This window comes from Lepisma saccharinum, chromosome 22 (assembly GCF_977018435.1).
Source record: "Lepisma saccharinum chromosome 22, izLepSacc3.1, whole genome shotgun sequence".
NCBI lineage: Eukaryota > Metazoa > Arthropoda > Insecta > Zygentoma > Lepismatidae > Lepisma > Lepisma saccharinum.
In genome coordinates, this window is record NC_139250.1 from 38,056,046 (window position 1) to 38,200,224 (window position 144,179).

General features: G+C 37.6%; 2 protein-coding genes across 2 annotated transcripts; one reads left to right on the top strand and one right to left on the bottom strand.

Moving 5' to 3' along the window:
* The first annotated feature begins 7,194 nt into the window (after positions 1 to 7,194).
* On the top strand, positions 7,195 to 78,131 carry LOC146004600 (uncharacterized). Its single transcript, XM_083143468.1, has 4 exons — positions 7,195 to 7,510; positions 55,009 to 55,170; positions 66,943 to 67,070; positions 75,046 to 78,131. Exons 1-4 carry the CDS (start codon positions 7,382 to 7,384, stop codon positions 76,166 to 76,168), a joined length of 1,542 nt encoding a protein of 513 aa, XP_082999594.1. The 5' UTR covers positions 7,195 to 7,381; the 3' UTR covers positions 76,169 to 78,131.
* Positions 78,132 to 92,849: 14,718 nt separating this feature from the next.
* LOC146004827 (uncharacterized) lies at positions 92,850 to 96,080 on the bottom strand. The gene is made up of 2 exons (XM_083143851.1): positions 94,812 to 96,080; positions 92,850 to 92,855 (listed from the first exon to the last, which is right to left on the bottom strand). The coding sequence occupies exons 1-2, from the start codon at positions 96,078 to 96,080 to the stop codon at positions 92,850 to 92,852; spliced, it is 1,275 nt and encodes a 424-aa protein (XP_082999977.1).
* Between the last annotated feature and the right edge of the window lie 48,099 nt (positions 96,081 to 144,179).

A 144,179-nucleotide genomic window follows, 5' to 3' on the forward strand; every position in this document is an offset into this window, starting at 1 on the left:
TGGGGGCATAAGTAGTTCTTGAAACTGTAGGTCCAGTCCAGATTAGCCTTACTGTGCATAAAATAGACTTAAAAAAAAACAAAAAAAACGCCAACTCAATCAATCAATCAGTACTTCCACTAGATATCAAAAACACGCAACTCTCCTCTATTTTTCCTGTCTTCCTCTAACAATTTAACACATTTATTTTTTGAAATATGCCCCGCACACATATTTCCTACCTACCAACAACGGCACACGGAAGAAAAAAGATATTCCAGCTACCAAGATGCATGCTTCAAATATATAAAAGCAGAGAGAGACATGAAACACCTTCTATATTCTCTCTCTTTTTGCATGTTTTGTGAGTATATTTTCTTCCACAAAAACCATACTTATAAATCAAAGCCAACTCATGCGAGCTAAGAAACAAAGTTACTTACTTTTAGAAATTCTGCGGAAATGCTCTTCACTAACGTTGAAAATAAAACAGAACTTTATACACCAGCGCTTTAAGTTTTATACGGTTTTCTAATAACGTCAAAAATGATATGTTAGCCAACGCAACGTGGACCAATAGAAATCCAAGAACCAAATTCTCTAGAACATTCTCCCCCCTACATTTCAGCCACATGCACTTCGCAACAATGAATTTTCCGGTTATTTATTTCATAGCCCCTGACCCCGCCTCTGCACCCACGAGAGCGGACGCTACTTCGTGTTTTCATTTCGCCGGCTGAATACTGTTTTGAATCTATCTTCAATAGATGCTCATTGAAATTGGATTTACATAGGGCTATGAAATAAATAACCGGAAAATTCATTGTATTTTTTCTCTGCCACCAAGCATAGTTGCGAAGTGCATGTGGTGATTTCTGGTTATTTGTATAGAAACGGAGCAACGTATTTCCTGTCACCGGAAAACCCATTTCTGTCCTAGTCAGATAACGAAATTGTCAGGAAAAAAAAGAGATGTACGGTTGACTACGTATTTGTTGAATTTGTGTCATTGTGTCAACGTTGATAGCATATACAGAGAGAGGGAGCGAAATTGTCGTTTTTCTAGATATCCACAGGCAAAAGCATAATATTTTTTTCAAATACAATATGACAGTCGCTTTTCGATACCGAAAAACTAAATACAATAAGTATATATATATATTTACAATATTAATATTTATTTAACAATATCTACCTACGAATTTGCCTCGAACGAAAACATGTCATAGAAAAACATTTTTCCAACCGTAAATTCAAAAATTTTGGCCCGCGCGCGCGCGCGCGCGTGTGTGTGTGTGTGTGTGTGTGCGTGTGTGGCACATCGTTTCCCCGAGAGAGAGAGGTTTACAAAGGTCACGATATACAAACATTGGCCCCCGGGAGTTGGAAAATTACGATATGGCACATTCGCTCATTACTGTTCCCAGCTATAAGTTTTTCTCTCTCTCTAGCCCTTGCCAACTAAAAAAAAGTGTAGGTAGGAGTTGGCAGCACTGCGAGAAAATAGAAATCATGCCTTACAAGAAAAAACCATTAAGGCGATTTTTATTTGATGACGTTGAACCCGTGTAGTGTTCCCATCCATCCATCTCTCTCTTTTACGGCAGTGCCGGCTCTCTTTGTTTAGTATATGTAGGTTGGCAAAAATTGCTTTATGCACTGTAAAGCAAACCTCAAGCAAAATTGCCAGCCCCTTGCTTTAGGTTAGGTTAGACAAAAAAAGCTGTAGGTAGGCTGTCGGCTGTTTAACTCTTCCCTCTCTCTCTTCTCTCTCTTTTTTGTAAAAAGCTATGGCAAAAATACCAGTAGGTTGGCAACCTTGCTTTATGCACTGTAAGCCAAGCCTCAAGCAAAATTGCCAGCTCCTTGCTTTAGGTTAGGTTAGACCAAAAACCTTGGTGATTTTTTCGAGTAAGATGTTGGTAATACTGTGTCCGAAAATAGGGGGGGGGGTTATGCCTTACAAGAGCAAACCATTAAAGCAAGCCCCACCGAGCTTTACTTTCGGGTGTAGTGTTGCCAACACTGCGAGAAAAAAGTTGCCTGCTCCTTGCTTTAGGTTAGGTTACCCCAAAAACCTTGGTGATTTTTTCGAGTGAGGAGCTGGCAACACTGAGAGAAAAAGGTTGCCAGCTCCTTGCTTTAGGTTAGGTTAGACCAAAAACCTTGGTGATTTTTTCGAGTAAGAAGCTGGCAACATTGTACCATCAAATAGAGCTCATGCCTTACGAGAGAAATCTATTAAGGCGAGCTCCTCACTTCAGCTCCTCACAAGAGGACGTTCAACTCTCTAAACTGGACTACTAGCAACCCACCCTCCCGCAGTGACGTAGACCCGATTTCAACACGTGGTTCACAAGTGTCAATACCAAACTAATTTTGCGGCAGGTATAAGCAAACAGTCTCCTCGTATTTACACAGGTGAATGCGAAATTGATGTTCAGTTATCATTAGATGAACAATTTTCCGGAAGGGATGGAAAATTTGCGAGATATTATAATTTTCAAAGTTTAGGATCTCGAACTCTCAGGAAATCCCGAATGCCGGGAAGTCGGGATTCCTGAGACCTCGGGAAATACAGAAGAGTCGGGAAATGACCAACATCGAGAAATCCCGAATCGTTTGGAGGTAATGAAGCGTCGGGAAATTCCCGAGTTCGGGAATCCCGATACCTTGGGAAATCAGAAAGTATCGGGAAATTTCAAAGGTCGGGAAGAACTGGTGCTCAGGAAATTTAGAAATGTCGGGAAATACCGAGTCATTTCCCGTTCTGACTTTTCCCTAATGACGGGATTGTTTATCTTTCCCGTCCCGACGTGCGGGACAGAATTTTTTCTGTCCGGGCGGGATCTCAGAGATGCGTATACTTCGTGTATACCATAGAATAATTATACTATTCTATGCTTTGGGGACACCTAGGGGGATGCTTCTATTGTTAATGTTAGTGTTGCTCACGAGACGAGACATTTTCCGTCTCGTCTCATAAAAGAAGATGGGACAAGAACCAGTGAATGTTTTCTAAATGAGATGGGACAGAAGAAAAGTTCGTCTCGTATCATGGCGGGTTGGGTGATACTTAGAGTGTGCTTTTTGGTGGTGGTGGTAGTGTGTGTGTGTGGGGGGTGTCCTCCTGCTTTGAATACTGCTTGTAGTCATTCATCTTCATTGTAGCGATTAGCCAAAAGTGGGAAGAAATGTGATGTTAGAGAAGATACATACTAAATTAACCATGCGTTCTCATCGTTGCGGTTAAACAAAGTGACGGAAAAGTAGGTTAAATACAAAAATTTGCAATATATATATTAACTGAAGAAAACTCATTTACTGAAGGAAAATTAAAAAAAACTCCCCCTGCCTTTTTATAACGTACCACATCTTATATTGCAGAAATTGGCGTGTTCTAAACGTATTATCTTAAAACTTGCGAAGAAAATATTATGACGAAAATAATTTTAATTCCAGAAAAGGCATTCCTATAACATTAAGTTCTTGCCAGTCAAAAGCAACCTATGCATTCGCAATGAACAAAGCTGTTCACGTGTTCAGCCATTGACTGTTACAAGTTTTGCTTTTTCACCCTAATGGGAAAACCCTCTACCTAGTGGCTGAATTATAGTAAATACTGCTATACTGCTAGGGCATAATTCATCTCCAAGAAATGGAGCACAGATTTTTGCACTGGAAGTTACAAGATACTTGTTTTACACAGTAACAAGTGGCCTTGCTGTCGCTTCCACGGCTCATGTGCTAAGTTGACGGGACGAGCAGAAGCCCAGTATGCACGCATGTGTAAGTTATGACGTCAGAGAACCTCGTGTCTGTGGAGAGGACGTTTTCAAATCGGTGACGTAGGAGGTGAATTTCAGCGGTGTTTGAAGGTGTGTTTCTCGAGAACCAAAACAAATATCGCCGAGATATTTGCTCATCTCATGTTTGTGTCATTATCTGTAAAATGAATGGATTTAAAACGTTTTTCATGTCAAAGTGGAAATGTCCATTGTTGTTACCATAGTACCATAGTAACGGAAATCAATAAGTATAAAAAATGGTGATGGGAGTGTTGAGATTTCCTGCTCCTGTGTTGTATTTGTTTAAATATAACGAGTATCGTTAATTACAGCGATTTTATGCAGCCCTGGCCCAAAACCATGGTAACGGTTGAAGTTTTTGCTTGCGATGACGTGTGACCGGCCAAGTGAATCCATCACTTCAATGTAAAGTCACTTGAAATGACAAAACGACAGTGTTGCAGTACGCAGATATTAAACACCAGAACAAGAACAATGTCTAGATGAGGATGTGTACTACGGCTGTGGAAAAGGAGATGTGATAGCCACTAACGTCGTCAAACGGTTGGACGGGAACTTTACGTCACATACCATGAAGAAGTAATAGGATCTGAGCTGATTATGTCCTTTGCGATTAGTCCACTCAGAATTAGTTCACTTCATCAAATGATTTATTAAATCTCATCAATTTACATTGTCGAGTTAATTATTTGTGTTCTTTTTGGTTTAGATTGAACATCTTCTCCAAAGAGAAAATTATGCTCATTTCTTTATTTTCCTTGTCCTTGTACATCCAGGGTCAAGGAAGTCAGTAATAAGGTGTGTTATATACAGTGTACACCTATAGATTAAATTGTATATTCTCCAAATATGATGTATAAAGAAACAAATTGCCGGAGAACTAAGTGAGATGAGTGTACATTTTTATATTACTATTATAGTAGAACCACAAGCAAAGAAACCTGCGCAGACTCGCGACTCCTGTGCACCGTACTCCAGTGTGGAGGGGAGGGGGAGAGTGGAGCATGCTTTCTTATAGCTCGAGTTGAACGGAAGAGGAGGAAGGTGCGCGGGGACTTTTCGACAAAGGTTCTTTTTCTTGTGGCCGCTCTTATATTTAAGGGGAACTGTGATTGGTCATTCATCTATTTTATCACTTCTTCATCATCTCAATTGACTTAAATGGCCGGAAGAGCAAAGAAAATTTATCAAATATAAATGCAAACACGTACAGTTTCATAAATAACCAAAATAGAATGAAAAATTAGCAGTTTGTATTTTTATTGCATTATGTGAATATGGAGGGAAAAACGAGGGAGAATTGTACACCAATGGCAAAAGAAATGGTAGGCGAATTGCCTATCACCATTTTCCTCCAGTCTGTTTTCCCCAATCTGGTGATCACAAATTGAAATAAGCAGAGGACAACATCTGCTTTCCATTTTTCCATTATTTAAAACAGCACAGGATGTAGAACAAAAAAAAATGAAAATAGCGATGGACAATTTGCCTACTATTATCTATCTCTTCAAGAATAAAAATACATCTAAATTTAGAACCACACTAAAGAGCTTGCTAATGTAACATTTGTTTTATAGAAGATTATTTGGGTCATATTTTCCATTAAGGAACATTAACTTTAAAACTTTTTCTTATTATTACAAAATACACTACATCACTTCTTAACTTTCTTAAAGTATTATTGTTTTTACTATTTTAATAGATATAACTAGACTATAGGTTAATTTCCTTGTATTCAAAATTAGACATTAATATTATTGACATATTCCATATCATAGTGAAATTTATACTTGTATGATCAAGTGAATGGAAATTAATGAATTAATCTTTGTAGTTGGCTGTACGCCTTTAATTTTGTTTTAAAATAATGTTTCAAGAAAACTATATTTCTGCCCTGAAGGAAAAAAGTATTGACGGATTGAAAGTATTCCAGTCGAAATTTATGCGTCTTTACAATTCGTTTAACTCCATTACATGCCCGGCCATGAGTAATTATCCTTAGGAGCACACAATTCCTCCACCTTTCTCCAATTCATATTTCGTATGATTGTTAAGGACCACTGCAGCGAGGTTTCATATCGCAAATTATTCACGTTATCTTGTCACGATTAATATTACTGTTCATTTTCATTATTTTCTACATAATTCCCACATAGGTATGAGGATGAGTTTAAATAAATATACCTTGTATCATCTTAAACTTAATTTTGACATGCAAATGAATGATACTATCATTGCTTCAAATGTTCAAGTTATGTGTTCAAGTTATGAAATATCAAATTTATTGCTTATTTGCACGGCATAAATATATGATTAGCGGATGAGAATGTGAATATATTTTACATTTTATAACAATTAACAGTTTGTCAGAAACATGAGTGGAATGCAAGTATCATCACCATTTGTTAAAATAAAGACAAACAAACATGGCACAGTGAATTTGTCTTTGCTGTGAAATGTATTTAATCAAATCATCGTACATCCTCATCGTCGAGCGTAAACTAACGAAGGGGAATAAGGGATTACCCTTCCACACAGTACATCCAATTCTCAACCTAACGTCCACGGAGTACACCCTAGACTGCATTTTGTAGACTAACGAGGCTCTGGTGTCTGGACCTACGTCCAGTATAATCCTCGGAGGACTGTGTGTGTGCTGTCCTGTGTTTTGTCCTTATGTGATGCAAACAAAATTTTAGAATCACTCACTCACTCTAAACTAAAGAGATGTCACAACGTAAAATAACATAACAACACAACTTCAGCAAATGACTTCCCTACTTTTCTGGATCCCGAGCAGTCGGTATTAATTCTTGACGTTTTCTACATTGCAAGTGTCTGGAACTTATCGGAAATTGTTAGTTTTCATTCCAGAAATGCAAAGACAATCACTTAAGGTGAAAATGACGTGTAGAATTTGAGATTTCCTGAAAATTTCCCGACTATTCGAGAAATTGCGAATATTTCCCGTCCCGAATGTCGGAATTTAAAAATATTCCCGTTCCGATCAATAATATTCTGTCCCGCATAACGATAAGTACCTATCGATATTTATTTTCAATTTGTCTAAAGCCACAAAATGTAAATGGGTGGAAATGCTCATTTGTGTACTCGATTTCGTGTGTTCAGTTTCTGGTATGGTTTTCCTATCTGCATAGTGCAACACTAGCGCATAGATTTGGAATTCATTTCATTGATAAATTCACTTCTTACCGTCGTTTCGTCATCACGGATTGGCCCAACCTATACTTCTAATAACCTTGATTTTATGTACATTAGTAATCGTTCTGCAAGTTTATGCGGCAGTTATCAAATCGACACGAAAATGTGCAAGCCACCAAGCAAGTATACTGTGATGGTATTTCGTCTGTGCTTCTTATTTGTAAATAATCAGTTTGACAGATTGTACACTTTTTAAGTGGTTCGGATCGCACTTTAAACTGTAGGTCCGGTCCCAATTAACCTTACTGTGCTTAAAGTGTATTTAAATCACCAATTCAGTGTTGACTTTTTAAGTATATTGTATCTAACAGAAAATTATAGTAAATGAATAATGTAAAATAGCAAAGTTAATGCTGAATTAGTTGTATGAAATGATGGCATATTCGAAATGCTTTTTCTGTTCAGAACAAACTACATCAAACGATAGTATCAGTATTATGAAGGCAGAAGAAAATGGAATGGATATTCTAAGGAAAATTAAGAATTGCCTTGGTGTATGGGTAAGCATTAATCTATATGAAATGAAACATTATTTATTTTATATAAAAAAATGTAAAGTGCTCCCCTATGCTTAGCACCACGCCATGAAGGCGTATATTTGTTTTATATTCTTCGGTAAATCTTTAAATAAAACGTAAAGTAGAGAATAGTTATTGGTACCAGTTATATATAGTGAAAACACAGGTAACATTATCGTATGGGTAAAACAGATTCCTTCAAATTTCCTTCAAATTTACAGGAGAAAGTACTTACGGAAATCATTTTCTTGAGCGTTTTGGAAGTTCCTGAATGTAGATTTGATCCATTTTAATGTGAATGCGTGTTGTTTTCTGCGAAAATCTCTGTCCGACACGCTGTTTCTGCTCACGCCATTTGCTTTTTGCATGAGAGTGCAATGTTCCGTGTGTTAAGACGATGCAACCCCGTAGCCAGTGTTTCAGCCTCGCCGTGTTTTCACTAGAACCACCTGTCGAGTTCGGAACAAGCCATTTTTCCCGAATGGGTGTCACTTATCGCACAACATTGTAGCAACATTGTGTTCCGACGTCACAGGAGAGAGCTGTTTTTACAATTTTTCTTTGTATTTATGCTAATGGAACCTAACCTAACAGGCCTAACCTAACCACGTAGGCATTCCTCGTGTGACGTCAATATTCAAGGTTTGCAAGGAAGAGAATTAACGAATTACGAAAGAAAGATGGTTCCGACCCGAATGGGTGTCACTTATCGCACAACACTGTAGCAACATTGTGTTCTGATGTAACAGGAAAGATCTTTTTCATGTTAGGCAATACAAGCTAACACGACTCTTAGCGAAAATAATAATTTTTCTTTGTATCTATGCTAATGGAACCTAACCTAACAGGCCTAACCTAACCACGTAGGCAATCCTCGTCTGACGTCAATATTCAAGGTTGCAAGATGGTTGTGCGTAAAGGAAGAGCATTAACCAATTTCGTAAGAAAGATGGTTCCGACCCGAATAGGTGTCACTTATCGCACAACACTCTAGCAACATTGTGTTCTGACGTCACAGGAGAGACCTTTTTCATGTTAGGCAATACAAAGGTAACGCGTCTCTTAGCAAAAATATTATTTTTTCTTTGTATGTATGCTAATGGAACCTAGCCTAACAGGCCTAACCTAACCACGTAGGCATTCCTCGTCTGACGCCAATATTCAAGGTTGCAAGAGAGTTGTGCGTAAAGGAAGACCATTAACGAATTGCGAAAGAAAGATGGTTCCGAATTGCGAAAGAAAGATGGTTCCGAATTGCTGTGTATGGACAATGAACGTGGTAAATCGCAAGGTTATTTTACAAGTTCTACACGTAAATGCGACGTATTAGCATAATTTCAAATAGGGGCACGAAAGTAGATATTTTCCGGTGAACGAGGTTGCACCACTGCATAAATGGACAAAACACACTCAGAACGCCCCCTATACCAGTATGCTATCACGGCCATAATGTGTTACAGATTTGAAACAACAAGTAACAGTAAGTACTCGTAAATAGAGAAAATAAACATTATCTTAGTTAGAAATGCATTATTTCGCCTTAAGAAATGTTCCGCAACACGTTAGCAATGTAAAGAAGTCCGAAATATATGATTCGTAGGTGTTTCACCCATACGATAATAGTACCAAAACACATTTAACTCGTTTATTTCCGAATTATTTACATTTGTACTTACCTTATATGCATAGCGGAACATTTTTTTAACTTTGGATTATGTTTTTTCACTGAAAAAAGCGTAATTGGTACTATTATCGTATGAGGGAAACGCCTACGAATTATATATTTCGGACTTCTTTACGTTGCTAACATGCTGCGGAACATTCCTTAAGGCGAAATAATGCATTTCTAACTAAGATAATGTCTATTTCTTCTATTTACGAGTACTTACTGTTACTTGTTGTTTCGAATCTGTAACACATTATGGCTGTGATAGCGTACTGGTTTAGGGGGTGTTCTGAGAGTGTTTTGTCGATTTATGCAGTGTTGCAACCTCGTTCACCGGAAAATATCTACTTTCGTGCCCGGATTTGAAATTATGCTAATACGTCGCATTTATGTGTAGAACTTGAAAAATAACCTTGCGATTTACCACGTTCATTGTCCATACACAGCAATTCGGAACCATCTTTCTTTCGCAATTCGTTAATGCTCTTCCTTCACGCACAACAATCTTGCAACCTTGAATATTGACGTCAGACGAGGAATTCCTACGTGGTTAGGTTAGCCCTGTTAGGTTAGGTTCCATTAGCATAAATACAAAGAAAAATTAATATTTTCGCTAAGAGACACGTTACCTTGTATTGCCTAACATGAAAAAGGTCTCTCCTGTGACGTCAGAACACAATGTTGCTACAGTGTTGTGAGATAAGTGCCACCCATTCGGGGTAAATGGCTTGTTCCGTGGAGCTGCTGTTCTTATGGTAGGATTACGTTACGTTAAGAAAACATAGTTTATTTTTTTTTTTTTATCGATCACCATATTTGACCGCCAATTATTACATGCAGATTTGTGATTACGAGGTCACAATTAGTGAGTAGGCGAAATTTCATAGCAATTGGAGAGTGGTCCGGTATTGTAAACGCGTGCCAAAAAAAATTAAAAATACTCGACACGTGGTTCTAGTGAAAACACGGCGAGGCTGAAACACTGGCTACGGGGTTGCATCATCTTAACACACGGAACATTGCACTCTTATGCAGAAAGCAAATGGCGGGAGCAGAAACAGCATGTCGGACAGAGATTTTCGCAGAAAACAACACGCATTCACATTAAAATGGATCAAATCTATATTCAGGAACTTCCACAACGCTAAAGAAAATGATTTCCGTAAGTACTTTCTCCTGTAAATTTGAAGGAATCCGTTTCCCTCATACGATAATGTTACCGCGTAATTTTTCACATTACAAGTATTTATTGGTCATTGCTAATTCGCTTTCGTTACACACAATATGGCGGGCAAATCTTGACTCGTTGTCTATTGTCAACTGATATGCAGTGTTTCCAAACTTATGAACAGAAAATGCCGCAGAAACTATTCACAAAAGGTTTTTTCAGCGAACATTGATCCACAAACCATTCACGGAAGGTTAGGTTAGGCAAACAGAAAATTAAAATAAGGGGAAAAAACGCTCACACGTCATTATGTAAAACTACTGCGTGGTTGCTACACTAAAACTTATTAACTGAAAAAATGATGGATTTTAGGCTAACATTAATCCACAAACCATTCACGGAAGGCTAGGTTAGGTTCAATTAGGTTAGGCAAACATAGAAAATTAAATTGAAAAAGAAAACACTGCTCACATGTCATCTGGTAAAACTACCACATGGTTGCTACACTGACAGGGGTTACATATTTTAATGCACGTAACATTTGATTCACGTAGTCGACGGTAATGGTGCCATGAGCTATCGTGCAATGTAGATACATTAATGGGCCCAAGTTCTTTTTGTTTTATTGCAATTTCATCATGCTACGAATGCAATTTTTACATTTGATTTCGATGTACGTCTGTTAACATACTCAGTGGTGAAGCATCCTAGGAGGCCGGGCCTACCCACGCCATTACTCTTTTAAAGGTGTATTTACTTATTTTGTCAAAACATATGTAATGCAATGGAAAAGTTTGGAATTTTAATTTATGATAATTACAAAAAAATTCTAACCCTGTTCAGTACACAAACTTTCCACGGAGTGAGGCACATTTGCTGGGGCCTCTTCTCTTCACATTCCACTGTACGGTCGGTCGTATATGCAGGAAGCCTAATCTTACGAGTACTGTACGTAGGCTTATAACATGCTCGTGAGGCCGGCCTCGCGGTATTACCCACTAGGACGAACAGAATATCAGCAACACTGCATTTCTGCCAGGGTTGGAAATTTGTGGTGTACCAGCATTTTTTATAAACATTAGCCTGTGTTCGTGCAGAGAGATTTCTATTTCATTGTACATTCTCCATATTTTGTATGAAACAGGTTTTCCTTCCTTTCATCGATAAGTGTAAGTTAATTTGAAAATTACGGAGTGCTGTAGTTCTGACTTCGTTTTCAGTCAGAGTGCTGGTGGTCTTGTCGATTCACCCAACACCTTAGCATAAACAGAAAGTCTAAAGAACTTATATTTGTAAAGTAAGTCTTCATACGAAATTATGTAAATTAAAATGCTAGTTAATATGCCTTATATTTACAAAGTAGTTTTACTTTCACTGGAATAATTTATTTTTATCGTGAATGGGGATTCCCTCGTTTGTTCCCTGTCTGCGAAAACTTGCCTCCTGCTCAGAATGCTAGAAGGGAGCGTGGCTCGGAGTGCAATGTTTGTGACGGTTGAGCTGTGTTTGTGATTCGTGTCGTGTGCCATGATCAGATTTATGCAAGAAGTGCTGGACTGAAATGAAAGAACAACAAGAACAATCGAGTTCTTAATTGAGTGAAGATATAATCATCGGTAAGGTAGGACCCACTTTTGGTCTTTCATGTTTCCTTCTTATAACAATCATTTATAAAATGTTTCCAACTATATTTTCGTTTGCAAGTAGCAGTGGCGAGTGACATCAAAATATTTTTAAAAAATAATAAAAGTTGTTGAAACGTTATTTAATGCGTTAACACTGTCATCAAATAGATATTACAAGCAGACATTTTTTTATGCAGCCGACACAAGCAAAGAGGTAGGCAGTTTTGTTTACCCTGAAGGGATAACAAGAGAATAGGGGGGTCAATGAGAGTACAATGCAAGGGAAGACAATTTTTGGTTTAGGACAAGAAGTTTTATGGGGTTATTGCGTGGGCCATGTTTGTTTCAGGTCTGGGGGAACAGGCCAGTGTTGTCACATTGGATTGGCAGAAAAGAACTAAATTGCGCCTAAAAATTGGGATTCTATTCTCTCAAGCAACTACATTTCTTATAACCTGTTTATATGTTACATAGTAACCTGTCGTGTTGCCAGGTCCCAAACAAAGATCCTATGTTCTATTATAATGTAAAGGTGTCTACTAACACAAGAGGTAAAACAAACTAGTAGAAGTATACACACTGAATGAGAGAGGTCGCCTTTACTTATATTTTTTCTTGAAAGCCCCATAGTGGTCATCCTAACACGTTACGAAGCCAGGTCATGTCAGTGTTTCCTGACCATCTTAAAATTCATTCTCCATACATTCTCATTGTCACGATTAGCATAGAGCAGACCAAATGAGACAAAAATATTCAAAATTTAAATTATGTTTACTTGCACATACAGGTGTTAGAAATTCATTTATCTGGAAAGCCAAGAATGGAATTAACTACAACCATTCCTTTAGTTAGACAACAGATAACAATGGTGTTTTCCTCGGTGCGAGCAAGTCTTGCTAAAAAAAAACTAAGTTGGCAGCAGTAGAATGTACCAAACTGACAGTCGCTGAAAGTGCTGAATTCTGTCGTCTGCTCATAGCACAAATGTCAGACTGACTGAAAAGTATGGGGTTTTTCTAGCCCTTTTCACCTCAATTGCAAAATAAAGAAATAAATTTAGAAAAAAAGTGATGAAGAATTGACAACAGGGCTTGAGCACTATTTGTTGGATTTTTAGGATGGCTCATGATTGGTAGTTCTTTCTGGAGGTGTGTGCATAAATCATGGGTTCAAAAGAACAAAAACGAAATGAACAAATTTCTTGATCGATGATATCTAGTGGGCAAAAGGAGAACGTCTAAGACATGATTATCGTACTGATGGCTGGTAACAACACGTTTGAAAACGTCACGCCACTGGCAAGTAAAGAAGCAGCCTTGAGAGACATTGAATCACTCTCCATGACATAGCCCCCCCTCCCTTTCTTTTTACAGATTTAAGCAACTAATGGAAATTATCGCACTTTTGTGCCTATCCTGCTAGGAACTCTACTCTTCGCCACTGCACATACTGTAGAGTTTTAGCGATTACTTAAGGTTTTGTTCAATATATGCTTTTGTGGTTAGGTTAGGCAGGTCAGGTTTGGTTCCCTTAGCATTAAAATAAAGTCCCTAAATGCATTCTACTAGGTTTCCAATTTACTTCTGCATTCATTCCCACTCTTCTATGATATTTACAATCGCTTGTCGACTGAGAATATCTTGTCCATGAGAAGTGTGTAAGGTAATTTTCAAGTTGTTTTTTACAACATTAATAACTTTCTTTCGAGTCCAAATAGTGCTTATTACTTTATGCAAGGTTCAAACTTTGTGTGACAATGATTTCCAAAATTCTACGATGATTAGTCTTTGTGCTATCAGAACTGTTACCCGTTAATTTTAGCATTGATACTTATGTATTCTGCATTGCGGAAGATTCTTGAAGGTGAAGTTGTGCCTTTTTCAATAAAATAGTGTCAACTTTTCATATTACGAGTCATTATTTGAGTTATTTGTCTTCCGTGTTTCGCTTGTGTAACAGACAATATGGCATGCACTAGTAAAGGGTCGTCGCGCGTCGTGCTTGTGTTTTGTAGATTTGCAGTGCACAAGCAGTGTTTCAAATCTTAATGACTGAAAATTATTTACTATTACGATTTTTTTTACATGTTTCCATGATTCTTGCATGATTAACTCCACAAACCATGAACGATAAGGTTAGGTTAGGTTACATTAGGCAAACAGTTAAAATTTGGGGTCGTTACCATTCACGTTAGGTAGTTCACAAAAGGGCATTTAACATCACAAATCATGAACATTGAAACACGTTAGGTTACATTAAGATAGTTAAAAATAATTCATGACTATATAAAATACATTATCTTTTCTTGTACATTGCATTTTATAAGTTCAATTAACTCAAGATGCGCTATTTACAAGTTCAATTAACACAGACGCGCTATGTTGCGTGTGCTTGGAAGGTCTATTTTTGTACTCACATGTACTGAACGGTAGCTGCTTGTTTAAAAAGCAGCCACTACGTGTTGAACAGATGGTTTTCGATTTCAGGAAACAAAAAGCGTGTTTGGAAACACTGGCACAGGGTTACATCATCAAATGCAGGTAAATAGGAAGAAAATGGCAGCAATCACCTCTGCGTGTTGGAAAAATTTCTCAGATAAGAAAAAGGAATTATGGGTCAGAAAGCTTAAATGATCAAAGAAAACACCTTCACAATCTTCCACAACGTCATAGAAATTGATTATAGTAATTAGTTCCTTCTGTAAAAATGAAGAAATCCGTTCGGGCGATACTATATATTTACAGAATAGTTTATGTATAACTTTTACTAGGGCGGACCAATTTCGACACTTGTATAATTCCAGTGTAAATATTAAAAGACTACTATCCATAACAAGAATATTGATCCCTTGGTTTATGTGCTTGAAAAATTGTACTCAGTAGGAGAAAAAAGTCAATTGTACCTCACTGGAAAGTTTCAAGTGTCTGTTTTTCAGTGGGGACTATGTTGCAGATTGCCTAAAATTGTGAGTAGATGTAAGAAAAAATAAATGGAAGTCTAAAAAAATAACAAAGGTATTAATATATTACATAATAACGTACAGACAATCTCAAACAAGTTTGACCAGATTGAAATTCTTCTAAATGAATGTAGTAAGCCTGATATATTTCTTGTCTCGGAACATTGTCTTAAATCTGAAAACTTAAATTTAGGCAATTTTATGGGATACAAACTTCATGCTGTTTATCATAGAACAGGGCAAAAAAGTGGTGGGACTGGTATACATGTAAAAGATTATATTAAAGATGTAAAAACCCTCACTTCTTTGGACGAACTATGAGTTCAAAATGTTCTAGAAATGGCAACAGAAGAACATTCAATCAAAATAGGTAACAATATAGTAGTGAAAACACATTTCACTCGTTTATTTCCTAATTATTTACATTTGTACTTACCTGTTATGCATAGCGGAGCATTTTGGAACGTGGGATTTTGCTTTTTTCACTGAAAAAAGTGTAATTTTTCACATTACAAGTATTTGTTGTTCGTTGCTAATTCACTTTCATTACACACAATATGGCAGGCAAATCTTCACTTACATTGTCTATCGTCAGCTGATATACACAAACTATCACAGAAGGTTTTTAAGCAAAAATTGATCCACAAACCATTTGAATGTGAACACAGAAGGTTTGGTTAGGCAAACAGAAAATTTAATTGAAAAAAAAAAAAGAAATGATGTTTCACTTTCACTACACATCTTGTAAAACTACCACATGATTGCTATACTAACAGGGGGTTACATAATTGAATGCACGGAACATTTGATTCACATAGTCGATGGTAATGGTGGCAAGAGCTAGTGTGCATCAGAGACACATTAATGTCGAAAAATACATGATTTACCAGCCAAATAAGTTGAACATAGGGAGAAAACACTTCCACGAGCTTCCAAAAGTCTACAGAAAATCAGGTCTGTAAGTAGTTTCTCCTGTAAATTTGAAGAAATGTGTTTACACTATACCATACCGTTACCCAAAATAGTAGGCACGTATAGATCACCCAGCATTGAACCAAATCTAATATTTCTTCATCATTTAGATAACATGCTGGATCAGGTAACTCACACTCAAAGTAGATTACTTTTAATAGGAGACATAAATATAGACCTTTTAAAATCCGATGCAATAAGTAAACGATATCTAAATATTCTAAGATCACATAATCTAAAACAACTAATAAATGAGCCCACAAGAATTACGGAAACATCAGAAACACTCTTGGACCATGTAGTTACAAATATCTCGTCTAATGGTATTAAAGCTGAAATATTATAAACAAATAGGGGTTTTTCGTTCGAATCTAGATTCTTACGTCAAGGCAAGGACGTTTAGTCAAACAAAATCTGGAGGGAATGGGTTGAAATCTTACTTACACCAAGCATGGGTGTTTGTCTACAGGAATAGAGTCTGAAAATAAAGTGTAACACCTACATGGGAGTAATGTTTTGGTAACGGCCCAGAATCCAGCCAAGGGATAGGAAATGTTTAATTTTTTTTATTCCATGGTCTTCGATCACAAGCCAAGCATATAACTCGTTGTTATTATATCAAAGTAATCAGGACATGAGAAATAATGTAAAGAAAATTTTTAATAGAAGCACTGCATACTTACAATACCTCACCACACATTACACTTTCACCTTCTCTTGACAACAAACGAGTTGACTACCCATAGTGCACTGGGTCAGAAAATTGAATAACGCGAGCCCCTGATAGCAAGCATTGTGCAAGAATACACCAATTTACATGAGTAACATTCTTATAGACACACCTTTCCTCTTCGTGAGTTTAATGAACTAACATAACATCACAGTATATAGAGAAAGACTTGTAGCACAATATGAGTTCCAGTGAGGAGAAAGTTATTTTCTCCTCCGAGGTTGAAGAAAGCTGTTGTGAGAGTCTCTCTTGAATTTCTGTCTTACACCCCCGTTCTCTGAGTACACTGTTACAGAGAGGGATTGTCCTCGTTCCGTATTGGTCCATACACTTTAACTCCTCCCACATTTGACTCAATGTTTACACTGAAGGGCAGGATCACTTGTTTGCCAAGTATGTGGCTCTAATTAAATTAAGTTCCTCGTGAGTCCACTGCGAGCACTTTCCGTTGACAAGGGGTTACATTTATGCTGTTCTTGGCTGCCATATCTCCAGTGGTGGAAATAAATATTCGCGAGTAAGGTCACAGTTCAATTCTTGGTCTCAGTCACTTTGACAGGGAGATGTTCAAACTGTAGACTGGCTGGCACGTTCGCAGGAGTTATGTCATCTGCTTCGGTCTGTTATGTGCAGAGCTGTTGTTTTGGTTACGTGGCTGGACAGCTGCTTACTCCCTCGAGAACAGAGGATCATTGTTCCGGATGAGGGCGAGAGTCGCGTTGGGGATTTTAAATTTAAAAATGCTTGAAGCTTCATGATTAGTTGCATCTCACTATTGGCCCCCTTCTTCTCTAAATTTCAACCATGAAGCCGAACGTGAATTGATGGTGACATGAGCCAAATGTAGACCGGATGGATTCAGAGTTTATTGTGGGAAAACACTGGCTTCCTTCTCTTGAAGTAGGTGTGGTGATTAAATATAGGCCTGGCTTTGTGGGAAAGAATGCTGGTTCGTTTGAGTCAGCTGTGTCATTTTCTCAGAGAGCAGAAAATTGAGATCTTGGGGAAGTGCGGAGAAAGACCGATGGTTATGGTAAATAGAAATTGATACATTGGTCATAGTATTACACACCTTAATCTCAGATCATGCTTGCGAGATAGTCCAAATTAATGCTTTGTAAGCCAAAAAAGACAAATGACGAAGCAAAATCTACAGCATTTAATGTGTTTATTACAGAGAGAAGAGTGGGTGGAAGTATATCAATATACTGATCCGGATAGCATCTGGAAGTCTTTCATTAGTACCCTGACACACTACCTTAATATAGCTTGCTCAATAGTAAAAATGGAACAAAACTATAGAAATAACATACTTGTAAGTAACAAACTTATAGAATTTAAAAAACAAATGAAAGAAGAACATGATAAATTTAAGAAAACAAAATTAGTAATTCATTCACAGAAATATAAATAATTAAATAAAAATTACAAAAATGAGGTTAAACTAAACAAAACTAATATTATTTGTAAACAGATTGTAAAAGCAGAAAACAATATGGAATATTGTGAACCAACAGAGGAATGCAAACACAAGAAATAATAATGTAAATATAATACTAGAAAAAGAAGGAGTGGAAGTATCAAATCCAGTGGATATCTGTTAATATATTAAATAACTACTTTATAAATTCAACTAACACAGAGCCTAATATAAATCAATTCTCAACTGATGTTTCAAAAACATTGTGTAAAGTGCGGCAATTTGAAATCGAGTCTGGTGCTGTAAGAAATAAACAAGTCTTCATAGAAAGTTACTTGCCTTGCATCATTCAAAGTAGAACTCTCCTGCATCCACACATTGTAGCGCAATCCATACCAGTGCATAGAAGGATTGCTGGAATTCCTTTTTTTTTGTGTAATGCTGTTTAAAATCCATGTTGTAGCCCTCTTAATTGTTGATACATCATAAAAGTAGTAACCTTTCAGTGCAGATTTTGGTTTAGGAAATAAAAAATAATCACTTGGAGCCAGATCTGGTGAGTAGGCAGGGTATGACAACACAATCGATTTAGGACCAAAATGTTCTTCTCAATTACAGTCTTGTGACTTGGGGCACTCATGAAGCAGATGTCAACTGCAATCATCCCGATACTTGGGCCTCATAGTGTTATTCCTTCACCAAACGTTTCAGTACCTCAAGATAAAATGCAACTAGTAACAGTCCTGTGAAATTTCAGTCTTCAGTAATGATCACTTTCTCAACCAATTTTGGTGTTCTCACCGTCCCTGCTACACCTGGATGCTCATCATGTTCAATTGGCTCCCGTCCTTTACTGAAACATCTGAGCCATTCAAATACATGCATACAGGATTTCAAATTGCCGCAGTGTGTATATTGCAGACAGTATACGTCTAACAGAAATAAACATAAGTGAACTACAGTTCGTCATAAAAAGCATAAAGAGCAAAAAATCTGCTGGGCCTGATAAATGGTTCTCACAACTAATAAAATACTGTGCCCCACACATAGTTGAACCATTATTGCATGCAGTAAATACATCTATTAGAACTGGAATATTTCCAAATGTACTTAAAAATAATTTGATAATACCCATACATAAAAAAGACTCAAAAACAGATGAAAAAAATTATAGGCCTATAACCTTGACATCGACATTTTCAAAAATTATAGAGAAAATTGTCTCAAATAATATAATAAAATTCTGTAATAAATATGACATAATAAACAATTCTCAACATGGTTTCCAAAATAATAAATCAGTAAATACGGCTATAGGTCAATTTGTTGAGTATGTAACAGATATATTAGAAAGGCATGAAGTGGCAAATACAGTCTTTCTAGATCTGTCAAAAGCATTTGGCAGAGTAAACCACAAAGTCCTCATGAATAAGCCTTTTAATTATGTGATAAGAGGAAGACCATTTAATCTAATTCAATCATATTTGCAAGATAGAAATCAATCAAGAAAACGTTGAAACTTAACATCTTCGACAAATGCAGGTACCACCATATTCTACAATAAATTACCAAACGGCATAAAGTTAATCCCTCAGAAAAATATTCAAATCAAAGCTATAAAAATGTATCTCACTGATAGAGCTCTGCACAATGTAAGTGAGTATATGGAAGAATAAAATATAATACTTGACTATTTCTCATTTCGAAGTTATGTATAACATTTTTTAGTATTATTTTTTTCATACTTTTTACAAATTGTCAAACTGTAAAATAATTTTGATGTATTCTAACATATGTAATTACTAGAAATGTTAAAACGTAATAGTGTGGTCATACATGTAATTGTAAATGAATTTACCAGTTCAACATCATGTACATTATGATCTAATGAACAGGAAAAAACATGAATTAATGAATGAATTAAATGCGCCATCGAGATTTTTGGGGAAGGTATTTTCCCCTTTGAAATAACATAAAATTCAACATTTATATATTTTTTTAAAATATATCTAAAAATGTTATACCTTAAATGCATCATATTTAATCCATTAGATGAAGAAAAGAAAGTACTTAGGGGTAGGGGTGGTCATAGGGGGTTTTGTGGATCCACCCAACTTTGGGGAGAAGGGAATTTTTATGATGAAAATTTTACGTAAACAATATAGCATTGGACATAAGTTACCATTGCTGCTATAGCTTTAAATAGCAATTTGTAGACTTCAAAGAGAATTGTAAACGGTAATATGTATTATCGGGAAGGATAGGGGAGGAAGTTGGAGGGAAAGGAAATATCCAGCTCTTACATATTGACACGTGGATTTGGGGGGGAGGGAGGCTAATATTCAACTCTTGAATATCAGTGTTAAGTCTCAGATTATGAAGTGTATTTTAGTTAGGGGGATTGAGCGTTATATTGAGGGGGTATTCAATTCTTGTATATTACTATAGTCTAGACTGCTCCGAAAATTCTGGTGACTGAGAAATATTGTTGTGAAGGAGGCAACATCCACTGTACAATGTAAACAGTAAGTCCAAAATTGGCACAAAAATTTTGGTGGGAGGATTGAATATTAAATTTGAGGGGGGAGATATGAATCTCTTGATAAAGTATTAAATCTTAGATTGTCAATGAATTTCTGTAGTGAGGGAGAGTTCTAATAATATATTTAGGGGACTCTATTTAGCGATATGGTATTCACACGTTTCTTGCGCCGAACATGCAAAAACAGAAGCTGGAAAAGAGTAAATATCGCAGGATCCTAAGAAGGTATTGATATCTCATTAAATTAATAATCTTGAAAGCCTGCAAAGAAATGGATATAAACATTTTCTTGCTCACTTTGCTCGCTTTCTTGTATCACGAAAATGCGTGTCTCGAATTTGCTAAAATTTTATACTATACCTGCATTACTAGACATGAATTACATTCTTGAATTTGATTCATTACATCACTTCTGATAATATAATGCTTATAGCAGGGGTTCCCAACCTTTTTCGTTTCAAGGTGGCCTTTGCGTTTCAAGATTTTTCCGTTACACCCAAGTCAGAATGTAGACCTTTGTAACACTTGCAGTTAGTGTGGTCAGGTTGCTTTGCTTAAGTTTAAAAAAAAAAATAGGCTAAACACATATTTCAAATTCAAATTCAGGAATATTTTGCACATCAAAAGTACTAAATAAGCACATATATTGGAATAAGTGTCAGTTTGGCGAAATTATTAGAACATTTTGCGGTGTCCCTGTAAGCCATCCACGGTGCCACGGCACACACTTTAAGAACCATTAGCTTAGAGTGTTGGTATTTTACTTTATTTAAAGGATGATGTACTTCTATCTGCAGTATTATTGTAGTATTGATTCTGTAATAGTAGGATTGGCTATATTACTGGAACAACAAAAGTATGACCCCCCTCAGATTGATTTGGCTACACTTAAAACTAGGTCAAGATGCTTATATAAGCTTATTGCCTACAGTGTGCTACCTGTCTAATCCAAGACTTTAGTAAAAAGTCCTCAGACTGGTTTTGGCTACACTTAAAACTAGGTCAGGATGCTTATATAAGCTTATTGCCTACAGTGTGCTACTCTGTCTAATCCAAGACTTTAGTAAAAAGCCCTCGGGGATTTCCCGTAAAAAGTATGACCCCTCTGGAATTTCCCGTAAAAAGGCCCTTGGGAATTTCCCGTAAAATAAAGCCTTTGGGAATTTCCCGTAAAAAGTATGACCCCCCCCAGACTGGGTTTGGCTACACATATAAAAAGCTGGATCTAACTAACAGATTAGTTAGTATTGTGAGAGTGGTTGAAGAGTATGGATGTGTTGTTACAGTGCTCCTCAGACTGGACTACAGGTCTGTTCGGTTTGATATATAGATTTTTTATTATTTATATTAAACATATTTCTGGTATACTGTACAAAAAGCTTATATTTTGTATAAAATAGTCCGATATTTGACACATCCAGCTTGTTTGTTATAATCCACTCATATTTAGAGTCAGGCTTATATCTGTCCCAGTTTGTTATAGGGGATCAATATGGCGGCTTCCACCATGTGACACGCTTTGTGGTCATTGCCATCCTATAAACACAGCGCGCCTGTGTAGACAGGTATTTACAGTAGGTCGTTGTATTTGTAGATCAACGTAGTAGGTCAATAGCTTTACAACCTCTCATAGTTTGTTAGATACCTGTGTTTTTTTATTTTTTTATTAAGTATATAGTTTCTGATTTGAGCCCCAAGAAATGATATAAAAATACCAAAAACCGAAAATAGAAACATATTAAGTATACACACTAAGTATATACACAAGTATACATACAAAGTACACTGCTGAACCCAACTGATATTTTTTATTAAGCATATAGTTTTGATTTGAACCCCAAGAAATTTTATATAAATACATACGACAAAAATGCCAAATCAAAAATATTGTGATCAATGCGATAAGAATATATCCAGCCTTAATTGGGCTAAGCACCAACGTAATTGTGATCCAGAGAAATGCAAAATGCCCACTAAAATATGCCCAAAATGCCATAGAAAATTTAGCAAGGCATACTTCAATAGACATGTAGGCTCTTGTTCTGCACAGGCATCAACATTGCCCCCACAACCATCTACATCTGGTCTAAAAAGAAATTTTGTTATATCCGATAATACTAGACCCGCAAAGCGACCATGCAATGCACCATTTCATAGTAGTTTTGTTGGTCAACTAAGGGATTACCGTTTCGTATCAGAGCCAAGATGTGATATTAAGAATTTTTTGAACAGTAAAAATCCTGATACGCTAGCTATTCTAAATGCACAAAACGGCTCTTATAAGTTCTCTTAAATTGTATACTGAATATAAGAAACCAAATGGCACAAAATTTACACCCCCCCCCCACATAACAGAAACTGTGGCTGTGTATTCAAATACAAACTTAGGCAAAATACTAATCAGGTTGGTAGACCAATTGCTTATCAAACATTCTGAGTTTGCTGCTAAGGAATCGGGTTGGAGTCTTTGCGGATCCCCACACAGGCTCTATGTTAATATTTCTGAATTCAGACCTCTACAAGGTTCTACATATCTGCCTTCACCTGACAATATCAAAAACAAAAAAGCTGTGGTTAACATAGAAAATACCGACCAGAAATGCTTTCTGTGGTGTATTTTAGCTGCCTTGTTTCCAGTTTTAGATAATCCACAGCGAATAAGTCATTATAAACAGCATGAACATGATTTTGATGATGCTATGGATGGCTTAGAATATCCAATGTTTGTCCAGAATATCGATACATTTGAAAAATGGGCCAGAGATAGCAATGGTATGCTTTTATCTATTAATGTGTGTATTTGTTCTGCTAGTCGTGGCGATTGCTTAATAGAACCTCTTAGAATCAGCGATCTTGATGATAACTCTGCTGTGTCTATTGATCTGCTCTTAATTGAGGGGCATGGTACATATCACTACACTCTGATACGCAATCTTCAGGCTTTAGTCAGAAAACAACAAGGCAAATCCAACACAATATACAAGTTGTGTCGGAGATGTTTGACTGTATTTGATGGTCGAAAAATGGTAAATGGCGTTCGTAAAACTAATATCGAAATTGCTCAAAATAAGTTGGTCGAACATAGAAAATACTGTGGCAACCATAAACCTGTTCATATGGTTATGCCTAAACCAAATGAAAATGCCGAATTCAAAAAATTCGAATTGATTTTGAATCAAATCTCAAACTGCTTGCATTCTGCAGCCCAGATCCCGAAGAATCATCAAGTACAGCGTATCAGCTACATGAACCTTCTAGTTTTTGTTATGCGGTTGTACAGGATGGTGTTGTTAGCAAACCACACTTATACATGGGCCAAGATTCCATCAAAATAATTGCGCATAAAATAGAAAATGAGTGCCGTCGCATAGCCCATGATATATTATTAAAATCAGAACCTATGCTACCTTTAACACAGGATCAAATCGAAGATTTCAACACCACAGAAAAATGCCCGGTATGCAATTCTGAATTTTCGGATACAAATATCAAGGTGCGTCATCATCGCCATACGGACGGTCGATATAAACAGGCTTTGTGTAGTAGCTGTAATATTAAGATCCAGAGACCAAAATTTGTCCCGATATTTTGCCACGGTGCATCTAATTATGATTTTCATCATCTGATCAGATACGAGGGGTTTGACAAGCAGGATTTAAATATTTTAGCAGAAAATGGTGAGAAATATATAGCTATTAGCAAAATAATCAGTGTTAATGGCAGGCCCATAAACCTAAGATTTCTAGATTCATATAGATTTTTGTCGGCTAGCCTTGCCACTCTGGCCAGTCAATTATCTGATGTCCAATTCAAAACCACATGTGCTATGTTTCCAAATTTGAACCTGAATTTGCTTAGGTGTAAGGGTGTATATCCATACGACTATGTTACCGATTTTTCCAAATTTGACGAGCGTGCTCTGCCACCGCAACAAGAGTTCTATAGCAAGCTCAGAGCATCAGGAATTAGTGATGATGATTATCGCCATGCCCAGTTGATGTGGACCAACCTAAATTGTCAGAATCTTGGGGATTATCATAAATACTACTTGACACTCGATGTGACGCTCTTAGCTGATGTTATTGAGGCATTTAGAGCATCCTCAGTACAAAATTATTACCTTGACCCGGTCTATTTTTACAGTGCTCCAGGCCTAGCATGGTCTGCGATGTTTCTGAACACTAAAATAAAATTGGATCTGATCCAGGACCAGGACATGTATCTGTTCATTGAACAATGTATACGAGGGGGCATGGTACAATGTTTTCAAAGATATGCCAGAGCCAACAACAAGTGTGTTCCCAATTATAATTCTGCGCGACCATCAAACTATATACTTTATGTGTATGCCAACAGCCTATATGGTTATGCTATGATGGATAAACTGCCATACGTAGGGCTTGAGTGGGTCGAAGATTTCAACATTGAGGATCTTCAAGACTTTGATGACAGTGACTATGGCCTGTTCTTAGAGGTTGATCTGACAATTCCTGATAATTTGCACAGCCAGTTTTCTGATCTGCCGCCAATTCCTGAGGTCGAGTGTCCGCCTGGCTCTAAACAGAAGAAGCTGATGATGACTCTGGAGCCAAAACAGGGTTATGGCATATACTACAAGATCCTCCAGTTCCTGATGCGTCATGGTGTTAAAGTAACCAAGGTTGGCAAAGTCTTAAGGTTCAGGCACTCAAGATGGTTGAAGCCATATATTGATACAAATACTGAGCTTCGAACATGTGCGATAACACAATTTGATAAGACCTTGTTCAAATTGATGGTCAATTCGGTGTATGGTAAGACCATAGAAAATGTCAGAAAGCATACTTATATCAAGTTGGTTACCGACCCCAGCCAGAGCAAAAAATTGGTAGCAAAGCCAAATTTCAACTACAGAAAAATTTATGATGTCAATCTGGCACTCTTCAACATGAAAAAAACTAAGATCAAGTTTGATAAGCCTATTTATGTAGGAGCTGTAATATTAGAATTGGCCAAATTACACATGCTGGAGCTATATTACGATGTGCTGAAGCCTTTTTATGGTGATCGTATAAGACTGATGTATATGGACACGGATAGCTTTATCCTTGATATTCAGACAGAAGATGTCTATCAAGATATAGCACAGTCTGCATTGCTTGAATATTTCGATACTAGCGAATTGCCTGGCCATCTGAATATTCACCCCCACAACAAAAAGGTGCCTGGCAAGTTAAAAGACGAGACACTTGGCGATGTTATTGTAGCATTTGCTGGGTTAAGGGCCATGATGTACAGCTTTGAAACATCCAGTGGTGCTGTCACCAAAAAAGCCAAGGGCATTGGTAGAGTAACTGTGGACAAAGAGCTCCAATTTAAAGATTATGAAGATTGTCTCAAATCATGTAGCACAATCAGAACATCAGAATGTAGAATCCAGAGTGTGGATCACTTGTTGACCACAAATATTGTAAGAAAAGTGGCTCTGGACCCACATGACGATAAGAGATGCATTTTATCATGTGGTATACATACTCTACCATGGGGTCATTGTGACTTGATAAGTGGCAATCAATGCCCAATCACAGAGCATGGTTTACAATAAATAAACATGCCGATGAACTGATTTGGGTTCAAAAAACAGGCTATTATGGACCTACCAGCACCCTCTCCTGATATACAGTCTATGCTATCTAAACTAAGTGGTTTGTTAATTATTCATCTGAATAGCATTCTTACAGATGTTGATGTTAATACGGGTAAAACATTGTACATATTTAACAATAACTTAAACCACTACCAGTTACCAGTAGGTGGTCACTTACAATTTATTACAACCCCCGAGGGCAATGTCAAGGTTTCAGTAGGCAGAAATATTTACAGAATTAAGCACTCAAACATGGTTTCTGGCACTGTATATACTGTCTCTGCTGGTGACTGTTTATATATTGTGGTCCCGGGACACTACGACAAGCTTATACCTTTTTTAATAGAATTAAGAATCAGATACTCTATAATAAATAACCGTTAAAACAACACAATGCCCAACGATATATTTGGACATACAAGGCGCGAAGATGACAGTGATGAGATTCTGATGCTTGATGTCAGAGTCAAAAAATTAAGAAGTGATTTACAAACTCTACAAACTACACTCAATGCCAGTCTTCAACTAGAGATTACCAATTTACAATCACAATGCATGGACCCTCTTCTTAAAATTGACTCTGAACTCAAATTGCTGCTTCAGAAATATACTGAGTTGGCCACATTAGATAATTTTCAAAGTTTAGAGGAGGCTTTAGCAGCTCTTGAAGCCAAATTTAAGACTCAGGCTACCAACTCAGCAATTGAAACACCAACTAGAAGAGCAGATTGGTAGTGTCCAGACACAGCTCCAAACAATTGTCAAAAGCATAAAGTCCCAAGATGGTTTTGATCTAGTGATTTCTACTCTAATAGAACAGATTCAATCACTGAAGATTCCTAATCTGAACCCCTTTAACAATGCTATAGCCGAGGTTAAAGAAAAAATCGAGACACTCGAGAAGTTTATGGACAACCTACCATCTTCTGATGCTCTGAGTGCTATCACACGTAGTGTTGCCAACATGAAGCTGCAACTCGAGACATATGAAGAATTTGGAAAAATTCAGAGTACCATAAGCCATCTTGAGGGTACCATAGCAGCAGTACAAAATGATCTGACAAATGTACAAGAAACTCTAGAATCCCGTTTACCTGGTAACGTAGACACTCTTGTCAGTGTCCAGCAACAGATTACCAAACTTGAAAACCTCAACACCGAATCCGAGCTATCCCATTTTCATCACTTGATCGATGATATTCAAACAAAGCTTGAAATTTTACAACAATCAACACCCACTCAGGCAGACATAGCCCTGCTCCAAGATGCTATGCGTAGTGTAGCTGATGCTACTGAATTAAATGCTGTAAAATTGGCCCTTGAGTCTCTGCAGAATACAGTGGCCAATCTGCCTACATCACAGGAACTTAAAAATATTAAAAGAGCCGTGATTCGCATACTGAAATCAGAAGACATCAAGAATATCCACACAGAGATCAAACAGCTTACTCAGACAGTGGCCACTCTACCAACTAATCAAGATATTAGCGAACTACATGCTCTGTTTGAGGATATCAGAACCCAAGTCCATGATCTTACAAACCAAAATTTTAAATTGGCTGTTGTTGAAAATCTACAGCAAATTGTAGCCAACATCAAGCAACAGCTAGGGACCCTAGAATCCAACCAAGCAAATGCTCTGTCTGTTTTTGCCACGCAGCTTCAAGAGATTGTGCAACAATACAAAAAACTTGCTGTGGACATAAAATTCAAACCGGGCCACGACGATGTTGTTAGGACTATCAATGAGCACCTTCAATCTGTAATAAGTAGATTGCTTACAGCAGAAAAAGAAATAACTGGCCTAATCGAGAATCCTAAGCACACAGTAGTTCTTGAATTGTAGTGTCCCCAACAGAGAATACGAATCACCGTTTACACCAGGTGGCAAACTCTATATGTTGTCACCTGCTCAATTTTATTACCAGTTCTTCGTAAGAGGCACACTCAGACTGCTCAAGATCAAATACTGGTTACAACCACAGGCACACCACTACCCTACCTTGTCAATAGCCAATGCTGGCAACATACCAAAGGTCACCAGTGTGGAGTTACAGGATTTTACAGACCCCGATACACTAGAAACAGCCTATGCTGAAGATGATGGTTCTCTCGAATTTAATATACAAATAGGGGATAAGCTGTATTTAGAAAATCCTGTAGTATCAGCTGCTGAACACCCCATAGTTGCAATATTCTTGTTTACGTACTATGTCTAGACAAATCATAGTTGATGAGCTACACAGACCAGCCAGACGTAACTATAAGCGACTGCCAGTGGTTACAAAAGGCATAGACGATTTGTGGCAGGCTGACTTGGTTGAGATGCAAGTGGACAGCTGAAAAACATGACAAGATCAACAAGGGCTACAAATATCTACTTACTGTCATAGATACATTTTCGAAATATGCCTGGGTTGTGGCACTCAAATCCAAGACTGGAGCATGTGTTACAGAAGCTTTTAGGACAATCATCAATCAAAGTGGCAGATTACCGCGCTATCTACAAACACATAACGGTAAAGAATTCTATAATTTGGTGTTTCAACAATTTGTTAAGAGCCACTCAATACGACATTACTCAAGTTACAGCGATCTCAAAGCCTCTATTGTAGAAAGATTCAACAGGACCCTAAAAAGTCATATGTATAAGCAATTTACGCTTCAAGGTAATTATAAATGGGTTGCTATGATACCAGAACTTCTAGATCAGTATAACAACTCGGTCCACACCACAATTAATAAGAAGCCATCTGACGTAACCAAATCTGACGAGCAGCACTTGATCAACACTGTTTACTATCCGAGATATCAGCCAACAACCAGAAGACCTAAATACAAAATAGGTGATCAAGAGAGGATTAGTAAATATAAACACATATTCAAAAGAGGCTTTACTAGAAACTGGAGCACTGAATTATTTACAGTGGTTCAAGTTAAACCTGGGACCCGTAACACTTATATAATAAAAGACCATCACAACAAAATCCTCAAAGGCCGATTCTATGAAGAAGAACTTAGCAAAACTAAACATCCTGACACTTATCTCATAGAAAAAGTCATCCACAGAAAAGGCAACAAGATACTGGTCAAATGGCTAGGTCTCCCAGAACACAGCTGGATCGAGGCAGACAAAGTGATACTATGAACACCTGGGATGTTATAAAGCGACTACCAGAGCCTGAACAGCAGACTAAGAGAAATGGCAATCTGCTACCTGATAATATTCGTTGTCTTATTGTTCGGCCATCAGGTTGTGGTAAAACAACGCTACTGGTTGATAATTTTTTACTGGCACCTAACTGGTTAGACTGGAAAAACAGACACTTGTACGTCTTCTCTAAAAGCTTAGAACAATTAAAATATCAGCAGCTGATGAAGCTATATGATGGACTGGATATAGCCACTTTTGAATCAGATGTTAAGCCACTCGATGACTGTCTCGATAACTCTGTTGTTGTGTTTGATGACATTATACTGGATAACCAAAACGAGGTTAGAAATTTTTTTACACAGGGGCGACACAAAAACATAGATTGCTTCTACCTGGCACAGACCTTTTCCAAAATACCAAAACAGCTGCTACGGGACAACAGCAATTTTATATGTGTGTTTCGTCAAGACCATACTAACCTCAAACACATACATGATGAGTATGTAGGTGGGGACTTGAGCTATAACGATTTTTCTAAGTTTTGTGGTAGGTGCTGGAACCAGGACAGCTAAGGGTTTTGACACAATCGATATGACAAGGAAGCCCAATAGTGGTAAATATAGGAGTAAAATCAACAATTATCTAGACGTAGAGACGTATATAAACAACCATGAAACGACCAATCGTTGACGATCTTAAATTAAGAGACTATCTTGTAAAACGATTCAAGGGATGGAAATCAGAGAACCGATGTTTTTATGAACAACACAAGTGCACAGAACAGCCTATTATTGATGCTATTGGTGAACTGGGTAAATATATCAAAACTGTTACAGAGCAGAACCAAAATTTGATCACAGAGCTTGTGCCGGTAGCTGCTCAGAACATATTAGATTGTCCAATCACCCCACTTTCTAGTATTCACACACCTAGTCCTGTTCGTCCTCGAGGAATCGAAGCTAGTCAGGATCCTATTGAATTGGGCCTTCTTGCTCAAAAATATTTAAGCACACCTAAAGATAACAGAGATGAGGTCTTCGGTTTGTATGCTGACACAGAGCGTGACGGTAGCATCATACATAAAATTGGCAATTTTAGGGTAACATTTATGGGCGATGATCTGATTGTATATTCAGAATCTCTGTTCATCTTTTAGAAAAAGGTGGTTTTGTTAAGTATCCTGGAACACCTGGATTGTGGGAACTGATGACTCGTAAACGACCTGACAACTATACATATCAAGACTATGAGTACTACAAAGAAATACTAATAAAATCGGATGCCCTGTACCAAAACAACGACCCTACACAAAAAAGAGTCAAGTCTAGCAGTGGAGCAAAATACAAAACTTAATCAAGCCTATATGGACACAGATCATGACTGGTAGAGGGATCAAACAGTACAGCACCCTGCCTAAAGAATTTGTCTGGGTTGACGATGTAAGAAAACTAATAGATAGGCTGCTGGTCACAGCTGGGGAAGAAAATGCCGGTAACCATAATTTTTACAACGAAAAAGTCGGAATTATGGATATGATATCCACCAAATTGTCTAATTTTATAGTCAATGACACTAAGGGCATTGGATATCTTATAAAAATTATTAATACTCTACCCCCTAAATTTTGGAAAATCTCTGAGGGTCGGGGGCTGGTTAATGACATCATAAACAAGCTGCCAAATGAGCTACACATACCAGGCTATCAGTATTGTGGTCCCGGTGCCAAACTAGACCATAGACTAAACAGAGGGGATTATTTGATTATTTTGTATAAAATCAAACCCACATGATTTATTACATCATATTACCGTGGTTGGTAATACAACAATTTGTGTGGCCGCGCGGGCTCAGTCGGTAATGCGTCTGACTACCATGCTCAAGGTCCCGGGTTCGATCCCTGGCCGGTTCAAATCCGGGAACTTTTCTAACGGTGGAAGCGGCCCCAGCGCCCACCCAGCATCGAATAACATGGGTACCTGGGGGAAACCCTGGGGGCTAAAGGCGGTCAGGGGCGTGATGCTGATCACATCACCCCCACTCACGACCGGATCAAGAAAGTGTGGGGCGTTACCCCCACACCCCCTAGTTGCCTTCATGGCGTGGTGCTATGCACAGGGGAACACTTTACCTTTTTTTTTTACCACACCCCAATTAAGAAAATTACAGCATTCCAGAAAAAAATCGCATATCAGGGGCTTCATATTTAGTATCCCGGCTATCTTAGCAGCACTAGGAGCAGTTGGTAGCTTAGCAGGGGGATCAGCTGCCATAGCAAAAACAGTAATAGATGCCAAAAAAAAATAAGGCAGAATTAGATGAACTGAAGCGCCATAATCAGGCCATAAAGAGACAAGGCAAAGGTCTTAAAAAAGTCATGATTAAGTTTAAAAAAAACAAGTGCCGCTTACCAACCAAGATATCGAAGCTTTAATCGAACCACTGGGCATCAAAAATTTTAGAGGTGTGTACATGTCCGATGCTTTACCAAGACAACCACTCAAAAAAGAGTGCAGGATAGTCAATTTGGATAGCTACAAAAATCAGGGCACACACTGGATCTGCTATCTTAAATATTCAAACAATGAGGCATTTGTGTTCAATTCGTTTGGGGGGATTCCACCTAATAATATAGTAAAATATCTAAAAACTCATAATCTGTATTACAATGACGATCGTATTCAAAATTTTGAAGATATTAATTGTGGACATCTGTGTTTATCTGTTCTTAGATATTTGTCCCAAATAAATAAACCATCAATTGAAGATTTTCAAAAGGCCCTGTGGTATCTAAAACATCATGGGCATATTCCATCTGACTAGCCAGAATTCAATCTTAAAACTCAAACTACATGATGATATAGTATACCCCAAAACAATAGCTCTCAGAGCATTCTACGGCATGTACTTGATCCCTAATATTACACACCATAACAACAGAATCACAGTTTGGGACCAAAAAATTGTCATCACTCCAGGGCAGTGTAATCTGTCTACTCTAAATGCTCAGTTACCCAGAGGTGTAGTGTTAAGTCAAAATTCTGTCACTCACAGAGTAGAGATTGTGTCTGCTACAGAGACAGTAGATCTGGGTACTATAGGAGAGCTATTGGGCTTCCAGAACAACACAAAACTTGAACCAGCCATCAAACACACTGCTATTAATATACCTAAATTCTTAGCCATAGAGACTCTGAATATTCACTGTAATGTGGCCGAGGGTATGATCACCAAATCGGATGGCATGGGCACTCACAAACAAACTGGCATCATCGCAACATTCAAACCTAACTCTGAATTTATGGAGCCCATCATCTACACTCCATCACCAACATTATATTTTCCGGTGTGCCATAATAGAATCGACTACATTGAGTTGGTGGTCACTAACGAAAAAGAAGAATTAATTGATTTTGCCAGAGTTACGAGCTACAGTCGTTCCCCCCGAACCGTATGACCTTTGCCAATTTGAATCAGCCCAACACAGAGATTGAGGTTGACCTTGACGTAGGGGATGTCTTTATACACCCCCACAGTGCAGACCTATATATCAAGTTTGATGTTGTAAAGCTCGATGGTACAGATTATCCGGCTAACTCAAATATAAGACTTGTAGACAATTTTGTACCGCATCTGTTTTCTCTAATCGGGATCAGAAAGCATGGTGTTGCCATAAACAGAGTAGACTATCCTGGTATTACATCTACAGCTTTGGCCACACTGAACTTATCCAAGACCGAGGCTTCTTACTACAAAATAGGTGGATTTGAGGCTGGTGATAAAATATTAACGAAGGGCCACACTGTATTGTTCCCGATGCGCCTGTTGCCAGGATTTTTTTCGGATTACAAAGACATTATGTGGAAGGGTGGTTTAAGAATCACATTTCGAAGAGCCGCCAATGATAATAATGCTTTGATGCGGTACAGTACATTAAACTCTACTGGTGCAGCTCTGCCTAATACCCTACCTGATGAGGGCAAATGTCTTATTCAGACTATGGAGCTAAGAATTCCAGTAGTTGAATATGAAGCCAGTTATGCTCTTAAATACAAAGCAGATATACTAAAAAATCTACAGGTGCCTTTACAATTTTATACATATCAATGTGTCCAGAAGCCTGTTACTGGTAGCTATTATGAATTTGATGCTACAAACTCATTCTCCAGTATACAATATGACATGCCAGATTTTGTGGTGGTGCTGTTTCAGACTTGTCGAGACAACAAACAGCAACAAAATTCAAGTAAGTTTGATAGCTGTAACATCAAGAACATATATCTTAAAAATGGCCGAAACGAGGTGTTCCCCAGAGAAAAGTATAATTTAGACATGTCCAAGGATGATTTTCTTAAATTATACGAGGCCTACACAACCTACAAAAGAGTCACTACTGGCAATACCGACATGTATTACTCACCCGATGAATTCAAAGCACAGAGACCGATGTTTGTAATCAATACCTCAAAATGCAAACAGGTTGTGGTTAATGACAGGACAAATATTAAAATATCTGTGAATTCCATGATACACCACCTGCCGACACCATATGTAGTGTTATTCTTATAGGTCAGAAATCATATGTTTATGATATAAGAAACGAGAGAGTCACAGAGCAATTTTAGAAGACATCTGCACAATGCATTGTTTTAGTATTAGATATATGAGTTGAGCCTGGTGCCCAATTAAAATATTCGGGTTAACATATTAATACTCTGAACAAGTATTTAAGCATATATATTACAGAATATTACACTAAGGGCAATAAGCTCATATGAACATCTTGGCCTAGTTTTAAGTGTGACCAAAACAATACCAAGAGGGGCATTTTTTTTACGATCATATGGACAACAATCTGACAGATGCAGCTTTTTGTACGTGTAGCCAAAACCAGTCTGAGGGGGTCATACTTTTTACAGGCAATCCCCAAGGGCTTTTTACTAAAGTCTTGGATTAGACAGAGTAGCACACTGTAGGCAATAAGTTTTTATATAAGCATATTGACCTAGTTTTAAGTGTAGCCAAAACCAGTCTGAGGGGGCTCATACTTTTGTTGTCCCAGTTACGGGAAATTCCCGAGGACTTTTTACTAAAGTCTTGGATTAGACAGGTAGCACACTGTAGGCAATAAGCTTATATAAGCATCTTGACCTAGTTTTAAGTGTAGCCAAATCAATCTGAGGGGGTCATACTTTTGTTGTTCCAGTAATATAGCCAATCCTACTACTTGTAATAATTGTACTAAGTGTACTTCATAGAGTAAGTAACACCTTACATGTTACCCAATAGAACAGAAAAGTATAATTTCTTCACGTTTCTAACATCTGGTCTCAGGACAATTTTACTTTAACTAGTGACATTTTCACTGAAGATACCGTAGAATCTACATAATTATTACTATGGATTACTAAAATCATTATCCCAAGCAGAGGGGTTGAGTTCTTTGAAGGAGGAACTGTCTTAAATTTTCACCATTAGCTTAGGAATTTTGAGCTAAAGTTCTGTAATGTCTCGCCCTCGTGAAACAATAATTGATTTGGTCGCACAGCTGCAGCATGTTATTTGGTTTGCCCAGGTTGAATTTTCTATCTTTAAGTTGTGTAACAATTTCTGTTAAATACTCGAATTGTGGGTTTTATAAATCCCATTAATCTTATTCTCCATTCACAAACACTGTTTAAATGCATATGTATAATTTAACCAATCAATATGCTAGCTGTCCGTTATTTCAAAAATTGGACTATTAAAAGTACATGGAAAGTTTAACATGGTATTGTAATCAAATAAACATTAATTACACTGCACAACAAATTTGAAGACATTTTCTGTTCTTTAGATGAAATTGTGTGATTTGGACTAAACCAAGGATACAGAATTGAAGTGTGGAAACCGTATGCTTCTCTCACACATCGTTTTTATTGGACAGCCACCTGATGCATTGCTACAAGTATGTAAAAAAAAAGTAAAAGTAAAGTGTTCCCCTGTGCATAGCACCATGCCATGAAGGCTGTAGGGGGTGTAGGGGTAACGCCCCACACTTTCTTGATCCGGTCCTGAGTGGGGTGATGTGATCAGAATCACGACCCTGACCGCTTTTACCCCCCAGGGTTTCCCCCAGGTACCCATGTTTTTCGATGCTGGGTGGGTGCGGGGCCGCTTCCATCGTTAGAAAAGTTCCCAGATTTGAACCGGTCGGGGATCTAACCCGGGACCTTGAGCATGGTAGTCAGATGCGTTACCGACTGAGCCACCGCAGCTACAAGTATGTGAAGGGCATATTACAATACTGTACAATTAGAAAAAAAACAGTAACAATACCTATGAAAATGAAGTTGTGGAGCATTTACGCTTGTACACATCTGCAGTGGTCTCCCTGATGATAGACCAACATTAGTCAGCAAGCATACTGCCGTTCCAATGTCCACTGAAGCACTTTTCAAACACAGCAATGTCCTGGTGGAACCTTTCCCCATGTCATCACTGACTCCTTCCAGGTTTTGCAGGGAAAAGCCCACACGTGAGTCCAGAAAGTGAAATTTGAGGTACATGTGGCATCCCATTATCTGAAATCAGTGCATCGTGTCATCAACAATGGCCTCATAATTTTGTGCTTTCAAATGACCCAGAAAATTAGAGCACACAAACTTGAATTCCTGCCATGCTGCTGTGCTGGATCAGAAAGTGTAGAATCAAACCCACCATCATGAAGAACTGTTCTAATTTGTGTGTTAATGGGAATTTCATCCAGAGGCACCTGAAAGCTTGGCCTTCTCAGTCTATTGCTTTGACGAAGATTTTCATCAAGCCAAGCTTGATGTGTAATGGAGAAAAAAACATTTTGATTCATTGATTAAAGTTTTTGGTTGCATCATCACATGTGGCCATTTTGCAACCTTCAACATATGCAAGGAAATATTCCCTTATCAAAAATTCCTACTGAAAATCTAATGGGTGTAAAACGTGCAAGGTTATAGAGGAACCTGCACAAGACAAGAACAACACATTAAAAGGTTGAATTAACTAAAAGCTTGCTCACAGGCCAGCTTTACTCAAAAGCTAAAATCGTTTGATAAGACACTGTCATCATCTCCCAACAGGGATGGGTGACAAACAGCTGGGGAGCTTAAAATCTGCCAGAGGAAAGACAAATCGGCACATTCAACAAGAATATACTTAAAACGACATCACAACCACGACACATCAGAGGGTCCAACCCTTGCAGCAATTGACAATGGATTAAACGGTTCTATCCAATATGCAGTTGAGTAAAAATAACTCCTTGACTAGAGAGATGGTCGAGGAACACCAAGCACATATGGTGGGCTTCATGCGTGATGCTTCTTCCTTGTTGCCACATCCCACATTTAGGGCTTCTCAATTACATAGATATCGTGATATGTTCTTGGTGCCAGGAATGTATGCAGCTAGTGTTTAGGGGCACAATGATTAGCTCTGTCCCGACTGTCCCACTCACAGAGGAAGCAACAATATTTCATGTAACCTTGTTGCATGCATCTTACCCTGTCATACCAATATATAATAGAGCATTCATTCTTTGTAACACAGGAGAAACACACTTTGGCTATTGTACCATATGTTTCTTATGTAACTTTCAAATTTTGTGTTTTTGGCTAAATGACACGTGATGCACGGAAACAAATTGCAGATTTCTTTTTGTCATGTCAAAATACATTAGAAACACACATTTTCTTCTAAAGGACAAATTTCGTGTTGTGCAGTGTTATTACTTATTCATTCAAACTATTTGGGTGAGATTATGATGAACGGTTTTGGAGAGATAATGCCAAAAAGTATACACGGAAAGAGCGCCGAGTCCACCTAAAAATGGAAATTACGCTGCGCATGCGCACTTCATCCCCCGAGGTCTGCGACACTAGCGACGTCGCACCTTAGGTACAGTGAACTAACATGCGCTCTACTGTTAACAAATAAATGCAGCATCGCGTGAGTGTATTCGAATTTGAAATAACGATTGTCCGGTTGGTCCGGTCTGGTTTCGTTGAGTGTAGGCTGACTGCTACCGTTGACGTCGAACTAGAGTATCATAGTTCGGGTTAATGTTGTCAAAAATTGAAACTATGAAGATAGATAATTATTTGAAGCAGTTTGTAATGATGTTTGACCGAATGTGCTGGAAAAAAGCGATGGATATACATACTATATAAGAGAGAGGTACGTATTTGTGTGTGTAGTTGCTTACTTCACGGGTATTTTAGTTCCTATGTAACAACAAATTAAGCAAATATATGAAATGGGGATATATATATATATACTTTCATGGGTGAAAAATAAAATGATGCTATGCTTTGGTGTGTGCACAGACAAGTGAGACCAAATTTATCATTGAAAGAAATGGGAAACCAAGTAAACATTACAGCGCACACGTGGTATTTAGATAAATTGACCACATATTTATACTAAAATTAAAAGTGCTGGTATTATTTTGAATCTTTCTATATCTTTAATTTTTGTTTTGCCTTTATTGCCCAAATTATTATTTTTTTAAAGTTCAAGCTTGTGATAGAGTGGTTTGATGGTCATTCACTAAATACATAGAGATATAAAATGTTATTTAATTTATATTATAGTATATACTGTGATTGTAAATGTATTTTTCTTTTTATAAAAATATTAAAATTTCGTTTTTTTATTACAGATATTCACAGGTGTCGAATGGAATGGAAAGTCTGGACTGGAAGGACACATTTCGCTTTATCTGTGAAAAGAATAGCCTGCCTGTTTTCTGCAACAATAATACTGAAAAAATGTTTCAGTGTGGTCGATTTTTGTTATCTTGTCAGTGAATCTCCATTGAGGTGAAAGGGGTCAATTCTGTTTCTACGTACCGTACATTGTTAGTGAATGAAGAAATTTTTATATAAAGATGATATATGATTTCATTGAAGATTGTGTTTGCAGACAGTGTATAGTGTTAGTAGTAATAGTATGTACATCAAAAGGGAGTGAAGACAATAGCATACTTTTTATGGTGGTTATGTGAATCTACACAAATGCAGGGAGCATGGTGATGATCTGTTTTGATTAGTGTTTATTTGTTGCTGCTTTGTGGTTTCATGTAGTGTGCTAAAATACGTGGTTCTAGTGTATAAATGGATGGAATAATGAATTCTAAGAGAGTAATTCTATTTGGTTTGTTCTTTTTCCTTACTAAGGTGTAGGCATTAAACAGGAGAATATATTGAGGTGGAAATAACACAGGAAATATATTTAAAAGCACAACCATATATTATAATGGAGGGACTTGCTTCATCGCTGTGACACTAGCTTTCGGGCTATTTTCACCAGGTTTTAAAACTCTGCATTGTGTATGATCTATGACCTGGCTTGGTCTTTTACTTGGATATAATTGTTGATGTGAATCAAACTTACGTTAGTGTGCATTTATATTCATGGAGTTTCAAAAAAATACCACCAGGTATTCTGATATGGACTGCTGCTGCTATGTCAGTGAATGCTAATGTTGTTAGGTTAGTCAGGTCAGGGTCTCACTGCAGAACATGGGCTGCTTTTTCCCACTAAATAGACTAACAAAATTACGTACCTTCTACTTCCATTTTCCGGTGTTACTTTTCCGTTTACTATTATATTATTGCACGCAAAAAATGTTTTTCCTGCTGCTAAAAGCAATGCATTTCTCCATTCGTTCACGTCCATATTGTTTACGCACAGTTGCTGTCATTTGTTTTGTTTTTCCTGCTAAAATATTGCATTTCTCTTATTCGTTCGCGTCCATATTGTTTACGCAGTTACTTTATTTCGACGAGGAATGCCTACAAGGTTAGGTCTGTTAGGTTAGGTTCCAATAGCATAAACACAATGAAAAATGTTTTTCCTGCTACTAAAATAATGCATTTCTCTATTCATTCGTGTCCATATTGTTTACGCACAGCTACTTGAATTATTTCGACGAGGAATGCCTACAAGGTTAGGTTAGGCCTGTTAGGTTCGGTTCCAATAGCATAAACACAATGAAAAATATTTTTCCTGCTACTAAAATAATGCATTTCTCTTATTCGTTTGCATCCATATTGTTTACGCACAGCTACTTTAATTATTTCGATGAGGAATGCCTACAAGCTTAGGTTAGGTTAGACCTGTTAGGTTGGGTTCCAATAGCATAAACACAATGAAAAATGTTTTTCCTGCTACTAAAATAATGCATTTCTCTATTTGTTTGCGTCCATATTGTTTACGCAGAGCTACTTTAATTATTTCGATGAGGAATGCCTACAAGGTTAGGTTAGACCTGTTAGGTTGGGTTCCAATAGCATAAACACAATGAAAAATGTTTATCCTGCTACTAAAATAATGCATTTCTCTATTTGTTTGCGTCCATATTGTTTACGCAGAGCTACTTTAATTATATCGATGAGGAATGCCTACAAGGTTAGGTTTTATTAGCATAAATGCAATGACAAATTATTATTCAGGCTAAGAGAACTAAACCTAGCTACCTAAGAACGTAGGCATTTTTTGCTTTCACTAAATTTGTGCAGGAATGTGCGCCACCATGTCACTTTTTCCTTCCAAGAGTGCCCAACCTGCATGGGTATTTCTAGTTTTTTCAAAGAAATAAAATTTCCGTACCTTCAAACTTACTTTTCCCAATTACAAACTACAAAACATTACCAAAAAATTATGAACCACGTTCCTCCTAAGCAGCCCATATTCTGCAGTCTTACCCAGCTCAGGTTTATGGCTGTTAGCATTAAAATTTCTTCCATAAATACTTTCAATACCTGATTGTGTAATTTCTGATCTTCAACACCTGGTGAAAATAGCCCTACATGCTCGCCTTGGTGTTGGAAATAATTTTCCATATTGAATATTGGAAGACTTTTTTTTTGCAGTATAGTTCACATGTTGTGGTGAAGACACTTCTGACTTTACCAAGATATTGCATAGAAAACTTATATTTGGGGGTGGGGGGTGAAAACTAACTAAAAACAGCTTCAGGGTAAGTACTTCCATGTGTTTCAGCAAGTTTTAACATGAGTGGCACATAATGCAAAGTGCACATCCAATAGCTATTGTGAAAAGTGAGTTCCAGTGTCTACTTATATTTATTTGGATTTTTCCATATTCTTAACCACCAATTTGCTACAACAGGTAGTTGCATGTAAGATTTTTTTCTTAAAAAAATAGCCAACGATTAAGTATTTCCGAGAGGTCTTCCTTCTCGCAGATGGCGATACCAACCTTGTGTTATGACGTTAGACATAATATGCCTACGTTGTTAAGTTTGGTTCTCTTAGCATAAATGCACTGCAAATGTATTATTTATGCTCAGAGAGCTAATACTAATAAGCCTAACCTAACAACTTATGCATTTAGCTTAACAATGAAACCATCCCGCAGTGACTTCAGAATGCAAGGTTGGTATCATTAAAAACTTACTGAAATGTAAGTAAAAGAAATAGAACCATTACAGAATGTCCTGGAAATAATTGTTAAAATGTGGAAATGTGAAAATAAGTTTTAATAAAGTGAGCAGGGGACCTTCCGTGAGTTGGCATTTTGATGGTGGTGTCATCAGATTTGAACCTACATGTACTTCACATGTGGCCTCTTTTTTACTCTGAATTTACATGATTTTTAATGAATTACACTTGTTTCACTTAATGAAAGGAGAGGAAGGAATGATTGCTTTTATTTAGGTATTATATAGACACTCCCATGTTCATTACCATGGTATAATCTAAAAAAAAAATCATTTTTGCATTAAAAAATCTAGTGATTTTTTTTGTTACACAAAAGAATTGTTACACCTTTCACTTGTTTAATGAATATACAAAGTAACACAATATGGGGACATAATGCAGTAAGTACACTGTTCATGTAATACAAATAAGATAACAAAATCATTATTTGTGTAGTCTCTGCAATGCATATGTTCAAGTAGAATACGTGCATACTTTTAGTAAGAATTAGCAGAATCTTACTGAGGAATATGTAACATTCGATACGTTTTCATAGCTATTTATTTAATTTCTTATGTTCATTTATGTAATGAAGGGGCCAACAAAGTAAACTTTTTTTTACAACAAAGGGAGCCTCCTCCTTGTGGGCAAATATAGGTTAGCCTGTAAATGAAAATGGCCAGTCTATGTATTTGGACTGCTTGACATCTTTATTGTTGCATGATAGTCAGTTTCTGCATTAATTTATTCTTGGGCACTTACTCCTTTGATGATTTTTTTTCATTGAACAGTAGAAACACCTGTATGGTTTGTGTGTTTTTAATTCCACTTATGCTAATCAGGACTGAAACCACAGTTTAGTAGGATCTGAACCACTGCTTCAACCAGGTATTGAAGTCAGGTCTAATGCACAGGTTTGGCCTTGATTACACTTTTAGGTTGTGAGGATGGGAGAGAGATTTAGCACCAGGTATGTTTTTAAGATGTATGAAAAATTAATGCATTCTTTTCCTGCGCTACTCCTGCATGCATATCGTAGTCAACTATCGGTATTTGTGTGTGTTGTTAGAAAGAGAGCACCCTGTGTTGCTGCATCTCCTCTTCCCTCCTGACCAGCAGCAGACATGATTAACTAACATTCAAAGATGGAAGTGTATGGTACCGTTTTACAACTTGGTTCCAGTATGTTCCAAGCAATGTTTGTTAACTACGAAAAAAATTCAAAATACAAAATAAGGGGGATTTTTTACGTAAAAGTCGGTAAGTCGGAAAGTTTTAAAAATAAATTTGATTCATAATGACACTATGAAGTTGATAAGTAACTATCTGAATTATGTTTATAGCTCAAATGAATTATCCAGAGTACTAGATTTTCTTCATATAGGATGAGTAGCAGGCTAAAAATTTCCATTTCTTGTTACCAAAAATGGACATTTTGCCAGTGCAATTTTCAGTGTCTTGAAGATATTGTGCATGCATACTATTATCACTTTAAAAAAATATTTACAAGTGTGAAGAAACAACCTTTTTTTTCCCCTGTATACACCAGGCTACTGCGTACTGCCAATGAGGCCGATGGACCAGTTGGTTGCAGGTCTCATTGCATTTTACTTTCAGCGAAGATAATACCTCAGAATAAAAATAATGAGGTTTCATAAGTACTAAAGAAACTTTAGCAAGCCAGAAGCAACTCTCATGTTGCATTTTGGACAATCCTCCTATGTACTGAATAGTTGTCATTCATATGTTTTATTTGTTTATTTACTTGTGCTTTTCTACTGTTAAACAAATAAATAAGGAAATACTGGTTTTAGTTTGTAGGAACGGTAGGAGAGCATGGTTTCATGCACTAATTGTGCTTTTTCCCCCACTCTCAAGAACATTCTCGACTTTGAATTTATATAGGTTTACAATTTTATTGCAGCTGCATGAAGTGGCCGAGATTGTGCCTAAAATTATGAAAAGACAATTTTTCGAGGAGCAACGAAAACATACATAATAAAACTGATCTCATGGGTACAAATTAATTTACTCATATCATAGTGATAACTAGGCCTAGGATTTTTATGACCTAAAAATCACCAAAATATAAAAAATAAAATTTGCTCTTATGACCCAAAATTTTACAAAATATGCCCTTATATCTGGACTGTTTCAAACATCAATATCTAAATGCAGAGATATTTGCACATAACAGTTGGGCTGAAAAGTTCATAGCTAACATAGTAAAAAATATTTTTTTGACAAAATTCGATTTTATTATTCAATATAGTTGCCTTCGAGGGCGATACAACGATTATAGCGGTCATACAATTTTTCGATGCCATTTTTATAGTACGATTTCTCTTTAGCCTCAAAATAGGCCTCGGTTTCGGCGATTACCTCTTCATCAGTGTTAAATTTCTTTCCAGCAAGCATTCTTTTAAGGTCTACAAACAGGAAAAAGTCACTGGGGGCCAGATCTGGAGAATATGGTGGATGGGGAAGCAATTTTATTACGGTTGAATATCGCTAAACATTGCTCTGAATCATCAAAACGTTGTTGCTTTTGATCGATTGTGAGCACGCGCGGCACCCATTTTGCACACAGCTTTCGCATGTTCAAAATATTCATGCACAATATGTCCAACACGTTCCTTTGATATTTTTAAAGTCTCAGCTATCTCGATCAACTTCACTTTACGATCATTTAAAATTATTTTGTGGACTTTTTTGATGTTTTCGTCGGTAACAGCCTCTTAGGGGCATCCACTGCGTGCATCATCTTCGATGCTCATTTCGCCTCGTTTAAATTTAGCAAACCACTTCTCAACGGTTGTTTTTCCTGGTGCAGAGTCCGAATAATGTTTATCAAGACAAGCCTTGGCTTCAACAGTATTTTTTTCCGCCAAAAAGCAATGCTTTATTAACACACGAAATTCTTTTTTATCCATTTTTTCACAATAACAAAAGCTGCTCCACTCACAATGCTATAACTCACGAACTAATTATCCAGCAGCTGTGAAATTTATACACGTATCTTTTGAAGGTTAGTACTAAGTAAAAATCACATGGATTTAATTCTAGTAACGCCATCTATGAGTCAGCCTACGAACTTTTCAACCCAACTGTTATGTACTATTTTTAGTTCACTTTATGGGCCCTAAGTTGCAATACACAATGAATACTTTCTCTAAATTTTCAAAGAAAAATGCAAAAGATATTACTACAGTGGAAAAAAAACTCGAGTGAAAATTGGAGTAAGAGCGAATCCACTTCAAATATGATTATATTTGTTGAAACTGTAAAAATATGCTGAATATGACCGAAAATTCATCAAAATATGCTTATCACGTAGAAATGGCCAAATATGCCCTTAAAAAGTACCTTAATTTAATTAGTTTCTTCATAATATGAATGTCTACATGTTTAGGGAACATATCACCCTTACCCTAAAAAAATATGCTTTGTCATGAAAATGATCCTAGCCCTAGTGATAACTATTATCCAAATAGATAAGTATATCCTTCTTAAAGTATAGACAATTAATTGATTTTATTAATCGAACAACATATTTCAGTCCTTTAATGTTTTGCGCAACACGAAACTACTAAATTCAATATCCAATTGACTGTAGTGTTGAATCTGGAAGACGTCTGCATATAGCGTGCTTGCTGTGTTGCTATGGCAACCAACGTAGTTCGGTACCTAGACGGCGGCGGCAGCACCATTCCACCTGCCTGTTCCTCATTGGCCAGTTTGTTTCAAAATTTCTGATGTCATCTCAAGCCGTCTGCTAAAATGTTTTCATTGTAGGGATAGGGAGTTATTTCTCTCCCCTAATCTTATTCTCTTTGGGTAATGCATCCACAGTCTTGGTGTGATGTGATGTTTGATTAAAGATTTTTAAAGTAGGTTGCGTTCCAGTTTGGGTGATTCATGATTGTCAAGTGTGCATGTTTTGTGTAGTTAGAGTGGCATTCTTGCACAAATTCCAAATGATGAAATAATAGATACTTCATACTAAAGTTTGTTTTGATATCTATGCTGTCTTGTAAGTAAACATTAATTTGAAAACACAACAAACATTCTACTTGTGACATATTTTTGTCAGTGAGTATTCAAAAAACAATGCAAAGAGGCTTAAGACTATTCACGTGATACTCTGAGAACTTAATTCTTATGTCGTCATAAAAATGTATTGTGTAATTTGTGGCTCAATAAATACGATTAATTGGTTTCTTTCTACAAAATATTAAGTTTTTAGTTCTTTGTGATTTATTAAAGATATGAAATATTAATTTTTATTATAAGAGATGTTAATGATCGTACCTACTAGGAAACAATTGTACATTTTGTTCATATACATCTTTTAATGAATGAGTACAAGAAATGAATAGGAAAAAGTCAATGTTTGTCTTTACTTAAATTCATATAATTATAATTACCTATCATATTTCCAAATATACAGCATATTTTCACTTAACAGAGCTCGCACATTGTTATTTCATATAAATCTAAGCAGATTAAAAATGATAGTGTATTTTATGATGTTAAATGTGTGAGTTATCCTTATATCCATACCATGTAGTTTGATAGGGCAATTCATGGTAATAGTTCGTTATATCGGAGACACATCAAAATCACATATTTTGTGTTTCATATGGTTAGTACTTACCAATTGTGTAGTGCGGAACATAGTTCAAAGTGCCATTATGCTTTTTACATGAAAACAAACACAATTTTTCACATAGAGAGTGATTTTTTGATTCCTTTCTTTGATTCTGTAACACACAATATGGTGGGCACATTTTGACTCATGTAGTGGGTATGCAGTGTTTCCAACTTTCTTTACCGAAAAATACCTACTACCGTGTTAGTCACATGTGAAAATTTTACATTATACACGGGTAGCTGACAGATTGCCCGACAATCCATTCATGGATAGCCCCAGGAGCCAATTCCGATAAGGTTAGGTTAGGCAAGCATAGTGGAAAAAAAGGGTTTGGAAGCACTGACAGGGGCTTATGTCATCAAACGTATGCAGCATGCAGTTCATGTAGCGAAAGCAATGGCATTTGTGCGTCGGTGAGATATTTCTCTCGAAAAATAAATGATTTCCCGGTCAAATATATTCCACAATGAAAAAAAATACCTCGCCGAACGTTGGAAAGCTTGGAGAAACTTATTTCCATAAATAGTTTCTTCTGTAAAAATGAAGAAATGTGTCTCCGATATAACGAACTGTTACCAAATTCATATCTTATCCCCTGATCAATGGTAAACCTAGATCATACTAGATGCAAGACAGATCATAGAGTCTGCACTTTGCACTACACAGTATTTGATGTTATAGTGGACATATTTGATGAAGGAAGGGGAGTATCAAGTGAAGTGTCTATTAAAACTGAATATATATATACACACACACACACACACACACACACACACACACACACACACACACACACACACACACACACACAACATATCTGGAAACACTGTCCCAATTAAATACTTTATGGGGATTTGGTTTGGGAGGCATATGTCATTGGATTTTGGGGGGGATATGTCATTGGATTTTGGGAGGGATTACACCATTGGCCTTGGGGGGGATGGGCATCCCTGCTGCTTTTTAAGAAGTGTTATCTGAAAATTAATTTTAACTTTATTTTCTTATTATAACAAAAAATTCCGTAACAGTTCCGATTGCTTTTTGATTATTTTTTTCAAATTCTCCTAGCTGGAAGACTAATTATCATAGAATTAGGGAAATCGTTGTCACAAGAAATTTGAACCTTAAAGTAATGAGCAATGTTTGGATTCGTAAAGACAGTTATATATTTTGAAAAAAGAAACTTAAAAATGAGCTTACACTAGCATGCACACTTCCCATGGACAAGGTATTCTCTGTTGAGAAGTGAGAGTTAGTATTGTAGACTAGTGGGAATTAAGTGGAAGAAAATCGGAACCTTAGTAGAATTCATCTCGGGACTTTATTTTAATGCTAAGAGAACCAAACCTGACATGCCTAACCTAACCACAAAAGCATATATTGAACAAAATCTTAAGTAATAGCTAAAAGGTTGCAGTATGTGTTAACAGACGTAAATCAAACTTGAACCATGTAAAAATTGCATTCGTAGCATGATGAAATCGCAATAAAACAAAAGTAACTTTGGCCAAAAATTCACTGATAAGTTTTTTCTTCCAATTTTCATGAATGGGGAACTGAACACCATAATCAACTGTACATATAATATTGAAATTTTGTTTAGTTGAAGTTTGATTATATTTAGCTACACCTCTGTGGAAAAATGAAGTGCATATTTTTACAAGATACTTCAAAAATGGACATTTTAGGGAAACCTGCAAACTTGAAATGCATAATTCCAAAGTCAATGAAATTGCAAAAATAACTGTTGAATAGAATAGAATACTTTATTGTCATTAAGCAACCTAAAGTTGCAATAGACAGTGTCATAAAAATATATATGAAAAACTAAATATGCTGACCAAGGCAGTAATTTATTTTATTAAAAACATAAGCTAAACGTAACATTTCAACCTTCTAGCAAGGTCTTCATCAGACTCTGTATCAAGTAGAAATGTAACAAGATACAAAAACAGGGCATTATATATACACACAAACATTACTCCCTCCAGATTAGAAAGTTGTTCTGGAACTTTCTAGCAGGTGGCTTTCCCTTGTCAACTGTACTTTCACCTAAAAGGCTAAACATATCTACTTCCATGTAGAATGTTGTTGGACTTTTTTATCTCACTCTCTTTTTACTTCATTTTTCTTCCTTCTCCTGTGCTCTTTCTCTCTTGTCCTTTTCACTCTTTATAACACCTTCTTCCATTCTTTGTTTAACTTCAGTCCCCCATTCCAATTCATTGTGTCTTCTTCACCTTTCTTCTCTATTTCCTTGGCGTGAGATAAAAAGTCCAACCACATTCTATATGGAAGTAAATATATATAGCCTTCTTTACTTTTATGGTACCAGAACATGACAAGTTTTCTGAGTGACTACAAATGAGGGGTAAACCAGTTTAGTTTTTTTCCCTTATTTCTAGGTTATTTATCACTTATATATTTTGTTATTCTTGGACATGTGTTGTTAAATATGTCAGTTAGTATAGATATAAACGTTGCCCAGGCATTCTCAACTGTATCACAATTTATCAATAATTTTCCAGTTATTCTCACTTAAACTGGATTTTAATAGGGACATAACATTAGGGCCTAACAATCTGATTTTTTTCTTTTTTGGTGCCCATTAGTTTTGTATTAAATGGTACATACAACCTGAGACAATAATGCTCTGACAACCTAGGTTCAATTTCCTCATATTTTAAGATTTTTAATGTATATTTGTAATTATATTATCTAGAGAGGATTGCCCTCTTGTAGGTTTATCATTGATGCAATAGAGATTGTAACATCTGAGTGTCACGAAGTTGTTGTACATTCTTAGTCTGATCCCTAATATCTATGTTTATATCCCCCATAATTATAATGTTAAGATTTTTATGCCTATTGAGATGTATTATAACCTTTTCCATTCGTTCAATAAAGACAGAACTATCAGAATCTGGGGTACAGTATATTGATAAAAAACTATACACTTAATATTGTTGACTCTCACTCCTACTACCTCAAATACAGGGTTATTATAAATGATTGGAGCAGTTTCATGAGTTTGCTGTAGCTATAATATTTGACATATTGCCATGAAACTTTTCAGTAATGTAGAAAAACTAAAAAAATAAAATCATGTCTTGCAGGCGTGTTTTGGATTTCTGTCAGGAGAGCGCAGCACTGAGCAGTGAGTAAAGGTGGCGACAGGCGCTGAGAAAGCTTATGCTGTGCTGGAATTTCATTCAAGTCAGTCGGTCAAAACAGTGCAGAAACACTTTAAACAAGTTTTTCACAGGAACCATCCTTTTTCATCAGTTGTTGCATTTGTGTAGCAAACCTTGCAAACCACTTCATCATGGGGCATGAGGGCCGACCCGTTAATTTCCCCTTACAGAGGCATCCCGTAGTTGTAAACTGTGCATACCATGAGACTCAGTGCATCTTTCTGGAACTTTGTTCTAAAGTGTCGTTGCACTGTTTTGACCAATTGATATGAATAAAATTCCAGCACATCATAAGCTTTCTCAGCGCTTGTTGCCATATTTATTCACTGCTCAGTGCTGCACTCTCCCAACAGAAATCCGAAACACACCTGCAAGAGACAAAAACTGTTTGAGTTTTTCTACATTACTGTAAAATTTCATGGCAATTTGTCAAATATTATAGTTACAGCAAACTCATGAAACCATTCTAATCATTTGTAGTAACACTATACAGGGTGGTGCAAAATTCCGTTTACAATGCTTGGGAGGTGATTCCACAAGTAAAAATAAGAAAAAAATGCCATGTGAAAAAATGTCGAAATCGGCACCGTTTTCGAGTGACAGGCATGCGAAAATCGCCTCACACCATGTTTAAAGCACAATAACTCAAGAAGGAAGAAAGATAGAAATGTCGGATTAAAAGAATACAAAGGAAGTCCTACCTGACGAATACAATGGTTCAGCAATTGAGGCCCAGTGTAAATTGCGCAAGTGGACTCACAAAGAAAGTGGGGAATCCCCTGATGGAAAATACAGGAAATTTACTACTATCTTCTACATAATGTTGAGATCAGAATGTAGCCAGTAAAAAATGACGACGTATGTCCATATGTCCCACTACTGCTGGGACACCCACACTCGGGAAATAGGAAAATAACTGCAAATCTTCTGTTGCACATTGTTCACATTGCGGTACGAAGAAGAAAAAAAACCAATTTGTCGCATGTCCCACTACTGCTGGGACACCATCCCAAATGGAAAAAAATATGGGAAAACCACGAAAAAATATTCAATTCCCTAATGTTGACACACTACTTTGCAGTACGAAAAACAAAAGTTAAACAATGACCACATGTCGTCAGGCTGTACTTACTACAAGAGAGCTCCCCAAAGAAAGTGGGTAATCCTCGAAAGAATGAAGACGGAGAATGGCGAGAAAACGCACACAATTCCATGTAACATTTCCAGGCACAGCACATCTTGAAGGGATTATCCTGAGAAGCGCACAACATCCGCACATGCAGATAGACGGTATGTACTACAGCGATCTCCAGCATCTTCACTCGCACCTTTCACTAAAGGACACTATGCAGTGCTGATAGGGGCTCACAAACACTGGCATACTCAGAGACGTTGTTGAAAATGTCCGCCATTGACTTTAAGACAAAGATGGCATCGGCGAAGCATTGATTGTCTGGTACACGCAAATACCTCTGGCATGTCACCAATTGTCCCAGCAGCGGCACTAACACGAGCAACGAGATCGTCAGCACTTTCATCAGGGGTTTCATGCACGAGCCTTTTCATTTCTCCCCCCACACAGAAATCCAGTGGAGTGAAGTCGGGGGAGCGAGGTGGCCACGGTAAAGGTCCTCCCCGGCCAATCCAACGATAGCTGAAAAAGCATTGAGTAAGGCCCTGGCTCCCCGGTCAAAGTGCATGGGGGCGCCATCGTGTTTAAACCAGATACGTTGTGTACCTGCCAGTGACACGTTTTCCAAAAGTTCAGGTAATACGTCATGTAGAAACACCCGATAATTCCCACCACACAAAGTAGAGGGCAAGTAGAGGCATATCAAGTGGTCACCTACTACGTCATACCACATATTCACTGCGAACCTATGTTGATGATGGCACACAATGATTGCATGCGGATTGTCCATATCCCAGACGTGGCTGTTGTGGCTATTGAACATGTCGTCCATGGTGAACATTGCCTCATCGGTCCACAACACTCTTGTTGGGAAATCTGGAATGGCAAGAGTTAGTTGCACGTACTATTGGCAGAAATTCATGTGTAATGGGAAAGTCCGTGGGCAGTATGTAGTGCACCTTATGCAATTTGTGTGGGTGCAATCCCTTCTCCTGAAGATCGCAGAACGCATTGGTATGGTGGGTTTGTGGCGTACGAGCAATGACACGTGTGCCGGTGCCAGGAAGGTCTCATTGCGTCCAACACGTCCTTTTCAAATTGCACAGTGCGGGGTCTTCCACAATCCCACCTATGGGGTAGTAGAGATACAGTTTCACACAGTCGAGCATCAGGTCTTTGAAAGAGTGCATGTGCTGGAAACTGCCTATTTTCAAAACGTTCGTGATACGAACGCCGTGCTTCACGGCTGTTTCGGTTTGCCTCTCCATAAACGAGATGCATATCAGCAAGCTCATGGGTAGAGTACTCCGCCATTGTCCTGTTCGAGAACCAACCAACAACGGGGGCACTTTCCCTCCGAGTGACGGATCACAACTACCGTGATTAGCACCCACGTAATGTTACACAGGTGTCCACGCAGTTGTTGAAAACCGAGAAAGAACACTGGAATACCTCCTCTACGTACAATACTCCTTGGCGCAATTCAACCACTCACGCTTGCCAGACTAACTCCATCCTGCGACACGCAGAACAGGCAGGAAAAACAACGGTCGACTACACTCTCTACACAGTATCCACCAATGCTAATACGTAACAGGTGACCTATACTCCCAGCGCCTCTAGTGGGGCTTTCTGTATCAATTAGCTGAAATCAATCTCAGCGTAATCTGATGACATAGCATCATTTTCGGGTGAATTTTCTATTTCCCGAGTGTGGGACGGTGTCCCAGCAGTAGTGGGACATGTGGACATACGTCGTCATTTTTTACTGGCTACATTCCGATCTCATCATTATGTAGAAAATAGTAGTAAATTTCCTGTATTTTCCATCGTAACAGGTGGCCTATACTCAAAGCGCCTCTAGTGGGGCTTTCTGTATCAATTAGCTGAAATCAATCTCAGTGTAATCTGATGACATAGCATCATTTTCGGGTGAATTTTCTATTTCCCAAGTGTGGGACGGTGTCCCAGCAGTAGTGGGACATGTGGACATACGTCGTCATTTTTTACTGGCTACATTCCGATCTCATCATTATGTAGAAAATAGTAGTAAATTTCCTGTATTTTCCATCAGGGGATTCCCCACTTTCTTTGTGAGTCCACTTGCGCAATTTACACTGGGCCTCAATTGCTGCACCATTGTATTCGTCAGGTACGACTTTCTTTGTATTCTTTTAATCCGACATTTCTATCTTTCTTCCTTCTTGAGTTATTGTGCTTTAAACATGGTGTGAGGCGATTTTCACATGCCTGTCACTCGAAAACAGTGCCGATTTCGACATTTTTTCACATGGCATTTTTTCCTTATTTTTACTTGTCGAATCACCTCCCAAGCGTTGTAAACGGAATTTTGCACCACCCTGTATGTATTTGCTCTATACAGACTTTTTTAAGATCCAACACAGTTATATTTGAATTTTTTTTTAACAAATATTGCTACGACATTTGACTTTGTTCTGCAATAAGTGTTAAGCAGGTCATATTCACCAGGAATGTATAGTTTAAATTCTTCTGTTTCTAACCAAAGCTCGTTCACACAAATAACATGAAATTAATTAGAATTTTCAAAAAAAATCTAATTTGCCAAACTTATTATGAATGGATTGCATATTTATGTGAAAAATCTGTAAAAATTCTGCATAGTGACTATCTTTGTATCTGAATTTTCAAAAGTTACCCGATCCCATTTTGGTAAATAATCTGTTATAATGGATTTGGGTTTGCCATCTAGTTTCCCTGTTCCGTTTGGTCATGCCAAGTTAGAGCTATGTTGCACTGTTCTTTTTAAGTTATCAGCCCTGTCCTTTTTTACCTCTTTGCCTAACTGATTTAGGTGCAGTCCATGTCTTGTGTGGAATTCCCTTGTCAAGTTACTTACATCTAACTCTTTTGCATTTCTATAGGTTGTGCACAAGTTATGAATTTTACGGTTGGTCTCCATTACAGCCATATTCACACAGCAGTCCTCCATGAGATCATATCTATTGGGAATGGTCACAATTATAGCATTGTGGTTTCTTGGTTCATGGACCTTACATTTCAGTGTTTTCACAACATCGTTACCTTCATTGTAAGCAACATTTTTTGTACCCCCTATTATCACCACATACTTATTATTTGCATCCGTTACTTCTGGGAACTGGTTCAGTACAACATTTCTCTTTTTTCACTATTGAAGACACTCATATGATACCCCATCCTTGAAATTTCAGTAGCAAGACCCCTGCCATGACTTGCCACAAAAATATCGATATGTACCTCTTTAGTTCTTACTATATTCTTCTCTTCCTTTTTCTTTCCATTGCTAGTTTTATGATCTGTCTCTCCCTAGGTTCACAATTTTCTCTCCATTTAATGTTTTGCAGTACATTAGAGATGTTTCTACTTTCAAAAGGTGAAAGTGTTGTAAATGATATGTCCTTGTTCTGAGTACTTGCATGTTTAGTAGAACAGGTGGGTTTAGGTTTGGTTCTCCAAACTATTTTGGGCCATGTATTTTCCTTCTTGGGTTCATATTCTTCTATTTTCTGAAGTCTCTATTTTATTGCCTTATTTTCTTCCTTTAGGTCCACTATTTGCTGTTGTAGTATGCAAAGAATTTCATACATTGTGGCAGAGTTTTCATCTATGGATTGGCTTACCTCACTAAATTCCTTGCCATGTGTGCATCTGGGACAGAACCACTCTTCTGTATCTTTTAGTTTCTCCATATTACCTACACCACCCCAGTTAAAATGTAGCCACTTATCACAACGATAACAAAGGATACCATTATGCACTACTCTTTTGCACTTTACACATTTATCGTCAATTTCTATGCGTACTTTTTCCGGACTTGTACTGTACGCATCATTCACGGTCGGAACCATATTCTTTGTTTAATGACATAACATATTTGATCGAATTCCAGAATTTTGGCGTGTGTACCTGAAATATGATCCCAGATATTAGTTATTCTTATGCACTCCCAATATGGTAAACGGGTGCATGATGTATGACGGGATTTGGCCAATCTCAGACTCTACGGGCTGCAGGTGACTTCCACAGCATTGCTGCATATTGCTGCGAGAATTGCGGAAGTGCGTACTGTGGAGCTAATCCAAAGTATTGTCGCAGCATAAAATAATGAATAATATATATATATCATATTGCAAATGGAGTACAGCTGTACTGCATTTTTCCTTTGCATTTTTTCTAGTTTTTATTCTTCATATGAACGTCGTCTCCTTCGATACACGCCAGTCCCCGTGGTGGAGTGGCTAGCACATCACACTATGATGCCAGGGTTACTGGGTTCGAAACCTGGCCTGGGCATGGGATGTTTGTGAGTGTCTATTCATCATATCATCACTCATCCCCATCTTCCCAAATTAGTCAAAATGGCACATCGGTATGTGTGCATCAGCTCAGCATTAGTTATTACACATTTGAAAAAATAAAAACACATTATTTAGTACATTGGCATTACAGAGAGGGAGACTGTCACATACCTCTTCCTTGATAACATGATTAAGTTTTGTTTCCACATTAGAAAATCACTAAAGATACTGACCTAGGTTGTCTTTAATTATGTACAGAACACTTTACACATAATGTTTCAACCCTATATCAGAGTCTTCTTCAGACTAAGAGCCAAACTATAGTGAGCATAGCAAAAAGTGCTTAAAACCAGAAATCACATGATCGGGTTTTTGGAAGTAATTTTAATGTTAGCAGCCCTGCCTAACCTAACAATGAAAACATTTAGGACTAATACCCTTATGTCACATGACTTTTTAGCAGCAGTCCATATCGAAATATCTTGTGGTATTTTCCAACTCAATGGTGTGCAGAAAAAAGTACTTTCACCCGCATGATAATAAATACACATAGACATAATTTGAGGCATGCCAATCACCAAAATCTAAAGAATACACACATTCATGTAGTGGGCCATGCCAGATCAATATCATGTAGATGCACAGTTTAAAACCTGGTGAAAATAGCTCAAATTTCAAAAATAGCTTCATCACTTCAGCATCTGGTAAAGCTAGTCATTCTATGTGTGCATAAGTATTTAAAGCACAAATAATTATAATTATAATATTATAATAAGCATAATTATGCTAGCTGTGGGTCTAGATGTCTGAGCTGCATGGACATAGTTTTAATTCATTTGTCACATTTTTTTTTCTTTCAGGCAACAACTCAACTTGATTCAACAGATGCTGTATGCATGCAATGCGAGCATGAGATCTTTGGTTTTGACGATTTCCTTCAAAAATGTATTAATGCTGATATGATGTTGAAGGATAATTCCTCCATAAAGATAATGAAATTCATTCAACGAGAGAGAGAACAGGTAAATAATGTTAGTTTACAAAAGTGTAAATTAGAACAAGCATGTGACAATATTGTGAGTTTCTGAAAAAATGCACAAAACATTTTGCTTTATTTGCACATGGATGGACAGAATTTTTTAGGTAGCCCCAAAGATTATCACCATGATACTTGATTCACGTCAAATCACCCAGGGCATGCAAACCACCGAATCAGATTTTAATGAAACTTGGTGTATTTGTTGATACTAACAAGGTATGAACACATGCAAAATTTTTCTTCTCTAGACCTCCTGGTTACTGCGAAAAAGGTGGCTGAAGTTTCCTTGGTCATTTCCGAGGCCATGGTTGTGGCATGTAGTGCTTAAATTTGAAGCCTTGTGAAGACATTATGAACGAAGAAAGCTGCTTTGTAAAATAAGTATATTGAAATGTAGAGTTTTATTGTGCAGAAAAGAAAACAAATTGAATATTTTCCATTTTCGGTAGGGGGGTTCCTGTGCTCCATGAACTCCCTTCAGGTGACGCCTCTGAGTAATATACATTATTTTTTATTTTTTATTTAAAGACATGACACTGCAGGCAAATGCCCATTTACAGTGTTTTGTATTATCACATTTTTTCTTCCACAGAGTTTGCAATGAATACAATCGATAGGGTATAATAATAATATAATTTGTTAAAGTAATATTAAAAGTAATATGAAAAAGAAATAGAAAGTAGGAACCTGGCAAATACGGTGAAATCTTACACATGATATGACAACAATAGAACCAGAGAAATAACGAAACAACCAAAGAAAAACTTATGAGAAACACATTACATATAAATGAAGAGGTATTGAAATAATGACAGTAAATAGCAAAAAAAAAAAAAAAAAAACTGGTCCTTAACCCTAGAACACTACCGTACGTAAAATTTACGTATGCTTTGCACTCAAATCCCTTCCCTACCTCCCACCTCGCACCCACTCACTCCTCCATCTAGCAGTACGCACCACTGTGGTAAGGAACGTTCAAGTGCTGGTGTTCTTCACTTGGTTTGTTATGTTGTGCACTGTACGTCACTTTTAAGTAGCAGTGGTAAATCAAGAAAAATCTTGAAAAGAAAAGTTTAGAAGCATTCACTATTTTTTTTGTAAGACTTTAAAATTACATTCATTCCTTATTTACAGTGTTATGAATATTATTATTGTTTGTTTATCATTGTTTGAACTTTTCGCCTTCATTCTTAATGTACATAGGGCTTTTCAATCAAGACATTCTCTTAAAATATTCTATGTTTAATAAAACCATGTTTATACATTTCAAAGTGAAGAATATAACTGCAATATAAGGAAAATAGAGAATATAATGTTCACAAACAATCGTCATTTTGTTTCATGATGTAGAGGTTGTGTTAAAAATTGATTCCTTCATGTACATAAAATTTACATAGCGCTAGTTACACTGTAATATTGGAACATGGTAGTGTTCTAGGGTTAACATCAATTTCTCCACCTGAAAAAGAAACAAGCATGTACAGGGTGTTCATAAAGTCCCAGTACCATTACAGAAAAAACATAGCTCGGAAACTACATGCAATAGAAGAATGCTGTTGATTTCAGAATGATGGTTTGTTTGTAATAAGTTTTCAACAAGACGGGACAGCCCCTCATTGGTCCAAGGATGTTCGAAGTCTTCTGGATAGGCATTTCCCTGGCAGGTGGATAGACCGTGATGGATCTATTCTCTGGCCACCGTGCTCTCCTGATATCACACCCTTGAATTTCATCTTCTGGGGGTATGTCAAAGATTGTGTTTACCCCACTCCTGTTCCAGATGTTGCTACTCTTCGAAGAATAACTGAGAGTATCCTTACTGTTACTAGTTATAATCTTGGGCGTGTAAGGGCAGAAGTGGATTACCACCTTGTTGTTCTGAGAGCAACTAGAGGGGGGTGCACATTGAGGTGTATGGCATATAAACATGGAGGGTTGTATCTCATTTTGCAGTCAACAGCATTGTTCTATTGCATGTAGTTTCCGAGCTATGTTTTTTGTAATGGTACTGGGACTTTATGAACACCCTGTACATAGAAAGTAATGTCATGCATTGTTTTGAAAGTAAGTTTCAATTTCCATTTTGAACTTTGGTAAGCTTTGAAAGATGTCCACCTTATCATGTGATTTTGCAATTTGGTTGTACAACGTACACATTTTCCGAGAGGGTTCTGCATTTGCTGACTTTGTTAGAGCTCTCGGTACTTGAAACAGCTCTCTCCATGGTCTTACCTTACTATATGACACATATAAAGGGATTTCCGAGAGCAGTTGAGAGGAGTCTATCGATTTGTTTAGAAGTTTATGTAGAAATAGTAACTGATGTATATTTCTTTTATCATATAGGGATTGAAGGTGGAAGTGTTTCTTTAGGGTGCCATAAGGAGTATACTTGGGGTAAATGCCATCTTCTTTCAGTTTTAGGAATCGAAGGAACTTGTTTTGTAAATTCTCAATTCTTTTGGTTTCATTTGGTTTTGTGGGGACCAAACGATAGACGTGTATTGCAATTTTGGCCTTACGTAGGTATTGTACAACATTTGGAATATAACATTTGGAACATTTCTACCTTCGGTCACCTATTGAGATGACACAACTGTGCTTCCCAGACGTATCGACTCTAGAAAGCTTGAAATAAACACTTTTATCACCGTAAACCAACTGGCACAATACCCAACTTTGCACGGATTAATAATAAACAACAATAAAACGAAATTTATATTCAATACAATCCGAAACATGGATTTTGAGTCACAAATGCTATGCATAGACAATGTGCTCATGGAAACTGTATCTTCGGTAAAGATTTTGGGAATAACAGTAGATCAAAAATTAACGTGGGAAGAACAAATTAGCAACATCTGCAGTAAACTATCATGTAACGTGCTAAAACAAATGGCTGAATATAATCTAACAGAAATTAACAAATGCATATATTATGGACTAGTTTACCCCTATGTTAAATATGGCATAATAGTGTGGGGTGGATCATCTTATAATAATACTGTCAGAATACTGAGACTTCAAAAGAGAGCACTTAGAATAATGTACAAACTAGGCTGTAGGAAATCTTGCAAAGAATTATTCATGGAGAATCAAGTAATGACAATATACTCCATATACATCTATAAGGCTATAACGTTTGTTCTAAATTCTAGAAGAATGACTAAAAATAACCAAATACACAACCACAATACAAGAAGGAATGATAATTATTACCAGAACCAACACAGACTCAATATCCCAAAACAATCACCAATGAATGCTGGGAAGATATTCTACAACCAGCCACCTCATGACATAAAACTGGTATCTCCAAAAAATAAACAAATACAAACAATAAAAAAATATTTGACTAGAGAGCTCTCCACAGACTCACATAATTCATGGAACAAGACAATACAACTTAGAAACATGCTCAATGTGTATACACTTCACAAACAAACCTCATGATAGTTGAACTAAAGAGTCCCCCTGCCTAATATTCCAGCATAATAATAGTAATAATAAATGTTTGCTAAAAAAAATATTATTCTTATTCTTATTTTGATGCAAAGGCAATGTACTGAACAATATGTATTTCAATTGTATTCTTATTTCAATGATGCAATTCTAATCTGTTTTTATCTCTATTGTAGTATAATGAAGTATATTTTTCAATTTTTACTTTGGTGTAGTGATGTAACGTAATATACAATGTTTCTTCTTTCTTGTTATGGTTTACTAAACTAAATATGATTTTATTTTGTATCTTGACGTTTTCCATGCCCTTTTAATCAAGGGTCAACGTAAGATATTAAAATTCAATTCAATTCTTAAAGTCGTTTCCCACTCTTATTATAAACCCAAGGTTTCTGTACCCTTCTGCCACAATGTGGTCGATGTGTCTTCGGAAACTGTTATTTTCTTCAAACTGAACACCTAGATCTTTATACCTTGAGAGACTTTCTAATGTGTGGTCACTGATTATGGAAGTGTGCATATAGGGTTGTTTCTTTTGAGTGAAAGTCATAATTTTACATTTGTTAAAATTGAGTTTTAGTTTGTTTTGAGCGCACCATTCTACGAGGTTTCCAATGTCCTTTTGCAGTTCCAAGGCATTGTTATCATTTGTTATAGTCTTACATTTTGTTAGGTTGTCTGCGTACAGGAGTTTCTTGGCATGCAGTAGGCATTCTGGGAGATCGTTAACGATCACAAGAAATAGCAGTGGTCCAAGGTTCGATCCTTGTGGGACACTCGAGGAGGTCTGAAATACAGTAGACATGCTATTACCATATCTAACATATTGTTTCCAGTCTTTAAGGTAAGAGGAGATAAGTTTTGAAACACGGGCTGAGAAGTTTAGATGGTGAAGCTTTCGGAGAAGTGTATCGTGATCAACAAGATCCATCACCTTTGAAGAAATCAGTATAAATTACATCGACTTGCCCTCTCTTATCTAGCGTCAAGTTTATAAAGTCGGAGATTTCTAATAAATTTGTTACAATGGATCGTTTAGGTATGAATCCATGCTGATGAGGAGACAGTATTGGATGAAGATGCGCCCGACCCTGAGGCCGAGTGGTTAGCACATCGCGCTGCGACGCCAAGGGTCCCGGGTTTGAATCCCGGTCGGGCTTGGTTGTTTGTGAATGTCCATTCATCAATTTCATCATTTCATCACTCATCCCCATCTTCGCAAATTAGCCAAGAGGCACAAAACGCGAAGTAAAATAAACTAAATCAAATCAAATCAAATCAAATCAAATGGATGAAGATGCCTGGAAATGTATTTACATAAGATTTGTTCGAAGAGTTTGGCAACAGTTGAATGATATTAGCTTTGTCGGAAGTTTTTGAAATTGGACACACCTCAGAAAGTTTCCACATTACCGGAAACATGCAGGTGGAGAGTGAAGGGTTGAATAAGATGCGTAGCAGGTATTTAAGGCCTTCTGAGCATCCTTTTATGATGTAGGACCATGTCTGGACCTACAGATTTTTTAGGTTTCAGTGATACTATTTCATCTTCCACGTCAGTAAGGGGAATTTCACAAATGTGGAGCATGCCCAGTAGGGACTTGTTTTGGTAGATGCTGGGGTGAGTTGATGTTTTTTTTTTCTGTTTTTTTTTTTTTTTTTAACGAAGGACCAAAATCTTTTGTGATTGCATTGTATACCTAATTTGCAGTTTAGCAAATATGTATCGTACACCTTGGAGATATTTTCTTTAATATTCTTCCCCAACTCTTTAAATTTAGCTTAATGAAAGGCAGCGTCTCCAATCTGTCTTTTTCATTTTTGGTGATGCATAGCTTTAAGAGCTATATCCTTTTTTTATTCTGTTGGTAAACCAGCGACTTATCAAACACAGAATTTAAAATATCATAGAATTTACGAGCCACATCATTTACATCTTTATAATTTTTCAACACACCCTGGTTTACTACTTGAAATTCTTGGAAGAGTTTTAAAAAATTAGCTTTTTGGAAATTATATTGTTTTTTTCTTACTTTGGGTTTGATTTTGCGTGGTTGCTGGTGAGAAACACATATCGTTAGTGTCGGGTGGTGCTACCAGCAGTTCATTTCTTTCAACAGATACATAGTTCAAATTGGTTATGAGTAAATCTAACATTTTGAAATAAGCATTCAAAACAGCATAAATTTTTTTAATGAATAAAATTCGAGGAAATTTGGCAAGTGTAGGCACGTGTATTCGGAATTAAGTAAATCTGAATCTGAGCTGACGATTTCTGGAATGTTAAAGTTGCCTGTTAGAAGTAATCGACACCCATTCACACAATATGTAGTTATGTGAGTAAACAGTGTATCATAAATTTTAGATGGGGAATCAGGCAGGAAGTTAGTTTCGTCATCCAATTTTACCTTAACAGTTAAATATTCAACGGATTGATCTTCGAGTTTGCAGTCTATTTTAAAGGTATTTGCGTTGAACAGCCAGCAGGACTCCTCTGCCTTTGGTTTTCCTCGAGGCGATTGCACCATGGTCTGCCCTGAATATGACGCATCTGTCATCAAAGAGTTCTTCTTTAGCATGCGCAGATGTTAATCAAGTCTTGTAACATACCACCACATAATAATCATTGGATAATGCACTCAGGTAAAACGGTTTTGTTTACGTTCTGATATGCAATAGTAAAGTGTTTGTTATTATGCGAGTTTAACTGAGCAATGGTGTCTCGTTTTAGATTGCAATTTACTGTGTCACAGGCAAGATGGTCACTTTTCTTGCATTCCTGAATCGAGGGAAACTTCGTGGCCTCAATGCTTGGGCAGTCAGGGATACTCGGTGTCAGCTTATCTGAATGTTGCACATGATGGGAGCATCTGCTACGTGAAGGTCTTCAAGAAAGTTGGCAGTCTCTGGGATCCTTTGGGTGAGAGAGAGGGGGATTCTGATGTTGACCAGCAGCAGAATGACCTTGAGTGTTGTTTCCTTCTAGATTCTGGACATCTGCAAACTCCTGCAGGTCTCATTGCTTATATTTGCGACCATCGATCACGAGGTGTCAGAAACTCAGGTGGGATCGATGACCTTTTCTTCGGGCATTATTCATGAATGGAAGCAGCAATTGGCGTTCCTTCCCCATGCTGAATGAGAGATCTTCATCTACGAAAACTGTAGACCCTTTCAATTTGTGTCTATTTCTCCAAACTTCATCCTTCTTCTTGTAATGAAGAAATCTGCAGATGATCGGGGAGGGTCCTTGCTCCAAGCATGCCTTTATTCTATGACAACGTTGAATATCATCCTCATCTAAATGCACTTGCAGTTTTCTTTGAATGAGGTCTTTCACTTTCTCCTTCCTCGTCATCACATAGCATCACTCCCCATGACTGATACTTCATCCAACAAATATGTAACCCTTTCATTCAGATGCCTCACTTCTTTAACGATCGTTTCATTGGAGCACTGCAATTGTTTTAACAGTTCACAGATTTCACTCATTTCCCCTTGTTCTAACATCAGAGGACCCGGGTTTCTTTCTACACCACCGATAACTAGTTATGTAAACACTATCACAGCATACACATAGAAATATTAAGATATTATACATTGAAGTCAGTAAAATACGTAAATGTCAGTTTTTACCATTTTGGTCTGTAATAGTCAGTCTTCAAGTGGTCAATTTTCAATCTTTCCATCTGAGTTGTTGAGTTCATGCCATAAGCATCCAAGTATGCATATCCTTCACCATCATCTTCATCCTTTGCCATTTCCTGCCTCTGGCATTGTGCCTCTTCATCAATTTCATTTAATATTCACTCACTCTCATGGTTACGATTAGCCAAAAGTGGCAATTTTGGATTTTTTGTTTTTTTGTTACCACATTTTGGGGCATACCAGAAGGCTGCTGGGGAAAATAATATATAATATTACTTTGTTCATCCACAATGTGCAACACATAAACAGCATATTATGTATGGCATTTTGGGAGTCAACATTGCCAAACCTATGCTACAAGGAATGAAGAGAGCAATGGAAGAAGGGAATAAGATAATTACGTGCAAAGCAGTACAGAAAATTATTGAAAACTGACAGAGTTAGTAATAGCTTTTTTATCCACATAAAGAAAGTACAATAAAGACAAGTTTTACCTTAGAATAATTATATTTTGTTCTCATAGTTAATGTTATTATTTTTAAATTGAAATACATTTTGCATTAAGTGTATTTTGTGCAATAATAAAGACATATTTTTAATTTGCATAAAAACCTTTGTTGCGTGTTCAATAAAAAATGTGCAATAGCTGACTATGGGGATCCGAAGGGCAGAGAATATATTTTTTAATGATATTCCAGTTCTTCTTTTGAAATACAGCATTTTTTTTCGTGTGTGTTGTTTAAATCAGTAATTATGTCTCTTTGACTAGTTTCCAACCATACAGTCACACAAAACATAAAGGTTTCACCATGTTATAGTGTCCTGACCTCCATTCCTCTTGCCGAAATCGCAACGCGTGCCATGGTTGATAGTCAAAATTATTGCTACATCTTTTCTTCCTTCTCATCTATATGCAACAAGCCCTCCTCTGGGTCACTGCATCACCCAGCAGGATGTATGTGACGGAGGAATGAAAACAAGGATGTTAAAGAACAAAGGGACTGTAGCTGATCTTTCACCACTGTTGAAAAGTGGTCAAATGAGCAAGGGAAGAACGTTCACCTGCGCTACCTTCTCCTTGTCCGGTTTTAGGAGCAGGGGTGGGAGTGGCAAGATGTCTGGCAACTCCGAACCAACCATCCTTTGTCGGTGTGCCCTACAGCTCTAGATTTATGGCTAGAGTTTTCTCTCAGATTGGGGAATCAAAGAATGTTATAGCTTGGCAAAGCCTGTACACCTAGAAGCATACATTGCCCTTAAAAAACAACGTTCCTCCAAAAACCTTTACATCACATCAGCAGAGAAAGCTGCACTTCAGCAACTGAGTTCTCTCCCAGGACTTAGTTATACTGTCAGCAGAGATGGAAATGCTTTTGTTATACTCCAGTCCACATCATATGGCAGGGCTTCCCTGAAACTGCAGTTTTAACATTGTCACCTTGTAATCAAGGTGTTCAAGATTCAATTTATGATGGAGGCATGTACAGATGCTGATACGCTTCCATATATGTGACTTTGAACTATTAATGCACCTGTGAGAGACTGCCTTTCCACCACCGGTTGTGTTCGATGTGACAAACAGCACTTGACAATTGGCCAACAGTGCAGTTTCCACTGGAGAAGACCTCGTTGCACGTGTGCAAGGGGTATATTATTCCACTCTCATTGGACCGCTTTCCAGAGGCTGGAAAATGTGTGCACCTTACGAGAAGAAAGTCCGTGTTTCAGAAACCCAAGTGCACAGTAGTCCATGGGAATCTTCACGGGGATGTCGGAGAAGGGAATAGCACAAATCCCAGTACTAGTTTCCATCTGAATGTAGAATGCCAGTGATGATGATTTGGCTGTGTGACTCGACGCCTTGTCCTGATGCAGCTTCATACAGTTGGTATCCGCTCCACACATTGTGGGAATTTCATTGTTGTAAATATCAGTTAAAACATGTTCCTTATAATACGCAGCATTGATTTTCACATTGCTTGCAACGCAATGCAGCTTCAATTTTCTCCTGTAAGAAAAGCCAGCCGCAACCATGAAACCATGTGGATAACACTCTGTGGATTCTCCGAGGTCATCAACGTCTTAATGCTGAACAACACCGGTGGTGTCAGCTTCACTGGGGTCTGTTTCAGATGTATCTTCGTCGGTGAATCACAATCTGGGGGAGGTCGCGCTACATATCATCTCACAGTGGATCATCCAACAGCAAATCTGTGTTCGTGGCATTGTTTAACTATGCTGGAAAACTGAAGCGAGCATCAGAAAGTGCTAGAATGTAGCCTTCCCAGAAGCGATTCACTTTCGCCACCAATACATTTCGACCAACACTACTACTTTCTAGCCGACTACTGCTTGAGTGGTGAAACTTTCACGTGTCTGCGCTGCGCCTGCTCCGAACCATGCCCTTGCAATCTCGTCTATATGGAAGCCTATCAGCCTCTGTAGTCATTTGGATTCCACTTTTAGTGCACTTATAGCAACAACTCATACCATGACTGATAGTGCATACTGTCTACTTCTCTCAAGTTGCAATAGAGAGGTAGACCAGAGATCTGATGTAATCTACATTGCCAAAAGAAACCAAGGAGAGATTAACATCAAATGGAACAGTAACACCAAGACTGTATGGAATTCTCAACATATACATAGTGATTCATAATTCCCTCTTGGCTTTCAAATGTTTATAGTACAAGAAATACATACTTACAGCAAAAGGTGCATATCAGTACACAAAGAATCTTTCCTAGTTTGCACTCGTAATATTTATTTATTTAAGCTTTGCGCTTCTACAGAGGATTGAACCTCCAATTACAGAAGGCGTACACTGTGTCTGATTAATACAATAGAAATTACATGGAAATATACAAACTCATATTCATTCATTCACGTACAATACATATAACATACAACATACGTAACGCATGAGATATATATATATACACTTATCTACATTCATTTAGGCAAGAGGTTTATAAGTAATTCACACTGTAAATGGTAACATTTATATTAAACAATCTATATTCTATCAGAGTTTAATTTTCTATAGCACTGAATCTATTATTCTTTTATATCTGTCAAATGGAAGTGAAAAGTCTACACATTCGTTGTTTGCAACAAGGATATTGTAACTGTGACACATTCTATTTATTGGTGAGTTTCTATATTTCTGAGTTTTTGAAATTTTTGAAGTTAGAATATTTCTATTACGCAGATTATGTTTTCTTATATTGAATTGTATTTGACCGAGAAAGGAGCTGTTGTCTAAAACACCATTAATTGTTTTATACAAGTACAACTGTTCTAATATTTTCCTCCTATTACTAAGACTCTTAAAACCAGATATGTCAAGCAGATTATTATAATTCACATTATTTTGTTGTGGGGACTTGTAAAACAGATACCTTAGGAACCTTTTGCTGAATTCTTTCTATGCTATTTTCGTACGCTCTATACATTGGAGACCAAATAACTGATGCATATTCAAGTCTACTTCTTACTATGCTATTACATAGAGTTGTAATACAATGTATACTCTTAAAATCTCTAGAATTCCTTATAACAAAACCAAATGATCTGTAGGCCTTATTTACCATATATGATATGTGTTCATTGAAGGTCAAAGCAGAATCAATGAAAACACCAAGATCTTTGATTAGGTTCACCTCTGGAAGTAATTTACCACAAATTGAATATGTACACCTCAAATTATTTATTTTATTCATTAGTTGCATAAAGTAGCATTTATTTGTATTAAATGTGAGATCATTAAGCAGCTCCAATCATATAGTTTCTCTATATCTTCTTTAAGATCTATTGTATCGTCTAGACCATTAATTACTTTGTACAATTTAATATCATCAGCATACAAAAGAATTTGTGAGTTCTTAACACAAGTTGGTAGATCGTTTACATACAAAATAAATAAGAGAGGTCCTAGATTAGATCCTTGTGGGACACCGGAGTTTACAGTATATTCACATGACTTTGATTCTTTGTAAGTTACATATTGTCTCCTACCTTGAAGATATGATTTCAGTAAATTCAACATATTATTTGGCAAACCAAAGCCTTATAGTTTATGCAGAAGAATATCATGGTTGATTTTATCAAAAGCTTTTGCACAGTCAATATAGATTGTGTGTACAGCAGATCTACAGTAGAATGCATTATATACATCTTGCACAAAATTTGTTAAATTGGTTGTAGTAGATCTACCTGGAAAAAATCCATGTTGGCAATCACTTATGTAGTTTTTGACATGTTTGAATATTCTTGTATATAAAATGTGTTCTAACACTTTAGCAGGTGCACATATTACAGCAATTGGTCTATAATTTTCAATTCTTGTACTTTCACCTGATTTTAAGATTGGGCAGACTTTAGTTAATTTCCAGGGTGAAGGTGAATATGTCCCAACATGTAATTGTAGATTTAGCCTCTAGGTGGCAGTATAATGCAGATAATGCAAACATTGCATGCACTGGTGAACACACAGTTTTCTGTACCTTATAATTCACTAAATGTGAGTCTGTTGCAGGGGTACCCATTATTTCATATACAATTTAATGAGCATTATGTAGCTATAATTTGCATTTCTATTACATGTGTGATATTATTTTAAGCGACTTTTACTTTTTTCCCCCAGGTCACAGTGGTGAGTGAAACTTCAGATAATGACAGTGATTTCGATCAGCCTCAAGAAAATGACTCTGGATTTGTTGATTCTAACCTGAGATTTGGAAATAACTCAGAGTCCCAAGCAGAAACATCAGGGTATGTATCAATTCCATGTAGCAAGTTACGATTGATTGATTGATTTGGTGTTTTGAGTTCACTTTATGCACAGCAAGGCTAATCGGGACTGGACCTACAGTTAAAAGTGGGATCCAAACCACTATGTGCCACCACCGTTTATCGAACCTGGGACCTCTTCATTAAAAGACAACGACGCTACCACTGCGCCATCGAGCAAGTTACGAGAAGAGTATTGTTATTATGATTATTACTCCAATTGATCACTTTGATTTACGAAAACATGTGGTCGTTGTCTGGGTACTGTTACCAGTGTCTTTATTCTCTGAAATACTTCATAATTCTGCATATCGGAATGAATACAAATGAACATTTACTTCTTTGTGGGAAATGTATAAAATTATTATCAAATCTTTAATAATTTGAAATCATTTAAGAGATTTTTTTAAGTGATTTTAAGGAAATATTTAAAAATGGTATTTTTTGTTTTATATAAAATAAAATTTGCTGTTTATTCTGCAGTTACCTTGTTCATAATTTCTAAATGAAATATTAACTGGCTCAAACAGAATAAAATATTTTTCATAAACCATCACTAACATGTTTTGTTTTTAGCAGGACTTTCTGTGTAAACATCTACATACAAATGGTGACAATAATAACCTGTGGGTGCTTGTGCCTACCTACTGACTGCCGACTTAACTCTCACCAGAGTGATGATCATTCAACCAGTTTCCAGGTGACAGCACATCAAACCCCTCAGTAGGTGCTGTAGGTTTTCTACAGGTTATGCTACTCATTTATAGCTGTGTGCCCCTGTGGCAGAGTGGTTAGAACATGGCACTACAACGCCAGGGGTCCCGTGTTGGAATCTTGTCCTGGATGTTTTTGAGTGTTCATTCATCATATCATCACACATCCCCATCCTCACAATTAGCCAAAAGTGGCACAAAGGTGAAGTGAAATAAAGCAAATCAATCAATCAATCATTTTTAGCCCCCCAATTTCCTCAGCATGGTGGGCAACCCACTAGTCCCATACACAGACTGAAATCTCAGGAGAGAAGTGTTTCACTTTCTCTCGAATCTGCATGCATCCTATAGTGAGAATCCAAAGCTTGCACCATTAGACTGGATGGCCATGGTGTATATACAGGAGGTCCAAAAAATGTATACATTTTAAAGTAGGTGTTAGAATGGGGATTCTAATTCAAGAGGAGTTGTTTGAAAGTCCCTGTTTTTGCAAGTTATTTTGGTTGTGTGAGGGAAATTTCTCTCAGTTTCACGCGTGAAATTGGGGGAATTCATGTGTCAAAAGTGAGTTTCTCAACTCGTCCTGGCTTCGGGACGAGAGAGATGAGTATACTGTAGCCTTTCACGAGCTGTGTTTTTCGGGTTGCACTCTTTTACCAGCATTTTTTTGATTTGCTCAACTGGCCAAATTTTATGTGATGTAACCATTTTAGCCCACTTGCCAAAATTAACTTTGGTGATCCATATCTCGAAAATAGCAAGAGGTGGAGCAAAAAAAAAAAAAAAAAAAAAAACTGTCAAAATTTTCGACTTCAAAGAAGCATTTTGTGATGGTCGAGGATCCACATACCAAGTTTGGAGGGGCTATGATCAATGTTGGCCCACCCCAAAAATATTTCGGTGAACATGGGACACATTGATTAATATGCAAAATCTGAACTCTTTGTGATTATTCGTTCAGAAGTTATAAGCAGTCAAAATTAATTTTGGCAGGTGGGTCAAAATAGGGAGGGGACATGGAATTTTACGAAAATGTCATGTACGGGTACCCACGTGCTTTTGGTTAAGCTTTTGCCGGATTCAATTAAGAGTATGAAAACTAAATAATTTGTTTTGTTTAGTGACAATTACAAAACCCTATTATTATTTTCTATGATGTGGATAAATAATTATAAATAGGCTAGTTTCTAGAGCTAACAGCTGTATATTTGAGTTATGTGGAGTGTTCTTAGTTATGATTTGTTTGCATACTTACCTTACCATCCAGCTCTAGCTCTACAGCCCTTTGTGGGCTTTGGCTTCCTCCACTAATCACCTCCAAGCTTCTCTTCCCCTTCATCAACAGAGCCATCTAGGAGGAAGTGTCGGAACTCGGTGAACAAGTCAACATTTTCAACACCCCTCAATCTTAAACTCTCTCTGCCATCAATAGGGGATGACAGTAAGCGTTAGACAAAGTACTTCGGAGCTGAATGTATCGTCTCTTAAGACATCGTATATTGTAAAATTGTCTTTAATTTACATATTTCTCGTACCACCATATGTTCTATTAGACTCCTTCAAGAAAATTGCCAATTAGTGAAAGCTAATTGAGTACAACAGCAAAAGGGGTTAATGTAACCCATACGAGAATATGTTATTTGTTGGTTTCTTCAATCCAGACAGATGGGTTGAATTGAAACTGGGATATTTGCATTTTCTGGTATTGAAAAAATGGGGGATACAAGCCGAGCTGGCTGTGCCCCCCCCCCCTCCTTCCCGAATTCAATACCCTGGTGATCGCACAAGCCACTATAAACTGTAAAAAAATAATAATAATAGGATGAAGCTTATTTCCACGTAATAAACCTTAACCTATACAGTTGTAGAATCTGGCAATGGATGGATGTAATTTTTTTTCTCTGTTTTTTTTTTTCGCTTATTTCAATGCCAGAGACCATGATATGCAATGTGCATGTGAAGAAGGGGGAGACGGATAATTGACATTTCGATTTCTATACTTTGCTACTTACGATTCACCTGGTATCTAGAAAGTTCCGTGGGCATTGGACGATAATTTAAAGATGGCTAGGAAAAAAGAGAGCAATCTTGCCTGTGTGATGAAAATTATATTACATGCGGCTAAACAAATTTATCATGCATACGACTGTCTCGTGACGTGAGGTTGAAAGCAAAGCAAGCGTGTGTTTCTGTATTATTTTATCTTGACTACACTTAGAAGCATTAACATCATGACTGTGTTTTCAGTATTGCAGAATATATTTATATATCACCTATCAATTAGCTTACAAACAGATTTAACTATAAGTTCACTATAAAATCTGGTACAAGTGAAGGCGAAGGCAGTCTGCTTATTAACCACCCATATATGCCTAACAGTTCAGTGGCAAAGTTGGAAGCATTGAGGGGGCAAAAAAAATAGTGACAGGGGTCACATCAGACAGGTAATTCTGGTAGATTGTAGATATCTAAAAATACGTTCTTACAGAAAAAGGAAATGGAGAGTTAGGAAAGGTAAATAAAATGTTATACGTATGTTGCTACCCGAATGCACAGAGAGTCTCCAGCATAGATGTTCTATATCTTCCAATCCTCAGCCTACGAGAGAACATTAATTCAATATACTTAAACATAGGCAAAGAAAAAGAATGTCTAACCTATAGTCCATTTCACCTTTTCTGTTGTTCAGTGTATGTGTGATTACGGCAACTAACTAACTAACTCTCTAGGCTTCTCAAACCCAAAGGCGGCAAATACAAGCCTATCCTGATCTCAGAGGGGATCGAGACTAACGTATACATGTGGTCGCTTGGCATACTTTCTTCAAAGAGGATCACAAGGTACTCGTAACCAAAAATAAGAAATTATGTCATAGCTTGCGCAACCCCTCGGGTTCTGACAGTTCTAGTACTTCTGACGCTTGAGAGAGAACTTCCACGGAATGCCGGCAATAAAATGCATGTATGGAATCTAAGGTAAAACCGGGAGCCAGAGATTGAGGCAAGCACCAGGAAGCACATATTTTGATAAGTGCAAAAATATTAAGAAGTCACAAGCCCTGAATCTCTCGGTGTAGGCATGGATGCTTAAAAATTTCTGTTATGTCAATTTGCAAATATTGCAGACAGGCACGAAGTTTTGTGCATGGACATACGTAACCTTCACTTGATGGTGTAGTGGTAATGTTGTTGTTGCCTTGTTCCCATCGATAACATAGTGGTTACACCAACACCTTACTGTCCCCTCTTAAGGTGTATATTTAAAATTATTTAACTACTCTCCCCCTCCCTCTCTATCTCTCTCCTATCTTCTTATCAAAAAGGTTTTTTTTCAAACATTTAGACAATGGCGAAAACATTGAAACATATGATGTAACAATAAAACATTATCACATTGTAATCAATGAAATTTATTGAACATGCTAAAACAGTTTTCTCTATCCTAACTGAACATTGAAAATAAAATTCAACAATTAATGTTACTAGTAGACTTAAACATTTGCCAGTCTGAAATGGCGACAGAGAATATCTTGGCTATCATATCATATTTTTCAGCAGGATAATATCAGCATAATAATAATAATATACCTATCAAGGTAAATATGGTATATTATCTTTGGTCATACAATTAATTATATTTAAGTAATTAAAATCAATTTTTGAGCTCATTTTCATATTCAACTTCATAATATTCCGAGTTCAATCAAAATAATTGTTGTGAATCATTATGGATATATACTTAGCATTCATTACAGCAGATTGTATACAGTTCAAACCAAACGTTCTGCTACTTTTAACACTCGGTAGATAAAATAATTTTCCAATTTTCACTATTCACTTTTTTTTTGGTGTTACCAAATCTATGGAAATTCTAGGTTTACTCTTGCCCCCCCCCCCCCTCCCTGGATGTTCACTTTTAACCTTTTATAACCGGAATTTTTGTTATGGAACAAAATGGCAATTTGAAACATTTATTTGTACAGGTTGGACTTCTTTTGGCAGGATTGACAAACAATTTTTGCCCCCCCCCCCTCCCTGGATGTTCACTTTTAACCTTTTATAACCGGAATTTTTGTTATGGAACAAAATGGCAATTTGAAACATTTATTTGTACAGGTTGGACTTCTTTTGGCAGGATTGACAAACAATTTTTTTACTGACATTGTAATAATACTAATTAAAATTAATGGGTACCTGAAAGTCCCCGACAGGCCACTAACGTTTTGTGTATGAACAGAGAAATGATGTATATCATATGGTGCTTAGTTATGAAATATATACCTTCTTCAACACTTACATGCAAAATATCTACACCCTACATGTTCCACATTTAACACATAGAACATACTCGTCAGAAGACAAGTATATAAATTAAAAGAGAAATGATCCAGAAAGAGTAAATAAAAAAAAGAGTCATCGCTCTTGACCCCCCAACAGAGGCATGCCCTAGATTTTGGCAAGAGAGTAAGTTATATATACTTTTTATTAGCCAGCCCTTATGTATTATCTGTCTCCCCCTTTGATGTTTTTTTTTTAAAAAAAAACTAGGCCAAAGGGTAGGGGCAGGGATGTTATTACCCCTGCCAACACTCCCCTTAAGCACGCCACTACCTTATCATCGTGGCGACAGACCTGGAAAACCGGGAAAAGTCGGGGAATTTGTGGTGTCAAAAAAAGTCAGGGAATTTCGTCCTCTTTTTTTTTTTTTTTTTTTTAATGAAAGATATCGTTATGGAACTCTGCACGGTAACAGGAAATCTCATTCGTAAGTTTCGGCCTCAACTTTTAGGCCCCTTTTATGCGCAACACAACCACGGCGCCAGAAACCATTGATGGCAGGAGGAGAGAGAGAGAGAGAGAGAGAGAGAGAGAGAGAGAGAGAGAGAAAAAATTCCAACACTCTTTGGAGGAAAATTGTTATAATTCGGGCACTATGGGAGCAATCTACTTTGGATAACTTTTGTTTTTCAGCTAAAACATCAGCGCATGCAACTGTGTACACTTCAGAACACCGGACCGAGGAAGGGGGCCTTGGGGGGACACGTACCCCGAATTTAAATGGAAAAAACATAAAAATCTGGCTTTGCTCCCTCTTCTCCCGCAATTTTGGGGAGATGGCATGAACTGTAGTATTCTTTTCAAGGAATGGTCATTTCTCAAGAGAATGAAACATGGTTCATGTTCTTGGGTGCCATACAAGTTGAATAATTAGCCAAAATATGATTATTATTTTTTTACGAAAAATAAGTAATTTGCATTTTTGGAGGAAAATTGTTATAACTCTGGCACTATGGGAGCAATCTACTTCGGACAAGTGTTGTTTTTCAGCTAAAGCATCATAGCATGCAACCATGTACAATTCAGAACACCGGACGGAAGAGGGTGGCTGGAAAGTGGGGGGGGGCACGTTCCCCTGAATTTCAATGGAAAAACCATAAAAATTGGAGTTTGCCTCCTCTTCTCCCGCTATTTTGGGGAGAAGGCGCAAATCTTAGTATTCCTTTCAAAGAATGGACATTTTTCAAGAGAATGAAACATTTTTCATGTTCTTGAGTGCCATACAAGCTGAATTATAAGCCAAAATGTGATTATTTTTTTTTTACGAAAAATAGGTAATTTGCATTTTTGGAGGAAATTTGTTATAACTCACACACTATGAGAGCAAGCTACTTCGGATCAGTTTTGTTTTTCAGCTAAAACATCATAGCATGCAACCGTGTACAATTCAGAACGCCGAACTGAGGAAGGGCGGTTTGGGTTCGCGACCACTGAATTTAAAAAGAAAAGAAATCTGGAATATGCCCCCTCTTCTCCCGCTATTTTGGGAAGAGGGTGCAAACCTTAGTATTTTATTTTTGATTTTGGAAATAAATCTTTCCAGCTAGCATCATTAATTACTTGGAACCAAAAATATTAAAACTATTTCAACAGAAGAGTATTCGTTATGCAAACAACCCACTAGAAATATTTCTTGCAGTTTTACTGTTATAAATGGTTATATTATGGTTTCTCGAAATATTGAAACACACTGTATCATTAAGTAATACTGTATTTGTTGTACCTTCATATTCACCCATCACTCATCTTCATTGTCCAGTTTAGCCAGAAGTGGCAGAAGAGTGAAGTAGAATAAAGCAAATTATTCAATCATCCAAATGCACATAAACATTTTCTTAACTCTTCCTAAATGTTCCGATACACCAGTAATTTTAACTTTAATGTCAGAACATTAAGCAATTATAATTACTTGAAGCTAAAGACAGGCAAAAATTTAAAATTTTCTCAATCTTACCTAACTGTAGTGTTAAACGGTTAAACTTCTGACTAACATCAGATTGACTGATTGATTTAGTTTATTTAATGTCACATTTCTGCCACTTTGAACTAATCATGCCAATGAGAATGATTATATGAAATGGATAAAGAGGCAATCACATGTACAGACAACACAACACAAGTCCCACATAGGATTAATCTTATGCCAGAGTCTCATTAGTCTGTGAAATTCAGTTCAGGGTGTACTACGTGGAAGAGATTTTGACATTTAGGTGTTTCCTGAAAGTGTCACCCTATACACTTCATTTTACACAGGAGAATTGAACAGTGTGTACACATTTAAGCAGTCATTTTCATTATCTTTTGTTCTTGTTTTTTCTAAATACTAAATATTCACAGAGCTGTTTAAATGTAAATGTACTTATTGAGTTATTGCTCAGTCAATAAGTACATTTAACTTTTAAGTATGATGAACCTTATTTAATAAGGCTAATAATATCAAATGAAGAACTATGCAGAGAAACTAAACAACAGCCAATTGGAACCCAAATAAATACAATAAAATGGAGTTGGTTATGACACCTTACAAAAACCAGGAGCAATATAGGTAGCAGCCTTAGACTGGAACCACCAAGAAGCCCAAAATGTAGGTATTTCCGAAGAAAACGTGGAAGAATAGTAGAAGAACAAGCAGCTGAAAAAGGAAAAAAATATGGAGAGAGCTCAAGGAGTTGGCATGTCAACAGAGCTAAATGGAGGCGTTTCACTGAAGCTTTATGCTCCTGATAGAGCAAAATGAATTAAATCAAGTAAGTCACAATGAACCTGTTCTAAAGTTTGATAAAGTAATTAATTCTTTGACAGAATGATAGTTCTATTTATGGGTTGTACCATACGGTGATGATTAAAAATGTTCTGTTGCAGCTTACATTGGCAACAATCATTCCTTACTTTTCTTTCTTGTTCTAGGGACTTAGTGGAAGCAATACACAAAGAGAAATCTAAATCCACAATTAATCACCCTGAAGGTGGTAGCAGTGATGACTCATACACCTGCATAATTTGTAATGAAACATTGTCTGCTAAAAAAACCTGCAAGAGACACGTGTGCATTCAGACAGATGAGAAAATACTTTCGTGTGATATCTGCAACATCAAGTTCCTGAGAAAATGTCCTTTGGAAAATCATTTACTGGCTCATGAGAGTGAAGAAGTACATGTGCTTCGGCATATTGATGAAAAACCTTTCCAGTGTGACATTTGTAAAAAGTCTTTCAAGCACAAAGGACACTTGAACGTCCACATTCTGTGCCATACGGGTGAAAGACCATTCCAATGTGAAAACTGTGAAAAGAATTTCAAGCGCAAATCACACCTTAATTACCACATGCAATGTCATACAGGTGAAAATCCATTCCAGTGTAACATATGTAAAAAGTCTTTCAAGCAGAAATCAGCTGTTAACATGCACATGCGCTGTCACACAGGTGAGAGACCATTCCAGTGTGACATATGTAAAAATTGTTTCATGCAGAAGGGATACCTGAACATCCACATGCGGACTCATTCAGATAACAAACCATTCCAGTGTAACTTATGTAAAAATACTTTCAAACATAAATCAAATCTTAACACTCACATTCGATGCCATACAGGTGAAAGGCCTTTCCAGTGTGACATGTGTAAAAAGTCTTTCAGGCAGAGACCACACCTTAACATCCACATGCAAAGTCATTCCAATAACAAACCATTCAAGTGTGACTTATGTAAAAAATCTTTCAAGTATAAATCAGCTGTTAACAGTCACATGCGGTGCCATACAGCTGAAAAACCATTCCAGTGTGGCATATGTAAAAAGTCTTTCAAGCAGAAACCATACCTGAACATCCACATCCGAAGTCATTCCGATAACAAACCATTCCAGTGTGACTTATGTAAAGAATCTTTCAAGTATAAATCATATCTTAACATCCACATGCGGCACCATACAGTTGAAAAACCATTCCAGTGTGGCATATGTAAAAAGTCGTTCAAGCAGAAACCACACTTTAAGAACCACTTGAACTGCCATACAGATGAACGTCCTTTCTAGTGTGACTTATGTGAAAAGTCTTTCAAGCCGAAAAATCACCTTAATCAACATGTGTGTTGTCATACAGATCATAACAGATCTAGTGCAACACATTTAAAAGGTGTTTCAAAAAGAAATCAAACCTTACAGTGTAAAAAGTCTTTCAAGCAGGGTTGAAACTTAACATCCATATATTGTTTCATAACAGTGAAATACCATAGCAGCGTTCATATGCACACTTCTGTTTACACTAATTTTAGCTAAGGTTTTGCTCTGGAAATGATCGTGTGTGGCGGTACACCCGACATAAATCAGAAGGAAACAGCACCTTGTGGTGTTTCATGACAAATTTTATCATCACATTCAGGAAATTTTCTGAGTTGCCAATTCAAAATAAAGTGTTACGTGAGAGTTTACACTTTAAAAACTAATGCACTTGTAATGTATTTTTTGTTCTTAAAATTTACATTTATCTCAAAAGTACTTCACAATGCTCTACGAGTTTACAGCATGCTGCTCATCCTATGCTTCTAGTGTAAAAATGCATAGTTCTGATTCTTCTCGCTAGAGCACAGCACCTCTCAGCTTCTCTCTGTCTCTCGTTAGTTTGTATATGTTGTAAAGATACAAGAAGTCTTGACGCTCAAGCACTCTGTTCCTGATTACTATGTGATTAACTACAATGTTTACTCATATTGTTCTTTGAATACAGTATTGTTTATAGAAGTCCCATTTCACTGCACGTACATACTTTTGAGTTGGGCTTTTGTTCCTACTCGTCAGTTAATGATTTCTGTAATTTGAATGTAAGTAGTTGTTGTTGTCCACTTGACCACTTGACAAGAACTGTTTTGCACAAACAAATGGAGTTTATACTGCATACAATTTGTGCTTCTTGAGAGAGAAAATTGACAATGCACACATGTGCCATGAGTCATTTTGGAAGACCTATTACCATTGTGGTAGCTTAAGCAATGCTGTTGCTCGCAGATCTCATTTCTTTATCAAGATTATTTCAATGCATTGCACTAGTTCTACTGTGAAAAGGGCGAACACTCTCATGTAATCCGAACTCTCAATTTTGTGGTACTTGAACATTATATTTATACTGTGACCTTGTGACAGATCAATGAACCAAATTAATTGCAAAAAAAAATTAAAAAAATATCAGTGCTCTTATTGCAATGTTTCATCAAAACTCAATGCATTTAGAAATCTTTTTGTACTGTTGAAAAATTAGTGAATATTATCCGGGAGCATCATAAGAAATTGGCTATTTGTAATGTTGCTCAGGTGGCAAATAGATTGTTCTAGTGTATTGTGACGTGACCATGCCAAATGTTTGCAGCCAATTGTTTAAATGCAAGCCTGCGACGGGCTTGATGAAGTGTTACCATATATATATATATAAAAAGCATTCGTAAATTCACCATTTGTTTAATTAAGGTGTTTCTCTTTCCTATATACTTAATTTTCGAATCTGCAATATAAGTCTGGTCAACAATTCAATCCCTTATGCAAAAACCAATTTTAATATTTACTGGGTACTTAAATTCCTCTGCATTACTAACTGTTTGTGAAGCGTCAAATTACTTTATGAAGGGTGTACTGGTACACCTCCTTGTTCCGAGTTGTTATCTTGAAGTGGTAGAAAACTGATTGGTGATATTTCTGTGTAATATGTCTTATGTGTAACATACTAAAATAAAATTTAAAAGTTTAGAACCATATTCAACTTATTCACAAAATAGTGTGTAACAGTATTTATGGCTCGACTAGGTAGTCATGGTATATATACCTTCTGACATTTTGTCTTATTTCGATATTAGGAGCATTACTGTAATGTTTTTTTTTCTTAGCGTAGAGTAATCAAGTACCTGAAGTGTATATTTTGCAACATTTGTTAATTGTTGCTAATTAGTAACATATTTTAATGATGATACAGATAGAAACTAATTTATTTGGTAACAATGATGTTATTGTCATTCTAGTCAAGCATTGTAACTCAGGGTGGCGACAGACCTGGAAAACCTGGAAAACCGGTAAAAGTCAGGGAATTTGAGGTGTCAAAAAAAGTCAGGGAAATGTCAGGGAATTTCGTCTTCATTGATTTTGTTTTTATTTTTTATTTTTTTTATTTAAAGATATCGTTATGGAACTCTCCACGGGAACAGGAAATCTCGTTTGCAAGTTTCGGCCTCAATTTTTAGGCCCCTTTTATGCGCAACACAATAACGGCGCCAGAAACCAGTGATGGCAGGAGGAGAGAGAGAGAGAGAGAGAGAAATTTCTCTCGTTCGGACTTCTCGGTGGGAATTTTAAATTCGAACACTCTTTGGAGGAAAATTGTTATAACTCGGGCACTATGGGAGCAATCTACTTCAAACAACTTTTGTTTTGCAGCTAAAACATCAGCGCATGCAACCATGTACACTTCAGAACGCCGGACCGAGGAAGGGGGCTTGGGTGCACGACCCCCGAATTTCAATGGAAAAAAAAATGTAAAAATCTGTAGTTTGCCCCTTGTTGCCTCGCTATTTTGGGCAGAGGTCGCGAACTAGTATTCTTTTCAAAGAATGGACATTTCTCAAGAGAATGAAACATATTTCATGTTCTTGTGTGCCATACAAGTTGAATAATAAGTCAAAATTTGATTTTTTTTTTTTACGAAAAATAGGTAATTTGCATTTTTGGAGGAAAATTGTTATAACTCGGGCACCATGGGAGCAATCTACTTCGGATAATTTTTGTTTTTCAGATCAAACATCAGAGCATGCAACCGTGCACAATTCAGAACGCCGGACCGAGGAAGGGGGCTTGGGGGCACGTCCCCCAAATTTCAATGAAAAATAATAAAATCTGGAATTTGCCCCCTCTTCTCCCACTATTTTAGGGATAAGGCGCAAATTTTAGTATTCCTTTCAAAGAATGGACATTTCGCAAGAGAATGAAACATATTTTATGTTCTTGGTTGCCATACAAGTCGAATAATAAGACAAAATGTGATTTTTTTTTTTTTTTTTACGAAAAATAGGTAATTTGCATTTTTGGAGGAATATTGTTATAACTCGGCCACTATGTGAGCAATCTACTTCGTATAAGTTTTGTTTTGCATATAAAACATCAGAGCATGCAACCGTGCACAATTCAGAATGCCGGATCGAGGAAGGGGGCTTGGGGGCACGTCCCCCGAATTTCAATGAAAAGAATTAAATCTGGAATTTGCCCCCTCTTCTCCCACTATTTTGTGGATAAGGCGCAAATTTTAGTATTCTTTCCAAAGAATGGACATTTCTCAAGAGAATGAAACATATTTTATGTTCTTGGGTACAATACAAGTCGAATAATAAGCCAAAATGTGTTTTTTTTTTTACGAAAAATAGGTAATTTGCATTTTTGGAGGAAAATTGTTACAACTTGGGCACTATCGGAGCAATCTCCTTCGGATAAGTTTTGTTTTTCAGCTAAAACATCAGAGCATGCAACCGTGTACAATTCAGAACGCCGAACCGAGGAAGGGTTTGGGTGGCGCGACCACCGAATTTCAATTTTAAAAAAACGTAAAAATCTGGAGTTTACCCCTCTTCTCCCTCTATTTTGGGGAAGAAGGCGCAAACCTTAGTATTCTCTTCAAGGAATGGACGTTTCCAAAGAGATTGATTGAAACATGTTTCATGTTCCTGGGTGCCATACAAGTTGAATAATGAGCCAAAATGTGAAACTCTGTTCGGAAATGTGGCAATGATATGTTGCGGAGAGGGGGAGAGGTTGGTCATCAATATGAATTTCCCAGGCTTGCTCCAGACCTGTGTCAGAGTTCCACCCAAATATAAGAGTATGAAGGTCCAAAAAGCACATTCATTTCATAATCAGCACGATGATACCATATGGTATCTACGACCTTACTCTGATGATACCATATGGTATCATCGGGGGAGTAAAGGTTTAGTTTAGCCTCTAAATATTACGTGGAAAATACATTGAATTATCATTTTTTCTTGTCCGTATGGGAGTAGTAAGGGGTCTTGTCAACAGATGGAGGGGATAAGAGCGGATGGCGTCGTCCGATAGTAAGGCATTTTGTTGGGCAAACTGAAGGAACATGGGAAAAAATAGGTTCTATTGATACATACTATTTTTGTCGAATATCGCCACCCAACAAAGTATCTCACTACAACATGCGACAGAAATTGCATGGACTGCAACATCCAACAAAAATCGCATGCATAAACAAGAAGAGCTTTACACTGAAAATATGCTGCTGGAATTTTATTACTCTTCTGGCTCACTTCACCTTATTTAATGTAGCAGTGGTTACGAAGGTTTTCTTTCATCATCCTGACGTATTACTGGTTTCGCACAAGTTAACATACGTTTACAATGGCATTGCACTATTATTAGATATCAAGAAGAATCCAACCAAACGGGATATATATTGAATACTATCACGAAAAAGTGAAACATAAATCTGCATTGGTGAACGTTATAAAAATTGGCAAGTGCATGCTCGCAACCTCAAATTTACTGCAACACTAGTATTGCAATGAAATTAACGCCACTCTCTGTCCTGTCTGTTTGAACTCGTGAGAGATGGTCATTAATCGCTCACTGAGTAAGGTTAATGTCCAATATTATGAAATATCATTCATTATTTAATATCATATTTACTTGAATCATTCAATCATAAAAGCAAATCACTTGCTTCAAGAATTGACTTTTCTCTGCCAGCCCTGCTAAATTTTCACTTTCCATCTACTGATTTATACAAGGGGTGGCCAGAAAGTAATTTCCGATTAGTAGGGAACCGTAAACGCCAAAACCGTGAAAACTGGTAATTGCTGCGAAGTTATGTTGAGGAATGTGCAGTGATGTTTGGACACATTTTTGGCTTTTCGAAATATCGAAATAATGCGAATTTGGCATAAAATGCGAATTGTTGGCGTTTTTAGCGATTTTTTTTTAAAGAAATGTCGTAAAACAACGAAACATTCTTGTCTTTTCTAGGCCATGTTTGTGTACATAGAACATCCAAGTTTTCCTACATTTTACTCAAGAGTAAACTATAGTTATACTTATACGTACAAGAAATAATTTCAACAGCCACATTAAATCATGTATTTCCAACGAATTTTTCAACTTCTATCGAAACCATTTGCATCTCAGAGCAAAGTGGCAGAGTTCTAACAGGAGATCGAGTGCGTATCTACCGTCACACGAGAGCCACATCTTCGTATTTGTCGCACGAGATATGTTTTGAATTACCAAGCTAAGTGCGCACCATCGGCATTTGTCGAGCGAGAAATAATTTAGCTCAGCCGTTAGGGCATCTGACTACTATGCGAGAGACCCGCAGTCGATCCCCTGCAGGGGAGAACCGGGATGTTTTCCACCTATTCAAACTGCTCCGGCACCCACCCAGCATCATATGAAGCTGGTACCTTGAGGATACTTTGAGGGATAAAGTAGCCAGGAGCGTGGTGCTGATCACATCACCCCCACCTTCGACCGTGATCAAGAAAGTGTGGGACCCCTAACTCCACACCCCTATACACCTTCATGGAAAAGTGCAGGGTAGCACTTTACTTTTACTTCCTCAAAAATCTGTTCCAACATATCAAACTGTCACGAAAGTATGTAGACCATGTGACCTACAATTTGAAATAATAGTTTAAAAGCACAATGGACTATTAAGTTTTGGTATATCTGGCAGATAAATGTTCTAAAACAAAAACGCGAATTTTGGGAAACTTAACACTAACAAGTGAAAAAAAGATAATGCCAATTTTTGGTGCCATAATATATCGGTATCTGTCACGTGAGATTGATTGATTTTAATTTTTTGGGTGCGTCGCCACTTATGGTCATTATGCACCCTTTAGTATATACGGGGAAAATTCCATTATCTAAAATTCTTACCTTAAAATTAAAAAAGGGGTATGGAAAATAACTTCCCCAAAATAACTTTCAAGATATCAAACTCTCACGAAGAGACGTAAGCCATGTGACTTACAATTTGAAGCAGTAGTTTTAAAACACCATGAAGGTATAATTTCAGATATTTGCCAGAAAATGCGCTATAATGAAAATTTGAATTTTGTGAAAAATAACACCTTATAGTAAAAAGTAAAAAAAATAAGAAAATACACCAATTTGAAGAAAAAAATAACAAAATATCAAAGAGTCTGCCGATTAGGTATAAATAAAACAAGAATATCAGTTGTAATTTATTGCATTAGTAACAGTGAGTCATAACCTAATTTTCGGCATAATCACCACCGTTGTTCTGGCATTTGTCGTAGCATGGCACAAAATTTTGTATGTCCATGGTATATGTGTCGGACAGCAAAGACTGGAACTATCTCTACCGCAGTGTAGCTGTCAAATCCTTGCCCTGCCAGAAACCTCTTCACTAAAGAAAAGAGATGAAAGTCGGTACATTCAAGGCCAGGGCTGTTCAGGGAGTGGTCCAAGATCTCTCACCTGAAGTGATGCAAAGGGCCCGTGTGTGCTCAGCTGTATGGGGTTGTGCACATTCGATTGGCCTTCCGTGAATTGTCTGCACCATCGTCTGACCATACTATCACTCACGACGTCCGGTCTGCACACCTCACACGATTGCTGGGTGGCTCTGTGCCAAATTCTGAGCGTGCAATGTAGGCTACATCGCAGTCGGTGGGAGACTGTGTGAGAGCTGCAATCTTTAACCTAGAACTGTCCTAAAACTGCTGCATTGCAACTGTACCAGATTACAGCTACATACCACTTCTTCCTGCCTGCATGTGTGTGTGTCGCTCTCCGACCACTAGTGCTGTGTATATACACCCTTGGAGCTTTTTTCAGAATGCCCCTCGTATATGAACTTTCATAAGCTTTCATTATTAGTGTTTTCCTGTTTTAATGTGTGGTTAGCTAAATCAGGTACCTATACAATGCAATTCTATAAATTCCTTGCGTTAAATTTCTAATACCTACATACCCTTTTCATCAGCATTAATGGTATAACTGCATGTTGTCAGTTTCACAGTACTTCACTTGGATATACTGTACTGAAGCAGAAATCCCATTGATAATGTAAGGAAATATGACACTTGATTTTGATCGATTCAATTGTTTCGCTTATATGCAAGAGTTAAGTTGTTTGCTTTACAGAGAAAAGAGAAGTAGCTTTATGCATTGAAAAATGAGTCCGCACTCATGGTTTTTGCAAGCAGAGGGCTCCAAACCTCAGTGAAAATATTAATATATAATACCGAGAATGTATAAGGAGACTGATAAATTACAAATTGTATTTCTTAATCAATCTCTCTTCACTCTTATCTCATTTAGTCGTAACTTTAAAAATAATGAAGTATTTTGTTTTAAACTTACTGCGTATGACAAAATTCCGTAATCCTTCCCTAGCTTGTGAATTGTAATAATTTTCCAAATTCACTATTTTGCAGTTTGAATTCAAATCATAGAGAATAGAGAAATTAAGTCAATTTCATAGAAGATAATATCGGTACTTAACAAAACAATACGTGGATCTGTATGAGTTTATTATTTCCATTTGCAAAAACATCGATTTTGTTTAGTTTGTAATTGTCAGGGAAAAATGTAAATGTTGTCCTTGAAAACCTGGAAAAGTCAGGGAATTTCATTTCTGCTTGTTTGTAGCCACCCTGTAACTTTATTGTTTCATGCCTTAGTCATAATATTGTGCACACAAAATATATTTAATGAATGTAGTGAAAGTCCTATTTATGCTTGGTATCAATTGATTGCATCCTTTGTATTTTGAAAACTATGATCAATCAATGAATAAACACAATTGGTTAAAAATTGTAATATATATTTGTGATTTATAAATCAAGCAACACAATGCAATAGTGATCTGTGTTTTGATAAATGCTAAAATAGAACTGCATCTTGCCAGAAGTATTAAGCATGTTAGTATACAGAGTGTCCAGAAAATATGTAAATATTTTTGTATTTCAGCCAACTTGGAACTTTCATTCTTTTTCTCTTTTGCAGGGGGATTACCAGGCACAATGTTGACCATTGCTTAACATGTTGCTGTTGTAACATGGTGCCATATGATGAGCTACGACGAATGTTTCAGTGGACATTTCGGAAAATTGGACTTACAGATAAATAATCCATATGGAAACTATTGAAAACGTTCAAACGAACAGGTGAAGTTGCAGATGAGTCTCGACCAGATTGGTCTTCCACAAGTGAAGCTGACGTTGAATCTGTACGTGAGTCAATTGAATGGAGTCCTAAATCTGTGCATTCTCTTGCGTGACAATTGGGCATTCTCAAATCAACAGCATTCAAAATGCAGAGATTCACCTTGAAGAAGCATGCATATCATTTGCATTTGCAGATGTTACACCAATTGCATGCAGAGGACTTTGCGAACCTTATGACAATGTTCATCAATTTATAGGATTCTGCGGAGACCAATGTTTTAATGAACAAAGTGCTATTCAGCAATGAAGTAAGTGGACATGTAAACCTCTATAACTGTTGCCTTTGAGCCGACAAACCTGCAACCCTGATTCATTTAGCACATCATACACAGGCCAAGACCAATGTGTGTTTGCGAATCACGCAGACACATATCTTTGGGCGTTTTTTGGATGTAGTGGTAAAATTTCTGAAAACATGTCCACAGCTTATCATATGTACCATGTAGATGCCATGGCAACACATTCATCAGTGGTCAAAACTATGCATGTTAATCATCCTACAAGAGAAGAAAAAAGAATGAAGTCCTACTTTGGCTGAAACGTGAAAATAGTTACTTATTTTCTGGACACCCTGTACAACTACCAATGGTTACAGGAATCTATATTTCTTTATGTGGATATAAAATTCTCTTACTATTCCTATTCCAGAAAGATTTACATTAATTCCTTATTTAACTTGAGGGATATGCATTCAGTTGTGCATCTTTTTTCTACCACAACAAATAAGGCTGATCAGGTTGAGGGATAGAGAATGATTGTATTTTATCTAGTACATATGTTCGTGACTACACTACCTGAGGTTGTAGTCGTCCTTGCCAAAGCTTCCACTTGATTAGATAATTTTCAGTGCCACACACTGAACAGTCAAATTTCACAAATGAGGTAATGTACATGTCGCATGAAGAAAAAAGTGATTACAAGAACTAGGGCAGAGAAAAGTTCTGTTCAATTCCTTCACTTGGTGCAAAGGCCCTGTTTATTCTAAAATAGTGCCCCCTCTCATCCCCAAAGGAGTGGATGAGGGATTACTTTCATCCCACCAAAGCAAATAACAGAATAATTGATACTCAAGATGTGGATGAGGAAAGAAATATATATTCGAAAAGAAGAAGACTAATCCTCTTCCTCTTATACTCCAGATAAACATAAGGGAGGAGAACCCATTCCCCCATCATTGACTTATCCCTGCTACTGTCAATAATTCCTCTATATTTAACAGTGCCTGGTAAAAATACAAAAATTGGGAATTAATCCTATGTCACTCTACTCAAGCGACTTTTTGTTCCACTGCCTTTCCGTGTACACATGAATCTGCACCGAAGGTATAAAGTTCACAAAATCAGTACATGCTGTATACATGGATTAAGTTCTGATATTCCAACTTTGATGAGATCATGTGTGTCCACTCTGTGGACAAGCTTCTCAATGTGAGAAATATTGCAAATCATTAATAGTTATGATTAGAATAATAAACAATATGTATAGAACTCATCTGAAAATTGTTTGCCTTGTATTTCAATGGAGTAACAGAATGACTGAAAACATTTTGTCTCTCTCTGTGGACCGGGGTGTAAGGGGTGACCTTCCACATAGGCACCCAAAAGTCAACCTCACTTCCACGTAGTGCACCCTGGACTAAAGACTAACGAGGCTCTGGCGACTGGCACTATGGCCAGTATAATTTTGTGTGTGTTGTCTTGTTTGTTGTCCTTGTGTGTGCTGAGTGCCCGTTTACGGCCTCAGCTTTTAACAGAAGTCAGAACATTTTAACATTTTTAGTTATGCAACGCTAGAGTTGTTATTTGTAATGTTAAGGGGCTGGCCCCCGTATAATGTGACGGGAGCAAAATAGCCTAAGTGCTGACGCTCCCAAAATTTTTAAATTCAAATCAAATCAAATCTCTCTGTGGACCAAGATATTTTCATGTTTTTATTATTTGTTGAATCTGAAACAACTGTAATTTTAGACCCAGTTATCTTTTCAAAGTGAGTTCTTTAGATTCGAATATATTTATTTCTTTTCTTCTTCACCAAATGAATAAGATAAGACATTGATAAGTAAATAATTAACCTGCCAAATCTGTGGTAGTTTAAGATATTTCAATAATGTGTCTGAAACTGACTTCTCTCTTAAATTTACTTAATTCTGAGTAAGAAACTAAAATAAATGTAATGGTCAGAGGAAAAAAACAGGTAAGTCAATTTTCTGTCGTATGCCAGGTAGTGGTGTCATTTTCTGCATGTGGATGCTATATTGGATTTACCAACATGTTGTCTTTCGTTTTATACACTTCAACTTCCATTAATCAAAGCAGATGTTCTATTCTTTACACGCCCAGTAAAGTTTTGCAATTAAAGTTAATTTTTCTGGGAATTGACATGTGTTGACTTGAAACAACCTAACATCAAAAGTCCTTGGACGAATTGTTTAGTCTTGAAGATATTTTGTAAAATATTAGGAGTTCCTTGTAGGCCCCTAATAACTGTACTGCAATTTTATGGTCTACATGTAACCATTTCCGAAAATCATGCTTGATGTATTTCTGCTCCTCATCCAATTCCAAACACCTTAGTCAAATCAACCACTTCAATGGACTAAAAGAAATGTCAAGAAGCAAAAAAGACCCAGAAACTCACATAGAATATGGATATTTTGTGTACTCAAACTACTACACTTTCTCAGGTGTAACCTCAACAAGTAGTTTGAAAAGTGGTAAAAAAGGGGGGGCAAGAGATATTCGAATGGAATTTATGAAACCTAAGACTATGGAAAAGGAAAAGGAAAGATTATGAAAGAAAGTTGAAAAATATCAAAAGCGATTGCAAAAATTACAAAGTTCAGACCACAATCTATTTCATATCTTGCTACCCCAAGGAAAGAAGTGATGACTTTGTCAGAATCAAAGACCACTGAAGAAACTGAAAAATGACTTGTTTGGTGAAGTCATCAGACCAGATAATGAAATACATCCAAGAAGAAGGTTACACAAAGAAGCAAGCAGCTAAACTGCAAGTATTAACATGAAAGATGTTATAAAAGACGAATACCATGAGATAGAGCTTTCATTTCAAAGATAATTTTTATGATCGAAAAGAAATAAAGTTCACGTCTACTTTTCACCAAGGAAAAGGTTAGGTACAGAAAAAGTTTGGTTGCTTAATAGGGAAATAATACACAAATCCACTCCAAAAACTTCAGAATTCACTTTATGGAGATGAAAGTCCACTCTGTGGAAAAGCCAATTTTACTAATTTTAATTTTACAATTAACTAGGAGCCAAGTTTAACATGTGATTACGTTCTTGAAGGACAAAAGTAAAGAAAAAAAGTGTTCCCCTGTGCTTAGCACCACGCCATGAAGGCGTATAGGGGATTAAGGTCCAAGGTCACAGGGTTTTGTTGGGAAGTTAAATATATATCCCCGCACTATAAAATAACCTTGTTCAGAGACCAATCATCGAGCCTCGGAATAGCAAGTCCAAACAAAGCCGACAATGGGAAAGGAAAATGGATTATGATATGGGCACGTGGAATGTTAGATCACTATTGAGAGCGGGAGTACTGGCAGCAATGGTGATGCAGATAATGGAATATAAATTAGATGTGATCGCAATACAAGAAACAAGATGGAAAGACAATCAAATATGGGATACAAAAAACCACACAATTTTCAGTAGTGGAAGACAAAAAGATAAAAAAAGACGGAGGAGTAGCATTCGTGGTAAGCAAGAAACTAAAACAGATAATATTAGGTTTTGAACCGGCAAATAATAGAATGTGTGTACTAGGACTAAAAACAACATTCTTCAACATATCTATAATCAACATTCATGCACGAACAGAAGAGAAGAATGAGCAAAAAAAATGATCCTTCTACCGAGAATTGGAGAGAACATATGATATAATACCATCAAATGATATCAAAATGATCATAGGTGATGCTAATGTAAAAATTGGAAAAGAGGAAATGTACAGAGGAACAATAGGAAAATGGCGCATACATGAAGAATCAAATGATAATGGAAACAGACTGATAGATTTTGCAGCCAGCATAAACATGAGAATTGTATCAACATGTTTCTCACATAAAAACATACATTTGTGGACATGGATGTCACCGGATAAGAGAACGGTTAACCAAATAGATCATGTATTGATAGAAAAGATAGCTGCATCCAGTATAATAGATGTAAGGGCATACTGAGGAGCTAGTTGCTCGACGGATCATTTCCTAGTAAAACAAAATTTAGAGCAAAGATAAGGAAGATCAGTAAATCTCGGAAACAGGACATAAACCTAAATTTAGGAAGATCAAAAGAAGATCAAATAAATCAAGAACTAAAAAGGAAAATAACGGAAAAATTGGTGAAACTGAAAAAGGACAAGATAGTGCGACGGAGAGATTGAAGAAAATTGGAAACATACAAGAAACAGCATCCAAAAAGCAGCAACAGAAATACTGGGTGAAAGACCAAAAGAAAACAGAAACCCATGCTTTGATGAACAATGCCAACAAACAAAAACAGGAACGAAAAGTATAAACAGTACATTACTAGACCAACTAGATGGAGGAAATCAGAATATGATGAAGCAAGAAGAGCAGATAAAATATGCCGGAACAAAAAGAGAAAATGTTTGAGTGAGAAAACACAAATACAAAAAGACTGAGAAGAAAATAATCTGAGAGCATCATATAAGGAAATTAAAAATATTAAAGAAGGATATAAACCAAATACCAACATAATACAAGATAAGGAGGGCAAAGTAGTTGGAAGTATAGAAGGAATAGACAAGAGATGGAAGGAATATTTTGAGGAGATGTTGAATGTAGAAGAAAAAGGAAACAAGGACAATGAAGGCAAAGAAGATGATAGAGACGTGGATATAAACTATGAGAGTGAGGAAAATATCAACATCAATATAGACACACACTAGAAGAAACTAAAGAAGTTATAAGAGGACTAAAAAATGGGAAAGCCCCAGGTGTGGATAGAATAACAAATGAAGTAATAAAGAAAGGAGGAGAGGAACTTGCAACAAGTTGACATATACTCATAGTAAAGATATGGGAAGAAGAATATATGCCAGAAGTATGGAATATTTGCTGCATAGTACCCATACACAAAAAAGGAAGTAAACTGGAATGTAATAACTATAGAGTAATATCTTTACTGTATACAATATACAAGATATTTACTTGTCTGTTAAAAGACAAACTAAACCCACTTATAGAGAATTTACTGGGAGAATATCAAGGAGGATTCAGGAAAGGAAGAACCACAATAGACCAGATATACCAGACAAATAATGGAAGTCTTCTGGGAGAATAATCTAAAATTAACACAAATATTCTTTGACTTTCAGAAAGCATATGATAGCATATACAGGAACAAGATCTATGAAATCATGTCACACTTTAAAATACCACAAAAGCTCATAAGACTTACGAGAGTGACGATGATACACACAAAGGTCCAAGTAAAATTATTGCATGGAACAACAGACGATATAGCAGTTAAAGTAGGGCTAAAACAAGGAGATGGACTGGCACCTATTCTCTTCAACATGGTATTGGAGTATGTAATAAGGAAAATACCAGTAATTGCAAATACAACATTGGAGCACAAAATGGTACAAATAGTAGGATATAAAGATGACCTGAACATCATGAGTCGAACACAAAAAGAAGCAATAGAAATATTTGAAAAATTAAAGAAGAATGCAAGGGAAGTTGGCCTGTACATAAACCCCAATAAAACAAAACCAATGATAACAACAGAAAGGAAGAGAAGGAAGCCGAAAGAACTAACAAGTAATTCTCAAAAAATAGAAGTGGTCACACAATTTAAATATTTAGGGGCCTGGATTACAGAAAATAATGAGGAAATGGAAGATATAAGGAAGAAAATCCATCAAGCCAGTAAAGTATATTACTTCTTGATATCAATTTTAAAATCGAAAGAGATACATTATAAAAGGAAAATAACACTATAAAGTAATGATAAGAACATTAATATGGTATGGCAGTGAAATCTGGACTCTAAATAAACAAGCCGCAAACACCATCAACTCCTCCGAAAGAAAAGTATTAAGAAGAATTTTAGTTCCTGTGAATGAAAATGGAAGGTGGAGAATAAGATATAATCAAGACATTTATAGAATATATAATGAAATAGATCTAGCGACCACCATCAGAATAAAAAGACTAGAATGGGCAGGACACATAATTTGGATGGAAGATCAACGCATACCCAAAAGAGTAATGCAGCAAGAATTGAAGGAAGAAGGCCTGTAGGGAGACCCAGGGACCGCTGACAGGAGGCGGTAAAGAGAAGTGCTGCAATAATATTAGGAACAAGAAGATTGGAAGCAGCAGCAGCAAATCGAGAGAAGTGGAGGCAGATGATCACAGAGGCTAAGGCCCGATTCAGGGCTGTGACGCCATGAGAAGAAGAAGTCTTTCTGCACTTATCACATATTTTCATTCCTGATCCATATGGTAGCATTACCAGTTCTGCGATGTAGTTGTTGTAACATGTAATGACCATTCCTTTCCTCTCTCGCCATCCATTGTGATGAAAAATATTTCATATAAATATGCAGTCCACTTTGTTATTTTATAACCACAAGGATAACTTCACTAATGCATAAGAAATAAATCAATTTACACAAATGTTATGTAACTAGAAGATTTCCACGAAACAAACTGAAACAACAGTAAGTTAATGATAACATGAAAGAAGCCTGTTGCTTGGTCCAAGCTGAAGCACAACTGAGGCTTATAGACAAGTTAAACAGGACCCAGCAAAATTGGGCATTTTTGCAGGTACAGACACACACAGTGTGCCACATACTGCACATCTTCTCTTCTGTTATTCCTTCCAAATGAACTGTAATTTACAGATTTTATGGCTTATTAACTGCTAAGTCACAGATCAAAAGGTGTGACACTTTAACTTCTTTAAAAATATGATCTGACGATTGTCCCATTCTAAAATTTTACACAAATGCTTACAAAAGGTATTTAACATATATTTTTTGAAATTTTTCAAAAGTGGTGTTTTTAAGAATTTCCCAAAATTTAAATTTTGCAAAAAGCTAAAATTTGGTTTTCCTTTAAATACGAGGGTCACTATTTATATTTTGAGCCTTGGCAACACAGATTGAAGTCAGGTGCGATTTGACGTTTGCACGGAATCATCTGGCATTATTGACCATAACGTACTTCAAATGTTTTGTCAATAGCTTCATTTGTGTTGTTTATGTTGCCTTGGAGATTGCGCGACAACAAAAAAATGGAATTAACTCGTGAACATTTTCGTGCGATGATTTTTTACGATTTTCGACGTGGATTATCGAGACAAGAGTGCATCGATCAACTTACTTCTACATTTGGCAATGAAGTCCCATCCTTTGCCACTGTGAAACGCTGGTATAACGAATTTAATCGTGGCCGCCATTCTCTCACCGACGAGATTCGCGAAGGTCATCCAAAATCAGTTGTTGTTCAAGAAAACATTGATGCTGTGCAAAACCTAATACTGCAAGATTGTCGTGTGACATACTGTGAGATTGAGGCAACCATAGGCATTAGTTCCACCAGCATATATAAAATATTACATGATCATTTTGCTGTGAGAAAGGTATGTTTTCGTTGGATCCCACACAATTTGACAAAAACTCATAAAGACGCTCGCGTCAATTGGTGCAAACATATGCTCAATAAATACAATCGTGGTGCTTCAAAAGATTGTAACAGGTGACGAATCATGGATATATGCATATGAGCCGGAACGTAAACAGCAGTCGACTGTATGGGTGTTTCAAGATGAACCCAATCCAACAAAAGTTGTTCGCGCTCGAAGAACATCGAAACAAATGGTCGCCTGTTTTTTCGGGAAAACTGGTCATGTGGCAACTGTGCCTTTAGAGGAACGTAGAACGGTCAACTCTGAATGGTACACAACAATTTGTTTGCCAGAGGTCTTCGGTCAAATACGGAAAACAAACAAACGCCGTCGGATCATTCATCATCAAGACAATGCCAGCTGTCACACATCTCGTCTAACAACCGAATTTATGAACAGTTATAAAATCGAATTGATGGGTCATCCACCATACAGTCCTGACTTGGCACTCAATGACTTCTTCTTGTTCCTGAATGTCAAGAATAAATTGCGTGGACAACGATTTTCGTGAGCAGAAGATGCCGTTGATGCGTTCAAAAACCATATTATGGAGGTGTCTCAAGAAGATTGGAAAAACTGCTTTGACAAATGGTTCGAACGAATGCAAAAGTGTATTGACCATAAAGGAGAATACTTCGAAAAACAATAAAGCAGTTTTCAATGTCAAATTCCTGTTTTTTCATTGTTAGGCTCAAAATATAAATAGTTACCCTCATATGACTGTGTTGCATAGCATAGGAACGCCCATTAAAAGAGCTTTAAAATGAGCCCAGATGAACATCATAGCTGAAATGAGTACCAAAATATTTGCATTAATGTGAACCAGGATTGTGGAAAAATTTCAGTTAATTTTTTGAATTTTCTAAAGTAAATTTAGAAAAAAACGGCATGACTAAACAAAAATTCTGCAAAATTGCAGTTTTCATAGTCTCATTGGGTTCATTTCATAAACCAAAAGTCGAACCAACAAGGTAACTCTATTTTGTTATGGTGCTCCTAAAGTTGCTCCCACATGATTCATAAGTATCCTTACTGCAAGCAGAAAGTTTTCTTTATGTGTAGAACATAGCCCTTAAAATATTCCTTGGAATGTTGATGTGCAAAATTGTTTACATGAACACATTCTTGTTGAATGCTGCTTGCTACAAACTGTTCTAGTTAAGAGAATACAGTATATTTTAGACAGAGAGCAATATGAGGTGGACAACTACCTCTGCAATTGCCCTTACAATGCGATTACAATCACAAAACTGTTTACTTCTAAAAGAACATGTTGGCATGTACAAATTTTTCACAGACAAACCACTGTGACTGATGCCTTTGGCTCATGTGTACCTAGGAAAATAAGTGGTTTTACCAACATTAAAAGAATATTCATGATTAGGAAAAGAGAGACGCGGTAGTATATAAATACGGAGAAACTAGTACTCACTTTTATCCGCGAAGCTGTTTTTTCTTCTTTTTCGATTAATTTCAGTGGCCACTGCCACCATCCTCGTTGGAACTTGCTGCGCTGTTGCTTGGCGTGAGTCTTTTGTTCGTAGTTCTCTGGCTGCCGTTAGGTGCGCTGCTAGGTGTGCTGTGCATCTTGGTGCGTCGTCTGCTATTTCCGGGCGATAACTGCTGCAGTAGTGGAATCCAAGTATGGTGCGCTTGCCCGCTATCGATGTTTAGTTCGTGCGGGAAGTGCATTATGGCGTGCGTTTCCTTGATTTTGGTGTCTATGAGCATGTGGGCAGTGTGTTTGACTCGAACCTTTTGAATTTTATGGCTATTGTATTTGATATGTCTAGCAAGACCAGTAGTGGGTTGGGCTTTTTTCGCATCTGCTAGGTGCTGTTGGATTCTTTCATTGACAGATCTGATGGACCTGCCGATGTAATGAGCCTTGCATTCACACTCTGCATCATATACACCTGGGTTGTCAAGGGGGGAGAGGAAGTACCGTTTGTGCTTGTTCAGTTTATCAGTTATTTTGGAGTTGGGTTTGTGCGCTACTTTGATGCCAAATGGGAGAAGGGCTTTGGAGATGCGGTTGGAAGTGGTGGGATGGCAGGGGAAGGCAAACCATTTATATTGGTCGCTGGGGGTTGGTTGTGGCTGGGTTGCTTGTGGATGGGTTGATTGTGGTAGGTTAGGGTGTCTGACCTGTATTTCCGCCTTACTGCACCAAGTGGAAAGTTGTGATTCAGTGTAGCCATGTTTCAGGGCTATTTCTGTGATGGTGGCTATCTCCTCTCGTGGATCCTCTTCTTTGCTACAGTAGGAGAAGACTCTTCGATAAAAGTTTAGCCACACATTGGCTTTTTGCTTAGGGGGATGGCTAGAGAGAGCATGTATGTACTGGTTGCCTGCATCCGGTTTTCTGTAGACGGTGGTTGTGAATTTGTTAAGTGCACGGCTGATGGTGATGTCCAGGAAGTTGATTTTACCAAGTTTTTCATGCTCTACGGTGAAGTTGAGCCTGGGGTGGATATTATTTAGTTTGTTCACTAGGAGGTTGAGTTCTTCTGCCTTTTTGTATACAACTATTGTGTCGTCTGCGTACCTTCCATATCGGATGTGCTGTAGTTCTGGAGTGTGGAGTATCTCTTTTTCAGCCAGGTGCATGACGATGTTGGCTAAAGGAGCTGATAGTGGGTTGCCCATCGCAAGGCCCTCGGATTGGTTGTAGAATTTATCTTCAAACTGAAAGTAATTGTGTTTTAGACAAACTTCCAATAGCCTGGTTATCTCTTGTACCTCTAGGGCCGGGATTCTGTTAGTTGTCAGCCATCTTTCCACCGAACGCAGTGCTAGGTCTATGGGGATTGAACTGTACATGTCTACTATATCAATGCTGGCTAATTTTGCACTGTCAGCTTGCACTATTGAAGTTACCAGATTTTTAGCATCGGCACTGTTGCGGAACACGTATGTAAGCTTGTGGTTGAAATGAGATATTTTGTTTTTTAGCCAGTTTGTTAGGTGAACTGTGGGGTAATTGAAGCCAGCTATTATAAGTCGCATGGGGATTCCAGGTTTATGAGTTTTAGGAATGCCATAGGCAATGGCAGGTGAAGGGTGGGGATTGAGGAGGAATTTGTGGTCTTGTTCACTAAGTATGGCACTAGATTTCACTGCATTTTTCACAATTCTATTGTACCTGTCTGTGGGGTCTTTTTTGATGACACTGTACGAGTCACTGTTTAGTTTGTCTATCACTTTCGTGGAGTAATCACCTTTGTGCATGATTACGAACTGGTTTGTTTTGTCAGACTTTAGACACCAAACATCATTGGTGTTCAGCCATTTGCCAAAATCGGAGAGGACAGAAGAGATTTCTTGGTGCACTGGATTAGGTTTCCTGGTTTTACTGTTGGTCATCACTTTTTGAAAAATTCCGGCTGCTGACGTTCTGATGTTTTCCGAATCTTGGGGTTTGGGAGCAAAACAAGCTGCTTTTTCTGCTGCACATATGAGGTCGAGGGTGGGTGGCTTACTGTTTTGTACATTAAACCTATCGCCGTAGGCAAGGAGTTCTTTGAAATTGTTGGGGATTGGGAGATTTGACAGATTTATTATGTTTTTTCCATGTCCGTCATCTGGGTTGATTGCATTCTCACTCGGCCATGTTCCTCCCAAGTGGTGAAGTTTGTTGCGTAAAGACCTAGTTTTTTGGTTTTCCAAGATTTGTAGCATGTATTCGATGTTATTCTTTGCATGCTCCCACTTAGCGGGTGATAGCGTGGTTTCCAGTCTATTTCTTTGTCGTTCGCACGTGTGAGACAGTCGGCGAATTTCAGCATGTTTGTCGGAAATAACGGCGGAAAGCGCACGTTTTTGTGAAATATGGATAACGTTCTTCATTCTGTAGCTGCTATTTTGCACTTTCCACTGGATGAACTTGGGAAAAACATCGCACCGTTTGCACGCTTTCAAGAAAATTACGTCTAAACGACGCACAAGTAACTTACGTTCGTTCCGTTCGTATTCCCGTAATTCCTTAACACGCGAAGGTTCTGTATTCATGATTGGGAAAAGAGAGATGCGGTAGTATATAAATACGGAGAAACTAGTACTCACTTTTATCCGCGAAGCTGTTTTTTCTTCTTTTTCGATTAATTTCAGTGGCCACTGCCACCATCCTCGTTGGAACTTGCTGCGCTGTTGCTTGGCATGCGTCTTTTGTTCGTAGTTCTCTGGCTGCCGTTAGGTGCGCTGCTAGGTGCGCTGTGCGTCGTCTGCTATTTCCGGGCAATAACTGCTGCAGTAGTGGAATCCAAGTATGGTGCGCTTGCCCGCTATCGATGTTTAGTTCGTGCGGGAAGTGCATTATGGCGTGCGTTTCCTTGATTTTGGTGTCTATGAGCGTGTGGGCAGTGTGTTTGACTCGAACCTTTTGAATTTTATGGCTATTGTATTTGATATGTCTAGCAAGACCGACCAATATAAATGGTTTGCCTTCCCCTACCATCCCACCACTTCCAACCGCATAGCCAAAGCCCTTCTCCCATTTGGCATCAAAGTAGCGCACAAACCCAACTCCAAAATAACTGATAAACTGAACAAGCACAAACGGTACTTCCTCTCCCCCTTGACAACCCATGTGTATATGATGCAGAGTGTGAATGCAAGGCTCATTACATCGGCAGGTCCATCAGATCTGTCAATGAAAGAATCCAACAGCACCTAGCAGATGCGAAAAAAGCCCAACCCACTACTGGTCTTGCTAGACATATCAAATACAATAGCCATAAAATTCAAAAGGTTCGAGTCAAACACACTGCCCACACGCTCATAGACACCAAAATCAAGGAAACGCATGCCATAATGCACTTCCCGCACAAACTAAACATCGATAGCGGGCAAGCGCACCATACTTGGATTCCACTACTGCAGCAGTTATCGCCCGGAAATAGCAGACGACGCACCAAGATGCACAGCGCACCTAGCAGCGCACCTAACGGCAGCCAGAGAACTACGAACAAAAGACGCACGCCAAGCAACAGCACAGCAAGTTCCAACGAGGATGGTGGCAGTGGCCACTGAAATTAATCGAAAAAGAAGAAAAAACAGCTTTGCGGATAAAAGTGAGTACTAGTTTCTCCGTATTTATATACTACCGCGTCTCTCTTTTCCCAATCATGAATACAGAACCTTCGCGTGTGAAGGAATTACGGGAACGAACGGAACGAACGTAAGTTACTTGTGCGTCGTTTAGACGTAATTTTCTTCAAAGTGTGCAAACGGTGCGATGTTTTTCTCAAGTTCATCCAGTGGAAAGTGCAAAATAGCAGCTACAGAATGAAGAACGTTATCCATATTTCACAAAAACGTGCGCTTTCCGCCGTTATTTCCGACAAACATGCTGAAATTCGCCGACTGTCTCACACGTGCGAACGACAAAGAAATAGACTGGAAACCACGCTATCACCCGCTAAGTGGGAGCATGCAAAGAATAACATCGAATACATGCTACAAATCTTGGAAAACCAAAAAACTAGGTCTTTACGCAACAAACTTCACCACTTGGGAGGAACATGGCCGAGTGAGAATGCAATCAACCCAGATGACGGACATGGAAAAAACATAATAAATCTGTCAAATCTCCCAATCCCCAACAATTTCAAAGAACTCCTTGCCTACGGCGATAGGTTTAATGTACAAAACAGTAAGCCACCCACCCTCGACCTCATATGTGCAGCAGAAAAAGCAGCTTGTTTTGCTCCCAAACCCCAAGATTCGGAAAACATCAGAACGTCAGCAGCCGGAATTTTTCAAAAAGTGATGACCAACAGTAAAACCAGGAAACCTAATCCAGTGCACCAAGAAATCTCTTCTGTCCTCTCCGATTTTGGCAAATGGCTGAACACCAATGATGTTTGGTGTCTAAAGTCTGACAAAACAAACCAGTTCGTAATCATGCACAAAGGTGATTACTCCACGAAAGTGATAGACAAACTAAACAGTGACTCGTACAGTGTCATCAAAAAAGACCCCCACAGACAGGTACAATAGAATTGTGAAAAATGCAGTGAAATCTAGTGCCATACTTAGTGAACAAGACCTCAAATTCCTCCTCAATCCCCACCCTTCACCTGCCATTGCCTATGGCATTCCTAAAACTCTTAAACCTGGAATCCCCATGCGACTTATAATAGCTGGCTTCAATTACCCCACAGTTCACCTAACAAACTGGCTAAAAAACAAAATATCTCATTTCAACCACAAGCTTACATACGTGTTCCGCAACAGTGCCGATGCTAAAAATCTGGTAACTTCAATAGTGCAAGCTGACAGTGCAAAATTAGCCAGCATTGATATAGTAGACATGTACAGTTCAATCCCCATAGACCTAGCACTGCGTTCGGTGGAAAGATGGCTGACAACTAACAGAATCCCGGCCCTAGAGGTACAAGAGATAACCAGGCTATTGGAAGTTTGTCTAAAACACAATTACTTTCAGTTTGAAGATAAATTCTACAACCAATCCGAGGGCCTTGCGATGGGCAACCCACTATCAGCTCCTTTAGCCAACATCGTCATGCACCTGGCTGAAAAAGAGATACTCCACACTCCAGAACTACAGCACATCCGATATGGAAGGTACGCAGACGACACAATAGTTGTATACAAAAAGGCAGAAGAACTCAACCTCCTAGTGAACAAACTAAATAATATCCACCCCAGGCTCAACTTCACCGTAGAGCATGAAAAACTTGGTAAAATCAACTTCCTGGACATCACCATCAGCCGTGCACTTAACAAATTCACAACCACCGTCTACAAAAAAACCGCATGCAGGCAACCAGTACATACATGCTCTCTCTAGCCATCCCCCTAAGCAAAAAGCCAATGTGTGGCTAAACTTTTATCGAAGAGTCTTCTCCTACTGTAGCAAAGAAGAGGATCTACGAGAGGAGATAGCCACCATCACAGAAATAGCCCTGAAACATGGCTACACTGAATCACAACTTTCCACTTGGTGCAGTAAGGCGGAAATACAGGTCAGACACCCTAACCTACCACAATCAACCCATCCACAAGCAACCCAGCCACAACCAACCCCCAGCGACCAATATAAATGGTTTGCCTTCCCCTACCATCCCACCACTTCCAACCGCATAGCCAAAGCCCTTCTCCCATTTGGCATCAAAGTAGCGCACAAACCCAACTCCAAAATAACTGATAAACTGAACAAGCACAAACGGTACTTCCTCTCCCCCCTTGACAACCCAGGTGTATATGATGCAGAGTGTGAATGCAAGGCTCATTACATCGGCAGGTCCATCAGATCTGTCAATGAAAGAATCCAACAGCACCTAGCAGATGCGAAAAAAGCCCAACCCACTACTGGTCTTGCTAGACATATCAAATACAATAGCCATAAAATTCAAAAGGTTCGAGTCAAACACACTGCCCACACGCTCATAGACACCAAAATCAAGGAAACGCACGCCATAATGCACTTCCCGCACGAACTAAACATCGATAGCGGGCAAGCGCACCATACTTGGATTCCACTACTGCAGCAGTTATCGCCCGGAAATAGCAGACGACGCACAGCGCACCTAACAGCGCACCTAACGGCAGCCAGAGAACTACGAACAAAAGACGCACGCCAAGCAACAGCGCAGCAAGTTCCAACGAGGATGGTGGCAGTGGCCACTGAAATTAATCGAAAAAGAAGAAAAAACAGCTTCGCGGATAAAAGTGAGTACTAGTTTCTCCGTATTTATTAAAAGAATAGTTTTTATTTATTTATTTACAAATTAAGATTATCAGAAAATACTCATTGTATTAGAGTTTACACTGACTATGAGGAAATAATCATATCAGGCAGAATCAAATTAAAAACTTACATATTTCTTGCATTGAAATTTATTGAATATAAGAAGGTATGCACTTACATAATTTTTCAACATAATCCCCGTGGTACACAATACTAGTATTCCATCACTGTGGAAAAATGCATCCATGCCTCTAGAAAAAACATATTTTGTCTGTGAGGTTGCCACTGGTGCACTGCTTACATCACCTCTTCATTGGATTGGGAACACGTGCCTCCTAATGGCTCTTTTATTAATGCAAAGATGTGAAAATCTCTGGATACAAGGTCTGGGGAATACAGTGGATGTGGAAGACAGATCTTGGATGGTCGCAACAGTTGAACAGTCAGTTTAGATTTGAGCATTATCATGGTTCAACCAAATATTTGCACAAGGGTCTCCTTTGTTTAGACTTGATTGCAGGATGAAAGTAAAGTGAGAATCATAAAACTTAAGACCTTCTGTAAACAAAAGCACGTGTACCCTAACAGTGTTGCAAACTTATGAAAGAAAAAATAATCCACATAGCCTACAAGGTGTAAAAACATTCCATTTGTCAACAGATGCGGAATATGCAGTGTATCACTGAGTGATGACCTGTTGAAAGTTATTGAATGTATGTTAAAAAAAAAAAGTTAAAAAAATGTACATCTTGCCTGGTGGCTGACTTTCAGACTCATCACCAAAGTTCCCTGGCTCGAATCCCGGCATGGGTGTTATTTTGAGTGTCCCTTCATCAATTTCATCTGACGATCACTCATTCTCATCGTCGGGATTAGCCAAAAGTGGAAGAAAAGAAATGCTAAATTAAAAAAAATCAAATACAAAATGTACATCTTATCCCCCAGAAGTAAGACGGTTCCGTACCAAAGGATTAATTTTCTCTAATATTTTACTAAAAAAACCTTCCTGAAAGAATGTGACACATGAGATAAATTACGTTTTGAAACTGGGGTTTCTTCATTAAATTTATTTGATGTTGGAAAGTGTTATGATTTATTATTATAGATAATGAAAGTAAGCTAATACATATGATTTGATTGACTAAATTAATAATTATGCAGCAAAGACACCAAAGGAAACTAAAACGGCAACTTAGAGAAGCATAAAAGTGGGGAATGAAGACTGTAGAATACAGAAATATTTTGAGGCAGTCACATTTTATTGTACGCTACATATAAAATAAAATGCATATTTGGAGGTGAATTTTTAAATATTGTCACATTTTTCTTCTCTCTTGTTGTGAGGTGTTCATTTTAAATCAACCTCCCTCACCCTACGGCCTGCCCTCCTTCACCTGCAAAAGTATTCCGGAGTGTGAGGATGTCACCATCCAGATGGTGATCACCTCTGTATTATAGATCGACTCCCGCATCCCACCCCCTTCCCCATCTCCGGAGGATCGTCACTGACAATGTGAAAATATACTATCATATGCCGACAATCGACATACCACTTCCGTTTCTGTACTTAGTGAGAAGTATTGTGGTTGGCAACAGCCTAATAACGGATTTCTTCCGCATCAAGTAGTCCATTCTATGAAAGTACGCTAATGGAAGAAAAACTTGTAAATTACATTGGATTATACATTTTAAAATATATTTTCATTAAAGGTTTCTGTTTATAATAATAATAATACGTGATTATTGTATAAATTACAATCGATCACGTGAACAGCAAGGAAATAGAACCAGTTTCGAACATGGCGACTTCCTTGCGTGCTGGAAGGTCTCCCGTGTTTTCAGAGTAGTCTTTCTGAAATACAGCCGTTTCAAAAGTGGCAAGAAGCAGGTTGTTCTTAACGTTTATGTGACGTTGTGTCGGTACTATCCTATGGTCGCAGTGAAGTTGGTGTCGAAGTGTAATTGTGTGTCTGCATCTTTGTATTTTCGTTGTGGTGAAAGAAAGGAAAACGACTGGTCAAGTTGTGAGTCCCGCGAAAAGAGAAACACATTGTTGCTCGTATAAACAAGTGCACCGATTTTGAGATAAATGCAATACAACGCAAGGTGCTTTCGTATTCTTTCAATCAAAGAGCCATCCTGTCCACTGTGGAGAAGATGTTGTTAGTGATGATTGATGACGATCTCTCCAATTTTAGCAGTTGATGTTAAATCGCCTCTTGTGCCACGTTGAGTAGACCGTACTCTGTCTAGTGCCGAAAATGCCTCAAGTTCAAAAAGGAACTGCTGAACCAAGGTAAGAAAATACATTACTTGCATGAGACGAGCGTAAATAATGTGCTTATTATCGTCTTCTTGTTTTCTAGTGCACGAGAAAACGAGAGAAAGATAAACAATCTCTTTTTATTCCCCGGCTTATCTTTGTTTAGCTTCTGCTAAAACTGGCGGTATATTTGTTGCACAAAGGAGAAAACAATACTCCACATGTCAACAATGTTGGGCAATAATTTGGTGAAAATAAAACCAAAAGGCTGGAATTACTGAAACGAATCTCTCTCCCCCTCTCTCTTGTATAACTTTGGCGCTGTCATACTGAAAGAGGAGGGGGGAAGGGGGATCTGTTAATCCAGTGCCAGAAAAATTGAACTTTTGGCGTAGAAAAATATGTTCATTCTTGAACAAGAACACGTATTTAATCACTTGTAGAAAATTTATTATACGTACTTCAATGTGTAGATTATCAGTTAAAATAAGAATACGTTTCTCCATGTTACGTAAAAGATTGCGAGTGAGCAGCATATGATGGCCGCACCATTCACGAACAGCTGGCATGGAGTGATATGTTACTCGGAGTGAGATGGTTGTTTACAGAAGGTCAGAAGGTTCGTGATTCTTACTTTAGTGCTTAAGTAGATCTGCATATGTTGCACTGATGGCAATTTTCTCTCTGGATATGTAGTGTTCCAAAATGATCCTCATTCATCCCAAAAGAGTGTCAATATAACCTATCTCACCGATGGTTGCCTGTATAATTTTTTTGAGGGACTATGGTTCCATTACTTGTTAATTTTTTGGTTTTTGATTGATGGTAGTGGACCCAGGTTTCATCTCCAGTGACAATTCGTCCTAGAAAGTCATCAACTTCAGCTGAAAACCAATGCTCAATCACCCCACATGCATCAATATGTAGTTGTTTCATTTCTGCAGACAGCTGCTGTCCTAACCTCTCAGCAGAAATTTTATGGAACAGCAGAACATCATGGACATATGACATGCTGATTCATACAGGCAGCTATTTCATCCATTGTTACATGCCAATTTTCTTTCACTTTGGCTTCAACTGCTACAATGGCCTCTGGCACCACTATGCAATGTCCTTGACCTGGTTGAAGAGAGAGTGTCACAGAAGAAATGCCATTTTGAAACTCCCTAGTCCATTGCTGTTGACATCACATCATTCTTTGATGAATTTTGAGACTATGATCTATCAGTGCCTACAAAACATATGGCAGAAAACTCTTCTGCTTCTACTAAAAAAAATGAATCAAAATTGAACATCATTTTTGACTCTAAATTTTAGCCACTTGAATTAGAAAGAATGTGCAGAACATAAAATGTACCTTGAAATGTACTGAAAACATTTCTATCATTTTTATTAGATGAGTTATCATAATTATTGCAATTGTCAGCAAAGGACAAAAATGCTACAGGTCATTAAACAAGATTAGCCACCATTTGCAAAGACAGTGAAGTTTTAGAAAAATAATGCTTGTTTTGAACTACCCTTGCATATGAGTTACAACACAAAAATTTTTTATTTTAAAAATGGTGAAACAACCAGCGCTGGACAATTTGGTATGGATCGACCCTGAAATTTTCTACAATATCAAAAAAAAAATGTTGCAAGGAGTAAAAAACCCACCATTGCCAGTCCCAAGCTTTGATGAGAAAGGAGGAGGGTTGGAGTGAGAGACATGACCTCTACCCGTAAAACATATACATAGAGCACAACAGTTATGCTCACTGCAAGCCCAGAGGCTGACAGAAGGCAGCCCTTCCACTGGGCTAGAATGCTGTGGGCCAATCCCCTGCACATTTGAACCTACAATGCCATAAGAAGAACAAGACAACAAGCTGGACAGATCATGATTACGACGAATTGACGAGGATATGGATCTGTGAATGTTGGAACATGGAATGTAAGGGCTCTAAATGGGAAATAATGTGAATTTAGTAAGAGAGCTAAAGGAAACAAAAGTGAAATACCTTGCAGTTACAGAAACAAAGACGAAAGGTAATGGAATTGAAGAACTTTATGATAACATTCTACTATTCTATACAGGAGTACCAAAACAAGAAAGAATATATCAACGGATGAAAATTTATAAATGAGATAATAATGGCAGTAGACATTTTAGAGCAGAAAGAATAATTAACTATATTGATAGTGTATATGCCCTTAACGAGGATGAAATTTCAAACAACAAAGATCAGTTTTATGAAATACTACAAAGAACTATTGAAGACATAGATAAAGAAGTTCTTATCCTAAGACATATGCATGCCAGAGTGGGAAATAAAACAGAATGCTGGGGAAAGTAATTGAAAAGCATGGAGAAGAAGTGTTAAATAACAATGGAGAGAGACTATTGGAACTCTGCATAAAAATTTGTTTGATTATCACCAACATTATGTACACCCATGAGCGAGAAAACTGCCCACCCTCGAAAGTTTCAAAGTCCAAATCAGCATGATGTGACAACAAGATGGGGCAGTAGAGCAAACCTCATGTACGAAAAAAGTTGCAGCACCAAAAAGTCGACACCTTATACAGGGTTTGTCCAGAAAGAAACCGAACTTTTAAATTTGCCCAACAATGAAACAACCCACGTTTGTTAACTTACTAGCTCCGCGTTGATGGATCCTTTAGAAACAGAGGCGTATTCTGGGCACACGCGATGCATGCGTCAATTGTGGGGAAATAATAATTACGTTCTTTCACTTCAGATCCAAGAAATGTAATATAAGTTTAGTTGAGCTCTCTCATGTAAAATAAATACTTCTCCTATATGAAGAAATTAGAATGTACAAATGCTCATTAATGTCGTCGCAGATCAAGCTGTCTGATGCATCAGCGAAGGAAGATTTAACGTGGGCAAGCGCTGCTCCCGTGCTTCTTCCCTTTCACAATGCGTGAATATCGCGTTGGCTGCATGCTGTGAGGTAACAGCTGCAGAGAAGAGTATGCTTGTTGTTTTGTTGAACAAAGAGGTGGCAGCGATTGATTTTTTTCCTTGGAGGTACACATTTAGTTTAAAGTTTGGTTTATTTTTATTTCTGGGCCTCTTTCAAAGTTCCACATGGCTTAGTGTAGTATTTTCTTGAAATATGTTTTAAAAAATGACGGAAAATGAAACAGAGGGTGTGATACAGGATTATTATTTCACTTTGTAAAGCTAAAGAATGAGTTGATTACTCTCTATTCTTGCCCCGAGTTTGAAAATAAACCTGTACATGAACTAGTACCATTTATGAACACGTACAATATTCATAACATTATGAGTAAAACTTACAAGTTGGCTACACTCATTTTGTCAATACCAGTTTCAACTGCATCAGTGTAACGATCTTTTTCAGCATTAAGTAGAATTAATAATGATATTAGAGCAACCCAATCACAAGGAAGACTAAGTGCACTTGGGTATATTATCCATTGAAAAAGAGCTGCTTTTGAAAATTAAAGCATTGCCCTCTTTTTACGAAGATGTTATAAGGGAATTTACCACTAAAACAGAAGAGCAGAATTTACATGTAAATTATTTTAATTAAGTTTTGTCTTTTGTTCCTGAATATATTATTGTAATTTAGGCTTCTACTACAATGTGAAACGTTCAAGTTTGCAAGGTACTTTTATTTTAAAGTCGTGACTGGGCTTGATCGTTATTCTGCTACCTCAAAGGCCGTGGTCTGTTCAAGCACCTTGGTAGAAGTTACAAAATCAATTGGGTGGAGGTTATTGTCACGTTGTTCGCGACACCTCAAAGTTACCTATGAACTTCGCAATTCCTAACTTCAATTTGGGGATAAATACAAGAATATTGCCGCTTACAAGTTGATCCTGAAAATTAAGAATGCAGTACTGCCACAAGTTTCCAAAATGCGTTATACGCTACGATAAACCTTATGATAATCTAGATTTATTAACCTTCACCAAAAACTACAATATCACTTGCCTACCTTCGTTTTATGTGTGGTAAACTTCTAGGTTCTGAAAGGGGACGACTTCCTTCACTATTGGTAGACGTAAGAATCTGCAGTAGCTCATTTACCCATTTCCAATATCACTCCTGCTGCAAACTGCTAAATGGCGATTTCCTTTCCATGCGTCAATTCGGCAATTGGTACCATATTTGAAATGTTGCGACGTCTATATTACATCGAAGCCCCATGATTTACATTCAACAAACCTCGGCAATTCATCACGAGTTCTGAAGAGCAAGTCCGGACGATAAAGTTCAAACTACGTCCCCAAGCAACATTTGCAGTGGAGCGCGTGAATAACGACTGTTGGCGATACGAAGTGCAAGACGCAACTCTAGCTGTGCACACGCACATACCCACACTCTTTCATTTCCTGGTTACGTCCGAGTTCCAGATGGCGTGATTACGCCGAAATATCTCGCAAATAGTCAGTGATGCCATCTGTCGGAAGTTCAGGGAATTAAATGATGAGTGATTTTTATCTCTTATTTTGAGCGGAGCAATTACCAACATGCAGAGTTGGAAGTTGTACGATTTTGCGATCTAAATAGCAATAAATCGCTACAAATTCTCCCCGGACTGGCAATGAAAAAAATTTCCCACTTTAGCATCTTTACAAATATCAAGCCTCTAAAAGGTAATAACCACCCAACACATATCATTAATTTAAATATTCAAAAACCTTGTTTACACCTGGATAAGAAATAGATAAGACCTAGGAAATATGAATACACAAGTTTAAATAATGGCAAATCATTTGTCCACATCAAAAGGACAAGTTCAAAGTTGAATCGATTTTTATAAATGCATACCCAATAATCTTAATATAAAGCAAGGAATTGAAGATTCCATACTAAGTATTTTGACAACACATGAGAAATGCACATAGTATAAAACTACAAAAGGAATACCACCAAGGAATATACATACATATATGTGCACTTAAATAAAAGTTAATGACATATGTATGATGTCCATCAAGCGATGAATGACAATACAAAAGTGACTAAATACAAAAATGTTTAAATTAACGATATTAACCAGTAATAAATATAAGGTTATAATTACACATTGACATTATGACCATCAAAGGTATTAGCTTTTATGCAATTGAAAAATAATATATATAGAAAGATTATGTTGATCCTGAAAGAAAATTTTGCGTAGAATATGCGTTGTTTGTAGATCTATACAATATATCCAAAGAAGCATCATAATACTGAAAATGTAGTTGCATAAGCGATGACATGATGTATGATGCAAAAGATGTAATAATCCATGTACGTGTCCTAAATATTCCAGGGTCTATTGGCAAATGAGATAGACGAATGTTTCCTCCGTAAAAAACATGAAAAGAAAAACAACCTTAAATTAAAATATTGAAGAGAAGAGCATATAGGATAGAAAGAGGAAAGATTGATTGAAGAAGGGACGTTAACTGAATGAGCATCTTTACAATTTATCTAAAGTCAAGGTTAAGTTTATATGCAAAAGCAAGTGAGGGTAAAGTTAAAGCCTCTTAGATGAAGAAAAAAAATATTGCCAATGAAAAATTAAATGTATGAAAATTGATTATATGCAAATGGCCTTTTAAACCATATAATAAAAAAATGACATTATACTACACCAATACTATTAAAATGTATGTCTGAATGCTATCGTGAACAGCAGTATTGAATGCAAAAGCAATAGCCTGAAGATGAATATCCCATTTAGTGTGATCGTCGGAATGGTAACTGATGAGTGATGCCTTAAGGTTACGAATAAAACGTTCGGCTAAATATGGATTCGGGTAATAGGCACTTGTGTATATATGTTTGACTTGTGACTCAAATAGAAAGTTATTTAAAAGACGAGACCTGAAGTAGGAAGCTTTATCAGAAAGTAGTTCACAGGGTGCACCAAAGGTAAGAAACAAGGAGCGAAGTTTTTCAACCACTTGAAGAGAGGTAGCAGAACGAATCGGATATAATGAAACCCATTTCGAGAATGCATCCACTACTACCAAAATGAAATTATTTCCTCTGGAAGAACGGACTAAGGGTCCCACAAGGTCTATATATAGGTGACGCCAAGGATGTCGAATAACTTCCGAAGACTGAAAGCCCGGAGGCTTACGAATCGCCAATTTAGCCTTCTGACAAACATCACAAGTTCGAATATATTGCTTAATGTCCTGGCGACATGTAGGCCACCAATAGATAGAATTGATCTGTTTTGTACATTTATTTATGCCAAGGTGTGAACCACCACAAGGTGTGTCGTGATAATAATGACATATTAAATGCTGCAAAGACTGAGGAACAACAACCAATGACGAATTTGAACGAGGAGGTTGCCATACCAAAAGATCTTGGTATAAGGCATAATATTTATCTGGTCGACCTGACTTAAGTGCTTGGATGATAGGGATTAACTGGGTGTCCTTTTGTTGCAAATCAATAATATCTGTTTTGTTAAAAGGAATAATTTGAAGTTTCGGGGCTGCACAAGCCAGAGAAGTTGTAGGTATTTGTGAAGATTGAAATTCCTCTGGACAAAACATACGGGAGAGGCAATCAGCTACGGGATTGAGACGGGAAAGAATGTGTTCAACAAGGTAAGAAAAGCGGGACAAAAATAACAACCAGCGACCGAATTTTCCATATTGTTCCGGGTGTCGAAGAAGCCATGATAAGGCCTGGTTGTTGGTCTGTAATGTAAAGGGTTTTGCCGTAAGGTATGTTTCAAATTTCTTTAGACCAAAAACGATGGTGCAGCATTCAGCCTCATAGATTGACTGGCACCGTTCCAGGTCGGTACGCTTACGAGAAGCGAAAGCAATGGGACGCAAGGAACCATTAGGCTCTTGTTGATTGAGGGTAGCCCCAAGTGCCAAACTAGAAGCATCACACTGTAAGACAAACTCACGAGAGAAGTCTGGCAATGCCAACACAGTATGTTCCAGGAACACCCGTTTAAGTTTGTCAAATTGAATTTGATCGTCATGTGTCAGTAGTGTATATTGGCCGGTTCTACGCCATACTTGGTACGAGCTCTTTTTTTTTATGGATTTAACCTCAGTGGTAGCATATTTTGACGATTTTTTTGTTGATTTTATAGCGTCTGACAACTTTTCAGTGCAATTTTCATCGCATCTAATTTTTTTCCTACTCATACTTGGTACGAATGCCACGATCTTACGTGATATAACTTAACCTATCTTACGATTTTTTTACGATCTTCAGTGACCTATCATTTTTTTTATTTACGCACCGAACTAACTTACATTGGACTCCGTTTGTTTTAATATTTCAGTATTTTAAAGTTTTTTCACATATTTTACATAACCTAAAAAATGTGTTGATTTTTTTTAGTATGTGGCAATTTTTTTTTACGAAAATTTTAAAAACTGTTCCGTCACCCTCTCGTTCTTCACGTCGTACGCGAAGGACTTCTCTGCACACGGTATCCTCGGGCAATGGACTGTTGAACTCGCAAACGATCTTGATGTTGGTTCGATCGTTGATAGGGGTAAAAAGACAGTTCTATGCCAGAAAATGATGCGTTTTTTGCAACCTTAACGGAAAATATCGTAAAGGCAAACGCGAAAGTGATAAGATAACTCTGTTTCCGGTCGCTATTTTGGATTTCCGAACATAGGTTCTATTCATACTTTACTCACATATAGGTGTACGTGATGAATTCGCAAACAGATTTTTCCTAAGTCTTACCGTTTCCAAGATAACCCCACTTCCGGTCGCCATTTTGGATTTCCGAACATAGGTTCTATTCATACTTTACTCACATATAGGTGTACGTGATGAATTCGCAAACAGATTTTTCCTAAGTCTTACCGTTTCCAAGATAACCCCACTTCCGGTCGCCATTTTGGATTTCCGAACATAGGTTCTATTCATACTTTACTCACATATAGGTGTACGTGATGAATTCGCAAACAGATTTTTCCTAAGTCTTACCGTTTCCAAGATAACCTCACTTCCGGTCGCCATTTTGGATTTCCGAGCATAGGTTCTATTCATACTTTTTCTCACGTATAGGTGTACATGATGAATCCCCAAACAGATTTTTCCTAAGTCTTACTGTTTCCAAGATAACCCCACTTCCGGTCGCCATTTTCGTTTTCCGAGCATAGGTTCTATTCATATTTTATCTCACGTATAGGTGTACATGATGAATCCCCAAACAGATTTTTTCTAAGTCTTACTGTTTCCAAGATAACCCCACTTCCGGTCGCCATTTTGGATTTCCGACCATAGGTTCTATTCATATTTTTTCTCACGTATAGGCGTACGTGATGAATCCGTAAACAGATTTTTCCTAAGTCTCACCGTTTCCAAGATAACCCCAGTAGTGCAGGTGGACGGGTTGAACGTCATCAATTGGGGTTCAAAAAAACCTCAAAAACTTACTTTCTCTCCACGTTCCACGCCTCATTTATTGCGCTGACGATGTTTCACAGCGTAGAAAACAGCACCAAAACTTCAAAAACTCATTTTGATCATTTGGGGTTCTCCAAAATCTCAAAAAAAAAACAAAAAAAAACTCACTTTCTCTCCACGTTCAGCGCCTCATTTATTGCGCTGACGATGTTTCACAGCGATGAAAACAGCATCAAAAAAACTTAAAAAAAAAAAAACTTTCTTTCCACGCTTCGCGCCTCATTTATTGCGCTGACACAGCGTGATGAGTAAATGCACTTTCTCATCCTTGAAGGATGAATGCACCTTATCATAATTTTTTTCCAAGTCCCGGCCAATGTTTATATATCGTGACCTTTGTAAACCTCTCGGAACGATGTGATCTCTCTGCCACACACACACACGCCTCTCATTATTTCTGTATTGTGACGTGTTTATTTTGGTATGGGAGGACAGAGGACACCTAGACGATGCTAACGCAAGAAATCACAGCTCTTTATGATCATCCTTTCGAAAGTTACGAGCGATGAAAAAAATATTTTGGCAATTGGCCCTCCCTTGACCCAGGACCTCTAAAAAAAACTTTGTACACGTACTCTGCATCACCAATATCGACAAAAGGGTCAACGGGGAGGATTTTTGCACTATCTCTCTCTCTCTCACTGTTTTTCGAGACATTAGCAATTTAACGCTGGACTTGGAAAATTTTTCGACAGAGGGGTCAAATTTGGTTCCATGACGACCTATGTTTATTTTGGTATGGGTGGACAGAGGACACCGAGACTCGACCGACGCACTAAACCCGACCTCTCTACGACTATTCGTTCAAAAGTTACGAGTGATCAAAGTTTTTGGGAGGGGGTGGGCTAACTTCTTACCCCTTGACCCCAGGACCACCAAAACTTGGTACACGTATTCTACACCTCCAAAATCGACAGGGGGCATCTAACGATGCCGTATGGGGGTGTTTTTCGATATATTTTTTCGATAACTCTTACCATTTTCGAAATATTTGCAATTTAAGATTTTTTTAACGCTGGACTTGGAAAATTTTTCGACAGAGGGGTCAAATTTTTTTGTTCCATGACGACCTATGTTTATTTTGGTATGGGAGGACAGAGGACACCGAGACTCGACCGACGCACTAAACCCGACCTCTCTACGCGTACTCTACGTCACCAAAAAAAAGGTTAAAGGTTCCAAATAACAATAGTTAGAGTTTCCCCAATCTAGTAAAGTGGATTGGTTGAAATCTCCAAGGCGTGTTTTGCATTTTTTTTTTCAAATTATGAACACGTTAAAACTGAACTGTCTCGGATTTTTGAGTTTTGTATTCGCCCTGAGAAAATTCTATATAAAATAACATACCTGACAATTATATTCACAGCAGATTGATTTTTTTTGAGTTTTGTAATCACCTGAAGAAATTCTATATAAAATAACATACCTGAAAATTGTATTCACAGTAGATTGAATTCTTGAGTTTTTGTATTCGCACACAAGAAATTCTATATAAATAACATACCTGAAATTCTATTTACAGTAGATTGAATTTTTGAGTTTTGTAATCACTCCAAGAAATTCTATATAAAATAACATACCTGAAAATTGTATCGCTATATACTAGACTTTTTGATTTCTGTGATTTTGGAGAAAGCAATGGCATCCACCACCAGTTTCAATCATAAAAATGATAAAACTAAATGTGTTACTTGCGAAAAATTAATATCTAAAACTAATATTAGCAAGCACAGGGCAAGATGTAGCGAAACAGGTTCGAGAATTAATCGTTCCTTACCTTCTAAGCCTTGTGCTCGATGCGGAAAAATGATCAGCATTGCAAATTTAAGTAAACACCTCAAAATTTGCAAACCATCGACCGGACAAGCATCGAAAAGGAAAATCGATAATTCAGAAACGGAAGCTTCCACTTCTAAGCAAATTAAATTATCCAATGAACCCAAACCAATTAGATCTGCATTCAACGACCAACTCCAGGATTTTTCAATTAAGTCAAAACCAGGCCGTGACATCCTTAGTTTCTTGGATGAAACGAAAACATCTGTACTAAATATTTTAAAAGATAAACTTGAAAACAAGTCTATAAAAGTATACGTTGTTCTGTTTTCTGAATACGAGAAAGTTGATGGCACAACGAGTATTTTTTATCATCGTACAAAAAACCAGACTCTTCATTTGGCGGACGTCGAAAATTTAGACAACTTCTATTATAAAGTTACCAATGAGCTGGTTAAGAAACATGACGATTTTGAGGCTAAAGGGTCGGGATGGTCTCTGTGTGGAAGTCCTCACACGTTAACTGTTTACGTGAACCGATTCTCGCCTCTTCGCGCTTCCAGCTACGTTCCTCTTCCACCGAACATTCAACACAAGAGAGCTGTGTTAAATATACAGAACAGCGATAAAATGTGTTTTCTCTGGTGTGTGTTGGCAGAACTTCACCCGATTCATAGGTCAAATCATCCAGAACGGGTTTATCATTACAAGCAATACGAGACCGAGTTTGAAAGTGTAATGTCTGGCATTGAATACCCGGTGACATTGTCGGATATAACAAAGTTCGAAAATCGTGCAGGAAAACGCATCGCTATTAATGTATATTCCTTCACGTCAGATAAATATCTAGTGCATCCCGTCAGGATAAGCGATATCGACGATGACGATGCTTGTGTAATAAATCTCCTTCTCATTTCCAACGAGGATGTCTATCATTACATGCTAATTCGTTCAATGTCTCGATTACTAGGAAGCCAAACAACCAAGCATGAACATTGCATCGAAGTTTGTCCGAGATGTCTAACCATGTTCGACGATCGAAAACAACTCGATTATCAAAATTACACCGGACGTCAAATTGCTATCGATAAACTTGTCGAACATAAAATTTATTGCGGCAACAACAGACCGGCTAGAATGTTGATGCCCGAAACGAACGAAGTCGAAGAATTCAAAATGCACAAGGCATTGTTGGAACATCCCGCAATCATCGTCGCAGATTTCGAGTCTTTCCTGAAACCACTCTCCTACTGCGAACCGGATCCTGAAATTTCCTCCACAACGCCGTACCAGCTTCATCAACCTAATAGTTTCGACTATGTTGTTGTGCGACGTGATAAAATAAATGAAGCATATATATACCGCGGGCCAAATGTAATCGAACACTTCCTGGAAAAAATGGTGGAGGAGGTTGAGGTAATTGGTAGCGTACTGCTTACATCAAAACCGATGGCACCTTTAACTGAAAATGAACTTCAAAATTACAATTCCACTGAGGTGTGTCCGGTATGTGATCAAAGTTTCACTGATGAGAACAAAAAAATATTCCACCACGATCATTTCAGCGGAAACTACATAGGTGGAATTTGCAACACGTGCAATCTTAAAATCCAGAAACCTAAATTCATCCCCATATTCTTTCACAACGGAAGCGGATATGATTTTCACCACCTGGTGAGACATCTTGGCTACGATCCGAAACGTATAGGTGTCTTGGCCGAGAATGAAGAACGCTACATTAGTCTCAGCAAGCAAGTGTCGATTCCGGGAACGAAAAATACAATCGAGATGCGCTTCCTGGATTCGTATAGATTTCTCTCTGCAAGTCTGGATGCTTTAGCGAACAAACTCACCGACGAACAATTCAAAATTACAAAAGCTAGTTTTCCCAACGTAGACATAGAACTCGTTAGACGTAAAGGGATTTATCCTTACGAATATGTTAGTGATGGTTCTAAATTTAACGACGACGCTCTCCCACCTCCAAGAGAATTTTACAGCAGACTCAGAGAGAAAGGAATCACGGACGAAGAATACCAACACGCGCAACTCATGTGGGAGAAATTAGGATGTAGGACACTCGGAGACTACCACGATGCCTACTTAAAATTAGACGTGACGATACTCGCGGATGTTTTTCAAGCGTTCAGGAAAACGGCAACGAATATTTATAAATTAGATCCAGCGTATTTCTACAGCCTACCGGGATTAGCGTGGTCGGCAATGTTATTCCAGACAAAGGTCAAGCTGGAACTGATATCGGACGTGGACATGTTACTTTTCATCGAGAGGGGGATTCGGGGCGGGATGGTACAATGTGTGCAGAGATATGCAAAAGCCAACAACGTGCACATGAAAGAAGATTATGATTCAAATCGAGCATCGAATTACATCTTCTACGCCGACGTCAATAATCTCTACGGGCATGCCATGGTACAGAAACTTCCTTACGGGGGATTCGAATGGGCATCAATAGACATAGAAAATTTCGATGATAGTGATAGTATGGCTTCTTCGCAGAGGTGGATATCGAATTCCCCGACCATTTACACGATCTGTTCAGCGATTTACCACCGGCATCCGAGTTCAAATCTTCGCCTCATTCTAATCAATGCAAGCTTTTATTGACTCTAGAGGGAAAAAGAGATACGTTGTTCATTACTCGAATCTCCGATTCTTGATCGGGAAGGGTGTTAAGGTAGCGAATGTTAGAAGAGTCCTCAGGTTTAAACATTCCGAGTGGCTCAAACCGTACATTGAAACAAACACGCAACATAGGACGGTTGCCACTTCCGATTTAGACAAAGATTTTTTTAAATTGATGAATAACGCGGTATATGGCAAGACGATGGAAAACGTGCGGAATCATGTAGACGTGAAATTGGTTTCGGATAAAAATAAATGCATGAAGTGGGTGGCCGATCCTAGATTCAAGTCGAGAAAAATTTACAATGAGAATTTGGCACTTTCAATCTAGATATAAAATTGATGAAATTCAGAAAACCAATTTACGTTGGCGCAACGGTTTTCGACTTGTCGAAACTTTACATGTTCGAATTTCATTACGACGTGATGAAACCCTTCTTCAATGATAAGATGTCACTTTTGTACACGGACACCGACAGCTTCATTTACAGCATACAAACACCTAACCTCTATGAAGACATAAAAAAATCCTTCCATGCTTGAGTATTTCGATACTTCTGCGTATCCTCAACCCAACAGATTTGGAATTCCTTCCCTCAACAAAAAAGTCCTAGGTAAACTGAAAGATGAATGTAACGGTGATATTATTGTCGAGTTCGCGGGTTTGTGTTCGAAGATGTATGCCATGAGAACAGAGAGTAGCGTCACGAAGAAAGCAAAAGGTGTGGGCAAAAATACGGTGGAGAAAAAAACTCACCTTCCACGATTACATCGATTGCCTTTACTCACAATCGACGATACTAAGTATAGAACAAAGAATCCAAAGTGTAGACCACGTGATTACAACAAACAAAGTTAGGAAAGTAGCATTAGATCCGCATGACGATAAAAGATGTATTTTGTCTTGTGGAATCCACACGTTGCCTTGGGGACACTATCGTTTAGAAATTAGTAAAAATTGTAGGCAATACAATTGAAAAAAATAAACTTAAATAACTATAACTAAAATAAAAAAAACTTTAACTGTCTCAAATTATCACATACACAATAAAGAACTAACTAACTAACTCTCTAGCCTTCTTAAACCCGAAGGTTCATGGCTGCAGCAACACAGGCCTTCCATCTTTCCCTATCTTGAGCAAGATGTATATACTCTTTTCCATCCCTACCGATTTCCCTTAGGTCCATCTCAACGTTGTCCCTCCATCTTCGTCTTGGCCTTCCTACAGGTCTCTTACCATCAGGTTTCCCAACAAGAATCCTGTAAACTCCTCTTTCCTCTCCCATTCGTGCCACATGGCCTGCCCACCTAAGTCTTCTTGATTTAATTATTCTAATAATATCTGGACATGAATACAAATTATGTAGTTCTAAATTATGTAACCTTCTCCACTCACCTGTCTCCTCATCCCTTTTAGGTCCAAATATTTTCCTAAGGATCTTATTTTCAAATACTCTCAATTTATGTTCCTCTTTCAATGTAAGGGACCAAGTTTCACATCCATATAATACTACAGGCAAAATTACTGTTTTGTATATTTTAACTTTTAGTTTCTTAGATATTAAACGAGAAGACAAAATTTTATGAAGAGAGAAGTAACATGCATTTCCTGAATTAAGCCTACTTTTTATTTCCTCTTTAATATAATTTTCATTTGTTAATATTACTCCTAAGTAATATTAACAATAAAGAACTAGCAAGGACAATGAATCTCTTTGGTTTCCGAAAGCAAACAATGGAGACTGTACACCGCAAGGCAGATCATGAATTTCTACCTTCCATGTTATCTAAACTCAACGGCCTGTTGATCAATCAATTTTCGGAACGCTGCTCTTCTTGCTGGAACAGTGACGATTTCGGATTCGCGACGATCGACATGACGAGGAAACCCAACGACGGAAAATACAGAAACAAAATCAACGACTTTCTAAACGTTGCAACGTTGTGAGAAACGTTTCTCACAACGTTGCAACGTTTAGAAAGTCGTTGATAAAATAAACATAGGTCGTCATGGAACCAAATTTGACCCCTCTGTCGAAAAATTTTCCAAGTCCAGCGTTAAATTGCTAATGTCTCGAAAAACAGTGAGAGAGAGAGAGATAGTGCAAAAATCCTCCCCGTTGACCCTTTTGTCGATATTGATGATGCAGAGTACGTGTACAAAGTTTTTTTTTTAGAGGTCCTGGGTCAAGGGAGGGCCAATTGCCAAAATATTTTTTTCATCGCTCATAACTTTCGAAAGGATGATCATAAAGAGCTGGGATTTCTTGCGTTAGCATCGTCTAGGTGTCCTCTGTCCTCCCATACCAAAATAAACACGTCACAATACAGAAATAATGAGAGGCGTGTGTGTGTGTGGCAGAGAGATCACATCGTTCCGAGAGGTTTACAAAGGTCACGATATATAAACATTGGCCGGGACTTGGAAAAAAATTATGATAAGGTGCATTTATCCTTCAAGGATGAGAAACTGCATTTACTCATCACGCTGTGTCAGCGCAATAAATGAGGCGCGAAACGTGGAAAGAAAGTGTTTTTTTTTTTTAAGTTTTTTTGATGCTGTTTTCATCGCTGTGAAACATCGTCAGCGCAATAAATGAGGCGCTGAACGTGGAGAGAAAGTGAGTTTTTTTTTGTTTTTTTTTTTGAGATTTTGGAGAACCCCAAATGATCAAAATGAGTTTTTGAAGTTTTGGTGCTGTTTTCTACGCTGTGAAACATCGTCAGCGCAATAAATGAGGCGTGGAACGTGGAGAGAAAGTAAATTTTTGAGGTTTTTTTGAACCCCAATTGATGACGTTCAACCCGTCCACCTGCACTACTGGGGTTATCTTGGAAACGGTGAGACTTAGGAAAAATCTGTTTACGGATTCATCACGTACGCCTATACGTGAGAAAAAATATGAATAGAACCTATGGTCGGAAATCCAAAATGGCGACCGGAAGTGGGGTTATCTTGGAAACAGTAAGACTTAGAAAAAATCTGTTTGGGGATTCATCATGTACACCTATACGTGAGATAAAATATGAATAGAACCTATGCTCGGAAAACGAAAATGGCGACCGGAAGTGGGGTTATCTTGGAAACAGTAAGACTTAGGAAAAATCTGTTTGGGGATTCATCATGTACACCTATACGTGAGAAAAAGTATGAATAGAACCTATGCTCGGAAATCCAAAATGGTGACCGGAAGTGAGGTTATCTTGGAAACGGTAAGACTTAGGAAAAATCTGTTTGCGAATTCATCACGTACACCTATATGTGAGTAAAGTATGAATAGAACCTATGTTCGGAAATCCAAAATGGCGACCGGAAGTGGGGTTATCTTGGAAACGGTAAGACTTAGGAAAAATCTGTTTGCGAATTCATCACGTACACCTATATGTGAGTAAAGTATGAATAGAACCTATGTTCGGAAATCCAAAATGGCGACCGGAAGTGGGGTTATCTTGGAAACGGTAAGACTTAGGAAAAATCTGTTTGCGAATTCATCACGTACACCTATATGTGAGTAAAGTATGAATAGAACCTATGTTCGGAAATCCAAAATAGCGACCGGAAACAGAGTTATCTTATCGCTTTCGCGTTTGCCTTTACGATATTTTCCGTTAAGGTTGCAAAAAACGCATCATTTTCTGGCATAGAACTGTCTTTTTACCCCTATCAACGATCGAACCAACATCAAGATCGTTTGCGAGTTCAACAGTCCATTGCCCGAGGATACCGTGTGCAGAGAAGTCCTTCGCGTACGACGTGAAGAACGAGAGGGTGACGGAACAGTTTTTAAAATTTTCGTAAAAAAATTTGCCACATACTAAAAAAAAAATCAACACATTTTTTAGGTTGTATAAAATATGTGAAAAAACTTTAAAATACTGAAATATTAAAACAAACGGAGTCCAATGTAAGTTAGTTCGGTGCGTAAATAAAAAATGATAGGTCACTGAAGATCGTTAAAAAATCGTAAGATAGGTTAAGTTATATCACGTAAGATCGTGGCATTCGTACCAAGTATGAGTAGGAAAAAATTAGATGCGATGAAAATTGCACTGAAAAGTTGTCAAACGCTATAAAATCAACAAAAAAATCGTCAAAATATGCTACCACTGAGGTTAAATCCTTAAAAAAAAAGAGCTCGTACCAAGTATGGCGTAGAACCGGCCAATATACACTACTTGTGTCCAAACAAAGGTGACCCCCTTTTTCTTTTTGTCGGTCAAAAAACTGGTAATGTCTGCGTACGAAGGTATAAACTTAGCATAATACGCCAATAGTCCAAGAATAAGTTGAAGAGCTTTCAAACTCTTCTGGGAAGGAAGGTCTTGAATCACGGAAATACGTGCAGGGTCCAAAATAAGCTGACCCTCACGCAGAATATACCCGAGATATTTAACTTCCTTCTGCAACCATTTGGATTTGGACAGATTTACCATTAGACCCGCTTCACGTAAGGCTTGTAATATCAACTGAAGATGCTGAAGGTGAGTAGTTTCATCAGGGCTGTAAATAAGCAAATCATCAGCATAATTAATTAAGAAATTATATTTGAATTTGCCCAAAATCTTATCTAAGCACATGTTAACAATTGCGTGCCCAGATTTATTCCAAAAGAAACTTTAGTGTAACGGTATTGTCCAAAGGTGGTAACAAAAGATGTTAAATTTTTGCTTGGTTCGTCCAGACGAATTTGATGAAAACTTTTACATAAGTATAGACATGAAAATACCCTTGCTGATTGTAAATGCTGAAAAATGAGATCAATCTTAGGCTGGGGAAAATTGTCATAAGCTATTACTCGATTTAATTGCTTATAAGAGCAAACTAGACGTTGTCCACCATCCTTCTTATCCACCAGAAAACATGGCGATGCATAAGCACTTGAACATTCTTCAATAATGTTATGCGATAAAAGATCTTCAATTTGTGCACGTAAGATGACTGTTTGCGCCGGATTCAACTGAAAAGGTTTTGCACGGAATGGTACATCAGTTATAATAGGGATGGAAACTGGGTCTAATTTGTATTCATCAACACGTTCTGTAACCACATCCTGAAACTCCTTTAACAGTGAGTGAACGGTTTCGGGAGCAGGAACGAAAGAATACTCCAAAGGACATAAAGGTGGAATATTTGTAACCTCTTTACTTGATGTTTCCCGGTAAAGGAAATGGGTTCCTGAAAAGAGAAATTTTGTAACGTTCAAGTTCGCAAGGTGCTTTTATTTTAAAGTCGTGACTGGGCTTGATCGTTATTCTGCTACCTCAAAGGCCGTGGTCTGTTTAAGCATCTTGGTAGAAGTTAGAAAATCAATAGGGTGGAGGTTATTGTCACGTTGTTCGCGACACCTCAAAGTTACCTGTGAACTTCACAATTCCTAACTTCAATTTGGGGATAAACAAGAATATTGCCGCTTACAAGTTGATCCTGAAAATTAAGAACGCAGTACTGCCACAAGTTTCCAAAATGCGTTATACCCTACGGTAAACCTTATGATAATCTAGATTTATTTACCTTCACCAGAAACTACAATATCACTTGCCTACGTTCGTTTTATGTGTGGTAAACATCTAGGTTCTGAAAGGGGACGACTTCCTTCACTTTTGGTAGACAAATCAACATGGGTGTATGTACCTCGTAGTAAGAATCTGCAGTAGCTCATTTACCCATTTCCAATATCACTCCTGCTGCAAAATGTTAAATGGCGCGTTCCTTTCCATGAGTCAATTCGGCAACTGGTACCATATTTGAAATGTTGCGACGTCTATATTACATCGAAGCCCCGTGATTTACATTCAACAAACCTCGGCAATTCATCACGAGTTCTGAAGAGCAAGTCCGGACGATAAAGTTCAAACTACGTCCCCAAGCAACATTTGCAGTGGAGCGCGTGAATAACGACTGTTGGCGATACGAAGCACAAGACACAACTCCAGCTGTGCACACGCACATACCCACACTCTTTCATTTCCTGGTTACGTCCGAGTTCCAGATGGCGTGGTTACGACGAAATATCTCGCAAATAGTCAGTGATGCCATCTGTCTGAAGTTCAGGGAATTAAATGATGAGTGATTTTTTATCTCTTATTTTGAGCGGAGCAATTACCAACACGCAGAGTTGGAAGTTGTACGATTTTGCGATCTAAATAGCAGTAAATCGCTACAAGAGTATGGAGAACCTGGAAAATGTCAGGAGGTACAACTGCACGGAGAAAGTAAAAAAAGAGCTTAGTTAATAATTAATGGATATAATAAGAGAAGCCACATAGAACGAGGGAAAAATTTATAAATTTACAAATTTACAAATGAATTTCCCAATATACAGCGTGTCCACAATGAGACTCCAACATTTTGAAAGTCTATAACTTTTTCATTTTAAATTCTACAGCTGTGATTCCGGAAGCAGCAGAAGCAGAGCCTCAAAAAGTTTATGTGGTATCGTTTTAGTGTGCGCAATAGCCGTAGTGGCGCTGCAGCACTCGATTGTTTGAAAATGGAGATTCTAAACGAGCGTGCACAGGTTGTGTGGTGGTGTGCAGAAACGAAATCACTTATTCAAGTACAAGGAAACTTTCGTCGTGTGTACAATAAGGATCCTCCGACATTCACGACTATGAAGAAGTGGTGTGATTAGTTTTTGGCGACCGGCAATGTTTTGAAAGGACACTGTGGTGGTAAACCCAGAATCCAGGAACAGGTTGTAGAAAATGTGCGGAGATCATTCGAAAGGAGTCCACAGACGTCAGTAAGACAAGCAGCGAGAGAACTTGGTATGAAACGGTCGACAGTTCACACAGTTCTTCACTGCTTGTCTTACTGACATCTGTGGACTCCTTTCGAATGAACCTGTGCACGCTCGTTTAGAATCTCCATTTTCAAACAATCGAGTGCTGCAGCGCCACTATGGCTATTGCGCACACTAAAACGTTACCACATAAACTTTTTGAGTTTCTGCTTCTGCTGCTTCCGGAATCACAGCTGTACAATTTAAAATGAAAAAGTTATAGACTTTCAAAATGTTGGAGTCTCATTGTAAACACGCTGTATATAAATTTCTCATCCTCAAGGAGGGGGATATTGTGTCACGTGCCAGTTTCTGATGACACAATGAAAAATGCAAGGAAGAAATGTTTCCCGAGCGCATTATAGTAAATGCAAAATATATAAAGGAAGAGTATAAAAATTATAGAAGGAGTGAATAAAATGTTGTATATAGCCAATTAGGAGAATTAAGAATATAGTCCTATATGAAACAATTAGGAAAGTTAATAAGTGAGCAAATAAATTCAGAAATCTCTCTCTCTTTTTGATTCTCTGACGTGGAGAATATCGTCAGCTTTTGTATTTGTCCATCCCTCGATGGCGCTGTGGTCAATTAGATGCCCCGAAGCACTTACAGTTGTGCTTCTTATTAGACACACTGAGCCATAGGCAGCGCATGCTGTTAGCGATCCTGGGCTATCCCCCGTTTGTTCGTTACATAGGAGGTGGCGCTATTGTCAGTTTAGTCGACCCTACTCTCTCTATAAGTATAGCTTAAGTTTTGTGCCAAAGAATCGGGGAAAACGAGCGCATATATATATAATAAATAAGATTACGCTTTAAAAAGAAAGACCATAAATTAGAAGAAGGAAAAGAAGAATAAGCCTTCTCAAAATTAGAAAGAAGAAAAGAAGAAGAAGAAGTCTTTTTCAAAAATAGAAAGAGGAAAAGAAGAAGAAATCTTTTCCAAAAATAGAAAGAAGAAAAGAAGAAGAAGCCTTTTCCCAGATCAAGGAAGAAGAAACCTTGTCCCAGAAATTACGAGAAGAAAGAAGAACAAGATTTCCTTTCAATTATTCATATATGTATAAGAAGAATATAACCGACGTAAATTTGGAATCAGTATATATATATATATATATATATTAAGTGTGACTCTGTTTGCCATAGCAGTGAACAGTGTTATGGCAAGCATTGCTGCCCCTGTACATGGTCTACTGTATGTAGACGACCTCGCGATCTTTTGTCGCTCACGGAATCTCGCATCAGCTTCTCGTCAACTCCAACTGACGATAAACCGTTTGGTTGAGTGGTCCTCCCAAACAGGTTTCACCTTCTCTTTCGAGAAATCCGTGTGTGTTCACTTTTGTTGTCAGCGTACTTGTCATTTCGATCCTGACCTGTACATGGGGAAGTCTCCCCTGTGCTTCGTGAATGAGGTCCGCTTCCTGGGGCTCATTTTCGATAAAAAATTAACATGGCTACCTCACCTTCGCCAGTTAAAGTTATCTTGTCTTCAAGTTCTCAACCTTTTACGCATTTTATCTCATACTTCTTGGGGTGCTGATAGGACGGTATTGCTTCGCCTGTACCGTGTTCTCATCAGGTCGAAGCTAGATTATGGATGTGTTGTGTATTCTTCTGCCCGCCCATCTAGACTTCGCATCCTAGACACTGTCCACCATGCTGGTATACGTGTGTGCTCTGGTGCCTTTCGGACCAGTCCAGTCGCCAGTTTGTATGTAGAGGCATCTGAGCCGTCGCTGTCTCTACGAAGACAGCGGCTGGTAGTTAACTACTTCCTCCATCTTCGCTCGATGCCTTCACATCCTTCATTTCACACCATCTGAGACTAGGGTAGGCTGGCAAGGTATCGGCTCCACCCAAGTGTCACTAGACCATTTGGTTTTCGTGCAGACGAGATTCTGTCAGCACTTGGTGTTGGCAGTGATGTTCCTGGCGTCTCTCCACTCATTCCGCCTCTCCCTACCTGGGAGTTTCCTTCACCTTCTATCGACTTTTCACTGACTGCCCTTCCAAAAGCAGAAACACCAATGGTTGTATACCAGCAACGGTTTTTAGAACTTCGTGCGAAGCACCCCAATTTTAATGTGTTTTACATGGATGGGTCCAAGACATTCGAATCAGTTGGTTGCGCCTTCGTCCTAGACTCTCAAAGTTCCAGTTACCTACTACATCCTGCCTGTTCCATCTATACGGCAGAGTTGTACGCCATTCTAAAGGCACTGGACTTTGCAGACGTCAATGGTCTGAAGAAAGTCCTTGTGTGCAGTGATTCGACCAGCGTGTTGCAGACCCTGGATTCGCCGTATTCCCGGCATCCGGTACGGCAACGCATATTCAGACGGATTGTGTCCTTATTTAGCAGTGCCGATGTACACTTCTGTTGGGTCCCTAGCCACGTGGGCATTGAGGGGAACGAAGCAGCTGATGCTGCCGCCAAGTCTGCTGATGCAGACGGCAATGTTCTCGTCCACCTTTTGCCAGCTAGCGACCTGCAGAACGTGTTCCGTTGTCGCCTTCTTGACACTTGGCAGGCTGAGTGGGATACGGAAACGGGGAACAAGCTTCACGCTATTAAGCCCACCACAGGTGCTTGGCGTTCCTCGTCCCGTCCCTCTCGGCGAGAAGAAGTCATTCTTACCTGCCTGCGTCTAGGACACAGCCGTCTAACGCATAGTCACTTGCTGCAAGGGCTGGACCCTCCATTGTGTCGTGTTTGCAATGTTTTATTAAGCATTCGACACATTCTCGTTGAATGTGTCGATCTTGCTTACCTCCGGCAGACTTTTAACCTTTCCGGCTGTTTGTTATCCCTCTTGGGTGATGACAGCAGCATTTTATCAAATGTTTTTAGTTTTTTACGAAGAGCTGGACTCTACCACCATCTGTAAGGAGGTTTTTAGTTTGTTTGTTCTGACTTTTTAATGTGTTGTGTTTGTCTCGTGCAGGTCTTTTTACAACCTTTCACTTTTAATTTTTTCCCAAGGGGCTATTTACACCCCTTTTTAAGATTTGAGTCAGAATTTTAGGTAAGGGGCTATTTCCCCGTATACATAGAAGGGTGCAAAATGGCCTTTAGTGCCGACACACCCAAACAATTTTTAAATCAATCAATCAAGTATATATATATATATATATATATTTCAATGTATACAATCTTCATTCTATATTGTCTCTGTATTGTGTATAGTTTCCAGAATATAGATCCGCAATTAACAATATCCTCTTGTCTATAAAACGCTTTCTTATTTGGAATTCTTGAATAAAGAACCTATCCTCTGAGATTAAGATATCTGTAGCCATGGTAAATAACATTTTAAGAAGTGCACTAGAGGGACCTTGCATCAAGTATACAAATAAATGTAATAATACCATAGAAGGAACAATGTAACTGTAATTGAAAATTAAAAAGTTACGCATGTACTTGATATATATATAAAGTAGCTCAGTCGGTAACATCTGAGCCATGCTAAAGGTATTTTGTACAATAAATCCTGTTCATGCAGAAATGTATAGTCACTTTAGAATCAACCTATATATTCAAACAATTCAAGTTTTTATTTTGGGGTACTGCATAAAAAAATCTGATCATATCCTTCCTCTTAATCCTAAACAAAAGAAAAATGCTGAACAATACGAGATAATGAAAACTCCATCTATGTTGCTTTCCTTATACATTTTTTCAAACAGTAACACCTGAAAACCTTTTTGAAAAATCAAAATTCAGAAAGGAAATTCATGATTATGAAAGGGAAAGGATAATTAAAATTTCAACTTTCCAAGCAGTAAATAGTGAACTTTGACACCACTTTTCCTTTCTTCTTTGCTATAGCAGGGAATTAAGTGCCACCTCAAATAATCACTTCTCAATTATTATAATGTTAAAAACAAAGTAAAAGATAAACTACTGCTCATGAATATCAGCTAAGATTATATTCTTACCTCTGCCTAACTCGATATTGATTTCTAGCTTAAATTGTCTTCTTAGTTTTTGGTTCCTATGTCTCGCCAATCATTAGATATATCTACATATTTATATAGACATACATGTGTGCGTGATGTATATTTCTATTATGGTCTCCTTTAGTACTCTTGTTATTTAATCTTATTTTGTTTCTCATTAAGTTTCTCACTATGATGAGGATTCATAGTGATTAGATGAAACTGAGGCAGCAAAACTTAGGAAGGAATACCATGCATCAAGCAGAGCTCTAACCCAGAATCTTTGCTTGCAGAATTGTTAGTTGAGTTGAGTTGATTTTTAGTTTTAAGTACACATTTATGCACAGGAAGGCTAATGGAACTGGACCTACAGTTTAAAGTGAAATTCAAACCACTTGTGCCTCCACTGGGTATCGATCCTGGGACCCCTTGATCCTTTGATTACAAGGCGATGATTGCTAGTTAACAACCCATCATGTTTTGCCGAGAGGGTGACTATTATCTTGTTCTTAACTTATTTATATATAAATATACATAATATATAATACATACCCATATTATCCTAAATATAACACAAGTACTATAATAAAAAGAAGAAGTGGTAAATAAAGAACCAGGTCTCACAACCTTCCTCTTGCCAGTGAAAAATAGTAGCTAAAATATTTATGTTTATTAATAAACCTACAAAGTGCTCAACACATACAACACCAACCTTCAACAAATCATATGCTGCTTCCTTTCTACTTATATGATGGCAGTCTAGGCTATCTTCATTATAGCCAATTTGTTGTCATCCCTCTTAACCTTATTTTACTCTAGTGTGAGAAAGCTGAATGATTTTGTGTTCCCATTCGTCATCATCTGGAAAGGCAGTTGGGGTTTCCTGTTTCCATAGCAATCTTAGCATCCACAACAATAGAACATGTTACTTATGTAACAATTAACTGGTCTGATCAACACTCAAATTCATCTTGCATTAAACCTAGTTGAGGATAAATTTAAGCTGGTTAAACATGCATATATACTGGAAATACTAAATGGAAATCAACTGCCACAAAATCTCAATATGTTCTATTGTACACCAACTAGTAGTATTAAAGAAAGGGTTCTGTAGCTTTGAACCATGCATATTAAAATATCTGTATTTGCATGAACCTTTCCAGACATGAGAATATGTCTTCTCAATGTGGTACCCACCACTTCATGTTAAAATCAATTACTGACAAACTGATTCAAATTTAATATTTAACAAGACCCTCAGAAAATTGTAAGCCAAGTAAATAGCTGCCATGTAATAACAGAGTCACAGAAGTGCAACAGTTTCTCCAAGATGGAAAACATTACACAGGATGCAGATGAGAATGTAAATTACATTAGAATTTTGTGTACACTTTTCGGTGAGGGAGTTGCTGTCTTCCATGGTCTGAATGTATAAGTCAAACTGTGATTTTGAAATTTTCAGAATAATGGAACTCATTTGGACGTCTGGAAAAGACTTTAGTTCTCGATGTAATCTTCCTCTACACAAATACATTTATCCCAGCATTTCACTTGTGCTTGGATACCAGCAGTGTAGAAATATTTCTTAATATGTCAGACCATGATCTGAAAGCTGATCTCTTTGTGACTGCTGAATGCTGATTTATGAAGAACTCCTTTAAGGGTGCAAACAGGTGGATATAGCTTGGAGCAAGATCACGACAGTAAGGGGATGTGTGACAGTAACTTCCCGCTAAGTCCCTGTAGTGCGCAAATTATGTGGTGAGCAGTATGCGCTCGCCTGTTGCCTCGCAGAAACAGAATGCCCATTGTAATGAAGCCAGGCCATTTCTGTGATTGTCTTCTGACAGAATGATATATCTATTCTGCAAGTTGACAAAATGTTAGGCATCGAATTTCAAGGGTCAGTTATTCTACTTACTGAAAAATTATGAGAATGACTACATTACACTCCGAGCCATTTCAGCAGAGACTGATGTATGGCTGTCTTTATACTGATATCATCATCCAAATGTTTTACTATGGGTAATAGTCCTATCACTGTACTATGCTTGCAGTGTCTGTGAATTTCACTCGTTTTTACAAGATGGTTGATTGAGTGATTGATTGATTGATTGATTTGGTATTTTAAGTCAACTTTATACACAATAAGGCTAATTGAGACTAGACCTACACTTTAAATCATGATCCGAACCACTATGTGCCTCCACCGGGAATCAAATCTGGTACTCCTTGACAGGGGCGCCGAATTGTCAAAATTATTGGGGGGGCTCTGATCACTGAAATAAATGAGAGAATGACTCATTCCCTCCCTTTTTTAAAAATAAAAATTACGTCTTTGTATAGCAGTTTTTAAGCAGCTATTATATTCCTCATGCGAATGAAATGTAACATGAAAAACTTTTAGAAAATGTTTAAAATTTTTTTATGTCTTTTGTGTCTGCTCATTTGTTTTTTTAGATAACAATTAACATTTTTATTGAAAAATAGGCTATGTATTTACATTAAGAGGCCAACCTAACAGTTTATTGCTGGCCTCAGTAGCCGAGCATGTTGGGTGGTTGACTCAACTCGATTTGATCGGTAGGTCTCGGGTTCGAGTCCCGGCAAGGGCATTGGTGTGTTTTAATGTCCGCAACAGACTTGTAAAGAAAGGACATGTGACAGGTGCAAATAACCTTAGTGTTGATGTACCCATAAAAATAACGAATATTTACAATATTTAATAATTTTACTTAATTATTTACATAAATGCTAACACAAATCGCAATAAAATAGTGTTACTTTTTTGTTCTTGCTACAGTATTTTACTTCTTAAATTTAATTTTGCAATTATAAAAAAACACATAGAATGCTTGCTTTAGCAACAATGCATTTGATCATAGGCGTTCCCACTTTTGCAATACAGACTTTTCATAAGCTTTGCTTGCGTACTTTACTGCAAGCCAGTGTTAATTAAACTCAAAGACTTTAGAATTATTTTCGCCTTATTCTTTGGACTAGAGGAAGAGATTTCGAGATTTACGACCTCAAATTTTTCAGAATTCACTAAACAACATACTGGTATAATTGTCATATCACGTCGTTATTTAGAAACTCTTTTAAGTAAAAATGTTAACAATACTCATAATTATATACTTAGTATATAGTAATAAGTCATGTGTTTACTGTCTCCAGTCATAGACCGCCCAGAGATGATGGTTTAGCGGTCTCAGCCGACCAAAGTTGATGGTCTAGAACATTTCAAATGTGTATGTAAAGTTAAGTTCATGTGGCACAATACAGAGTAAACTTTACAAGATAAGCGAAATTATACATTAGATCCTCTTAAGCAAAATTAGTTGAGTGGCTCTGCCCCAACATCATTAATATTGGGGGGGCTCGAGCCTCCCCAAGTCCCATGGAGTCGGCATCTATGCTCCTTGATTAGAAGGCGACGATGCTACCATGCTTTTACACTATGGAGAAGAATTTCATCATAATATGCTCTTCCATGTTTGTGCTCACAGGCCTGTCTGCTATATTGTTTTACAAGTGCTCCATACAGTAATAGCAGACAATTGTCTCTTACAAGAGGTCTCTATGAGTCTGGTTGTGTTCTGTTATTGTGGAAAATCCAAAGTTCTGGTTTGACAGGTGATGAAAACAGCATCTGTTATATTGTGGGTGTGGAGTGGTGGAAGAGGGGATGAAGACACAGGTTAATGTGGATTAAGTGCTTGGATGACAACTCTGAGTTAATTATTGAAAAGTTATCTGATCTTTGTTGAGACTGGAACATATGGGAATGTAACTGAATGGTGGTATTTGATTTTCCAAATCCTGGGTGAAGGTGCAAGATAAGAATAGAAGGTTGTTACGTGCCCACAGTTACAATATCTTTTTCATTAAACACACTGTTTTCGTTTTGTCAGCATAGATTTGATAACTCCTTTTTTCTGATTGTTGAAATGCTGCATAATCGTTCATTGTAGTGTTATCTTATCTGCCAAGACTCATTGTTGTCTAAAAAGCTTAGTTAATTCTTTATATCAGCTGTGTTCTTTGACCTGTATATTTTCTGGCGTTTAGGGTTTTTAACAGTAAGGATTTGGGTAATCTAATTTATCACAGTTTGCAATATGTAAATATATGAGGTTTGCTACGTGTAAATTTGTTACGTAGTTAGGTACATCAGCGCCACCTGCTTTAACTATATAAGTAGCTCACACGGACCGAAAAATCAGTCTCTTTATGGCTCCCTGATGTCAACTGGCAGACATCCAGGAAACGGCGTACTTGCCAGAGAAGCCCAGTAGCAGTAATGGAGGACTTGGTTCCCATTTTCAAAACCCGGGAAGCCCCGGGCCAGGTCCCTCCTCAAAAGATGAAGCCCTTAATGACCCGGTTCCCAGGAGCAATCCTCGGGAAGCCCCCAGCTGGGTATCCCAAGGTTTCTGGTTCCCAGGTTCAAACCCCAGGTGGTCTCTGACCAGAGACCTGTAAAAGATGTGGCCCAGTAAAGTTCTGGTTCCCAGGTTCAACACCAGGGTAGTCCCCGGCTGGTTCTTTTCTTTCCTCCCCTCTTTTTGCTTTGTATTTTGTGATGGAACCGACTCCCAGGTTCAATCCCCAGAAAGTCCCCTGGTCGGTTTCCTTTCCCCTCCATTTTTCCTTTCCTTAAATAAGCATATGTTCGGAAGGTAGGAGGGGGGGAAAGGTTTATTTTTAATTTAACCTAGTTTTATTTAGTTCAGAAACCGACTCCCAGGTTCAAACCCCAGGAAGTCCCCGGTCAGTTTCTTTCCTTTCCCTTTTTAGCTTTTAAGCATATGCGCATGAAAGAGAGAAGGGAGTTTTGACATTCTATTACCCGGCAAACGTTTCAAGTAAGTCTGGAAACCTAACTAAAATAAACATGTTTAAATTTAATATGAGATTGGCTTCTCTAGGTGGCTAACTGAGATAAAAAGGTTTATTTAGGATCTAACACATTAGAATTTGTTATAGAAAGATGTATATTGTTGTCACCAGGTTAGTGAAGAGCCTGGATATCACTGAAAGGAAGAAAAGCCCTTTTGTATTTATTTTGTTAAATTTCGAGAATTTGTGTTAAATAAGTAATAAACATCTCTTATCTCTTGTAATTTCCTTTTCTCACTTTGTAATGGGTCACCCGCATCCTGGTCACCTGGTTGGTCCTATACACACACCCCGCAAGCCCTGAGGTATTTTAGAATCTTGTGTTCTCCGGAGCCTAGTAATCATGGGTAAACTTTGCAATGTCGCCCACTTTGTGAAAGTGTTAGAGAGATGTAAACGGCTCTGCGCAGCCAGTGAATATCCATAATGTGTGCTAACATAACTGTTTGTTGGTTACCAGTTACATGGCATGGCATCCATATCAGTAGGTTTTGTTGTAGAGGACCTTGCAAGGTAGATCAGAGATTGAAATTTGCATCATGGGGAGGTGTGAATCATGCCATTATGAAGATGTTTGATGATGAAAAAAGTCTCTGGTTATTGCAAAATTTTAGAGCATTAGAGTGGTTTAGGAATAGCCTCTTTGGTGTGATGGAATGGCACCTGTTGAAGTGCAGGTACTGAAGATGATTGGTAAGGTTAATGTAAATTAATATCTTAAACAACACCATCCTTTATGTTCATTATTGTTTGAGCTGAATTCTCTTGAATAGCCTTTCAAGTGAAATTCAATAAGCAAAACTTGTTACGTTCATTCAGGAAAGGTGTGTTGATCTTGAAACCACAACTTGTTACATGTAATAGCTACAGTTGAATGTTGAAAGATGTCCTAGGTTTTGAGGGTTAGGGTTGTTGATTCAATAAATAATTTGAAACTCTGCATCTGCTCTCCATACAAAGTAATAGCCCATCTTCAGGGCAGAGTGGTTAGTCTAGCAAGCTACAAAGCCTGTGCTTCTAGTATAGAATACTGGGTACTAAATTGACATTTCTATTGCATTTTCCTTCCTTTATTTATCTTATATATTCAAAATTCATTATGTTGTTGTTGTAGTTTTACAATTGACTTCCTCCACAGCCACAGCTCATCCTTATGGGTGAAATCTTAATTAGGAAATGTATCCCGTCACTGGTAAATACCCGTTCAATCGACTTGTCTAGATCACCTTGTTGGGAGTTCAGTACTTTTGAGACCATCTTCTCCATCATATTCTCAACTCTGCTACATTCACCTTTAGTTGTGTCCATGTTGCCACAAAATTATGATTAACACATATACAAAAACACATTGCTGCTCCTGCAAGGTTTTACAGAGTGAAAATCATCTTTATTAGAGCAAGACAATCACTTCATTTCAGAAATCCCTTTACCACATATTATTCATACCTGTACATATCAAGCTATGTGAAAATACATCAACCCTCTACAACTGCGATAAGTCAGTAGTATAGGCGAGTGTAAACACTTATCATAAATGGGGGAAACTAAAGAGAATATCTAACAAACAGAAGGAGGCAATGTTAAAAAAAATGAAGGAAATATGGAAATTTAAAAAAAAGAAAAATCTATGGAGCTGCAAGTAATATGCACTGGTGTATTCTGAAAATTTGGCTTCGTTTACCACAACAATTCTTATTTGTTGTATATATATTAATTATACATATTAATTATATAATAAATATATAGTGAAATGTTGTTATTATGGAATAATGAATTGCAATTGAACAAATTAATTTTCTATCTATAGAGTTTTAACAATGTTAACAATGAAAGTTATATTGAATTGCAATTCTGTAACTATAGAAAATGACACCAAACTGCTGAAGGCAAGTTGAAAGAACAAAACAAAGATTCATAAAAAATATCCATGGCTCTAAGTAAACATTCCAATGCAAATGATAGTGAAGATAATTCATCGACGCCAAGAAATGTAATAAATTTCAGGCAAGCACAAAATAGATTATATTTATATATACAGAATTGTGTACTTTAACAGTTTTTTATTTTATAAAATACTAAAACAGAACAAGAAAATCTTTTTGTCATTAATACTCTGTATCACAAAATTCTTCACTTTTGCATAGTTCATATTAAAAGCTTCTCCTTCAATTTCATGTATTTTTTCCTGCAACCTCTGTGATGTAGTGGTTAGTATACAGCATGCTACGATGCCAGGGCTTCCATGATTAAATCTCACCCTGGTCATGGATGATCATCAATTTCATCACATCATAATTCATCCTTATCATTGCAATTAGCCAAAAGTGCCAGGAAAGCAATGCTAAATAACAAAAAGCAAATCAAATCAAATTAAATTGATTTTTTTCTGAGACGGAGAAGCTAGTATTTTTTGAGTAGGTTTCACGCTTTCTAGCTGTATAAAATTCAGTGTTAATCTTTAAAGAATGCTAAAATTACATTTCTTTGTAGTTCCAAAGCAAAAAAGTAGGTCCTCTTAACCTTCACAAACATATTTGCATGCTTTATGCTGCTTTCCTCAGTTTTTTGGTGTTATTGTTAATATGAAAATGTGACAACACTTTTAATAAGTAGTAAATTTGAAATGTGTGTGTGTACAAGCAGTAATAATTGTCTCCGTGAGTGGCAGCTTCAGCCTTATTTCAGACAGTGTAAAGTTCCTTGAGTTGAGATGATCATACAACATGATATTTTATGGAAGCATGAATTTGTTTTTGTACCAAGCTTTATTGAACAAATATTAACTTATGTAGCTAAGTTACAACATTCAATCATTTGTGAATATTCATAAATGGTGCAAAACTAATTTTTATCCTTAAAGCTTGTTAAGAGATTGGGTTTTATGAAAGATAACAGAAAAAGGTTATTTAAATTATTTTAAAAAGTAAAGAAAAATCACAATACCCCTTAATCTGCCTATGACCAAAATTATTTTTCAGGGAAATGTTGAAGGAGATTCGAAATGATGTTTAGGTTAGCTTATAGTGTCATCATCCTCGTCCATTGCAGTTTCATGCCCCTGGCTGGCTCAGCATTGCTTGTAGTGTATCTTGAAAATATTAAAACTATCAAATCCTAATTTTCATTTTTTAATAGCAGTAGAAACAAGATACAAAGTTTGCTTGTGTGAAACGGTTAATGAACAACAAAGATACACCCTCCCCCCCAACTCTCAAAAATTACATTGTGTCTGTTAAGTGCAATTACCATCATACATACTCAAGAATGGAGTATGTACTCATGAGTGAGAGAAGTGATAGCTCTTCTTCTGGATTTTAGGCTGAGGTGCACATCCATAGACTCAGATAAATAGTCATCACTGATCTACATGGACTTTAACCTGGAAGAATGCGCATGGCAGAGATATGACCACAATATGTTTTCTTTGCTTGCCTTTTAGCGCATATGTGTTGGTTTGGCTCTTTCACCCCACCTTATTCATGCTGGATATGTGGGGGTTGCGCTGGGCTGGCATTCTACTGTTTAAAAGACTCAGTTCAGTTTCATCTGCGGTGCTTTTGACCACACACACTTTCTCATGTTATAGATTTAACAATAGATATTTATTGGATTTTCCTGTGTTTTATGAACCTGGAAGAAGGAGATCGAATTCATAGGTTTCTTGAAAGTGTCGAGAAGGAGGAGCAATGTGATAGAGAGCTTCCAAGGCAATTTGAAAGAGTAAAACGACACCTTTTTGGCTATGAGTAATGTGAATCAGAAAAATAAAGAAAATGCATTCACTGTTTACTCTATGTCTGCCGTGAACACATATTTCTCTTAAATGTGTAAATGGAAACCTTGATGGCGATGAAGTGGATTTGGTGCAAACAGATGAAATAGATATTTTTTTTTTTAAAAAAAATGGAATAGTAAGAGTAGAGAATATACTGCAATTATAAATACTTTATAGTATCATAATTTTGTTCTCTCTAAAACCTTTGCATCAAACCTATGTAAAATTATGTTTGTTTCATAATTACAATGTATTCTTACAATAATAAGAATGAACAAAATCAAGAACAATTACCTAATAAAGTTTTGTAAAATCATGTGTTTTGCCTATTATGTTCTTACAAAAATAGAGAAGAAAATATTTCCTTTAAGAAGTGTATTAAACTTTTGAAAGCTCTCAACAGTTTTATTTTTTGTATTAACAACAAAAAAATATACAAGAGAAAGAAGGAGACAATAAAAAAAATGAGAAAACTAATTTTGAAATATGATGAAACAAACCCAAGAGACCTAAATATTCAAGCATGGTCATTTTGACTGTATGAGCCTCCTCATGTAAGAAGTCGCCCTGCACATTCTCTCAGGTTAAAACTAACAGACATGGAGGTCTGTTGTTTTCATGGAGGTGAAGGCAAGGTAATTTCTCCAGGGGAAAATGAGGCATATTTCCCCCGTAATATTGTTGCCTCCAAAACACCCATTCACCTTGGAGTTATCATATTCCTCCAATGGTCTTCTAATAACACTGTCCACTAATGATTTTGTTAAAAGTAAAATTTCAACGGTTCTTTATGTTTTCCCACCTGCTGATTCCGAAAATGAAGTCAGAAATTGTCAATCACCCACCATTTTTTTGTAACAATAAAAATATAATTCTGCATTATTATTGCAGCATGCAGTCCATAATTAGCTGATTGGTAGGCAATATTTAAAATATTTTTATGTCTTTGCTCCAACAATACACTAGTAACTTTATGTCATTGATGTCTGCATGAATGACAACAATTTCCCATACCTGCCCCACCAGATCACATAAGTTTTAACGGAAGAAAGTGAAAGTGTTCCTAACAAATGTAGTGAATTGCATAATGATCCTGATTTTGTGGAGAGTGTTTCAACAGCTGAACCTCACTTAATAACTCAAGAGGGTCTTAACAATTTAGTTCGAAATCTAGAGTTAAGTAATGGCAAAGCAGAACTGCTTGCATTGCGATTAAAAATGACATTTGTTGGAGAGTGACACTAGTTATTTTTTTCCGGCAACGCCAAAAATACTTCGTAGATATGTATGCCGAAGATAAGGACCTTGTTTTCTGTTGTAACATTGATGGTCTATTAGAGTCACTAGGCGTTGTCCATAAAAGTGAAGAATGATGTTTGTTTTTAGACTCTTCAAAAACAAGTTTGAAAGGAGTGCTATTGCACAATTGAAATAAATATCCAAGCATTCCCGTAGCATATTCCTGGGGCACGAAGGAAAGTTATGAAAACATGAAACTGTTATTAACAAATATCCAGTACTATAAATACTCTTGGCAGATATGTGGAGATTTAAAAGTTATTGCTATCTTCTTAGTATCGCAACTAGGTTACACCAAATTTTGCTGTTTCCTGTGTAAATGGAACAGCAGAGATAGAAAATTCAGACAAAATCTTACTGCCTCCTCTCCACACAAAGCTTGGTCTGATGAAGAATTTTATAAAAGGAATGGACCGCAAGGGTAGTGGATTTATGTTCTTCAAAGATAGGTTTTCGCGAATTAATGAGGCGAAACTAAAAGAGGGAATATTTGTTGGCCCTCAAATCAGGAAACTAATGAAAGATAATGATTTTGAAAAGAACCTAAATGAACTGGAACTGGCTGCTTGGCAATCTTTCAAGGAAGTTTGCATAAATTTGCTCAGAAACAACAAGTCAGAAAATTACCGAGAACTTGTCAGTAATTTGATTCAGAACTATCACGCTCTGAAGATACAGTTTTTAGACTCGCACCTCGTTTTTTCCCGCAAAACCTTAGTAAAATGAGCGACGAACATGAAGATCATTTCCACCAGGATATTGGTGAAATGAATAGGCGATACCAAGGAAAATGGACTCCAAATATGTTGGCAGATTATTGCTGGACACTAAAAAGAGATGTTCCTCAGGCAAAGTACAGCCGAAAATCAAGTTCGAAGACATTCTAGATATGCCATTGTAAATAATATTGCATCATATCACTATAAGGCTATATAAGATTTGTATGTACCTGATATTTTGTATGTACCCTGTTACTCAAATTTCATGGGTGATGGATAAATTCTGTAAAGATTTGAAATCAGCACATAAAATTCAATTAGAATCACCCCCAACTTCTCTTTTAACAGACAAAAACTTCAATTTTGTTGGACAGTGTAATTAGCATGAACTACTGTGATTGAAATAAAATTATATGTGTGAAACATATAATTTTATTTTGACATTCATTTTCTAAAGGATCCATGCCCCCCTTGCCCCTCATTCTGGACGCCGATGGTAAGAGGATAATTTGCAAAAACTTTTGTTTACATGAGTGAATGATTCCATACTTGCTTTATCTTTATAACTCTCTTGCATTTCATCATTGATCTAATTCCATAGGTTAATTGTAATGATATGGATGAAAGATATGTGAAATTGGTGAAGTAAAGAACACAAAGAAGTTGTTACCTGTATTGGAGTGTCTCACTTTGGAGGTCCTAGGTTTCAATCCTGGTTAAGGCATGGATCTATCATTGCATTTGTCCTATCATTCATGTGATCACATCCAGCGCCGGATCTACAAGCCGTAAAACCTCGCAGTGCAGGGGGGCCAGAGACAAGTAAGTCTTTAGGGGGGCCTGAGTCATGGACATAGTAGAGGGTTCGTGTATGCAAAAAATAAATGTAGTTACTCAGGGGCACAGAGACAAATACGAAAGTTAAAGTTCCATGTGCATATAGCACTGTATCATGAGGGCACATTTAGGGTATGTGGGCCCCCACATATTTTCGATGTCAGACATCTTGGAGGTGATGTGATCAGCACCACCCTCTATGAGGTAAGATTTGATTTGCAGCTGGGTGAGCCCGAGGGCTGCTTTATTCGGGAACAAACCCAGAAAAATTCCGACCTTAGATCACCCACGTTGGGTCTCCCGCATGGCAGTCAGACTAGAATCAAATCAGGCTAAAATTTCATGAGAAATGCAGTGGTGAAGGTTTCTTCAACCTATCTTTAATCAGGAAAATGTTATGATTGCATGATTGTAACAAATGTATAATTTTTCAGGTGTCTGAAAACAGTGTCATATATACAGGGTGATTGGTAAACCGACCTATTCCTGGAAAGGGGTAATACTAGAGCACATTTGCAACAAATTTGACCCTATGCACTTAGGGTTGGAAATCAATGGGTTTCGAGTGATTGCAGTTTGTAGATTTTAGTGACATATTCCGACTTGCAACCAAAAAACTACTAATTGTGAAAAAACTACTACACCCTGGGCATTAAATTGACATGTTGCTAACATCTGACGAAAGAGTGACTACTGGGAAAAAAATTGATGCCCAAAATTCCCGTACCCACAGAAAAAACAGTCATTGGAGCACACATCATGAAGAAATTTGGAAATTATCGTTTACATCGAAGAGGATTGCTCAAAAAAATGGTAACACATTTAGCATAAAAATTAAGGAAAAAACTTCCTTGTTTCATAAGCTCCCCAAAATGATACTGTAAGCCTTGTTTTGTTGTGTGTGTGATTTCTTATCTATACATATACAAGACATACAAAACACGTAGGTTCAAATTAAACAATGTAACTTTAATACATGGAAGCCATTCACGTACATCTTATACACAGTTACTATAACAACCAATCAATAACATGCTATAGAATACATATTCTTCTTCTTCCTCTTATCATGCGTCTATCATCTCCTCCTGGAGTCTCTTTTTGTTTTGTTTTAAGTGCTGGTCTCACCGTATCTATCAGGAGGTCTCCTAAGTCTATTCGATCTTCTGATTGGTGTGTGCCCAGCGTCTGTATATGGTTGGTTTTGGTTATCTCTTCCCTCTGCATCCTCCGGCTGTCCTTCTGGTATCGATTCAAGGTTTGGATCAGGTAGATCTGTTGAGGGGTTTGGTTCACACTCACGTTTTCGTAGCCACCTGACGTGTACCGTTCGTGTCGATCCGTCGAACAACTGCACTTTATATATTAGGCTGTTGCCGACTCTAGACAATACCATTCCTGGTACATGCTTGGGCAAATTTACCTTCGGGGTCTGCACCCAGACTGGATCATTCGGAAGATATGCAAGATAAGTTTTGTCAAGTGTCTTCCTCTCTACTCGGCTCCGCCGTGATCCAAGAAATGGTGGGCGATCCATTCGCCTTTCCCGCTCAGTCATATCTGTTACCATCCACCAGAGTCTTGGTTGAAATCGCAACACGGAAGCAGAAGGCAAACTTTGAGTTTCTCCTAATCTGAAATTTCTCAAAAACAGAAGAACTTCCGCGATTCTCGCGTCCATTTGTAATGAACTTAAATTGGGGTGTTCCAATACCAATTTTCTCAAGTGGTCTTTAACGGTTCGAATATATCTCTCGGCCATTCCGTTACTCGGACTATGGTACGGAGGTATGGTTAAGTGCCTTATTCCGTATTGTGAACAGAAGTTCTGGAAAGTTAGGCTACTGAACGCAGGACCATTATCTGACACAATATTGTCTGGTAGGCCTAAGTAAGAACAAGATTGTAATATCCAACGTATGGTTTCCGCCGAATCTAGAGAATGAACTGGCCATATGTCAACCCATTTACTGAATGCGTCGACTAGAATAAGAAATTTCTTTCCTCCGAAGAAAAAGTGGTCTACGTGTATTCTCTCTGCTACGCGTGAAGCTTCTGGCCACTCATTTATAGGGCCTTTTCTTACTTTCCTCCGTTCCGATTGACAAATATTGCAATTATCAACATATTTGTCTATGTCCTTGAGCATCTTTGGCCACCAGTATATTGACGAAGCTGCATCTTTCATAACACGAGATGCTGAATGATTACAATGTAGTAATTTTAATACCTTTTCACGTAATATGGATGGTACAACAATTTTTCCCATCCAGCTAAGGTAATCATCCTCCACAGATAAAAGACGTCGTCGCTCGAAGAAAACACCCATTCCGGATTGAATATCTTCTACAGATAATCTATTTGGCCAACCATGTTTGGCAAACAAAATTACCTTGTTTAATAGTGGGTCTTCTAATGTGGCTTTATTAAATTCCTTTAAAGAGATTTTTGAATCACATATGTCAACGCTGTTGCAAGTTGTCGCGTCTCTGTCTATTGGAGTTTCACTTTGTTGTGGTAACCGACTCAACATGTGTGCCACAGGTACATGCGATGAAGAAACTACACGGTAATTATACCCCGATAAGAATAATGACCATCTTAATAGTCGGTTCGATGTGTGTTTCGAGATACCTTTATCAGGATTAAATATATACTTAATAGCACTGGCATCTGACACAATTTCAAACTGTTGACCCTGCAAAAACTTATGGAATTTCTTAATTCCAAAAATTACACTCAATGCTTCACGTTCAATTTGAGCATAACGCTGCTCGGCTTCTGACAACGTTGTAGATGCACATGCAATTGTTTGAATTTTTCTATCTACTCGATGACAAAGTCTTGCTCCGCATCCGTAAGGTGATCCATCGCAAATTAACACTACTGGTTTTGAAGGATCATAAGGTATTATAGGTTGTAGTTCTTTAAGTTCCTGTGATATGTGAGCAAACTCTTGAACGCACTCTTTCGACCAATCCCAAGTTACATTTTTCTTCAAAAGTCCTGTAATATGGCGTATCTTGGCCGAAAGATTAGGGATGAACTTTCTAAAAGTGTTCAACATTCCCAAGTATGAACGTAGCTGCGAAGTATTCTGTGGTACTGGACAATTAACCACTGCGTCCCAATTCTTCTCAGATGGAATAATTCCATCTTTACTAATAGTGTATCCGAGGTACTCAACTTGAGAGGCAACAAATACACATTTCGTTAAACTTGCTTTTACGTTATGTGCATCTAATTTTGACAGTACAGCACATGTTCTATTGTAACACTCACGTTCCGAAGTTCCACCGATGATTACATCATCAAAATAAAAGGAAACACCAGGAGTATCTCCTAATATCTTTGCAAGACACATCTGGAATATGTCACCGCTAATAGAGATTCCAAAGCAGAGTCGCTTTATCCGGAATAATCCAACATGAGTATTGACGACTGTGATGAGCTGCGCCTCGTCAGTCAACATCAACTGACAATAAGCCATCTGAAGGTCTATAATACTATAATGTGTACAATCCCTTAATTTTACAAAGATGTCTTCTGGCTTGGCTATGTTAAATTTCACATTTTCAGTCATTTTATTGACAGTACCAGAAAAGTCAACGCAAAGGCGTAATGAACCATCTTTTTTCTTAACTACGACAAGAGGTGATGCCCAGTCAGAGTACATAATAGGCTCCCAGAGTCCTATTTCGACCAACTTCGCTATTTCACTTTCCACTTTATCTCGTAGTCCATATGGAACTTCATAGTGTCGTTTAAAAACAGGTGAAGCATTCCTTCTCAAAGATTGAACTTTAAAATTAAATACAAAAGATTCTCTTTGTCACTGCATTGTATGGGAATCTTCAACATTTAAAATGCAGGTATGTACGTAAAATAAAATTACGAAATACACGTTAAAAAGATCATCGGTAAACCATAATGATGATCGTTTAAAAATAGGCGATGAACCATGTACAATGATTTCGGCTTCATTATTTAAGCAAATGGTTTTATTAACCACAAAACAATATTTTACACAATCCGTGCATTCGCCTTCATTCACATTACAGACATCTTACCAATCAACAAAACAGAATATACTCTGACAACGTGCAAGTTGTCTTCTTCTTCTTGAGAGTGTAATATAAACCAATCATTCCTCCACAGAGTACAAAAAATATTAAAATTGAACTTTAAAATTAAATACAAAAGATTCTCTTTGTCACTGCATTGTATGGGAATCTTCAACATTTAAAATGCAGGTATGTACGTAAAATAAAATTACGAAATACACGTTAAAAAGATCATCGGTAAACCATTGTTATAATCAGGCCGATTTCCTATATTCCTCTTGCATTGTACTTCATGTACCACACTCCAAATTCGTACTCAATTCTCTTGATGTGTCTGTCATCTTATATCAGTGATCCTCTTTCTTGCCCGTCACTAGATGTAAAAATGCACCTAACCGTCGATAGACTTCACCTGATGTTTCCAGAGAAAATTTACGCAAACCGCGTTACATTGTTGATTAATACGCAAACCGCGTTACATTGTTGAATAATACGCAAACCGCGTATAAAGTTATGTTGTTAATTTGAACCTACGTGTTTGTATGTCTTGTAAATGTATAGATAAGAACACACACACAACAAAACAAGGCTTACATCTATGGCGCAGTCGTACAGGATGTTCTTGGTGATTCTTCGTAAGAAGAAGTATGGATGAAGACGTCACGAAGAGTACGCGACGATCATCATTCCAGCATAGGTTTATGCAAGAAATTGTGTCGGCTTGATCAATTTCTACGGTAAGAACCAAGATTACACGGTTTGTGTATTGATTACAATAATTGTACAAGAACAAAGTTTAAATCAGTGTGATACGGATTGAGTTTAAGATATTGTGATATTTAGTTGACCACAATTATGAATATGTTCGGTTTGAATTTATTCTCTGAGTTCCGGCCAGATTCGGAAGAAATAGAAGATTATTTAACGAGATTTGAACAGTCTTGCTTGGCTCATGATGTTAATGAAGCCAGGAAGGTACCCATACTGATTGCAGTTATAGGGTCTGAAGCTTTCAAAGTGTTGAAGACTATCCTTGCACCTGAACCAGTCGATCGTCAAACGTATTCGATTCTCAAGGACAACCTGCTTAAACATTATGGCCAGAAAATAAACAAATATGTGGAACGTTTTAAGTTCAGGCAGTGCATGCAGGAAAGCGGCGAGGATGCAACACGATTTATGGTACGTGTGAAGCAACAAGCACTTAAATGTAGTTTTGGTCAGTACTTACAAGAAGCCATTGTAGAGCAAATAATTGTAGGCGTTCGGTCTGACCCCATTAGAAAGAAATTACTGTCTGAACCTACATTGACTCCAGCAAAATGTCAAGATATTGTGCTTGAAATGGAATTAATTGAACGGGAAACACAAATGTTCACACATCGTGAAAAGGAATGTAGTCCTAATGTAGTTGCATTTGCTGGGACACAGAAATTTAAACCATGTTTCCAGTCCTCGCAAGCAAGCAAAAATAACTTTGTTACTCCTCGGAATAGAAGTTATAGAAGCACTAAAGAATGTGATAGATGCTCCAGAAGGCATGATCTTGGACATTGTCCAGCAAAATATTCGATATGTTCATTTTCCAAAAAGAAAGGTCATTGGCATGTAAAATGCAAGTTTAGGAAAAATAATGGTGGAGTTGCGAGTAAGACAATTACAAGTGATCAAATATCTACGTCTAATATTAAACCTTTAGACGCTATTGTTGAACAAAACATACATAACGAATTTCATGGTTTGTCTTTATTGCACGTTGAAGTTAGTGATTCTCATCCGCCAAAAGATAATACTTGCACTATTTCATCAAGCACAGATAATTCACAAGTGGAAGATGCTACGCTCAATCGTTCAAAAGCAAGGAGCGTTAGTTTCAAGCCAAAGACAAAAGTTGTAGATGGCACTAATGTTCTTATGTCAGCGGAACCGTGCGTAGTTAATCTGTGTATTGATAAGCGAATTGTACAATGTGAAGTAGATACTGGATCTACTGCTACTCTGTTTAATAACAAGTCTTTCAAACAATTGTTTCCACATCGGCGAACACATTGTACTTCACTAACGTTACGAGGCGTGAATAATGATAAGTTAAAGTTGAAAGGTCAAACCTTGGTTGATTTATCATTGAATGATGTATTGTATAAATTACCGGTTATATTGTGTGAAGAAGAACTGCGTTATCCGTTGATTGGACGTTCATGGCTGGACAGTATTCATCCGGGTTGGAGAAAACTGTTAGCACAATGTAACACATTGTTCACAAATACGGGGTCCGAAAGAAATGATAACGCAGATATTAATACTAAAATACCGGAAAGTGAAGGTTTGAGGGCACAGCTGGAGAAGAAACTTGAGCAGCAAGAAAAGGAGAAGAAAGAAGAGCATCTGAGGCAATTGGCTCAGAAGGCGAGAGAAGAGAGAGCTGGAATTCGAACACAGGCAATGAGAGATAAGGATGTTGAATCAAGGGAAAGTGACCAACTGCGATACAAGAGACAAAAATATATGACTGAACGGGAAAGGCGAGTGGATCGCCCACCATTTCTTGAATCACGGCGGGGCCGAGTAGAGAGTAAGAGACTTGACAAAACTTATCTTACATATCTCCCGAATGATACAGTCTGGGTGCAGACCCCGAAGGTAAATTCTCCGAAGCATGTACCAGGAATGGTATTGTCTAGAGTTGGCAACAGCCTGATATATAAAGTGCAGTTGTTCGACGGATCGACACGAACGGTACACGTCAGGTGGCTACGAAAACGTGAGTGTGAACCAAACCCCTCATCAACAGATCTACCTGATCCAAACCATGAATCGATACCAGAAGGACAGCCGGAGGATGCAGAGGGAAGAGATAACCAAAACCAACCATATACAGACGCTGGGCACACACCAATCAGAAGATCGAATAGACTTAGGAGACCTCCCGATAGATACGGCGAGACCAG

Excerpts from the sequence above, each read along its gene's own strand:
- LOC146004827 (XM_083143851.1), bottom strand. The coding sequence starts at position 96,080 with ATGAATACAGAACCTTCGCGTGTTAAGGAATTACGGGAATACGAACGG.
- LOC146004600 (XM_083143468.1), top strand. The coding sequence starts at position 7,382 with ATGATGGCATATTCGAAATGCTTTTTCTGTTCAGAACAAACTACATCA. Across the intron at positions 55,171-66,942 it reads TTCAACGAGAGAGAGAACAG|GTCACAGTGGTGAGTGAAAC; the intron begins GTAAATAATGTT and ends TTTTTCCCCCAG. Across the intron at positions 67,071-75,045 it reads TCCCAAGCAGAAACATCAGG|GGACTTAGTGGAAGCAATAC; the intron begins GTATGTATCAAT and ends TTCTTGTTCTAG.